The sequence below is a fragment of the Spermophilus citellus genome, assembly GCF_964194105.1.
Source record: "Spermophilus citellus genome assembly, chromosome: 12".
In the NCBI taxonomy this organism is placed as follows: Eukaryota; Metazoa; Chordata; class Mammalia; order Rodentia; family Sciuridae; genus Spermophilus; species Spermophilus citellus.
In genome coordinates this window covers 104917234-105039129 of record NC_138198.1, presented here as the reverse complement: position 1 = coordinate 105039129, position 121896 = coordinate 104917234, and the positions used below count along the sequence as shown (strand labels likewise).

At 37.5% G+C, this 121896-nt stretch overlaps 1 protein-coding gene across 15 annotated transcripts; it reads left to right on the top strand.

Moving 5' to 3' along the window:
* Window positions 1–1329: 1329 nt before the first annotated feature.
* On the top strand, window positions 1330–93937 carry SMAD2 (SMAD family member 2; the record flags this gene model as incomplete). 15 transcript variants are annotated; one of them, XM_081262769.1, is made up of 14 exons in its annotated part: window positions 1344–1936; window positions 2242–2327; window positions 2857–2905; window positions 32802–32973; window positions 35528–35814; window positions 60386–60475; window positions 61512–61705; window positions 62473–62607; window positions 65534–65608; window positions 79030–79083; window positions 80148–80360; window positions 82476–82613; window positions 82798–82942; window positions 85225–93937. In XM_081262769.1, the coding sequence occupies exons 5-14, from the start codon at window positions 35579–35581 to the stop codon at window positions 85346–85348; spliced, it is 1404 nt and encodes a 467-aa protein (XP_081118895.1). In that variant the 5' UTR covers window positions 1344–1936; window positions 2242–2327; window positions 2857–2905; window positions 32802–32973; window positions 35528–35578. The 15 variants fall into 15 exon arrangements, with proteins under 15 accessions (XP_081118897.1, XP_081118898.1, XP_081118902.1 ...); XM_081262774.1 differs by having other exon boundaries at window positions 1344–1982; XM_081262776.1 differs by lacking the exon at window positions 2857–2905 and having other exon boundaries at window positions 1343–1982; window positions 32802–32978.
* Window positions 93938–121896: the final 27959 nt, after the last annotated feature.

Genomic DNA, 121896 nt, shown 5'->3' with positions numbered 1-121896 from the left:
TATTAGGCCTGCCTCTAAAGTGACGAGAGGAAAATACCCTGGAAGAAAACTTTTCAAGGAAAATTTCTGCTGAGTGGATTCATCTCGGCATGTCTGTATGCAACAGAAATGGAGGAAAGTTAATGATGTTGATGTTCCTTTAATTTCAAAGTCCTGTGCTATGCATTTTCACATTATTTCATCATCACACAACTATATTTAAGTAGTTATCACTTTAAGTGAGCTCCACTTGGCTAAAGATCTGAAACAGAGCTCCATTCAAAACTACAACTGGCTTAGGTCCAGGGTTGGTGCTCTTTATCATAACCTCCCCACAAGTAGTACTTCTGTGTTTGAAGACACACAGTAGAAATGAAGATTTTGAAAGAACACCTGGAAAATCTGTTACTCGGGGAACAGCCAAATATTTTTCAAGGTCCATTTGAAGATGCCCTCCTCTGGAATATCTTCATATCTGAGGAGAAGGAATAGACTCAAAAACTCTTACTGCTATGAATACTCATTCGGTACTTCCTGATTACAGACTTGTATTGCCCATGCTGCTTTCCGGCTTAATTAGACTCTCCTAGGCAATTTATCAAGTACCTAGGAATAAGTGCTGAATGGGGAGCTAAGAAAACTGTATTCTAGGCCCGTCTGAGTCACCAACTACCTGTATGAGACCTCCTTAGTTCTGCCTGACACAGTAGGTGCTTAATACCTGATATGATTAGTTGGGCTTAATGTTCTGTCAGCAGGGGCTTGGGTGTCCCTAACTTTTTAAAAAGCAGCAACTTCCGTGGCGCAGCTGTAATTTTCGGGCCTTGCTGCCTGCCTCCTGTAGGGCAAACACACGAAGTTGGGGCCTGGGAACATCCTCCGAACAGTAGAAACGTTAGGGAAGATAAGCAATTAAGGCAATACAGCAAGGCGCTCATCTTTTAGACTTCACGATGACCACTTGGAGCATGCACTGTTAATAGTACTTTTACTCGTGCGGCGACCAAGATTCAGGTGGAAGAAAATTACCTGGCATCTCCCGTACCCTAGTCTCGGAACGCGCATAAAAGACCCCGGGTCCCGGCTTATTTACAACCTGGCCCCGCCCCCGTCTCCAGCACGAGGGTCCCGCCCACTTATTTGCAAAGGGCGCGCCCTGCACGCGCCGGGCACTGGGCTTCTCCAGAACCCTTTCTGCCCCTAGCGCGTCTAGTTCTCGAGTGGGCGCGAGGTCTCCCCGGGGACTAAGCACGTGTTCACTCCCGGCTTCACGACGGATAACAGACGAAGCGGCTGTCCCGGGAAGGCCCCACCCAATGGCGCTAATAGCCATAGGGGGTTCGGGGTCAGGTGGTATAGAGGCGTCGTGCTCTCAGTCCTCCTAAATCCCCGCTTCTCTCCCCAACCCCTAAGGGAGCGCGCCGAAGACCAACTCAAGCGAAACCGCGGGTGTCCCACCCCGCGCGGCCGCGCCTCGCCTCACGTTCGACGGGGGAGGCGGGACCAATCAGCGAGCTACGTCTCCCTTCCGATTCGAGGCCCCCGACGCGCGGCTCACACCCCGAGCTCCCCCGCGCGCCGATTGGCTGCGCGCGCCGCCGGTCCAGCTGGGAGGCGGAGCGGGCCGAAGGCAAAGAGAGGTGGGGAGGCGGTGGCCCGCGACTCCCCGCGCACCGCTCGGCCCCCGGCCCTTCCCGCAGCGCCCGGCCTCCTTCCTTCCCTCCTCCGCTCCCTCCGTCTTCCGTGCGCGCTCCGCGCAGCGCTCGGCCGGCGTGCCTCGCGCCCTAACGGGCGGCTGGGGGCGCCAATCAGCGGGCGGCAGGGTGCCAGCCCCGGGGCTGCGCCGGCGAATCGGCGGGGCTCGCGGCCCGGGGTGGGAGGCGGGTCTACCGCGCGGCAGCGGCGGCGGAGGAGCAGCGAGCTTGCAGCCCGCGAGCGCCGAGCGAGCCGCCCGGAGGTGGGTGCGCTGCGGCCGACGGGCGAGGCGGAGAGCGGAAGCGGAGGTGGGCCGGCGGGCGAGGGCGCGGCCGTGCGGGCGCCGGGAGGGGCGGCGGGCGCGCGCCCGAGGGGAGGAGGGGCAGCGGGCGTCCCCACCCCCTCCTCCGCGGGCGGCGGCCGGGCCCCTTCCCCGCGCGCCCGCACGGCCTCCTTTCCCTATGCGCCGGGGCCGCCCGCCGGGCACGGGCCGGGGGGCGGGGGCTCTGGGGCCGAGAGTGTTGTCAGTTCCGCCTTCAATCGCCCATTCCCCTCTTCCCCTCCCAGCCCCCTCCATCCCATCGGAAGAGGAAGGAACAAAAGGTCCCGGGCCCCCCGGATCTGACGGGGCGGGACCTGGCGCCTCAGTGCAGGTAAAGCCTGGGCGCCCGCTGGCCTCGCAGGGGTGTGTTTGTGTGCGGCCGCGGCCGGCATGTCACATGGCCACGGAGGGTGGGGGCTGGGTGTGGCGGGGCCGTGGGCGCGCGGGCAGGGGTCGGCGCCGGGGGAAGGGGCTCTGCGCTCCAGCCTAGCCCGGCCGGGCGGACTCCCTCTTCCCTTCCTTTGCGCGGCTCTCACGCTCGGCACTTTCTGGTTCTGATTTCCAAAGCCGAAGGGCCAGAGCTCTTGTTGCAGGAGTTGCGAAGCCGAGTTTGGAGCGTGTGTTACTTTGCTTCCACTTTTCCCCGTCCTGTAACCTTTGTTAACCATAATAGTCGTGGGTGCTGAATAGTTTGTGTACACTCACTGACGCGCTCACGCTGATACTCTGCGGGGACCATCACGCACTTGTGAAAGTTGCTCGGTGGGTGCAGCCTATTAGTTTTTTTTTTTTTTTTTTTAAATCACATGCTTTTAGAAAGCACGCTGATTGATTTCACCAATTTCAAACTTGGTTTTCAGAATGGCAGCTTGAATTACTTTGTTTTCTTCTGAGGAACACTGCCCTTAGGTCAGGTACTTTTGTCTTTTACTTACCCTTTCGTGGTTACGGTTTCCTTCTTATCCTTAAACAAAAGGAAAACAACACCTAGGTTGGTTTTGTTATTCCTTTTGACATAAAAGCTAAGTGCTACTCATTTGGTTGTCAATCAAAGCTTTATTTTAAAAATCCAGGTAAAACGAATTTGGAAGCAACATTTTTTTTTTTTTTGTTGTTGTTGTTAGTAATGTAAAAAAATTGCTTGCTAAACAGTTTGGATCATCCTAAATTGTGGCATTTAAAAATTTTAAAACTATGTGTGTAAAACAGTGTAAACTTACGTGGAGTAATTTTCAAAAATGGTTCCTGAAATATGAATTGATTTTCAAAATTCCTTTTCATTTTCTCACATGATTTCATATGAATTGAATGTATACCACTGATAAGCTCAAAGAAAGCCATTTAATAGGAGCATAAATTTGCTGTTATGTTAAACATGTATTGGCTGTAATTTAACTTTTGATCCCTTTGTTTTAGAAGTTTCCTTCTTAAAGAGACGTGTTGGCCAACAGTTAAATGAAGTGTGAAAGTTTTTGATGTGAGAGTCAGTACAGCAGAAGTAGCAGAGATGGGAGGAATGTAAAATGGATTTCATGAAAGTATCAGTTTGAGAATTTTTTTGTTTGCTTTAAGAAATGATATAGAATGTTTAAGTAATTTTCTCTCAAAAGATCATTTAGCAAATGTTCACATTAAATTCAGAAAATAACACTGATTTTATTTTTAAAGTTCCTTAGTTTTTGCTATAATTTAGCTGTGGTAGTGGTAAATATAAATAGTTCACTTATTTGGGCTTTTCTAAGGTGCCCACTTAAAGGCTTAATGTTAAAATCTTGTGGATTTATTTGAGTTTAGGGAAATTCGTTGGCCAGGTTTAATTGATGTAGTGTGGTTGCAAACACCCACTTTATATATATATATATATATATATATATTTTTTTTTGTAAGAAATTGCTAGTACAGCGTGTTTTTTGTACTTTGTAGCTACACCTCTGACTTAACAGTATAGTTCTTCAACAAAATTTGTTTTATCAAGGTTGTAACTTACCTGTATCTAACTCTATACAACCTGTAAGGTTTGTGAAGTAATAGTCTCATAAGAAACTGCAGGGTAATTTCCTGATTGTGGTTTGTCAGGTGTGGTACATATTTTAACTCTGAAGTTAGAAGAGAGGGGATGGTTTAGTGTATTTCAACAGTTCTCCTTAACAGAAACAAAGGTTGTTTCTACTCAAAAGAGCAATAGGTGCCTTTTACATTTTCATATTGTAAATATTAGAATAATGTCATAGTCTTATTACTTCACATTGAGATTGAAGCTTTTATATTGTAAGTAAAACAATTTAGCTGCATAAACTGCTGGTTAAGGACCTTTTGAATTTTTATGTTTTGTAAATATTGTCAATTTTAAATTTTAGGTGTAAAGGTTTTCCTTATTGTTTGCTTTTGATTTTGTTGGTATTGTGCTTTAGAACTCCAGAAACTGTTTTGTAGCAGCATTTTTGTACAGGTGTTTGTGTAATGTATATAAAGGCTGTATTTAGTGGAGTCTGGCAGATGGAGGTTTGTTCATACTCTTGGGACAAGAATCATTTTTAGAGGGTGGAAAGGGGCATGTGTTTTTAGATTCTTTGCCTTTTGGTAGGAGAGGTTTTTTTTGTTTTTGTTTTTGTTTTTTTAAGGCCCTTTATTTCTGTAAGGGGAAAGATGCTTTCCACTAAGTATTACAAAGGTATATCAGAAAATGTGAAATTTAAGGATTTCAAAACAAGTTCAGGAGAGGTTACACATTTGTTTAACAAGTAATTTGTAGTTATTGGACAAATAGCATTTATTCATTTGAAACAGCTTTTTCTGTGTCAGGCCCTGGTCTAAGTAATAAAGCTTCTGACAGTAAACAAGTACACCTCTGTTCTTAATGGAATTAGGAAAGTAGTAACTTCTCACATCTCTTGCTTTAGTCCCCAGTGGTTAGCATAAGAAAATTAATTGTATTAGTGTACAGATTGGAGAAGCATGCAGTAAATTCATTATTGGGCCATTTCCTAAAATGTACTGCTTTCTGTCAGATGTACAGAAGTGGGGAAGATTTGAAATGTTAACAGTATCACTGGGAACAATTTGTGTTACACCTGTCACCATTTTTGCAGTCTATATACTGAAGATAGGGCCAGTTTTTCAGAAAGGTGTTTGTTGGTGAACAGATGATGTACAGTGGTGGAGCCTCCGTTTGGTTAACCATTGCCCTTTAGTTACAGAAAATGGTAAAGGAAAGAAAGCAAACTTCAGTTAGGTTCCAGTGAAAGGATGAGGAGTAATACGTAAAAATAATTAAATCAAGAATAATTGGGTAGCGATCTGATGTAGGGGAAATGCCTTGGATTTTGAATCTTAGGCTAATATGTGGCTTCTTGGTTACAATAATGGGTAAATTACTTAACTCCAGAGTCTTATTTTCTGACTGAAAATGGAGGTAATGATGTCTTTTTCTTATGGTTATTATGAAGGTTCAGTATTCGTGGTTAAAGTACCTAGAACATTGCCTGAGACATAGGGCCTTCCCAAACAATCTCTTCCTCTCTTCTAGTTGTGGGTTTTTGTAATTTAGGCTCTTTCTGATCTAAATGATTTGCCTACACTCTTATCCTTGACCTATTGTAAAAGGCTGTTGAGAAGCAGACACTAAGCAGCAAAGGCCTGGGGTAGCTAGACTGTCCCAGTCTTACCTTAAATTATAGGAGAGCCCTAGAGATCCTTAGTCAGAACTTGTTGGCATTTATTAAAATGTTCCCAACAAGCAAAGTTTATCTGGCTTCTAAACCCACAGTAGATTAGAAACCAGTAGATTATGGGTAATGTGGGAACTTTTAACAGAGGTGTGGTGGGGAGTAGATAGGAGAATGGGGAACTGTTAGCTTACTGCCTAGTGTAAGGAAAAAAACAAAAACAAAAACAAATAACAGCTTGGTAAGGATAATAGAGGTAATCTACAAGACAAAAATATTCAAAGCTTGACTAGCATGTCTTGGGCCATGAAGTGCAGGACCAGACCTGAAAGTCTGGTAATGAATGTTCATTAATTAGCTTAAGTCATGTTTGGGAAAACCTTTTTAAGAGTGTAGTAATCTATGCAACATACTTCAGGTTGTTATTCAGGATGATTAACTGAAGTTCTTAAGGGGTTAGAGCATTGTACTATATAGCAAAGGCCTTATTTCATGAAAAATCCACAGTATACTGTGATCAAGATGTTTCACCTTTGTTTTGCCATTCAGAGAACCTTGGTTCCAGACTGAAAAGTCTTCATGCTAGCCTCTAGTAGAAGGATGACCTTAGTGGTACAACACCCTGTGCCATAACTTTTCTTCAGAGTAAATCATTCTTTTTGTCAGTGTGCAGCAGTATCACTTGCACATTTAGACAGAATGTGTTAGAGATTTCCAGGGTAGAGTAAGTGGGGATAGTTGGCCATAGTCTGTGTTGTGTCTTTTGCCCATTAGTAGTTTTGATAATTTATTTGGATCTTCCTTTTTCTTACCTCAGAGTTATTTTCTAGCTCATCTACTTAATCAAATAATTACTAGTGACCTTGAAATAGGTAGTCTTGGTTAGTTAAAAAAAAAAAAAAGATTCATTTTTAGCAGTAGTACAGAAGCAGACAACCTTTTCCATTGAAGAATGCACAGAGGCTTATTGCTTATCACTGATCAATTTCGATTATTTCTAAAGATTGGTATAGTTACTTTTTTCTTATATGAAGAACTCTCTAAAATTTTAAATTCTTTTTAGGTGTACATGACAGAGTGTATTTTGATGTCTTATACATACTTGGAGTATAACTTCCCATTCTTGTGGTTGTACATGATTTTGGTATAATTATGAGGCATTCAGTTAGGATATATTTCAGTGCTGATTCTAGATTTACATCTCAAAGGTAGCTTTCAACATCTATTCAGCAATTTGATGTAGAGAGAATATAATTTTTCCAAACCAGGTGGATTTAGACAATGTCTCTAGTTTGGTCACATTAGCTAGACATATTAGGGTAATTCTGTGACTTCCCTGCTTGGCTCACATTCTGGAGTGTGAGTGATTCTGTTTAGTTAAAACTGAGCCATACTGTTAAGACAGGTGCTTGGTAATTTAGATATATATCTATGTTTGTACTCTTAAATCCTGACATGTTTTATTCTTACTAAAATTTGTGAATTTACTGTGAAATTGTCACTAATTCTTCCCCATCTGTAATTTTTCAAAATCTAAGATTATATTGGCCTCAACACTGGAGCAGTGGAAAGTGAGTATAGACTTTTGTCTAGTTTGCATCTGAAAACTTGGGATTTCTTTGAATAATCTACAGTGCTCAATATCCTTCCTTTTTGGGGATAGTGTCAGGTTTAAGATATTTAATTAGTAAGGAAGAATAATTTTGAGTGAACCATTGGACATCCATGTGTTCATTACCTTGAGTCTCTTAGGTCAAAGAGGACTTGATTGGAGGAAGTAGCATAGTAAGTCTGTGATCTCATAGTTTTCTTAAAAGTGAACTTCATTTTTCATGTGCAGCTACTTCCTAAAATTCTCTAAAGAGATAATGTTTAAGGTCTTGTAAGTATTAAGAAAGTGTTCCATCTTAATAACATCTTTCATTTCAGGATGTGGGGTGGTGAATCTGATGTGCAATCCACTATATCAGGCTTATGAATGTACAATGGAAGCTGTGCCCACGCCTTTCCCCTTGTTCATGTTAGTTGGATAATTGACCAATTTTCTTTTTCCTTTTTATTTTTTTAAAGTATCTTTATATTTTATTTATTTATTTATTTATTTATTTATGTGTTGCTGAGGATTGAACCCAGGGCCCAGGGCCTCCGACGTGCTAGGTGAGCGCTCTAACGCTGAGCCACAATCCCAGCCCCTCAACTTTCTTTTAAAAAAATGTTTTAGTATCAGCAGGGTCCGTCTGTGGCTTGAGGTTTGTGCATTGGCTACTTCTGCTCTAAAGTAATAATTTTCATTTTTTTAAGCACATGCACATCTGTGCATATAGCAGCAACCAGAAAGCTTTAAGAGAAATGTTATGCAGAACTGCAAAATAGAAAAAGATAAAAAATAAAACTTTTTTGTGGGAGGATATAAAGCTTTTTTGGGAGGGGAAATGGGCCGATGCAGTAGCACTGGGTGATCGTGATAGTTTTCTCATTCTAGCACCAAGGAAGTCTTTGAAGCACCACTGGGGAGCATTAGGCCTTAGAGAAGTCTGCTGTATCTAACCGGGGCTGCTGGCCACATGTGGCTATTTCACACTTAACATGCAGCTACTGTGACTCAGGAACTGATGTTAAATTTTATTAAGTTTTAATTCATTTTAATCTAAGTTTAGAGAGCCATATGTGGCTAGTGGGTGCTGTAACAGCACAGTTAAAGGACATTTCCATCATCATAGAAAGTTCTGTTGGACAGTGCTACTCTAGACTTAATGAAATTTTTACAGCCTGAGGACCTAACTCACATGACTTGATGCTGGTGCTAGGTCTGTTTAGAGAGGCAAGATGACTGGGAGTTCAAAGGGCCATTGGGGTGCTTAATACTCCTGTTGATTTGAGTCTGGACCTGGGTGGTCTTGTGATGGATGATTATTTATAATCTGGGAATGATAAATCAATATGTAAGTTGTATGTTTACAAGCTGATCATAGAGCTACAGATGCCGCTGAGCTCATTAAAGGTGAAAGACGTATAACTTGAGCATAGAACAGGTAGTCTGAACTACTTGCTTCTATGGTTAAATACAAACTCACATTAGATTTTGACAGTTCATAAAGTTGAGCACATGAATGTTTTCTGTTTGCTTTTGTTTAAAAGGCACACATTATCCATTGTTCACCATGGGGCCAACTTAGTTTTCCAGTTGGCAGTGTCTTTCCTTACTAGCTTACAACTTTGGGAAGAACATAGTTACAGTGAGAATTGAGAAATCTGTTTTTTTTTTTTTTGTTTTACTAGATTTTATGTGTTGTGATTTTTTTTTAAAATGCTGCTTATTCCGATTACCTATGATTTTTTGACTAATAGTTGTGAAATTTCAGGTCTTCACTGATGCATTTTATCTCTGTGTGTTTGGACATAGATTGTCAATAATCTAATATAGTAACTTTATATTCTTTCCAGGGAAACTGTAGATGTTCTGTGAGGCAGTACCATCATATTTTCAAGTATTTTATGTTGACTATGAATTATTTAATTTTTTTTCCCCTGAAACGAAAATTCCCGTAGTTATTTGGGGAATATTATGTTATTTTTGTACAACTTGAATATATATGAAACTTCTTTTCCCTATATCCCTTTTCAAAGGTATTTGCTTTCTGTATTTTCTGTTTGTAATTTCAGCTCTGTGAGGCATTTTTGCTAGTCTTTTTCGAGCTCCTTTTCCCACTGCTGTTCCAGTTCAGCTGCCAGGTTTACCAGGTTTAGCAGTCTTTTCTCAATGACAGTACTACTTGGATCAGTGTTTGTCATTATTGACTAAATTTCTTTTCTTTTTTTTTTTTTTTGTATTGGGGATTTAACCCAGGAGTGCTTTACCACTGAGTCACATCCCCAGTCCTTTTTATTTTTTTATTTTATTTTATTTTTTTTAATTTTATTTTTTTTATTGGTTGTTCACAACATTACAAAGCTCTTGACATATCATATTTCATACATTAGATTGAAGTGGGTTATGAACCCCCAATTTTACCCGAAATGCAGATTGCAGAATCACGTCGGTTACACATCCACAATTTTACATAATGCCCTATTAGTAATTGTTGTATTCTGCTACCTTTCCTATCCCCTACTATCCCCCCTCCCCTCCCCTCCCATCTTCTCTCTCTACCCCATCTACTGTAATTCATTTCTCTCCTTGATTATTTTCCCATTCCCCTCACCACCTCTTATATGTAATTTTGTATAGCAAAGAGGGTCTCCCTTCATTTCCATGCAATATTCCTTTTCTCTCCCTTTCCCTCCCATCTCATGTCTCTGTTTAATGTTAATCTTTTCTTCCTGCTCTTCCTCCCTGCTCTGTTCATAGCTGCTCTCATTATATCAAAGAAGACATTTGGTATTTGTTTTTTAGGGATTGGCTAGCTTCACTAAGCATAATCTGCTCTAGTGCCATCCATTTCCCTGCAAATTCTATGATTTTGTCATTTTTTATTGCTGCATATTACTCCATTGTGTATAGATGCCACATTTTTTTAATCCATTCATCTATTGAAGGGCATCTGGGTTGGTTCCACAGTCTAGCTCTTGTGAATTGTGCTGCTATGAACATCGATGTGGCAGTATCCCTGTATCATGCTCTTTTAAGGTCTTCAGGGAATAGTCCGAGAAGGGCAATAGCAGGGTCAAATGGTGGTTCCATTCCCAGCTTTCCCAGGAATCTCCAAACTGCTTTCCAAATTGGCCGCACCAATTTGCAGTCCCACCAGCAGTGTACAAGTGTACCCTTTTCTCCACATCCTCGCCAGCACTTGTTGTTGTTTGACTTCATAGTGGCTGCCAATCTTACTGGAGTGAGATGGTATCTTAGGGTGGTTTTGATTTGCATTTCTCTGACTGCTAGAGATGGTGAGCATTTTTTCATGTACTTGTTGATTGATTGTATATCCTCCTCTGAGAAGTGTCTGTTCAGGTCCTTGGCCCATTTGTTGATTGGGTTATTTGTTATCTTATTGTCTAATTTTTTGAGTTCTTTGTATACTCTGGATATTAGGGCTCTATCTGAATTGTGAGGAGTAAAAATTTGTTCCCAGGATGTAGGCTCCCTATTTACCTCTCTTATTGTTTCTCTTGCTGAGAAAAAACTTTTTAGTTTAAGTAAGTCCCATTTGTTGATTCTTGTTATTAACTCTTGTGCTATGGGTGTCCTATTAAGGAATTTGGAGCCTGACCCCACAATATGTAGATTGGAGCCAACTTTTTCTTCTATCAGACACAGAGTCTCTGATTTGATATCAAGCTCCTTGATCCATTTTGAGTTAACTTTTGTGCATGGTGAGAGAAAGGGATTCAGTTTCATTTTGCTGCATATGGATTTCCAGTTTTCCCAACACCATTTGTTGAAGATGCTATCCTTCTTCCATTGCATGCTTTTAGCCCCTTTATCAAATATAAGATAGTTGTAACTTTGTGGATTAGTCTCTGTGTCCTCTATTCTATACCATTGGTCCACCCGCCTGTTTTGGTACCAGTACCATGCTGTTTTTGTCACTATTGCTCTGTAATATAGTTTGAAATCTGGTATCGCTATACCGCCTGATTCACACTTCCTGCTTAGAATTGCTTTTGCTATTCTGGGTCTTTTATTTTTCCATATGAATTTCATGATTGCTTTATCTATTTCTACAAGAAATGCTGTTGGGATTTTGATTGGCATTGCATTAAACCTATAGAGAACTTTTGGTAATATCGCCATTTTGATAATGTTAGTTCTGCCTATCCATGAACAGGGTATATTTTTCCATCTTCTAAGATCTTCTTCTACTTCTCTCTTTAGGGTTCTGTAGTTTTCATTGTATAAATCTTTCACCTCTTTTGTTAGGTTGATTCCCAAGTATTTTATTTTTTTTGAGGATATTGTGAATGGAGTGTTTTTCCTCATTTCCGTTTCAGAAGTTTTGTCGCTGATATACAGAAATGCCTTTGATTTATGCGTGTTGATTTTATATCCTGCCACTTTGCTGAATTCATTTATTAGTTCTAGTAGTTTCTTTGTAGACCCTTTTGGGTCTTCTAGGTATAGAATCATGTCATCCGCAAATAGTGATAATTTAAGTTCTTCTTTTCCTATTTTTATGCCTTTAATTTCTTTCGTCTGTCTAATTGCTCTGGCCAGTGTTTCGAGAACTATATTGAATAGAAGTGGTGATAGAGGGCATCCCTGTCTTGTTCCAGATTTTAGAGGGAATGCCTTTAACTTTTGTCCATTCAGAATGATGCTAGCCTGAGGCTTAGCATAGATAGCTTTTACAATGTCAAGGTAAGTTCCTGTTATCCCTAGTTTTTCTAATGTTTTGAACATAAAGGGATGCTGTGCTTTGTCAAATGCTTTCTCTGCGTCTATCGAGATGATCATATGGTTCTTATCTTTAAGTCTATTGATGTGGTGAATAGCATTTATTGATTTCCGTATATTGAACCATCCTTGCATCCCAGGGATGAATCCTACTTGATCATGGTGCACAATTTTTTTGATGTGTTTTTGTATTCGATTCGCCAGAATTTTATTGAGGATTTTTGCATCTAGGTTCATTAGAGATATTGGTCTGTAGTTTTCTTTCTTTGAGGTGTCTTTGGTTTCGGAATCAGGGTGATGTTGGCCTCATAGAATGAATTTGGAAGAGCTCCCTCTTTTTCTATTTCCTGAAATAACTTGAAAAGTATTGGTATTAATTCTTCTTTAAAGGTTTTGTAGAACTCCGCTGTATACCCATCCGGTCCTGGGCTTTTCTTGGTTGGTAGTCTTTTGATGGCTTCTTCAATTTCATCCATTGATATTGGTCTGTTCAAATTGTGTGTATCCTCCTGACTCAGTCTGGGCAAAACATATGACTTAAGAAATTTATCGATGTCTTCACTATCTTCTATTTTATTGGAATATAGGTTTTCAAAATAATTTCTAATTGTCTTCTGTATTTCTGTAGCATCTGTTGTGATATTGCCTTTTTCATCCCGTATGTTAGTAATTTGAGTTCTCTCTCTTCTTCTCTTCGTTAGCATGGCTAAAGGTCTGTCGATCTTATTTATTTTTTCGAAGAACCAACTATTTATCTCTAAGAATTTTTTGATTTCCTCCTTTATGTCTTCAGTAACCCATTGATCATTCAGTAACATATTGTTCATTTTCCATGTGATGTAGGATTTTTCCTTCCTTCTTTTATCATTGATTTCCAGTTTCATTCCATTATGATCAGATAAAATGCATGGTATTATCTCCACCCCTTTATATTTACTGAGGGTTGCCCTATGGCATAATATATGGTCTATTTTTGAGAAGGATCCATGTGCTGCTGAGAAAAAAGTATATCCATTTGATGATGGTTGATATATTCTATATATGTCAGTTAAGTCTAGGTTATTGATTGTGATATTGAGTTCTATAGTTTCTTTATTCAACTTTTGTTTGGAGGATCTGTCCAATGGTGAGAGAGGTGTGTTGAAGTCACCCATAATTATTGTGTTGTGGTCTATTTGATTCTTGAACTTGAGGAGAATTTGTTTTATGAATGTCACAGCACCATTATTTGGTGCATAAATATTGATAATTGTTATGTCTTGTTGGTGAATGGTTCCTTTTAAGAGTATATAATGTCCTTCTTTATCCCTTTTGATTAACTTAGTCTTGAAGTCGATTTTATTCGATATGAGGATGGCCACCCCTACTTGCTTACGAGGACCGTGTGCGTGGTATATTTTTTCCCATCCTTTCACCTTCAGCCTGTGTATGTCTTTTCCAATCAGATGTGTCTCTCCTGGAGGCAGCATATTGTTGGATTTGTTTTTTTAATCCATGATACCAGCCTATGTCGCTTTATTGGAGAGTTTAAGCCATTAACATTCAGAGTTACTATTGATATATGGTTTGTACTTCCATCCATGTTTGATTATTTATCCTTTTTAAAAAAAATTTAGTTTGTTTCTCCATGATTATCTTTCCCCTCGCCCTCTGTCTTTACCGAGGCACTTCCCACTGATGGTTTTGGTTATTGTTTTTCATTTCTTCCTCATGTAGTGTTTTGCTCAAAATGCTTTGCAATGCTAGTTTTCTGGCTGCAAATTCTTTTAACTTTTTTTTATCATGAAAGATTTTTATTTCGTTGTCATACCTGAAGCTTAATTTTGCTGGATACAGAATTCTTGGTTGGCATCCATTGTCTTTCAGTGTTTGAAATACATTGTTCCATGACCGTCTTGCTTTCAGTGTCTGTGATAAAAAATCCGTTGTTAACCTTATTGGTTTACCCCTGAATGTAATCTGTCTCCATTCTCTTGTAGCTTTTAATATTTTCTCTTTGTTCTGTATATTGGATATCTTCATAACAATGTGTCTTGGCGTTGGTCTACTGTGATTTTGTGTGCTTGGTGTCCTGTATGCATCTTCAATTTGTATATCTGTTTCCTTTTTTATTTCTGGAAAGTTTTCTGTAATTATTTCATTCAGCAGGTTACTCATTCCCTTGGTTTGAATCTCTGTACCTTCTTCTATCCCAATGACTCATAAGTTTGGTTTTTTTATGTTATCCCATAACTCTTGGATGTTTTTCTCGTGATTTTTTACCAGCCTTTCTGAGTTGGCTAGACTCTTTTCAAGATGATATATTTTGTCTTTATTATCTGACGTTCTGGCTTCTACTTGCTCCACTCTGTTAGTGATACTCTCAATTGAGGTTTTAATTTGGTTTATTGTTTCCTTCATTTCTAGAATTATTGTTTGATTATTTTTTATAATCTCTATCTCCTGATAAAGATGCTTAACTTCTTCTTTTATCTGTTTATGTAATTCATTCTCAATGTGTTCTTTCGCTGCTTGAATTTGCTGTCTTGTATCCTCTTTAAGGTTCCATTCCATCTGTCTATGGTGTTCCTTGAGTTCTTTATATGACCATTTTTCTGATGACTCTAGGTTCTCCTGAATATTTAGGCTGTCCTGCATTATTTGTACTCCTTTTCTTCCTTGCTTTTTGAAGCTGCTCATGTTACTTCTTGTTCTGTTTGACTGCTGAGTTACTGTTTACTCCTACAAATTTATTTGATGCTTGGGAGGAAAGGTATTAGAAGGGAAGGGAAGAAGTCACTAAAGAGAATGAGAGTAAGCAGGTAGAATTCAAGGAAGGGGGGATAAGATAATTGAAAAGAAATGAAAAGACAAAGGAAGAAAAAAATAGGAAATAAAAAAAGAAAAAAAATTAAAAAATAATAAAAATTAAAATTAGAAGAAGAAAAAAAATTAAAAAAAATGCCAAAAAAATTAAAAAAAAACAAGAAAGAAAAATGAAAATGAAAGAAAAACCCAAATCAAAAAAAAAAAAGAGAAAAGAAAAAAGGAAAAAAAAACCTAATAAATGCAGTCTTAGAGTTTGATTAACTTCTCTTCCAGTAGGTGGTGCTGTGCCCACCAGGCCAAGTTTCTCCTGTCAATACGCGGGAACCAATCACTGTGCAGCAGCTCCTCCCAGACTGGGCGAGTCTCCAATCCTGAGTGCCTAGGGCCTCCTCTTGTGTCTAGTCACTTCCCACTTTTCCTCTAGCCAGGCCCCTCTCACAGGCGCTGCTCACCACAATACTGGCTACATGCCAGGTCTGCTGCTCCCGGGAGCCCTGTTTTCATGAACGACTGGACACACTCTCCCAGTTTGCCATTCCCTCAGACCCTAAGTTTGTAGAGCTTGGGGCTGAGAATCCTCAGCAAATTTTACTTGCCCTCCGGTAGCCACGCCCCCGGTAGCTGGTGCAAGAGACCTCAGCTGTCAGCACTGGTGGGAGTGGTAGTTCCGCGCCACGGGTCCGGCGCCACCTCTGATTCCCTCGGTCTGGCTATCGTGCTCACGGGAGAGCTGGGAGGGGCCCTTAAGGTTTCCCCGATGTGTGGAGAGGGAAGGCTAGGGAATTACTCACCTGTACCGCAGGTTTCAAGGAAGTTATCTCCTCCGACGCAGTCTGGTGATGTCAGTTCTCTGCCATGGTGGTATCTCTTGCAAAGGGCGACAGTTCGTTTCCCTTTGCCGGGTGACCAATGCAACGGGTGGGTCCTTACTGTCTCTCCCAAGCCCCGTTTCAAACCTGTGGCCACTACCTATGAAGGCTCGGTAGGCATTTACCTCCGTAGGATGAGAAGGGCTGACCAGTTGTTTCAGCCGGATGGATTAGTGCTGAGTCACAGATGTTTGTCTGCGGGAAGCAGGCGAACGGGAGCTTGAATTCAGCCGATCCGGGCTCAGTGTCCCTTTTTATTTTTTGAGTCAGGCTCTCACCAAGTTGCTTAGGGCCTCACTTAGGTGTTGAGGCTGGCCTTGAACTTGTGATCCTCTTGGCTGGATTATAGGCCTACATCACCATATCTAGCATTGACTAAATTTCTAAAGTGACACAAACAAATGTGCTAGAACAGACATAGATTAGGCCCATTCCTCTTTCTGCATATACATATAAATATTAGATAAAATATATGTAAAGTCTTCTCTTTCGTCTGAGAGATTTTTTACTGGTTGCTTGTGCATCTGGTAGACAGCAGTCATCCTGGGAACCCTTCGCTTTGTAGCATAGATTTTCTTCAGTTTTCATCTTTGTTAAACCTTGTAATCTTTCTTGGTTTACTCCTTTTTTCCCCTCACGAAACACATTTTTTCAGGACTTTTCCTTTCTAGAGAGTGTGGGGTTAAATATTTGGAGATATCACATGGTTGAAAGGGACTTATTCCACCCTAACTGGGTCATAGGAGTTTAGAAGTAACTTCTTTTTTTCTTCTCAGGATTATGAAGACATTGCTGTATTGACTTCACTTATAGTGTTACCTTTGAGAAAAACCAAAGCCATTCTGATTCTTTTCTATATGACCTATTTTTTCTCCCTGAAAACTTCAGGTTCTGCCTTTGTCCTCAGCTTTCTGAGGTTTCACTGCTACTTGCCTTGATACAGGTGGGCTTTCTTCCCTTGTACCAGGGGCTTGATGGGCCCTTTTCTTTTGGAAACTTATGTCTTTAAGTTCAGGATGTTTTTCTCAATTAGACTCCCTTACTCTTCTTTATCTCTTGATGTCTTTTGGTACTCCTATCTGGGCACTTGATAGCTCAAACTGATCCTCCAGTTTTCTTCACCTTTCTTTACTGTTTTTCTTTTTTCTTTTCTACTTTCTGGGAGGTTTTCTATACTTAATTTTTTTGCCTCTAATATTGCTTTTTTTTTTTTTTTTTTAAAGTACTATTTCTGGGGGCTGGGGATGTGGCTCAAGCGGTAGCGTGCTCGCCTCGCATGCGTGCGGCCCGGGTTCGATCCTCAGCACCACATACCAACAGAGATGTTGTGTCCGCCGAGAACTAAAAAATAAAATTTTTTTTTAAAAAAAAAGTACTATTTCTGCTGTCATGAGCTCTCTGGCTTCCTAAGAAGCTGTTCTTTAGTCTATGATGCTTCTTGGAGCATACTGCTCTTGTTTCAATGTTGCTTTCTTTTTCTTATTGTACTGACTGTATTGATGATAAAAAAAAAAAGTACCCCCTTTCTGTAGTCTCATTTTTTGAAATTGGTTTTTCTGTTTTTGTTTGTGATTTTTCCTCAAGATAACTGAATCTTTAATTAGGAGTTAAACTAAGCAGGAACTGGAGATGTGGGTGAGGCTGTCTCCTTTCATTTTCATTGTAGCAGGATCTTAGTGGGCTGTTTGTTGGTAAACTCTCAATATTAGTATCTGTATTATTTCTCCTGGGTTACTCAGGTACCCTGGTCTTGGTCTGACTAGGTAGAGGTCTGGCTGCTGGTATTTGGGAAACAGAACCCAGCAGGAGAAGGGGGTTGGGAATCTGCATTGTATATCGTATGCTTATATTCTTTTACTCTTGTTTCTCTTCCTAATGATGGCTAGGCAATCTTCTAGTCCAGGAATACTATTTGTTCCTTCTGCAGGGAATAAAAATTAGGCTAGGGGCGGTCACCCAGAGGGGGGGGGTAGGGGAGTGGATCTAAAGATATAATTCCTTTTCAAATAGCTCTTAATCAGTTCTGCCCATTTTATCTCCTCCTGCCTCTTGACTCCTAGTTCTTTTATAACTGGTTTTTTCAGTTCAAACATTTTGAGGATTCTGTTAATCAGGATGTTTCTCAGCTTTCCCAACAGCTAGCCTAGAGGAGTTAATATTCTCTGTTTTGTTTGCAGTTACTGTTTATTCATTTTTCCAGCTATCTGAATTTTATTTTAGTTTTTTCCTTACCTCTTTTTCTTATCTTCAGGAGATTGTTTTCTTTTTAAGTTTCTTTACTGTGTGGTTCTTGCTGGACTGTCCAGGCTGATCTTGAGTTTGTGGACTAAAGTTGTCCTCCCACCTCAGGCTCTGGAGTAGCTGGAATTGATGATAGCCAGATAACCTCCCATTCCAGGGATACTGTTTTACTTTCTGCCTGGTTCCTTTATTATGACTTTTATTTTATTTATTATGATTTTTAAATAGGCTCATATCTTCACCTATAACCCATTGTTAAGTTCAGGTTTTCCATCAGGAAAATTATGAATAACCTTCTGAAGAATTGAAATAGAATGTATAATTCCACATCATTGAGGGTGAGGGGATGGAAAGGAGGAAAATTTTGATGATAAGGTAGGGAAGGAGAAAAAAGATGCATAAGAATTAGAAAACACAAAATAAGATAGAAAATAAGCAGGTATCTCCATATGCCCCATATATAATTCTGTAATTACAAAAATTATATGTAAATAACTTAGATTACATTTATTAAATTAAAAAATTTCAAAATTCAACTAAATGCTTTTTATTAGTACAGGTTGGATATCCCTTATTTGAAATGGTTGGAACCGTAGTATATAAGAATTTTTTATAGAGTTTGGAATGTTTTTATATATGTAGATTTCTTGGGGAATGAAACCCAGATCTAAATACAAAATTCATTTCTTTTTCATATATGCCCTATACACGTAGCCTGAAGTTAATGTTATACACTGTTTTCAGTGTGCTTGCATTTTGATTATGACAAAATATGAGGTCAGATGTGAAACTTCTTTTGTGGCATCACATTGGCCAGAAGATTGGAGCATTTTGGATTTTTGGATCAAAGATACTCTATTTGTAAAGACACCCCAAGAATAGAGGAATAGAAAAAATATACTAGGTGTGATCGTAAGTTCAAATTGACAGAATTTTAAGGATAAATATACAAATCATAGTAGGAAATTTTAATGTACTTCCAAGTAAATTAAAGTAGGTTAGAAAAATTACATGAGAACTGGGAGTATAGCTCAGTGTTTCTGAAGTTCTGGATTCAATCCTCATCATCCAAAACAAAACAAAACACAACAAGGTATACAAGATTGTACAGTTAGCAGGCACCCAGTAATTGAGAAGATGTATTCTTTGAAGTACTCATAGAATTTTACAAAAATTGATTATGTTCTAGACACTTCCAAGTGCTGACATTTGAAAATACCTTACAAATTATTTCCTTGGATCCCAGTGCAGAAAAGTTAAGTAACATAATCGGAGGCTAGCAATGAAATCTCCAAATTTCTAGTTGTAGTAAATACACATGCTATGTATATTTATGGGATGAGGAGCAACTCAGTGAAAATAAAATAAATACTTAGAATAGAATGATGAAAATGTTATCCCCATCAAAGTTGGAATAGGGCTGGAGATGAAGCTGAATGGTTGAGTGCTTGCCTACTGTACATAAGGCCTTGAGTTCAATCCCCAGCACTACAACAACAACAACAACAACAAAAAAAAAAAAAAAAAAAAAAAAAAAGAAAAGAAAAGGACTTTGGGATGTGGGAGCAATGCAGTTGCCTGTATGAGAAACTTAGGACCTGAAGTATTTTGTAAGTAAGTAACTGAAAATTAATGACTGACCATATGATGAATTAGAAAAAAAATTAGAATGTAATGAGTTAGAAAAAGAAAGGAAATAATAATGTTGAAAGCAGTTAATAAAACAGACAATAGATCAACTAGACCAAAAGTGCTAAATTTAAAAGACTTAATTTTCCAAGGTTGATAGAGAAGAAGGTACAAATTGTTAGAAATGAAAAGAGGTATTCTTGCAGACAAATAAAGAATACTGAGTACAGCTTTAAATTCCTTTCAATTTGGAAACAATTTCTAGCAAAGTAATATTTTAATAAGAATTAGAAATTTGTGTGGTTTAAGAACTTCTTTGTTAGAAATATTCTAAAATATCTCAAAACAAAACACCAAACACTAATTGAAAACTCCAGATGGGTAAGAACTGTCAAGCAGGATTTAGTCATTGCAATCTTATATGAAATGTTATAGAAAATAATAGAAAAAAGTCATTTTTCCAGGCTACCATAATCTTGATTCTCCAACCAGATAGTCACAGGGGGTACATAGGTTTCAGCTACATAGAGGTCACATCTCACTAATGAAAATTGTATGTAACTGTTTCATTAACTCAAAAGTATTATGACTAATTAGGTTTTGTTTTAGGAAGGTAAGGATGATTAAACAGAAAACCTGTAAATGAAATTTATCACATTAACACATAAGAAAATCCATTTGATAATCTTGATGGAAGAAAAGCATATGATAAAACAGAATTTGTTGATGACAGAAATTCTTAGAAAACTAAAAATATAAAAGTATGAAAGAAAGTTAAGAAAACAGAAGATTACAAATGGTGGAATTCCACTTATGAATTTCTATGACAGGTAAAATTAAGATGTGTTAAAAATGGTATCAGTAGTACATAGGATAGGAAAGTTTGGTTGAAAAAAAGATGCAAGGGGACTATGTAGGATGATGGGAATGTTCTCTGTCTTGATTGGAATGCTGGTTATATGCATAGAAATATTTGTCAGAATTCATCAAACTGCAAACTTAACATCTTTGCATTTTACAGTATGTAAGTTATACCACAATAAAATTAATTTTTAAAAAGCCAGTGTATGAATCAATGCATCTGTGTGCATGCAACTAATAAAATTTAAATTTAAAATGTGATTTAAAGTGACAATTCAAACTAGAAAATATTTGGAAGAAAAACAAAACATGCATGGGACCTTAATGGAGAAAATTTTCAGACTCTTGTAATTCATAAGAAGAGATGCTTGTGTTCATGGGAAGACTATATCATAAAGATGTCTGTTTTCCTCTATTTATTTATAAATTCATTGTCACTCCAATTAAAATGCAAGCAGGTGAAAGGGAATTCACTTTGTTAGATGTCAGTCATAGTATATAGCTTTAGTGGTGAAGACATGATGGTAGGCTTTTGTTGTTGTTGTTGTTGTTGTAGTGCTGGGGATTGAACTCAAGGCCTTATGTACAGTAGGCAAGCACTCAACCATTCAGCTTCATCTCCAGCCCTATTCCAACTTTGATGGGGATAACATTTTCATCATTCTATTCTAAGTATTTATTTTATTTTCACTGAGTTGCTCCTCATCCCATAAATATACATAGCATGTGTATTTACTACAACTAGAAATTTGGAGATTTCATTGCTAGCCTCCGATTATGTTACTTAACTTTTCTCAGTGGTAGAGTACTCACCTTGCATGTTTGAAGCCCTGGGTTTGACCCTCAGCACTACATAAAAATAAATTAAATAAAGGTATCATGTCCATCTACTACTCAAAAAAAAAAAAAAAAGACATGATGGTATGTATCTGCCTCAGATATATGAATAGAGTAAAATGAACTTAGAAACACAAGTAGTATCATAAATCAATAGGGGAAAGTTTCAATACATGGTGCTGATGCACTATGATATAGGTGTTGGGGAGAAGAAAGATAACCTCACACTATACATGAAAAAAAAATTTCCCAAGTAGGTTAGATAACTAAAGGTAAAAAAGCAAAATGTTAGCCTGTGACTTGTAGAATATCACAGCATATAAAAGGATTTTTTATGAAGATGCAAATGTTCATAACAAGATTAAAATAATTTCAGCATTAAGAGGAAATACTAAATATACAAAAGGCCATCAAAAGTCACTTGCTGACTGAAACTATATGTAGCATGTGTAATTGATGTGACAAAAACTGAATTAAAGTGTTCTCTTTTCTAACTGGGTATGGGGGCACATGCCTGTAGTTAGGTTGAAGTGGAGTATCATTTGAGCTCAGAAGTTTCAAGTGCAGCAGCCTGCGCAACATAGACCATGTCCCAACTCCCATCCCCCCCCCCAAAAAAAAAGGCCCTACTTTCTGTTTTTTGCTTTATTTTATTTTATTTTTTACAGGTATGTCTCAGGGTCAACTACATTGATTTCGTGCTCACTAATGGTTCAAGATCCTTAGTTTAGAGAAATAGTGTACTACATTTGGGTAAATGTCTTTTTTAAAGGGTGTAAGGGTGTGTGTGTGTGTGTGTGTGTGTGTGTGTACTAGGTTGCCATCTAAAACATATTTCTCATTATGGGGCTCTTTTGGCTAAAAAATTGGAAAGTTTCTGCATTAGAACAGCTTTCACACAGTGTTTAAAACTATATACAAGACTGTTCATGACAGCTTGTGAAAGTGGAAAACTGGAAATCTAATAGTCATCAAGAGGAGAAGGGACAGTGGGCTATGACATAGTCTTATGATGGAATGCTGTATGTTAGCTAAAATGTATGACCAGGATTTAGGATCATATAGATATCAGCATGGATTGTTATAATACTGAGTGAAGAGAGCACAAATTGACATCAACATTATTAAATGTTCATTTAAGTTTACAAAGTGTGCAAAACTTTAATATTTGGATATACCATGTACAAAATGCTAACCATGGCAAAACATCAGGATAGTGGCTATCTCTGGGAAGTAAGCCAGAGGGAAATGGGATCAGAAAAGTATACATACATAGGGGACTTTAGCTGTGTCTTTACTTCTGACATCTGATCAAATACCACAAAATACTAAGATTTGACAGCTGGGTGGAACATCATGTATATTCAACATAATTATTATTGAAATACCTAATATTTATTTATTTTGGGTGCTAGGGATTGAACCCAGGGCTTCGAGTATGCTGAACAAATGTTCTACCACTGAGCTATGCCTCCAACCCCTTAGTTTGTTTTAATAAACCTCTCATTCATAGTACAAAGGTTCCTGGAGAAATAGATTTAACCAGGTGTGTGAGAACTTCATGGAAATGTTATATAACTAATTAATATTAAGTCCAAAATAAATGGACACATCACTTTTTTGTAATATAAATGTTAGATGTCACAAATATTTAGTTCTCTACAAATTAATGTAAATTAATGGCATTTTCAATGAAAGTTCTATAGATTTTTTGGGGGGGGGCACTTAACTTGCTAAACTTAACCAATAATACATATTTTGAAAACTGAGGGGGGCTCACCTTGACATGTTAAGGCTAACTAGAAAGCAGTACTAATTAAAATTCTGTAATACTGGTGTTAAGTGTGAGTACATCAATGAACAGAACAGAAAGCCCACAATCAGACCTTTATTTAATAGGGATTTGATAAGTGACAGGAATGACTATTCATTATTGCAAGTAACCTTTATTAACAGTGCTAGTAAAATAGGCTATTCTTATGGGATTTGATTAGATCACCATTTATTTCTGAAAACCAAATTTCATACAAGAAATCTACATGTGAACAATAATATCTAGAGTAAATTCTCTTTATAAAGTCAAAGTATCCTTTGTGCCTCAGAGTTCTTATTTGTCAAGAATAGTAACCTGGACTGGGTTTGTGGCTCAGTGGTAGAGCGCTCACCTAGCACACTGCAAGGCCCTGGGTTTGATCCTCAGCACCACATAAAAACAAATAAATAAATAAATAAAGGTATTGACAACTACAACTAAAAAATAAATATTAAAAGAAAAAAAGAATAGTAACCTACCCCCCTTGGTGCTTGGGACATTGCAGTGAGTTTGTTTACTGGACCTTTATACTAGAGGAATAAATGTTTATTACTACATTGGGGGTCAAAATGGAATTTTGTTCCTATTTAAAATCAAAGTGGTATCATAAAACATTTAAATTAAAATATAAATTTCAGTATTACAGAAAATGGAAAATCATTCTAAGAATTTGAAGAGTTTTTATAACATATTCAGTGTTGTGGTATCAAAAGTACCACAGTTGAAGACTGCAGAGAATATGAACTGTTTAAAAAACTGTTTTATCCTCCTGGATAAAAGCATGTACCAAAACTGTTTAATAAAACATGAAGAGAATACTATATATGAAACTGTTAAAAGTTGTTAATAACTTGAAGGCTTTAGAAAATCAGGATAGTCAGACCTCTTACCTAATTGAAACTTTCCAGTGAGTAATCTGAGAATCCCAGTTTTACTAAGGTGTTGTTTGATAAGCTTTCTGATTCAGCAGTAAAGATTAAAGTCTTCTTGTTCTTTTGAAACCTGCATTATATAAGTCATTTATTGCTAGAAGTAGAAACAATTAGCATCTGAACTTCGTTACTGCAGAAGTTGAAAAAAAATAACTGAGTTTGCTGCCACACTATTGCAGGAAAACTGTATCTTCTATTAATGACTCATTCACATTTTTGTAACAATTTACTTAATATAAATCTAATTTTCTTATTCCATTTGTCTTCAACATATTGTTTGCTCTTCCTTGTCAACCTACATCCAGTCTATTTACATTTTAAACATTGGCTAAATATAGTACTTATTTAAAATAAATGTTCATAGCAGTTGAAAAGTATTAGCTTTATTGACAAGTTATTTTATGATAATTTATAAATTGTCTAGAGATAATTAGATGTAAAGCAGCCATGATTACTAAGATAGGAAAATTTAAGAATCTAAACTATGTGTTTACTTAGTTCCAAATTGGTTAAAACGGATGTTAAGACATAGTACATTGAAATCACATGGTGTGGTGGGTCATGTGGTCATTCAGATGATCTAGTGTAAGCTTAAACTTTTTTCATTTCCATGAAGAAAATTTTTAAAGGTTTAAGAGAAAAGTTTTAGATCCCTAAAAATGTGACTCGACTTCTAAGAACCATTTCTTCAAACAAAAGTATATCAGAAATTAAATTCTTTCTGATGCTGGGAGTCCCTTTATTTTTATTGATGATACAAACATTTAATTTTCATTCATTTTGTTAGGCTAAATTCTTGTGGCTGGAATAATTGAACCAAAAATATAGGCATTTTAGGTGGATTCTTTTTATATTTTGGTTTCTATCAGTTTTTCACAAGAAGCAGAGATCCCTCACACTAGCTCCCCAAGAGTATCAATTCTAAGGATAAAGTTGACATGGAGCAGGGAGCAGGCCAGAACAGTCTGAGAAACACAGCCCAGACTGGCTGCTCTGCTTTTCTTCAAGATTCAGTTGTCTCTTGACTTGGGCACACTCTTTGCACTGACTAGCGTCTTTTCCTGAGTCTATTGTAGTTCATGCCTTCTAGCCATGGGATGGACACAGCCTCCTAGATAAAAGCTTGTACAAAACTAACCCTAGAGCCTTTGCCTTTAGTTTTGTTCCTCTGTCCGTGGTCCACATGATGACTAATGACCCATTCTATATTGCTCAGTTACAGTAGGTAGCTGCATCAGATGCCCGAGTTCTTCTCCCTAAACTTTCATATCCATTTGGTCAATAAGATGTGTGAATTATCTCTGAAATAACAATATTCCTATCAAGAGCACTAACTTCTGTTTTTGGCATTTAAATCTGTGCTGGCCTTATTTCCCCCTCCTCTCTACCACAGTGCTTCCTGTATTCTGTTCTAGTGACAATCTGAACATTTTTATAGCTCCTAAAATGTTTCCTGTCTTTAGAAAATATGCCGGACTTTTTGCCTCCTGTGTTAACTTTCTCTTCAGACTTCTGCTCTACTGCAACTTTTGTGATACTTCTCTCTTCCAAAGGTTGAATTAGTCATGTTCTCTGTACTAGGATAGGACTATCACATGGTGTTGTAATGTTGGCTTCCTTAGAGCATACTTTGTGGCATTGAGTAGAAATTCATCAAGGGCCAAAGGTATCTAGGTGTACCTTTAGCTGCCTGCTAGTAGATTATCACATGTGTCTGATGGAGTTGTGTGTGGCTTTGTTTTGTCAAGTTGAAGCTTTATATACTTAAGTGCTCATTTGTGTGCTTTACAATAGAGTCTACCATTAGACTGCTGTAAGAGGCTCCTGTCAGTTTCTCATTATTGCTCCTTTAATTGATTTAACATTCCCTGAGTGAACCTTACTTTCTCACCATTTCTGCTGTATTTCTTAAAGTTCTTTCATATTTTCAGTGTCTGACCATAGCAGGATACTCAGTGCTGCCAGGACAGGATTGTTATATGTATTTCTTATGTCTTGAAAATGGGGCCTTCAGCCAAGTTGATGAAACTGGGCATAATATTACCTCTTTTGGGAAACCTTTGGGGGTTGTCTCCTGAATTGAGTTGGAGGACCCATTGATTATTTTTCCCTTTGGAGGGGAGTGAGTATGATTATTAATTAGATACTGACCATTGTTTTCTAGCAAATTACTGCAAGAACTGAGTATCTTCAGTTGTAAGACTTTGAGAATGGTCTTTGAGAGTTCAGTGCTTTTTTTTTGATAGCATACTTAACACTTTTTAAAATAAATGCATAACTGTTAACAGCAACTACACTGTCATGGTTCAGTTAAGTTTATTATTGGTTGTCATTTGGGTTCTCAGATTTTGTCTTCAAATCAGTACCTGTCTCCCAGCAAAATTTTGCTTCCATGTGTTTGCAGAGCCTACCTACATGTTGTGGGCAGATGCCTCTAGGCTTACATGTTTGGGGTTTTAAATTTTGTTTTTCGCACTGGGGATTGAGCCAGGGGCACTTAACTACTGAGCTACATCCCACCATTTTTTATATTTTATTTAGAGACAGGGTCTTACTAAGTTGCTGAGTCTGGCTTTGAACTTGCAGTCCTCCTCTCCCAGCCTCCTGAGGCACTGGGATTACAGGTGTGCACCATTGTGCCTGGCCAGGTGTACATCTTTGAGAAAGCCTCCTTCCCTTTGAAGTTTTTAGTATGCATTGGCATATTGAAGATTTTGAGAAATTGTTAAGTAATCTATTTAACTTTATTTAGGAACTTTTTCATTTATTTTTCCAGATATCTTTTTCATTTTTTAAATGATAATTTATATCTGATGAAATGCACAAACTTTAAATATTGACTTCTATGAATTTTAATAACTCACTTATGACTACCTCTCAAAGCAGGGTAGAGGACAGTGTTAACACTCCAGAAAGGTTCCATCAGAAAAGTACTTCTGCCTGTGTTCACACATTTCCAATACCTTCCCCAGTCCCTGTGAGACAGTCATTTTTGACTTCTTCATTGGAATAGTTTTGCCCATTAAATCATAAATGTAATTGAACCGTGTATACATATTTTTATATATATATCATGGCTAGCATGATATTTGTGAGATTCATTAATGTTGTACAGTATATAAGTAGCTCATTCATTTTGTTTCTAAGTAGTATTCGTTTGTACGAATATACCTTTTTTTGTTGTTTTTTTTTCTTGCTGTTTTGCATATTTCTAGTTTGGGACTATTATGATTGTGGCCACTTTGAACATTCTGTTTTTTTTGGAGGTACCAGGGATTGAACCCAGAGGTGCTTAACTGTGAGCCACATCCCCAGCCCTTTTTATTTTTTATTTTGAGATAAAGGTGCTGAGGCTGGCTTTGAACCTGGGGATCCTCCTTCCTCAGCCTCCCTTACCCTCCTGAGCTGTTGGGATTAAAGGTGTACCGGGCCCACTTTGAACATTTTGTATAGGTCTCTCATTGTGAACATGTTTTAATTTATTCTTGAACATGTATCTAGCAGTGAAATTGTGATATAGGTAGATGTATGTTCAGTATTTTAGGAACTTGTCAGTTTTCCATTAAAGGCATTATATTATTTAATTTCTATCAGTTTTCTAGTTGTTCCATGTGGTAGGCTAAATAATAGTGCCCAAAGATATCCCGGTCCTAGTTCCCAGAAACTGAATCTTATTAAGGATCTTGAGATCTGGCGATCAACTGGACAGGCCCTAAGTGTAATCACAAGTGTCCTTATTAGAAGGAAATTTGATGACAGAAGAGGATATGGAATGGAACGCAGGTCAAGGAAAGCAGGCAGCCACTCAAAGCTAAAGAGGGCAGGAATAAACTAAGTGAACGTTCCCCTCGGAACTTCCAGAAAGAACTGGCCCTGCTGACACCTTGATTTTAGTCATTGAGACTAATTTTGGTAAATTTGTGTGTGTGTGTGTGTGTGTGTGTGTGTGTATTTAGTTGTAAATGGACACAGTATCTTTTTACGTATTTATTTTTATGTGGTGCTGAGGATTGAACCCAGTACTCCTCACATGTATGAGGCAAGCGCTCTACCATTGAGATATGTACAGCCCCAGTCTATGTGTTGTCTTAAGGTACCAAGTTTTTGATAATTTGTTATAGTAGTAGGATAGTAATAAAGTCCACATCCTTATTGATATTAGACAGTATCATAAAAATTTTAAACTAATCTAGATTGTGTGAAATAGTATTGCATTGCGATTTGTTTATTTATTTATTTATTTATTTTAAATGTGGTGCTGGGGATCAAACCCAGTGCCTCATGCATGCTAGGCAAGTGCTCTACCACTGAGCCACAACCCCAGACCTGCATTGTGGTTTTAATTTGCATTTTCCTAGCTGGGCATGGTGGTACATGCCTGTAATGGCAGTGGCTTAGGAGGTTGAGGCTGGAGGATTGTAAATTTGAGGCCAGCCTTAGCAATTTAGTGAGACCCTGAGCAACTAAATGAGACCTTGCCCCCCCCTCTGCCTCCCCCCCTCCAAAAAAAAAGACTGGGGATATAGTTTGGTGGTAGAGCACTTCTGAGTTCAATCTCTAATACTATAAATAAATAAATAAAATTTAAAAAATTTCTTTTTCTGATGATGGTATAAGAGAGTGGTTAAGGCTTATGATTTTACATATTATTGAAAAGTTGTTGAAGAACAGACTGACATTTTCTTAACGGAGAATGATTGAAAAAAATATATATATATATAAATGTCTGTTATTGGACTTCTGTTCTTATAATGTTCTTTTTTCTTATGTCACTTATTACTAAGGCTTTATAGTAAGTCTTGAGAATATAGTGTATAGGACTTCCAGTTTCCTTTTCCTTTTTCAAGATGGGTTTAGTTATTTATTCTAGATTGTTTTTTAACTTTTGTATTTTTTTCCTTAAAAAAAGAAAAACCTTTGTTGGGATTTTGATAAGGATTACATTAAATCCATATCTCAAATTGAGACAAATGGTCACATAAACCCAGTTGACATTTGATCCTGGATATTCTGAATTTTTCCCAGTCATTTTTTTTCCTCTTTGTACTTCAACTTAAATCCCTTAATTTGTTCTATTTTCAAGTTCACTGCTCATTTCTTTCAGTAGTTAAACCTACTTAATGAAATCTTTAATTTCTTATACTATATATCATTTCTAGCATTTTCCTGTGGACTTATATTATAGCTTTTTTGTCTGTGATGAAATTCTCTTTCGCTGTGCATGTTGTCTATCACTTTCATCGAATCTTTTAGTGCTTTTATTATAGTTATCTTAAAGTCTGTGTCTGATAATTCCCACATCTGTGCCTTCTCTGATCTGAGTGTATTAATAATTTCATTTTTGACTATGTTTATTACTTCCTATGTTATAATTTTTCATTGAATGTTGAATATTTATATAAAAACAGCAGAGATTAAAGTAAATATTACCTCTAGAAAATAGCCCTGTGTTTCTCAGGTTAGTCTGATAGAACATGGGCTAAGTGGATAAGGTGTGTAGTTGAACTTGTTTTGGCCTTTGTTGCAACTTTAGTTAAATTTAGTTTGAGAAGACTTTATTTTCTGCAAGGTTTGCTGTCTGTGTGTGATTTTTAAAACCTTTTTTTTTTTTGGTTTGGTTACTCAGTTTCTGAGCCACCAGCTTTCTGGACTATGGGAGAATTGGCTTGCTTTATATTCCAGCTGTCTGTTACTTGGTCTTTTTCAGGCAAGCTCTCATGACTAGTGAGGTATTTTTCTACAAGTAATACCTTCCCAAGGGTTTGGCAGTTCAAAATCCAGGGTATCTATCTGGGTGAGGTTATTCTCCTTTCTGTATTGTCCTACCTCAACCTTTGGCAGTTGAATGTGAGGAGTTTATTGGATTTATTTCTCTCTTTCTTCTCCAGAGGGCAGATTCCTTACATTTTGGGGGACCTTAAGCTTTTAAAAGGAGCTCCTGCAGCTTTCTAGCCCTGTTCTTCAACCTTTGGCATACTTTGGCAAGCACTTAGTGACGGCCTGTGGGAGTGAAGGGGTGGATGAAGTTCGCTCTTTGAGATCTTGGAATTCTAATGTGTCAGTGTACATGTTGCCGCTAAAATTCATTACAGTGTAGACTGGTTGTTCCTTGCTCTCGTCTGTGGAAAGGTTATTCCTCTTTTTAGTCAGTTCACCAGGAAAGAGACCATTCATGGGCCTCTCTTCTGTCGAGGTATCATAGAATTTAGTTCCATTCAGGTTACTTTGCCTCCTTAGCTGTTTGATGGTTCAAAGAAACCAAGATTTTGTAACATTTCAGGCTGGTTTTGGTTGTTAGAATGAAAGTGACAATCTGTTGTAATTTTCTTTACATCCTGATCAGAGAAGTGAAACTCCACTCTTTGGAATATTTTAAAATATATACTCTGATAATATGTACCTGATACAATTTTTGTTTTTTCACTCTAGTCGTTTTCTATAGTATTTCTCAAGAGTTAGATTTTTAAATCTTAATTCTCCAGTATTGTCTTCAAGTAGTAAGTGGTTTTATCTTTAACTTGAAAATTGAACTCATGCACGTTAAATTATTTGAACTTATAGATTCCTCATGTGGAATATTTACCATTGAAATAAAATTAAGGAATTTTTCTAGATAGGTTGCAGTAATTCTTTGTAGTTCAAGATTCTTAATAAAACAGCTAGAAAAGCCATGTAATTTACAAAAAGTAAGTATTTAAAGATAGAAAACTGGAAATAAAAATGATTAAAGTAAGTAAAATTCTGCATTCTTTTTTTATGGACACAGGATGAAGGGGGCCTGTGGGCTGGAACCTGGGGCATAAGTAGTAAATTGAAATGTGACGGACCTTTAAAAAAAGGGAAAACCCCGAAATATAGTTGCTGAATTCAATAGTTCATCTTTGCAGAAAAGATGAATCAAATCTCAGAAAAGAAAATTGAGATTTCTTTTAGTCTTTTGACTTTGAGATAAAGATTCACTATGGGAGGGGGACCTTGAGATCAATAGGTGAGAATTGGAAACCCTTGAGAAAGAGGTAAATACACACTAATGATTTTCATCTTACCCACTACTTTCTTCCCCCTCAAAATCCCTGTCAAATTCTGAAACTGCTTAGACTAAGAGACTGAACATCTAAACCAAAAGTCTTGTATCTAGGTGGTAAGAAGATAAGGACCTGCTATTCTTTGAGATGAAAGTTCTGCAGAACCTCACCCAATAACAGAAGCCAACCAGAGGTGGTGTTCATAACAGTACTATAACCTAGCAGTATTCTATGATTCTAGCATTATAGAGGAAATAATAAAAATATATACGTGAGATTGCAAAAAGTGAAGGATGAATAAAGAAATTAATCAAAAGTAACCACTAAAAGAAGAATGTGTAATAAGAGAATAGAGATTGAATAATATGAATAATTTTGATAAATTCAAAAGAAGACTAGAAAAATGCATCATTAAACATACAATCAAATTAGAACTTAAATAAAATGCAAATAGGCTAAATATTCCAAGTAAATGGCAAAAATTACCAGACTTAACAAATAACAACACACCAACTGTTGCTTTTTATGAGAGGCACATCTTTTAAGTACTCTGAAAGGTTAAGAGAAAGTAGTAGGAAAGGATAAACCATTGAAATGCTAAATGAAGGAAAGAAGTTGTAGTTATACAGATTAGGCAAGATCTAATACTATAAGCAGTAGTCACTAAAGAGAATCACATTTTATAATATTAGGGTGTTGATTTACCAGAGAGTTACCACAATCCTAAATCTGTATCCAATAACAGTTTGAAGGTTGATCTCTTCTGCCCTTCCCCCCCCCCCCATCCTTGCTGGGCCAGTTTTTTGCCATAAAGGACTTCTCTTCCTTGCATTCTTCCCAGCCCATAGCACAAAATTATAGGTAAAAAACACAGAGCAGATTTGGGAACAAGTAGGTAAATACAGGCATAATAAATGTGCAAAATAAAAATTGTTGAGTTTAAAAAGGAATGAATAAATGGCAAGCAGACTTAAAGGAAGCTCAGGTGTTTCATCAGTCATCTGGGAAATGTTTTCTGGTGCCTGTGGCAAAAGTTAGTTATTTACCAGGTGTGGTGGTTCATGTCTTTTGTTCCAGCAGCTTGGGAGTCTGAGGCAGGAGGACTACTTGGGCCCAGGAGGTTTGAGGCCAGTCTGGGAAATATTGAGACACTGTTTCAGAAAAGAAACAAAAAGTTGAGTTGTTTCTTTGTGTACCTGTAATTGGCATTACAGTTTCTCTTAGGTTATCATGTGTACTTTAATCACAATAATCTTCTTCACTGTTCTTGACCATCCCCTGCAGAGGGGTTATTATTATTTATTCCCTGTGGTTTAGTACTTTGTGGGTTTCATTTTGGATTCTGACCCCAACCAATTGTAAAATAAAAGTTTTTGAAACAGGCAAATTTGGGGTTACAGATGATTCCAGGCTATGATAATGATTAGGGAAGAAATTCTTAGTAGATGGGTACTATTTATACAGAGGTAAAATGATGGTATCTGGGATTTGCTTTGTTTAATAAAATTATGATAGAACCACATTTTAACCATTTTAATAAGAGGGAGAAGCAGTGCTGTTTGAAAAAGTAAATAATATTATGTGTAAAAATGATTTCCAACATAGTCTCTTTTTTAAAATAAATTTTTTAGTCATTGATGGACCTTTATTTTATTTATTCACATGTTGTTCTGAGAATTGAACCCAGTGCCTCACACATGCTAGGCAAGCACTCTACTACTGAGCCACAGCCCCCAGCATAGTCTTTTTAAAGACTTATACATTATTTTAACTTCCATACATCTTTTTCAGGAATGACATACTCAGTTGAAAAAGTATAGTCCGTGAACCAAGAAAGATGAAGATGAGGTATTAAGAAATAGGAGCTTCGCCAGGTGTCATGGCGCATGCCTGTAATCCCAGAGGCTGGAGAGGCTTGAGGCAGGAGGATCAAGAATTCACAGCCATCCTCCGCAAAGCAAAAGTGAGGTGCTAAGCAACTCAGTAAGACCCTGTCTCTAAATAAAATACAAAATAGGGCTGGGGGTGTGGCTCCATGGTCAAGTGTCCCTGAGTTCAATCACTGCCTACCCTACTCCCCCCCCCCCCGTCCCTCTTGCCCCCCCCCCCCAATAAAAGAAAATAAATAGAAGCTTCAAGACTATTGTGGTGGCCCATGTCTGTAATCCCAGTGGCTTGGGAGGCTGAGGCAGGAGGATCACAGTTCAAAGCCAGCCTCAGCAACTTAGGCCCTAAGCAACTTAATAAGACCTTGTCTCAAAATAAAAAAAATAAATAAAAAGGGGTGGGGAGTGGCTCATAGTTAAGTGCCCTTGTTTTCAATCCCAAAGAAAGAGGGGAGGGGGATTTCAGCCCTGAGAGAGGTGAAGGAAGGTCCTAGAACAACAGTAATACCACAGGTCAGAGGACTGTCAGTTCAGTTTGCAGTGGGAGGATATAGAACTCTAAGTGTGAGGGAGGGCTATGTGAATATAAGAAAGCTAGTCAATTTTTGATGCATTATGACTAGAAAATTTGAGGGACTGGAAGAGTGTGGGAAGAATTTGTGGTAGGTGTATAGAAAACAAAATGAGTTAATTATGGAGAAAAAAGTTGTATGATATCTTATCAAGTTACAATATTATATACATGATTATATAATTACATTTGTAAGATAATTGTTTTCATGATAGGAGAAAGGAAAGTGGTATAAGGGAGCTAAGTTATTTTTTATAGGAAAATCACTAGATAATACCTAAACTTGATATTTTAAGACTGTTACTTAAATGTAAATATCAAAAGTAGAGTGAAAGCTGAAAGATTTTAAAGAATTCACTTTGATGTAAAGAGAAACTATATTTGTGATGTCAAACTATATTTGACTTTAATCACTTTGTACATTGTTACTTAGATGAAAATGAAAATATATGTTATAAAAAGACTGAGGTACAGGTAGCAAGGATTTTTGCCCATCTTGTAGGCTGTTTGTTCACGCTCTTGATTGTTTCTTTGCTATTATGAAGCTTTTTAGTTTGATACCATCCCTTTTATTGATTTTTGATTTTACTTCTTGCACTTTAGGGGTCTTGTTAAGGAAGTCGGTTATAAACAAGTAACAAATGTTGGTGAGGTTGTAGGGGGAAGGGTATACTCATACATTGTTGGTGGGACTGTAAATTAATGCAGTCACTCTGGAAAGCAGTATGATGGAGATGCCTCAAAAAACTAGGAATGAAACCACCATTTGATCCAGTTATACCACTCCTCAGTGTTTATCCAAAGGAGTTAAAATCAGCATCCTACAGTGATGCAGTCACATCAATGTTCATAGCAGCACAGTTCACAGTAACTAAGTTATGGAACCAACCTAGTTGCCCATCAACAGATGAATGGATAAAAAAATGTGGTATATATACACAATGGAATATTACACATAAAGAAGAATGACTTCATGACATATGCCAGTTAATGGATGGATCTGGAGACTATCATGCGAAGTGAAAAAAGCCAATCCCCAAAAATAAAAGGTTGAATGTTTTCTCTGATACGTGGATGCTAACCCACAGTAAGGGGGTAGGGAGAGAATAGAAATTCAGTGAATCAGGCCAAGGGGAATGAAGGGAAGAGAAGGAAGTTGGAAGTCTTCCCTCTGGAATGAATCTGACACAACTCACGAATGTACTACGGTGAATCTCACCACTGTATATCCACAAGACTGGGAATCTTAATTAGAATAAGATATATTCCACACTTGTGTAAATATATCAAAATATATTTTTTTATGAATGACAGTAGAATCTATCAAAATAGATTCTACTGTCATTCATAAAAAAATCCAATTAGGACCTTCAAGGGATTTTTTTCTTCATAGACTACCTTTCTTCTTTTGATTTATTTCACATGCATTACATGATGAATTTTTTTCTTATACTTTTAGGGGTTTCTTTATAGTATTTATGAAAATTTAAAGCTTTGGGGAAAGTGGGGTTGTACATTTTTAATGTATGTTGTTAAGTTCTTTAAAAATAGCTTGAAGGGGCTGGGGCTATAGCTCAGTGGTAGAGTACTTGCCTAGCATGCGCAGGGCACTGGGTTCGATTCTCGGCACCACATATAAATAAGTAAAATAAAGGTCCATTGACGGCTAAAAAAACATTTAAAAAAAACAAAAACAGATTGAAATCCTAAAAGTGAAAAGGCTTGTTTTTGGTGAACATCTTTTAATAATTGACATTATTAAGAGTTATGAGTAAAGTAGTGATAATAATGATAAAATTGTTCAAAGCACTGATAGGTTTTACTTGCAAAATTACATTTGCCTGAGACTTGAGTCCTTGTAACATTGTCTTGTTTGTCACCACAATTCATTTAAATTAGTAAAGACAACATTTTCATGGACAGTGAAGAAAACTTAAGGAAATCTGTGTGAAAAGTAATAATCTGAATTTGTATCTCTTTGTAGTTTGTTAAAATACATTGTAATCATTTCTTGATTTTAAAGTTGATCTTGAAATTGTCCTTTCAATGTCTTTTTCTAGGATAGATTCACAAGACTATTTCCCTAGTGTGGAGCTACCTTGGGTAAGAGTATGTCGTCCATCTTGCCTTTCACTCCGCCAGTTGTGAAGAGACTGCTGGGATGGAAGAAATCTTCTGGTGGGTCTGGAGGAGCAGGAGGAGGAGAGCAGAATGGACAGGAAGAAAAGTGGTGTGAGAAAGCAGTGAAAAGTCTGGTGAAGAAGCTAAAGAAAACAGGACGATTAGATGAGCTTGAGAAAGCTATCACCACTCAAAATTGTAATACTAAATGTGTTACCATACCAAGGTAAGTGTTGTAGATCTGAAGTTTGATGGTCTCTTGTTGAAAATTGCTTTTGGGAACCTGAAGGAAAGTTATTGAATTTTCGTTCAAGTTACTGAATTTTTGTCAAGTCACCTCTAAATAGTGATTATTAAAATATGACTGTTTTTAACCTGTCATTTTATTTTACTTGTGAAGTCTCTTTATTTTACAAATCATTTTCTTGAACAGTGAGGTTTAGTCATACAAGACTTAAGATATATGTAGTAAATTTTCATTGCCTAAATTTGTGTGATATCCTCATTTCTGTGGTTGGATATTTGAATAAAGATTCAAAGCTCTTTCTATTTCTAGCAAATGATAACTGATAGTTTTCTCCTCCCTTGGTCAAAACTTCAGTCAGTAAAGAGTTAAAGGAGGCTGCTGACTTTTTAAATGAATTTTATATAGTTTTTGCTTGAGTTGCAACATTCCTGCCAAGAAAGAACAGTATATGAGGCAGCTCCTTAAATGTTGTATGTAATAATGAGACTTCATCTTGAAGTCTTTTATATTGGAAAAACCTATTACTTAAAAGGTTGAGGTTTTGAATGTAAATTTAATCATTTACAAATAAGTACCACTGATAGAAGTTGTTTTTTGTTTTTTTTTTTAATTAAGTGGCAGGTATTTTAAAAATGTTTCAATACTTTATATAGTTTTTTTGTGTGTATCAAAAATATAAAATTTTCTAAAATGATTGTTTTCAGTGTCGTGTGTCAGCATATAGTGTGTGAAACTGTTCTACTTGACTTGCTTCCAGTGAGCTTTGAGAAAATACTCCTGATGCTTGTAGATAATAAATCCCAGTAACATCAGCCTGTCTGCTTGCAGATGCTCACGGTAGACTATTTTCCTGCCTTGTTTGGTTGACTAACTGTCCATTGCTTCTTCTTTACTTGTTTCGTGTATATCTTATATATGTCATTGGTCTTGGTTTATTCTTCTGTTTTACAAATGCTTATGGATAGTCTGCTGAATGCAAGGCACTGTTTCCAGTCACTGGGGATACAGTAATGAACAAAACACATCCCTTCCCTCCTAGGGGACAGATACACACACTAAACAAGTGAACAAATTAATATAATTTGACATGGTAATGAGGGCAAAGAAGACAGTATGTGCAATGTGATATGATAGAGAATGCCTAAGGGATGGTAAAGCTGCCTTGGCTGGATGGTGGTGCATAAGCTGAGCTCTGAGGAGCAGCCGCTCCTTGAGAAGTCTTCTAGGCAGAGGAAAGAGCCTGAGTAAAGACCCTCTGGTGGGAAATAGCTTTTTATATTAAAGATTTTAAAAGGAAGTGGAGTGTAAAACTTGGAAAGAGTTGATCATATAGGGAGTTCAGATGTTGGTCTAAATAGAGAAGGCAACTAAAAATTTCTTAATAGATTTTAATCTTTTTTTAAAGAATTTCAGCAGTTCCTTTTTAACCAAAATCACTGATCCCTGGAGATAAATGCTGGGGGTGGGATGTGTGTAGTGAGGTGGATGGAAGCAGGCAATTAGGATGATGGTGGAGGCTGGACTGGCATGGCTGTACTACCACTAAATGAATGGATTTGGCAGGTAATTTGGAAGCCGAGCTGAATTGCCTAAGAATGAATCTGGTTGTATTTGTTGAGTGTTCATTGCGTAGGTGATGGTCATTCACCATTCACATATTAAATGCCCACTGCATGGCTGATATGATTTTCCTCACCAAACTCAAATTTGCTCTTGAATTACTTGCCTTCTAGTAAGGGAAATAAACTTTAAAAAAGAAATCTTCTGAGTTTTGGTAGGTGTCATAAAAGAAAAATGCTCAGGGAGTTATGTATAGAGGAGGCTTGGGAAGCTTGCCTTCTGGGAGAATATTGTGCCTGAGTTGAATCTAGATGGTATAGAGGCAGAATTAGTCAGGAGAAGCCTGTTGGCTCAAGTGCATCACTCTGTAATTGTGGAAGTAGGGGGAGTTGGTGAAAGTTTCTCAGCAAACAGGTGTCCTTAGAATGTCAGTGAGGAGCAGCAGATGGCAGAGATGACTTTAAAAGATAGTTAGGAATCCCAGCAAGCTGTGCTAGGAAGTTTACACTCAACCTGAATGGGATTGGTGAGGGTGGAGTCATTGGAATCTTAGGTCCAGAAAGCCCAGAAGTCAGATTAATTTACTACAGCATCAGATTGTAGTGAAAAAATGGATTCTGAGACAGTCACAAGGGGAAGTGATAGGAGCCCAGTAAGTGGATTGTCACCTCATCAAAAGGAGATGGAGTGTGGTTTTGCACATCTTCATCCAAGGCTTGTATTGCCATTGCGTGATGAGTTTCACAGAGGAGCTCAAGAGTAGAGCTTTTTTCAAGGAGATACAGCAGGTAGTGAGTGGCCTGATGGTTACCAGTGACTATAGGTGTATATATGCTATGGAAATCACTCTAGGTTCATTAAGTTTTCTTATTTTCTGTTCTTTTTATAGCTCTGGGGATTTCTTTTCATATTTTTTAAAAATAGTTTTTAGTTGTAGATGGACCCAGTAGCTTTCTTTATTTTTATGTGGTGCTGAGGATTGAACCCAGTGCCTCACACGTGCAAGGGAAGTGCTCTACCACTGAGCTTCAGCCCCAAGCCCATCTTTTCATATTTTTATAGCTTCTTTATCATTAGACATTTTTTTCCCTCTAGCCTTTTATCTGATAAATGAAAGTGAAGTGATGGCTGTTCATTACCAAAAGGTTTTTTTTTTTTTTTTTTTAAATTTAGAAGCTTGTTTATCTCCTTTGATGTGTGTTGGTGTTTTTTAAAATGTAGATTTGTTAGAGTTAATTGTAGTCTGTCTGTCAAAAACTGTTAGCTTGCCCTAAGGAGTAGTCATTCACGTCTATAATTCCAGCTTCTTGCGATGCCAAGGCAAGAGAATCACAAGTTCAAAGCCAGCCTAGGCAACTTAGACCTTGTGTCAAAGTAAATAGGCTGAGGATGGAACTCAGTGGTAGAACACTTGCCTGGCATGTGGAAGGCCTTGCATTCTGGTGATTGAACTGCTTTTCCTTCTTTTCACCCTGTTAATTGCTGTGTCTTACAACTTTTTAATAGAACAGTTATTATTTATTCCTTAACCACTAAATAATATTCTTAAACATAATACATTTTAGATGACATTTAGGCAACTCTTAGAATATAAAAAATGTAGAATATGAAAAAGATGGGTAGTGGGAGGGGGAAATTTTTTTTTTTATGGGTAAGTCCAAACCTTAGTTTAAACAAAACTATTTAAAATGGATTACAAAAATGGATTTGGTGAAGCTCATTTACTTAAAATTACAAGGTGATAATAAAATTCATTAAAATTGTATAAATCTAAAAATATATTCAGTTGATGAAGAACACAAGAAATCAATTAATGGATTTAAAAAATAACAAGTGTTTTCAGCTAAAATACTTGTTTTGTTGTCTTTTAGTGGTTTCCTCCCTTGTGCTCTCTGCCCCACTAATATTAGGGTGGAATTAAAGTTAGAGCCCAAATATCTTGCTATTAACTTTAAGCTCCTCCCATTCCCCTCACCTAATTACTCTGCTGCCTCTGGAGGTTTGGAAGCTGTAGTTAGATGTATATCACTACTGCTTCCTTCCTGCCATTGTGTTTGGTGACACAAAGCATTTCAGTGGTAGAACTTAGCCTGTGTAAGGTGCAGTGGGCTCAATAACATAAGGTTTCATGAAGCTTTTCCATTTCAGTATTTTTAAGACTGAGGAAAAGGGAGACAACTTAGTTATAAAATCAGAATGGTAGTTGATATTTAGTAAAGAATCAGACATAAGAAAAAAATGGCTTTCAAAGCATATTAGTTACAATAATGCAAAATCAAAACTTGTTAGGGATGGAGTTGTATAAAAATTTAAAGCATGTTACTCCGGGGCCTAAATACAGTTTTATAATTACTGTACATTATAGAAATATAGAATTTATCATTTTCATAAACTATTACAGGGGCTTTCCTAAGGTGATGCTTTGAGCATGTAGTCACACTTTTTATCTTTTATCTTAAGGAGTCAGACAATTGGTCAATGATTTCTGATATTCTTTCAGTATTGTATACAATAGCAAATCATTACCAAACAAACTCTTCACCCAATCCTGACCCTTAGTTTTCTTAACTAATAATAAGGAAAACTTAGCCCAATTCATTTTATACCACGGTTAAACAAGAATAGTAAAAGAAAAATTTCTACCAATCTCACTTGTATAAATAGATGCAAAAGTTATAACTGTCAGAAGCTGTGATTTAGTGGTTTATGAAAAAATCAAAAACATAACTAGGTGAAGTTTATTGCCAGCTTTCAAAGTTGATTCAACTGCAAGAAATCTATTAATATAAGGTACTGTATTCATATTTTAGAACATAATGATCTTGAATCTAGAAGGTTTTAATTCATTATTCATGTTAAAAATCAGAAATAGGAATTTTCTTAGTTTGATAAAGATACATCTAAAAATATTACTCTTAATCATGGAACTTGAGTGAGAAATATGCCAAATTGTTAATAGTGGTTAATTATGGATGACCTCAAAAAGTGATAACCTGTAGTTTTCCCCTAATATTTATATGTAAAAGCATGTCTTGTTTTAATTCCAGCACAATTAAATTTTTATATAGAATTAGGGGCATTTTGATTTTTGTCAACTTAAGATAAAGCTTTTTACTTTTTGTATTCTTTGAAGTCAGTTTTTCTGTTAAAGGACAATTCTGTTTCCATTTTCTTAGTGTCATTTTAAAAAATATGTTTGAGTATTTTTGCTTTCAAAAATTATTTACTTAAAAACATAAAATGGTGTGTGTACATGATGGGAAAATCAGCCACAGAAGATACAGTAGGAAAATAAGTATTGTTCTTATCCCTGTTCTCTTATCACCCAGTTTTTTCTTCTCAGTCATAGCTAGCTTGTAGTATTACTGATGTCTCATGTGCCCTTCCAGGATGATTTTTTTTTAATATTTTTTAGTTGCTAATAGATCATATCTGTTATGATGGTGGAAGCTTGGAATCTGAAATTTGAAAATCTGCTTTGAGTCAGCTTCCTCAGTACTGATGAGTAGATCCTGGGGATGTGACTGAACTACTTACCATTTCCTCATATTTACAAGGCAGTGTTATATGAGTACTTGCACAGTACTACTTTTAGGTCCATTGAAATAATGCAAATCACATTTATAAGCTATAAAGCAGTGTCACCATGAATAGACTATTTGAAATATTCATAGATAATTCATGTCTTCGTTTTCCCCAAGAGAATGCATGTTAACTTGTAGGCATTAAATTGTATTGTCTACCTTGCTTTAGAACAAGTTTCTGCCAGGTAGCATTGTGTTATGCATAATTGGGTTTATTCAGATATAGAACATTTACTTACAAAGTCAGCAATGAAACTTCATAAATGCAGATCAGAACTTTGAGGTTTGAGTAATGGGTACCTTTTATTACCTTGGCATACAATTTGTCATGTTCTGTATGCTTTGTAAGTGGTGAGAACACGTCTGATTAGGTCAGGAGTCCTTTGAAAGGCACTTTGAGACCCTTGACCTTTATGTGGTATCTACATTTATAGTTATTAGGCTCTTTGAGGTGGGTCCTGCTCCAGGAGCCTGGTATTCAAACCTATTTTGTGTATATGTTACATTCTTACAAGGAACATTTTTCTCACTCACCTTGTTGGTAAAAATACCTACCTGCCTAGGATCTTTGTTTCTTTATAAAATTACTGATTTATACCCAAATTATACAATCTCTCTAATTTTAGTTTTGAACACCTGATGTAAAATGTTACATCTTTACTTTTCTTGTTCCGTTAATTTAATGCCCTGGCTTTGGGGAAGATAACTCAACCTACCTAAAATAAGAGTCACAACCAGTTTTTGTTTTCTCAGTATCTTCAATCTGTTTCCTTCTTTGACTGGGACCATTACAACTTGCCCACACCATTCCTATGTGACTGTATTCTGGACAACATTTAACCATGCTGTTTACTCCTTCCCATCTCGTAATGAAGTATTTCCAGGCCCTTGTGGTCTGACATGAGCCACTGACAACACCAGTAATTGTACCAGCATCCACAGCCCCTGAAGTAGTACCATACGTGGACTGTAGAGAGGTGATGTAATAGTAAAATATTAATTTGGTATATCCTACAGTCTTTAAATTTCCTCGTGTTCTTGGCCTAAAATTGAAATGTCTCTTTTGCTTTGTTCTATGAATTCCTTTTTTTCCCCCCTCTTTAAATATGGGTATTTTCTGTTGACCTACCTTTAAGTATATGGTTCATATATTTGTTGACCTGTCTTTGAATGTATTGATTTTTTGTACTTTATCCAGTCTGCTGTCAAATCCGCTTAGTAAGTCCTTAAATTCAGATTTTTTTTTTCAATTTTAGTTTGTTTCTCTGATACAGATTCTAGATCTCTTTTAATTCTCTGTCCATTTTGTCTACTTTCCTGAATTTTCTTTAGTATATTTGTGGTAATTACTGTTTAGTCTGTGTGTCAGCTGTAATAATCTGGATTATTTTTGGTCTACTTCTATTATTATTGGTTCCTTCTTTTGATTATCAGTTACATTTTCCTTCCTCTTCATGTGTCAGTTTGAGTGAATGCTGTATATTGCATACAGTATATAAAGCTCACATATAAAGGAATGATAAATGCTGCAAATGATGCTTTTGCAAGAGTCTTTGGTCACCTTAATCTAATCAGGGATTGAATTGGGGTGAGGCTGGGTTACCATTTTAATTTGACTGAGTCTAACACTGGTTTATGCCTCTTCTGCAAACAGTGCTCTTATTGGATTTTGGTTGAAAACCTGGCAGATTAACACCTAATCCCTCAAACACTGGGGAAATATACTATTACCCTTTTCTGAGTTTGACTCTATAGCCTTACCTTTGAAATCTGATAAACATCTTGAAGAGGGAGAGACTCATGTGATTGTCAGTGGTTCTATTGTGTTCTTTTCCTCAGTGGGTTTTTTCCTTCTAGACCTCTTGTGATTCTTAGCCTGTACCTAAGATCTGCAAATGACCACAAGGGGAGGAAATGGTAGGCGGTTGTTCGTTCAATCAGAAACTCTTCTTTCATTTCAGTTATAGTTCATCTGAACTAAACTTGGATTTTTTACTGTTGTCTTCATACAGTTTTCTTCTTCTTTTCCATCTGTGTTGGCCTGTTGTGACCTGCTGTGCCTTATCTGGAAATAGAACTGTAACACAATATTAAAATGGGAAGTCCTCTTGGTATTTACTCAGAGACCTCAAATCTGAGAACAGTTGGTTACTTGTAACCTACTTTTAAAAGGAATGGTGAGCCAGGTGCGGTGGTGCACGCCTGTAATCCCAGTGACTTGGGAGGCTGAGACAGGAGCATCAAGGGTTCAAAACCAGCCTCAGCAAAAAGCAAGGTGCTAAGCAACTCAGTGAGATGAGACCTAAATAAAATACAAAATAGGGCTGAGGATATGGCTCAGTGGTTGAGTGCCCCTGAGTTCAATCCCTGCCCTCCGCCCCCCCCCAAAAAAGGAATGGTGATTCCTCAGGACTTGGAGAAAGGATTTTCTGAGACAAGCATTGCTGCATTTAAATCTATCATATTTAGACTGTATAAATAAAATATGAAATCAAGATATGAGGCGAACACTATAGTGAGAACTTCCTTGAAGAGAGTAGTATATTCATGCCATTTCCCTTTTCCTTCATCCAAATGGAAGGTCTTTGAGAAAACGTCTCAGGTTTGACATGTGTTTTATGAGGTTTGAGAGATTTTACAAAGATAAACTGAATTCTGTCTTAAAAAGCAAAAGATCACCTGGAGCCCAGTATCAGTAGAGTGAAAAAAAGGCATGATGGGGAAGGTTTGCCTTATCAGAGTTTATGGATCAAAGATAAATTATCCCATGTTAGTATGGTAGTTGTCTTGAGAGGAACAAGAGGCTGAATCTGGTTTGCAGGTCATATTGATCCAGACAGAGCAGCCTAAGAAGTTGCTGCATCTGGAGTGAACTGGAAGGAATCTATCGACATCTGGGCCTTTGACCTCCGTGGTACTCCATCCCTATGTTCTTCTCATATCAAACCCCCTCTTCCTGCTGTGCAGGAACCTAGTTGGGTTTTTTTTTTTTTTTTTTTTTTTTTTGACACCTAGAGGGGTAGAGTGGAATGAGTGAAATTAAATGAGACAATAAAGTTTTGACTTAGATTAAGCTGAATTTTTAATTTCTGAAGGGAGATTTATTGTAAATAAATATATCTGGACATGACTGGAAAAACCTTTGTGATCTTTTTGAGATTTTTATGCAGAAAGGAGGAAAGCAGTTTCTTGAGAGCTTGTTGGAAAGCAGTGATATGGGACAGCGGAGGGAGAGAATGCTTTGGGCCCAGCTTGCTTCGTGTGTTGTCTATGTACTCCTTTTGAAAATTTAGGATTTCAAATTTAGTGACTGCTAGAGACAGGGAGAATGTATTAGGGGAATGGAGGGATGTGGTGTGCACCTGCCTGAAATCTATGCTGTTTTATAAAACAAAACCGTTTTTTCCTTAACCCAGAATATTTGACTACGATTACCTGTTATCCAGTGGTGGCTTATTTTCAAAAAGACTATTTTAAACTAGAATTTTCTTCCATTGCTATCATTTTCCCTCCTGAAAGTGTTAGGTTAGTCTTTTTTCTCAAAATCCAGCCTGACTTTTAGCTCTGCCTTTGGGTTATTACAGGAAGCACTGTGAAATGGTTATCTTGAGGTTCTTAGGAAGCTTTGCTCATTAATAATGCTTAAATTAGATCTGAAAAAGGTAAGGTTTCTGATTAAATTCCCCACCTAGTCTTTTTTAAGAACTTTTTTTTTTTTTATCTTTATGGCTTTATATGTATGTAAGAGAATAAAATTTCTCTAGTTTGCTAGGCCTGTAGGGAGCAGGGGTTGTGAAGGAAGGTTATTTTTCTGTTGATGATATGAAAGTCTGGAGTTGTATACTGAACAGAAATTTATAATGAAAAATAATTTAAGTAATTTAAAAAGGGGTTTTACTCATGTAATATTATAGTGTATGTACATTACATATGTAATTTATGAAATTTCTATTTGTAAAAGCATTTTGTTTATTTCAAGGCACTATACAAGTTAGTTTTTATTTTGTGGGGTGCTAAATTAAAAAATTATTTTCATATTATAAAACCATTTCTTTACAACCAAATTCAAGCATTACAAAAGTGTATAACTTAAAATGTTGAAGGACTGGTGATGTAATTCATTGGTAGAGCTTAGCATATATGAGGCCTTGGGTTCACATCATAGCACTTAAAGAAAAAAATAAATAAACCCTTGAATTTTATAGGATCCCATTCTATATTACAATCCTCATTTTGTATTTTATGTATATTCCAGATTTTTATGCATTTCTATCAGGATTTTTGTCATTTAGGATGCTATTTTTTAATTGTTAAAATATATATATGAAAATAAGTTTAGAATTCCACAAGCTATATTATTAAATAAATGTCTTTGATTCTTTTTTAGTGTTAGCTTTTTTTTTTAAAGAAAAAATTACTGTTTTTCGCAAGTCTTACCAACCACTTTTAGAATTGATATTTTAATCTTTTCAATGCAGGGAGTGTTTTATGTTCGTGGAATATATTTGTTGATAAAAATATTTAGCAGGATCTCAGGTAGTGTTTTCAATGTAACATGTGAAGGTAGAGGTGAAAATTACCAGGAAAGGTTTTTGCAATCATCCCTCATGAACCCATTCTCCTTCTGTGAAGGACTGTGTCCAAACCAAAGAGGAGTATGAGAGGACTGTGACTGGAAGTTTTCTCCCCTGTTTTAATTTGGAATAGGTGCCACCCACTAACTTATGCAAAGAAATATTCTTTTATGAGACAATACCTCTTATAGTGAAATCTTTAGTTTTTATAATTAAGCATATTTCATAAATGTTTTACATATCTGGTATACTAGACCAATATCATTGTTTTAGTTTTGACTTTCTGTGTTTATGTTTGCCTTTTCTTTTTAGAAGCTACACAACAGATAGAACAGTATTAGTGCTTAAGAATGCACCCTCTGTTCCTGCCTGTTGCTAGCTGTATGACCTTAAACATGTTACTTTATCTCCGTGCTTCTAGTACCTCATGTATCAGATGAGGATTATAATGCCTGATTCATGGGATTGTTGGTAGATGAAATGATTTGAAACGTGTGCTTTGGACATTATAAATATTTAGTAATTTTGAACTGTATGTGGGAAGGACTCCTCCTACCCTCAAGATTTAATTTTGATGGGAGACTGAAGTTGCCATCCACACATGCACTGAGAGTTCAGAAAAGGTTCATTAATCACATAATAAGGCTTTCTGGGAAGAGCAGGACAGGCTCCCAAGTTGTTCCAAATATGAATTGAGGGATCAGTAACAGGACAGTGGCTTGGGTTGGATGTTAATTAGGGAATGGAGTTGGAGGCCGGGGTTACTGTTCTTGCACTTGTACATGTGCCAAGGCTTACCAGGACCAGAGGTAATGCCTTCCTTTTCTTATTAACTTGCCCAAATTTGAGGCAGAAGAGGGGATGGTTTAATTTGAAAGCTATCAGCAATCATATATCAAAAATACAGTGAGATTTCTTGTTAAATTGAAGCAGGATAAATAGAAAGAAAACCACACTTACTTAGTTAATGAAGAGAAAATCTTAGAGCAGCCAGTACAGAATGACATGTAACCTACAGAAGAACAAAGAAATGATTGACTTGTGGCTTCATCAAAAGAAGTGAAGCCAGAAGATTGTAGAATGACATCTCTAAAATGCTGACTTGGAAAAATCATCACAATAAATGTGTATCTACTTAATTAAAGACCTTCAAAATACATGCAGTGAAACTTGGTACAGTTAATGGGATACAATCTCAAATTCATGTTCAAGTTAGAGAGTTCAGTTAGACCTCCCCTCTAAAAAAAAAAATTAGTACAGACATAGAAGTTCTAAGTTAACATTATTAGCCATTCATTTGATATTTATGGAATACTAAGCAGACACAATCTTTTTAAGTGTTCATGGTAAACTCACCAAGAAAGACTTAATGAGGCACAAATCTTAAGTTTTAGATCCAAGTGCACTGAGTATGTTCTCTGCCAACAATAGAGTGAAATTAGAAATTAATGTCAATAAGACATCGGTAAAGAGTTGGAAATTAACACAGTTGTTTGACTCATGGTATTTAGGAAGAAAATCACGAAGGAAATTGGAGTACATTTCAAACTAAGTGATAATGAAAATAAAACATATCAAACATGTGCAATGCAACTAAAACAGTGATGAACAAGAAATTTACACCTTTAAAAATTTTACTAGAAAAGAAAAAAAGTTTACCTAAGATTTCATGTAAGTAACTTGGGGAAAAGAAGTGAAAAGTAGAAGGAAGAAAAAACAAAAGTAATAGCAAAAATAGTGAACAGATGAGAGAGAGAATAATTAACAAAGCCAAAATTCTGTTTGTGATGGCATGATTATTTATATAGGTTCTTTGGGAAGATAAACTCAATTAGATTGATGAAGAAAAACAAAGCAAAAGAGCCCTCAAGCACAAATTACCTGTATCAGCCATGAAGGAAGGGTTTTCACGCTGGGTCCTATAGGCATTAAAAGGATGACAAGTTAATCTGTAAATCATGAAATTTGATGACTACATGTAATGATAAAATTATGTGGCTAAACTAGTGTATGCAAGAAGAAGTGGAAAATCTGTATGGCCTTATAAGAGTTAAAGAAGTGAATTATTAATCAGAATCTTTCCCGCAAAGAAAATTTTAGGCCCAAGCATTTTTATTGGTAGATTCAGACATTTGAGGGACTGGGGTCAGAGCTCAGTGGTAGAGCATTTGCTTAGCATATGTGAGGTCCTGGGTTCAATCCCCAACACTACCAAAAAAAAAAAAAAAAAGATTTGCTCTACTTCAGATAGATACACAGGCACATATCTCCTGGATGTTGGTGCCTTGTCTGTAGTCTTCAGCTACTTCAGGAGGCTGAGGCAGCCATGAGCCCCAGGACTTGGAGGCCTGCCTGATGAACGTATAGACCCCATCTCAAATGAAAACAAAAGCAAACAAAACAGTTAAAAAGAAATGCCAGCAGTCACATAGAAGTTCAGGGAAAAATGAAAGCTGTTTTATGAGGTCAAAATAGCCTGATAGCAAAATTTGACAATGATGGCTTTAAAAGAAGAAAAATCACAGTTTAATATTTGTCATGAACATAGATGAAAAATTGTTAAAATATGCTCTAGTGATGTACAAAAAGAGAAGTACATTATGATTGGGGTTTATCCCAACAATGCAGTTAGTTTATAACTTTTAAAAATTAATTTAACAAATTGGATTAGTGGAGAAAAACCATGAGAGCACCATACAATTTGAGAAAATTCCACATCCATTCATGATAAACTCTGCAAATGTGATATGTTCAGACTTCCTCCTCTGATAAAAGGATAAAAAAAAAAAAACAACAAATAAGAATATACTTACCTAAAAAAATACCATGTTTTCCCTAAGAATAAGAAATAACATAAGGATTCACTCTCTTGTCTTTAGTTCATTATTATAGTGTAGGACTTAACTAGTGCAGTAAGTGAAGAAAATAAAATGTAGAAAGCATAAAGATCTGAAAGAATCTATCAAAATTCTGTTTGTGATGACATGATTATTTATGTAGGAAATCCTAAGGAATCTATTAATACAACCACTAAAGCAAATGAGCAAATTTAGAAAGACCATACTTTACAGGTTAAATGTCTGAAAGTCAATACTATTTTTATTAGTACTAGCAAACAAATGGAAGCAATACTGAGAAAACATTTCTAGGAATAGTAGCATTAATACAGCTAAAATATCTAGGAATAAACCTTTTTTTAAATACTCAAAATCTCTATATGAAATCCCAAACCCTTGCTAAAAGAAATTTAAGACAAAACTAAGAGGGAGTTCTGATTTTTGTACAGATAGGCATCTTTTCACCAAACTGACACTCAAATAACAAACTGCACTAAGTTTAAAAGGCATAAGGTACCAAAGAAATAAAAATAGCATATTTTAGAGGGATTTGACAACTAGAAGAAGGGAATGGCATGGTGGATTTTGTTTTTATGGCTTTTTTCCAAAGTGTCCCTGGTAACTGAAAGTTCAGTTCAAAACCCACTGACATTCTGCCCTGAAGAACCAGAGGTCACAGTTTGGGATAACCATAGCTACTGAACAGTAAGAGAATTTCAGTCGAGAGAGCTACAGAAGGAGAGTCCTAGATTCTACTTAGAAATTTTGGAATCACTGGCTGACCTCTAAACTCGCTCGTTTGGGGTAAACTTAGGATAGCCCTACTAAGACTGATTCAAAAAAACTGGTTTAAATTACCCAAAGACAAGTTTGTGATTTGAGTCCTACTAAGCTAATTGCTAATTTAAGCCAAAAATCAAAACATTGTAAGAATTTAACAAAAGCCCTTTATCACAAAATTCACAAGGTCAATTACTCAGCCAGCATATGAAGAAAAATGAAAATATGATCCTTTCTTAGGAGGAGGTCAATGGAGAACCAACCATGATACAACCCACATGTCGAAACTATCAGACAAAAAATTGGCAAAACGATACATAATTTTTGTGAGTTGGGAAACAGTAGGTTAGAGTGTTAAATACCTGACTTCAAGACATCCAGTGTGATACTGGCATTAAAACAAGTAGATATATGACATAAAATAGACAAAACTTATGTGGGTATTTAATTTTTTTCAACAGAGATGTAGGGAAAGGTTTGAACAAAGAGTACTAGAATAGTTGGATATCTGTAAGGAATGATCCTGTCCCCACCAGTCCAAAGAATTCATTCCAGATGGATCAGTTCTCATGCAGAAGCTAGAACTATAAAGCTTGTGTAAGAAAATACAGTAAGGAAATGGAGAATCATGCAGTAGTATTAGCCATCAGGAAAATGCAAATTGAAACCACATGGAAATAGCACTGCATAATCCCTAGAATCTAGTTAAATGGACTGATTACATCAAATGCTGGTAAGATGTTGACAAAGTAGGAGTTCTTGCATAGTGAGGGAGGGAATATAAAAAGTGCTTCCACTCTGGAGAAAGATCTGGTTGCTTATTTTAACACAAAACAGGCTTCTACCCGGTGTCTCAAGAATTTTACTTAGAATACAGATATTTACCCAAGAGAAATGAAAGCATATGTCCACAAGAAGACATGTATTTACTTGAGTATTTATAACAAATTTATTCACTATAGTTATAGCCTGGTAACAGGTTAGACGTCCATCAGTTGAAGAATGACTAAACAAATTGTGGTCTGTTCATGTAATGGATAACCGTGCACTAAAAGGAATGAACTACTGTGATATACATTAGTGTGGATGAATCTCAAACACCATGCCGAGTCAAACAGACTCCAAAGAATATATAGTACATAATTCCATTTATGTGACATTCTACAAGATGCTAAACGTATAGTAAAAAAAAATCAGGCCAGTGGTTACTTTTGCGGATAGATGGCAGGGTGACCGAAAAGGACATGGGTGGTGATGATCTTAACAGGATTGATAGTTACACAGTTTATACACTTGATATAATTTTAAAAGGTAAGATTTATGTTTCATATTGTAAAACATACCTCAAGAGAACAATGAACTCCAATTAATAGGCACTTTGAAGTGTCTACAATGTTATTTTTAATGTATCAAAACTTAAGATTGTTGGATACATAGAGGGAAAGTTCGATGTACAGTAGAGCAAATAAAACAAATATTAATTATAGAATCTTGCTGATAAATATGTATGCTTTTACATCTTTTACAACTTTTTACAGGTGTTTGAAAAGTTTTGAATTGCAAAAATGGGCACAAGATACTTATTTCTCTAGCCATCCAGGAAGTTGACATAAATATTTTGAGATGGTTGGAACTTTTTTTGAGCCCCCCCTCAAAAAAAAAAATGTTCGCTTGATTCTTAGAAATAAACTCTGTGAGGCTTTACTTGGTGTTTTATGATAGAATGGGTTGTTAAAATTCTTACATAGGTCTCTTTTTTTCATGAATATTGAAGACATTAAAATAAAGGTATTCCTGACACATCTGGACATAGATTTGAACTTTTTTCATTGTGTTATTATTGATTAGGGAGATTCAGCTTTGCATATTCTTTAAAATTCCATTTTGTGTGTTTTCTTGTAAAATTATGTAAGAAGAGTGCTATAGCACCATGTGGTGAGCTCTGTCAAAAGCCAGGTATAGCTCAAGTACTTGGAATCTAGGCTTTCTCTGTTCTATTTTGAAATGTGTTGTGAAACCCCGGCATCCTAGGATGCACATTTGGTGACTGAGTTTGTTTTTGAATGACTGTTTAATAAGGCTGCAGAATAAAGATGGAAAACTTTCTAGAAAGGGTGAAGGTTGAAGCCAGTTAAGGACCCTATTAAACTGTCTCCAGATTTAATTACTGCTAAATTATGCCTTAATTATGAAGGAATGTAAAGCATGCTAGCTGTTGGTGGTAATTCACCTTTTTGAAACAAATTTCCTATCACCTTGCTTTTATATTTATGTTATTTTTATTCAATAATATCCCAAGTTTTCAAGAAATAGTTATTAGTATGAGCAAAACCGCAACCTTTTTTTTGGGTGGTGCTGGCGATTGAACCCAGGGCCTTGTGCATGCAAGACAAGCACTCTACCAACTAAGCTATATTCCCAACCCCAAACAGCAACTTTTAAGTTGCATTTTAAAATAGTATTTGCAGGTATTTTTTTCTTAATCAGAATTGTCTACATCTTGCAAACAAAACAGAGGGGGGAAAAGTGAATTCTGAAGCAAGTAACAGGCTATTTGTTATTAATTATCAATTAAAATTATTGGTTTAATCAAAACAATCACGTTTTCAATGATAAGATAATAAGTAAATAATACTGAAGCATTTATAATTAGATCCTTTAATGTATTTTATATCTTTCAATAATATTTACATTTCTTAAGAAAATATTTTCACTCTTGTAGAAATTTGATACCATGATTTAAACCTTAATTCTGTACAAGTGTGCCCTAAAGAACTTAAGACTTTTAAGCCAGGGAGAAATAGAACAATCCTGGCTCTTACCACATTAGCTCTGGATATTTGAGTTATTTAACTGCTCGGGTGTCTTTCCCCTTTTTGAAAATCAGTTATAATGTTAATTCATGTTACAGGGTTGATAATGACTATAAATTAGATAGATTGTGTAAAGTACTTGAGTAATGCTAGTACTTATCAAATGCTTAAATATCAGCAACTTTGGGCAGGTTTTCTGCAGTGAATGAATATTTAATTGTTCACATGTATTCTTTGCTACTTTAACAAGAACAAGGTTGCTCCTGAGACAACTTTCTTGGTGGTGGAGGGAAAGGTAAAAAGCAGTGGAGGTAGGTTTTCTTGTTTTCCATTCACCATCCCAATCTGTAGTGATGATGGTGTACACACAGACACAATGTGAGCAGATGTGAAGACTTCTCTTTATTATAATGATCGTCTTTTCATTCCTGAGCTATTTAAAATATAAATTTTAGCCTTGCTAATAATATATAAAAATAAAGGATTATTCAAGTAGGATTAATTATGATATGTATTTGGTTATAGATAGTGTATCAGATTTCAAGAGCTGGAGCCTCAAGTGAAGCTTCTATTATTGATGGCATTCTGCTGATTTATACCCTTTAGTTTGTCTCAGTGTTTAATATGCTTTAATTTTCCCACAGGGGCAGCCTAGATTCTTAACCCCTTTTGGTTTGTAGAAGAAACATTTTGGGGCAAGAGGGTCATGAAAAATAATAAATTAGTTAAACAGTGATGTTTATTACTTTTGAGTTTGGTTATTGCAGTAAATGATACACACGTGACAAGAGTAATAAAACTATGAATGTTTATCAGATTCTGTGAAATGTACCTTCTTTTGCCCAAAGTCAGGGTTTTCTTGAATTTAGTTCTTATTGCTTCTCTTTTATTTCCCAATAACAAGTATGTGAATAAGTATACATATCCTTAATGTAAAAAGTATATTAATTAACAGCCATAATCTCTGGCTGATTGACCAAAGTGCAAAATGTTAATGTATAAAGTGTGTTTGTTAGGATGTACTTTGAATATTGTATATAGATTTTGTTTTAACTTCAGTGTTCAAAGATTTTAATTTAAATGAAATATTTAATGTGTTAATTTTACTGATACTTATATAAGTGTGATTACTAGGGAAATTTGATAAGGACTTCCTCTAGGTTTATAGCCAAGTGATTGGTTTAATCCAGTACTCAACTAATATTTTGTATGACAAATTATCATTGGTAATTAGTATCTTTGGACTATTAATAGCTGTCCCAGCTTTCTTCTTCACATCTTTTTTTACTCGGTCTCCGTATGTAAGCAAGAAAGTTACATAATTAATAGGGGATAATCTGCCTTTGAGAAATTGTATACAAAGAACTTTAACTTTGTGTGGGATACTGACATAGGTATACTTGGTTATTTGTCTACATATTGAAGCAGGGACATCATTGTAATGGTTTATGGTATATTACATCCTATTTTGACATTGTAATAGTCTGTGTTAATTGTATTGGTTATGAGGTCAATTTTTGCAGACTTATTAGTACTTGAGTTTTACCTGTGTCCTGAGGTTAGTTAAATAAACTTAGGAAATATTGAACTGATATATTTGGTATATTGCTAATCATCTTTCCAATCACCATCATCATAAAACAAATAGTTAACTTTTTTTTTGGATATGGTGTTGATTTCACCTAGCAAGTAGTTTTATTAGTTTAACATTTAGATCTACTCTTCTCTCTCTGTAGTACTTGTAAGTAGCTTGCTGTTGTACAGGTTCATGCTTTTCACAGTTTGAGTACTGTAAAGACATTTCTTGTGGACTTCCCTTACTATTGTTTAAATGTATAAAAACCTCCAAAATTCTAACAATTTGCTGAATGATATGTACTGCTTACATAGCTTGCAGGAGTGAGACCTATCTCATATTTAAAGTCTTAAACATAGCTTGATATGTAATAACTAACTTATAAACATAATTGTTATTATATGTTTCATTGGTTCTTAGATGTGCATTTTTCATTTTTGAGATACTGCATATAAATAAAATTGGAAATGACTTTTCTTTTTAAGTGTTAATAAAAAATAATGTGTTTTAAAATAGACAACAGCTTAAGAGTTATTGAATGTGTAAAAGACTTTTTTTTATATAGTTGTTTAATCAGTGCTACTTCTCTAAAATTTTCCTGCACTTGTTTCTTTTAATATATATAAAATATATATATTTATGTATATTTTAGGAATTAGCCATAACAGAATTTACAACTATTAACAAACTGGAAAGCTGAGAGATCCATTCCCCACCCAACAATGAATTTCAAATGTTATGATTTTAGTGTGACTAGGAATTAATACGATATTTTAGAAACCTTTCTGTATCAATTCATAGAGAACCTTCTTTATCATGTTAAATTACCATGAAATTTATTTAATGTTGGTACTTTCTATTCTGTTTTTTTTTTTTTTCCCGTTCTTTGAGTTCTTTTGTGCTCATCTCCCTGTGGTGGTAAAATCTTCATATGATAAAGTACACATATCAGGTGTCCAATTGAATTAGATTTGATATTGCATATGCCAGTATATAATAGAACTTTTCAGTTACCTAGAAAATTCTTTCATATTCTTTCTCAGTGGTTCTGATTGCAACCAATGTTTCTTTTCTTATCTTCATTTTCAATGTTTTATCCCTTGTAGAGTTTCATGTCAAAGAATCACTCATTATTTAGTCTGTTTTCAGATTCTTTTGATCAACAGAATGTTTCTGAGATTCATCAGTGTATCAATAGTTCCTTTTTTTTTTTTTTTTTTTTTTGATATCAGGGATTGAACTCAGGGGTACTCGACCACTGAGCCATTTCCCCAGCCATTTTGTATTTTATTTAGAGAAAGGTCTCCCTGAGTTGCTTAGCACCTCACTGTTGCTGAGGCTGGCTTTGAACTTGTGATCCTCCTGATCCAGCCTTCATCTACTTTGAAACTTTGTTTTTAGATACATGCAAGATAGTTAATGTCATTTGATGAATTGACTCTTTTATGAAATGTATTTTTATCTCTTGTAATAGTCTTGAATTGTTATTATTTCTGATAGTAGAAGATCATCTACTTTATTAAACTTAATGCTTTTATGGATGATTTCTTATATATTTGGTTTCTGTCTTTATTTAAATTGCATATTTTGTGGACATTTTGCATCTTGTGTTCATTCTGACATTTCTTTTATTGGAGCATGTGGTGTATTTAATGTTACTATTGCTGTGATTGGATTTAAGTCTATCATTTTACTGTTTGTTTTCTATTACCATCTGTTTGTTGTTTTCCCTTTTCTTTCCTTCCTTTTTGTGAGTTATTTTTTAATATTTCATTTTTTATTTCTAATGTGGCTTTTAATTAATGTCTCTGGCTTTTAAATATTGGGGGTTTTTTGATCACAGTATGAGTCCTTAGTTTTGTAACAATATAGTTACATTTAACACCATCTGTTGATTGTGCTTAAGCAACAGGAGGTATTAAAAGTAACTATACTGTTAGAAAACATACTTTTTGAGTTATTATTTTGCTATAAGCTGTCATCTCCCGTTTATAGAAATAAAGAGAAAAGGACATCACCTTTTATATTTACCCGTGTTCTTTTTTAAATATATATTGTTTTAGATGTTGATAGACTTTTATTTATTTATATGCGGTGCTGAGAATCGAACCCATTGCCCTGCATATGCCAGGCGAGTGCGCTACCTCTGAGCCATAGCCCCAGCCCCATACCCATATTCTTAATACTTTCCAATTCTTCTAATTTTTTTCCCCATGATTTTGAGTTTCCATCAGTTGTCATTTCTTTTCATGCTGAAGAATTTTCCTTTAGCATTTCTGTTGTGCACAGACTGATAGAAACAAGTTTTTTCAGGTTTTGTTCATCTCAACACTTCTTGCTTTGACTTTTTTAAAAAATTTATTTATTTTAGTTGTTGGTGGACATTTATTTTATATAGTGTGCTGAGAATCGAACCCAGTACCTCACACATGCTAGGCAAGTGCTCTTCTACTGAGCCACAACTTCAGCCCCACTTTGACTTATTTTAAGGATACTCTTGTCAGTTATGAACTTTTAGGTTGATAGTTTTTTTTTTCTTTCAGCTTTTTGTGGGTGTTCCATTGTCTCCTAACTTCCATTGTTTCTGATGATAAATAGTTGGTATTTAATGCATTGTTCTCTCCTGGCTCTTGCTAAAGATAAAGCAGACATGATTTAAAGAGAGTAAGATGGATTTTATTTAGTAACTACTACAGTGGGGGAAGAGTTGAGTCCAGTGCTGATTTACATAGAGTTGACTAGGCATTGTAGGGAAAAGGAGGGAGTGGGGAAGGGGCAGTGAGCTGTTGTTAACTCAGGCACAGTTAGGGAAGTGAAAATTATAAAAGGCAATAAGAGGGCTCTTTAATGAGAATATGATTAGACTTATCTGTTACTAAGATCATTCATTTTGCTAATCAGACATTTTTTTCTGATTAGGTAATTTCTAACTAACATTTATTGAATTTAAATTTATAGAGGACTTCCTGATCATCACATATCAGAAAAATGGCTTTCAGGTCCATGAGGAATAATTCTAGTGATTTGTTGGAAATAAAATCTCTCTCAAAGAGATGAGAAGGATTTACAGTATAAATATTCTTAAGGAGGGGAAACTGTTTGCCTATCATCAAGTGTTAGGTGGAATAAGTGATAAGTTTTCTTGACAGCCTTGGATCCTTTACTAACAGGAACTCTAAGTGGGATTGGATTGCTCCAAGGACATCTTAGGCTGCTAGAAACCATGCTAAAAATTGGTCAGATCTCTTATTTGAAGGGTTTGATAGAGTTATTTTTGCCAAGAGTTTTTGCATTTCTCACTGCTTCAACAGTTTTGTATTTAGGAGTTTGATAAATGATGTACCTGACTATATAATTCTTCTTTTTAAACTCCTTGGTGTTCATTGAGCTTCTTGGGTGTATAAATTTAGTGTTTTTACTAACAGTGAAAATTTTTTTCTGGCTATTTTTTTCAAATATTTTTTTCTGACTTATTCTTTTTCTGAAGCTGTATTACTGAAATTCCGTTTTGCTTATCAGTCTTATTTTAGTTCTTTTTCGGTAATTTCTAATAATCTAACTTAAGATTTACTTGTCTCCTAATCATCAGGTTGATTTTTAATTTCCCATTTTATAATACCCAGTTTTAATATTTCTATTTGATTTATTTTTCTATTTTTATTATGCAAAGATTCACAATCTGATTTCATAGAGGTGACTAGGCATTAAAGGGAGAACAAGGGAGTTAGGGAGTCCCTGCACATATTTATTATAATTTCTGAAAAATTCTTGTTCATCTTGGGATCTGCTTCTGTCGACTTTAAAATTTTGATTAGGGGTAACATTCTTCTATTTCTTCATGTTTAGTTATTCTTGGTTGTTGTTGTTAGTTTTTCATTGTTGTGATCAGAATACCCAATAAGAACCACGAGCAGAGAAAAGATTTATTTTAGCTCAAGATTTTAGTCTGTGGTCAGCCTGCTCCAGCATTGTGGGCCAGAAGTGAGGTGTAACATCAAGGCAGAAGGGCACAGTAGAGGCAGATAGGGAGAGAAGGATTGGGGTAAGGTGAGAAACTCTCCCAGGGCATGCCCCAGTGACCTCCTCCTTCCAAGTAGCCCCCCCCCCCCAAGTAGTCCATTCAGCCATTAATGGATTAATTCATTGATGAGGTCAGAGTTCTCATGATCCAATTACTTTTCCACCTCTGAACTCATGAGACTGGGGGATATTCTAGATCCAAACTCTGACAATCAATACTGGATATTTGAGTGAAACATTGTTGACTCTGAATTCTGTTCTCTTTTGTTCTCACAAGTTGTTTGAAATGATCTCAAAATCTAAATGGTTTTCCTCTGATGTAGGCCACAGCTAAAATTTCCATTCTTTCAGCCTTCCAAGTGCTGGCTGTATGTATAGTGTAGGGCAATTCATAGTTTGATGTTTTTCTCCCTGTGCGTTCTTAACAGAACAACTCCAGGTTTTTCTGATGTTCTAGCTGCCCTGTCTTAACTCCAGCTGGAAAGTTCCCTTGGGTACAAAGCCAAAGGAGCACAGTTCTCATTTATCGCAGTTTTTGTATTCCATAAGTTGATGTCTTATCTCTTCAGATTTTGTCTGTTTCTTGTCTTTCTCCAAAAAAGAGAAATAGTTTTCAAATAGTTGATTATTTGGTTTGGAGTTTATTATTGTTATCTGAAGAAAAGTTAGCCTAATTGAGGCTACTCTACCATTATTGGAAGGAAAACCTCTATTGTTTTATTTGTGTATACTTTTGCTGATTGATACTTCTTTCATTATTGAGAATTTTTAGAATCTGGGAGGGCCATTCTCTCTTTTTTCTGAGAGTGTTCCTGGTTAGTTTTGTTTATTTTGGTGTGTTATATTTGGAATGATATTGTCTGGATCTTGAATTGTTATTTTAATTGAGTTTGCATCAAATATATAAATTTGTTAGACTTGATAACCCTATACTACTATCTTATCTAGGGATGTGTGTATTTTTGTCTTTTCTCAGTGTACTTTTGTGTTTAAAATGTTCCTTTACATAATTTTGACAGTTTCATAATTTATTTTATATGCTTTATAAATATTTTGTTATAAGTTGGATTCTTTTTGAAAATACTTTACCTGATACAAATAAACAGATTTTTACCAACTAGCTAAATGCAAATTTAATATTCTTAGAAATGTCTTCCAATTTTATGAAGGAAGTAATGTAATACATGTTAAAACATTTAAATATACCCTCTGATGGCAGACTGAACGTGGCTGAGTTAGACCTGGGGTCTGAGTCTGTCAGCTTTTAGATTGAGTGCATGTTCTTAACGACTATTATTTTTTGATTTTTTTTCAAGGCTTAAATAAAGCACAACTTAAGTTCTTCGTGCTCTCTTTTAAGATTTTTGTTCTCATGTCAATTCCGGAGTAACTTGAGTGAAGTATTCTTTTTAGCTCCATAATAACAGAATAGCCTCTGATCTACACTGTTAATCATTTTCCTTGAATTATTTTCAGCTGTATACTACTATTTCTTCCTTAAACTCAGTCAAATGATTAGAATTTAGGTAATTTGGTTGTGACTTAAACTACACTGGGCTGTATATTTTTAGTATATATTTGATAAATAGCTTTTAAATAAAGAAACCATTTATGTCATGGTTTTAAAATTAGTATATCTTTAGATGGAAAGGAAATGTCTTTTATAAGTCTGGTAAATTTTGTATCCTTAAGAGAAAAGAGAATCAAAAATGTCTCAAGGCAGTGCAGAAAAATTTCTGAACATCCCTTAATAAACTGTTGAGTAGTATAGGGGCTACAGTATAGGAAGGGAGGGCATGGCAGCTCGTGTGTGTTGGCACAGAATATCAGCACATCTCACCGTTGATGTACTTTGAAATGTTGATCCAGTTAGCTTACTAGCAGTGTATAAATTTGGGATTTAATCAGTTGTTTGATTTATTTTTAAGTGCTCTGAAATATACCTTCTGCTTCCTTGAAATTTTGAAGACTTTGTAGTATTTGAGAAATGGAACTAAATTTTAGAAATTTACCTTGTGACTAATTTAAAAAGTACAAATTAGAACCTGAGAGACACAGCAGTCAAATGTTTTATGGCAAAACTTCCTTTTAAACTTCCCTTCTCCCACAGCTCAGTGGTGGCAGGGAAAATATTAAGAATTATCTCTGGGCTGCTTATGTTATTTCTTTCTTTAGAAAGAAATGTCGACAAAAATTTTAAAGTTGTATGCTGTGTTAGAATGACTTCAAAATCTACCTTATTCTTTTTAAATAGTGATAGAGCAGTAATAATTTTCAGTTATACTGTTTATAATTATTGCAATCAAATAACCTGAAAAATCTTAACTGTGGCTAGTATCTTTTAATTGGAATTATTTTCTATTTAAAAAATACCAGTGTTTTGCCAATATCAGTAAATTAAAAAATAATTAACATCTATTTTTTGGTAAACTTTTTTCCAAAAGGTCTGATGAAATGAAGCACTGTTAGTAAGGCCAATGCATAGGTATTAGATCTTTTATTTTGAGTAAAGGAAATTGGAAAGGATGTGTTATAGGTGTGATGTCATTAAACTAGAGAGCATTGGTGTTCACATTTTAAAAACATAATCATAACTTATCTGGAGTCACATGTTCCATTTTATTGGCTTCCTTCATATAGAAAATATAGTAATGAACACTACTACATGTCTGTGAAAAAGTGAAGCACTGTATATTTTCTGGGTGAAGGAAGTATTCTGTACATTCTCCATGTTTTACATCATGGTATTTTGAATAACCATGCTTCCATGTTCACATCAATTTTTTGTTTTTCAATTTATGCACAGCACTTGCTCTGAAATTTGGGGACTGAGTACACCAAATACGATAGATCAGTGGGATACAACAGGCCTTTACAGCTTCTCTGAACAAACCAGGTGAATATTCTGCCCTCTATGGAATCTTAGACATCTTGTGGGAGGGGGTGTGTTTTGGAAGACCTGTTTGGGTTGCTTAGTATAATTTTGCTTAGGATGTTTCCTTCATGTAAAATAAGGCATAGCATTTAAAATATTATCTGCTTGCCAGTATTAAAAAGATATTAAATGTTTCAGCTAATGTTTTGATCGATGCAATTCTGGTTTTGAATCTTCTTTAAATTATTGTATCCCCTAAAGAATAAGAATTTTGATAGCCATATACTCATTTTAGTTCAAGATTAAATTGATCTGTTGTTGGCCTAATTTTTAAGCATATACATGATCAGTTTTTGCTAAATTTCTTGTTACCATCTAAATCTCATCTTTATACTAATACATAGTTATTTAATGAACCCTTTACATCACAATTAACAGTAGGCTAACTTGTTTTTATGTTATCTTTTTAAAATCACCTCATTCTCTTTTTTTAAGTATATTGATATTTTCCATTTCATCTCATATTCATCACCATCTGCATTTATGTGTGAGCTATATAAATATACCTCAGTTATTAAAGCAGTCACAACTGAATAATGAGTTATATTAGTCTGAGTAAGTTGCTGTCACATCATTGTTGGTATTATCATTCTTTTTTGTGACTATTCAGTTACATACAGAATTAATGCCCTTGAAGCATCATTAAATAGAGTTTGATTTATTAAAGGTAGATGTTGATGAAAAGATTTTCAAGTATAACTACATGATATTCTTTTAAAAGATCAGTATTCCCCAAATTGTTAGCCTTTCTTTGGCATTTGAGTCATTGGCGTGGCATATTGTTAGGAAACATCTGCTAGTGCTGCTGCTTACTTTGTCAGATCCATTACAGAGTACACTTTTCTTCCTGGTTCTCACTAAAACTAACTAAGTGGCTGTCGTTCCTTTCTTTATGCTCTTAGTGTATTAATTAGCCCATTTGCCTACACCTATGTTTTGTTTTTGTTAGTTTGTTTTTTAAAGTTTCCTCCTTCTTTTCCCCCTTGGTTCCCAACAGATCTCTTGATGGTCGCCTTCAAGTTTCTCATCGAAAAGGGTTACCACATGTTATCTATTGCCGGTTATGGCGCTGGCCTGATCTTCACAGTCATCATGAACTCAAGGCAATTGAAAACTGCGAATATGCGTTTAATTTAAAAAAGGATGAAGTATGTGTAAATCCTTACCACTATCAGAGAGTCGAGACACCAGGTAGGAAAATTACAGGGTTTTCCTGGCTTTGAATTAAGTGCCTAAACTTAAGTTTATTTAGGTATTCTTGTGACCCAGGGACATTTTAGGGTAAAAAGTCTAATAATTTATCCTAAATTCAGCATGTTATATATCAGTAGTTAAATTTTTTTTTCCCCCAGTTTTTATAGAAAAACATGTTAGGTCTGCCAGTTTCTTGGACTGTTATACTCTTTTGACATCAAAGTACCTATTCAGGAAATCCCACAGATTTGCCGTTAGAACTGACTTACCTCTGCATTCTGTGCTTCAAGCATTTTACTCTACTTTTGGAAGTACTTTAATGGCAATATTTTAATAAAAGTTGTTGAATGAAGTTTGTAGTAAGACTTTTTATTTCATTGGCTATGTGCTTGAAACTTACTTAAAAAAAAAACACAACTTTTTTTTTTTTTTAAGGAAATTTCTTAAATCTGACTTTATATATCCAAGCAGATCTTTCCTCACCTTTTTCAGTGGAGGTTTGTGAACTTAAATTCTGCTGATTTATATTTTGCCCCAAAGTATGAAATAAATGTAAACTTAGAAATTTAAATAGTGGCCTAAATGATAAGTTAAAGCCACACTTAGATTTATCAATTTCTTAGTCACTAATACTAAGTAGGTAGATCCTAACTTTTAAAAATAAGACTGCCTCCTTATCCTTCCTTATGAAACTTTTTAATAAAGCCATCCATCTCCATGCTTTTGCTTCTTGCCATTAACTTAGATTTCTTTAACTTTTGCAGTTTTGCCTCCGGTGTTAGTGCCACGACACACTGAAATTCTAACAGAATTACCGCCTCTGGATGATTATACCCACTCCATTCCAGAAAACACTAACTTCCCAGCAGGAATTGAGCCACAGAGTAATTATATTCCAGGTATTTTTACCTCCCGAATCTCTTTAAACTTAGATAAAGATTTTGTCATAAGCATTCAGGTATTAATAAATTGTGGTTTCACTTTAAAAATTGTCTAGGGTTTGGGATATTAAAGTTTGATTTGACAGTGATTGTTTTGCAGAATGTATAAGCTTAGTTTTGTTTGGAGAAAAGTTTTACTTTATATTTAATTTTCTTTTGAGGGGAGTTTAATCAAAGCAAAGAAAAGATCTTAGTAAATTTTTCTTAGTTGTTGAAGCTGAGAGAAATGCAGAATGTAAACAAAATAAGTGGTATAAGAAAAGAGTACTCCTGAACAAATATAACTAAAAAAATTTACCAAATAATCACTTTTTCTTAAATAATTTGATAATTTTTATGTAAATGTAACTTCCAACCTCCTATTTGGGTTATTTTTCATGGACCTCAGTAGTGATAAAATGAAAAAATTTACATAGTTCTCAAATTCTATTCTAACTCTGGTTAAATTTCTTGTGTGATCTCTTAATATTTCACAGTACAGTACTTGCCCTTTTAGTTTTTACTGTTTTTTTGTTTGTTTATTTGTTTTTAAGGAGAAAACTACTACCTTATTTCTTTTCTCGTGTTTCCCTTTGTTTTTTCCCTAGCAGAAACTGAAGATATTAGAATGAGGATTAAACTACATACTGGAATTTTAGTCTCTTCAGTTTTTCCTTCTTTTAAAAATATTCCTCTATTCCATCCTTTATTTTCATTTTATACAACTGAAAATATATAATCAACTTAACCCAAGTATAGTAAAAATGTTTCTTTAATATATTTTATCATCGGAACAGTCCTTGTTCGTTGAAGACTTCTAAAAATTTAAAAAAACAAACTTTTGTTAAAAAAATTTTTCAAAAGGTAGTTTTACATATGGGACGTAGTTTGTTTTAATGTACATTTCTTTACATTCCAAAAGAGGATTTAACTCTGCTTTTTTAATTGCTGGCAAGTCTGCTTTCTGAGAAATTGGGAGGTAAGAGCAAAGGGTGGGGCACAGTACGATAGAGTAGGATAGGAAGGGAATAACAAAACTATAAAGCAGGACTTCTCCTAGGTAGAAAAATTCAGTCTTTCATAAATTTGGCATGTGCAAGTGATAGGAGGAAGGGAAGCATTTTAAGTCTTTTTTGGCAATTAAGTTGTAAGCATACAGTTTTATAAGATATGTACCGAGTAATTATTTCCAAGGATGTTAATCAAAACATAAAGTGGCCTTCACGTGTGAAGATGTTTGACCTTACCTATTTTTTATTTTTGTTCTTCTTTATTACTTTAATTCTTCAGGTGTTAATAGTATATAAAGTAGAAAATCAGAAGTGATTTATACCTATTCACTTTTCCAGACAGTGAGACTTTGTCTGGCTCGAAGTGAGAGCAAAGCTAAAGAATTACTGTTTATCTCATTTTTAAAGAAATTTTGACATTTTCTCTTAAATGCTTCTAGCTTTAATATCAGTTATTAGATAAATAATAAAGGAAAAAGGTAAAGAAATACAGGAAGATGAAGTATCTTTTTTTAAAATTTCTTTTTAACCATACGATTTATTTTTATTTTTTTGTCATATATGACAGCAGAATGTATTTTGACATATAATATATACATGGAATGTACATTCATCAATCATATTGTCTATTCTATTCTGCTGCCCTTCCTATCCCTCCTACTCCTCCCCTCCTCTCCCATCCTTTCTCTCTATCCAATCTAATGTGACACACTTTTTTTTTCTTTTTCTCATCACAACATCATATATGTATTCTGTATAACAATGAGGTTCTCCTTCCATCTTCCGTGCAACTCCGCTTCTCCCTCTTTTTCCCTCCCACCTCTCTTCCCTATTTAGTGGTAGTCTTCTTATCATGCTCTTCCTCCCTATCCCATTTTGAGTCACCCCCCTAAGATGAAGTATCTTAAGGTTCAGTTTTACTTCCTACTTATATCTTTGAGACACTGGTGGTTAAACTGGCAAAGATTTTATTAGTTTTAACTTTTAAATAGTGCATAATCTTAATGCAGTATTCTTATTTTCATGTTCTTTATTGAGTGTATGAAGATATTTTATTCTTAAAATTTCAATATTTAAGATTTTGTGATGCTTATTCTTAAATGAAAAATTTACTATTTCTGTTAAACTTATATGGTTGCTTATTGAGCCACATTATTAAGGGTTAGTGAAGACCCTTAACCATATCTTACTTCTCCTCCTTTGGATAATCACAAAATCCTTTTTAGGTATGTGTTTGCATTTTCTCTGTTTGAGTCACTGTTCACCAACACAAAGGTTAAACTTTTGAAAATCTAATGAATTTGTTTTTCTTATTTAACATTATAAAGTAAAAGTCGTATAAATGTTTTTATTTTCTTTGAAGCTTATTCAGCTATTCAGATACTGAAATGTTATGTTATGCTGAATAAATGTTATCCTGAACATAAACATTTTGTTCAGAAAACATGTTGGATACGACACAGTAGAATCCTAATATTTTTTCAGGAAGCATTTTGCCTCTGTTTTATGCAGTGGCCTATAAGTATCCATCAATGATGTGTATTAGTGTAAAAACAAAAAATTGCAGGTACTAATGTCTTTGATCCCTACTGAGTTAGAATCGAGGCATCTGCTTCTTGCCCCAGATTATGTACATATGAAAGCGAGGCCAGACAATAATGTCAAAGCAAATATGCCAAGAGAGCTAGATTGTATTAAAACTAGGTTTTAAGGATTCACCTGCAAGATTTGGATCAAAACCTGAATCATAAGTCCTTAGTATCCAATGTTGGTTTTTGTAATAATGTTATATACATTTATTATTCTTTGGAGTAATTCTTTGGTTAAATTTGGTAGATGGTAGAAAGTGGTGAAATTAAATTGCAACTATACTCGATTTGTTCTAAATTTTGTAGAAACACCACCTCCTGGATATATCAGTGAAGATGGAGAAACAAGTGATCAGCAATTGAACCAAAGTATGGACACAGGTAAAAAATATCTTTCAAAATTGCAAAATTATCAGATACACAGTTAGTGCTCTGAATCCACAGGTTTCACATCCCTGAATTAAGCCAACCATGGATTAAAAATATGGGTGGGCAAGGGGTCAGTTATATCTGTACTGAATATATACAGACTTGACTTTACTTTGTCATTATTCCCTAAACAGTACAGTGTAAAAACTATCTATATAGCATTTACCATGTCATTGTGTATAAGGGACTTTAAAATCTGCACTTTTTTTAGTGTCTACAGGGGTTCCTAAAACCTGTTTCCTAAAGATACGGAGGCATAACTATACATTTCTTGCATTGTCTGAAACTCAAAAGACGACAGACAATCCCTCTCAAATTTAGAGAAGTTGAGAAATATGTCAAAAAACAGGAATCTTCTATATTGATTTAACTGTATCTGAAACATCAAAGATGTCCATGTTCTTACTAAAAATTTAACAAACTATTTGCACAAATTCTCTTGGTAGGATGAAAATTTGAGAATATTCTTTTTAAGAATTCTATGCTTCTGTTTTGATTAGTATAAAATTTTCAGAGGGATTTGGGGTGTAAGGGATAAGGATCAGCTTTTCAGGGCTCTTTTTTAACTTAATAGTTCTGAATTACAGTCCATTATTTACACAGAATACCTTCTAGCTGACCTAATTTGATAAATTTCTGGTATTTAGCTATCGTGCCCAAACAAGGATAAACAAAAATTTTTAACATAATAAATATTATACACATCAAGGTTTTAAACCAGTTGTTACATAATTACTTACATGATCTAGTACATTACCAGTGAAATTGCTATCATTTTTATGACTGTTAGGATAGTAGAAAGAAATAATCTCATTATCACTGGAAATAACACATTACACATCTTAATGTTATGATACTTGGCTTTCCAAATGTTGTAACATGTCTGGATGCCAGTGACTTCTATTTTTCAATCAGCAGTATTCTTTTTTGCCCCTGATAAGAACACTTAACAAGTGTTGGTGAGGATATAGAAAAACTAGAATCCTCATAAACTGCTGGAAATAAAAAGTGGTTCAACCACTTGGGAATATTTTGCTATTCTAAAAGATAAAATCAGTTACTGTATAGCCCAGCAATTTCACTCCTAGGTCTATATCCAAGAAAATTTAAACAAACCTGTACATAAATATTCATATAAGCATTGTTTATAACATTCCAGAAGTATAAATAACCCACATATCCATCAGCTGATGAATGGGTAAATAAATGAGGTGTCTCTCTCTACAATAGACTATTATTCAACTATAAGAATGCTAGTACAGCATGAAGTGCTATAGCGTGTATGTATGTACCCTGAAAGCATCGTGTTTATGAAAGAAGCCAGACAGAAAAAGGCCACAGGTACTCTATTGCTGCATAAATATGTTTGACAGTACAACTGAAACACAGAAGGAACAATTAGATGAATATAATAACTGCCTGTGGTGAATGAGTCAAAATTTTAAAATGAACTAGGCATGGTGCATGCCTATCATCCCAGCTGCTTGAGAGGCTGAGGCAGGAGTATCCTAGGTTCAAAGCTAGCCTCACCAATGGGGCTCAGTTTTCAAATAAAATATTTTAAAAAGGGCTGGGGATGTGGCTTGGTGGTTAAGCACCCCAGGGTTCAATCTCTGGTACCCAAAAAACAAATAAATAAATTAAAATGGAGAGTAACTCACTCATCTCAAGTGAATTCAAAGTTTTTGGAGCTCTGAACCTCACTTAATAGTTCTAATCTGTTTCATTGGGGCACTGTTATTGACTTAAGGAATGACACATTTAAAATTACTTCCTATAATAATGATGATGTGAATATCTCATTCATGAGATTCACAAAGATCATTTCACTTAAGTCTTTTGGCCACCATCAGTTTCTGTCAGTGCCACAGCATGGTTCTAGCAGGGTGTAGTGCATGCCTGTAGTCCCAGCTACTAGAGACACTGAGCACGGGAGTTGAAGGCCAGCCTGGCAACATAATGAGATCCCACTGGGGAAAAAGAAAGAAAGAAAAAAAGAAATAGACAAGTCTCAATTTATTTATTTTATTTTTTAATAGTTTGACTGTTTTTATTTTTATTATTTTATTTCATCTTTAAACATTTAAAAATTATTGTTTCCATTAGCTCATCTCAACTCTGCAGAATGGTGGTTTTCATTGTGACATATTCCCGCATATATAGAAATACAACTTGATCATTTTTGCCTCCACTCTTCCCTCCTTCCTCCCCATGACCCCCTTCCTCTATAATACAGTCACCTTTCTACTTTTATGATGTGTCTTTTCTCCCTTTATCTTCCATATATGAGAGAAAACATAACAGTCTTTTTCTTTTTTATTTATATATGACAGTGGAATGCATTATAATTCTTATTACACATATAGAGCACAATTTTTCATATCTCTGGTTGTATATCAAGTATATTCACACCAATTCGTGTCTTCATACATGTACTTTGGATAATGATGACCGTCACATTCCACCATCATTTCTAACCCTATGCCCTCTCCCTTCCTGAGTTCATCTACTCCTCCCATGCTCCCTCTCCCTATCCCACTATGAATTAGCTTTCTTATATCAGAGAAAACATTCAGCATTTGATTTTTTGGGATTGGCTAACTTCACTTAGCATTCTTCTCTAACTCCATCCATTTACCTGCAAATGACAAGTCTCAATTTAGATAAAATTTGACCTCACCTCAACTCTGGTTCATACCTTTCATAGAAGGACATAATTAAATTCATTTTCATACCCTTCTGGGATAGAATAAATTAATATTTTTAAAAGGGCAAACAGAAAACAAGAATAAGGAGCTATAGGGCTGGGGATGTAGCTCAGTTGGTAGAGTGCTTGTCTCGCATGCACAAGGCCCTGAGTTCAATTCCCAGCACTAATAATAATAATAATAATCAGGAGCTATATGAATAACTTTTTTGCATGGTTCCTCCCCCAATCTTTAAAAAAATTTCTCTGGTTAAGCCTTTATTCCTCCATTAGTGTCTGTGGATTTTAAAGATTACATCAGATATCACAAGAAATCTCAAAGTTTGATTACATTTTGTTGTATTCTGAAATAAGTCTCTTTCCAAGTCAAAATGAATTTTTAAAACTTTATTTGTTCAGGGCTGGGGCTGTAGCTCAGTGGTAGAGTGCCCACCTCACACATGTGAGGCACTGGGTTCGATCCTCAGCACCACATTAAAAAAATAAATAAATAAGGATATTGTATCCTAAGGAATATTAGACCTAACTTATAGGGTTAATATTTGTAAAGCAGTTACAGTGTTACTAGTGCATGGTAAGCACTATGGAAGTGTATTTAAAGAAAATATTAAAGGAGGAATTAATCTTTAAGAAAAAGGAAGCAAGTTGGTTGTTCAAAGATTTGAAGAAAAATAAGGAATTGAAATCCAGAGACACAAGCAGTTCATGTTCATGGTTAAGATCTTCTCTATGAAATTGGAAAGTAAGACTATTAGTGAAGAATGAGGGGTCAAGTTTAAGAACTTGAGGATAGTGGTCTTATTGGCTATGCCATTTTTCCGCCATGTTTTATAGATTTTAGTGGAGATTAGTATCTTTCATTAGAATGTTCCTTGCTACACTTGAGGGCTATTATGAATATATTGTTTTTTAATTATTAAAAATCTCCAATTATTCCTAGGATAAAAAAAGATATTTGGGTTTTGTATCTTGATTTCTTTTCCCAAATCCTTGCTAAATTCACCTTTTGGTTCTAGAATTCTGTAGATTCTTGAGGTTTTCTACATGTACATCCATGTCATAAGGATAGTTTTCTTTCTTTTTTTCCAATATTTAAGATCTAAGATCTAGTAATATGTTGAATAGAAGTGGTAAGAATGGACATTTTTCATTGTTGCTGAAATACCTTCTATAATTCTTTATTAAGTAGGATGTTAATTATGGATATTTTATAGATTTTATTTTTAAATCTAATTGAGATGTTCCCTTCTGTTGTTAATGTTTTGTGTATGTTTTATTAATGGCTATTAAATTTTCTCCATTGCTTTTTCTGTAGCCATTAACAGGATTAAACAGGATTACTCCTATTCGTTCTTTTACTTAATTACATTCATAGTGGTGGGGCCAAATCTCGAATACTCTAGGCAAACACTCCACCACTGAGCTCCAGCCCAATCACCAACTCCTTAATTCTTTATTAGGTGAATTTTTACGAAGTGAGTTTTCTAATGACAAGCCAACCTTAACTTTAATAGGTTATGATGAATTAACCCTTTAAAATGTTTATGGATTTTTTAATATTTATTATTATTATTATTTTTAGTGGTAATTGGACACAATACCTTTATTTTATTTATTTATTTTTATGTGGTGCTGAGGATCAAACCCAGGGCCTGGCACGTGCTGGGCAAGTGCTCTACCGCTGAGCCCCAGCCTTGTTTATGGATTTAATATTGCTAATTTTAAGGATTTGTTTCACCTGTTGTGAGAGATTGGTTTTTTTTTTAGTTTTCTTGTATTGCTTCTATTAGTTTTAATATAAAATACATTGGAAAGGGTGTTCTCTTGTTTTATGAAAGAGAATATATAATGTTGGTTATTTAAATCAAGGATTATTTGAATGTTCAGCTTGTTGTGTTTAGTACTTTGTCTTTTGTAATAAATTTGTTAATTTCATCTCGGCTGCAAAATTGATTATTTATAATAAAGTTTTTCTAATGTTCACTATTCCATTAGTGTTTGTGAGATTTGTAGTAATGTCCTATTTTAAATTGCAATATTGGTAATTCGATTTTCTCTTAAAGTCTCACAAGGGATTTATCAATTGATTGTTTCAAAGAACCAGCTTTTGTTAATATTTTCTGTTGCCTATTTCATTATTTTTTTTCTAGCTGCATTGCAGTTAATCTCCTCTCTTGCTTGTTGTGGCATACATTGAGAGTGTCGATTCTTTCCTAAAAAAGCTTTTAAAGCTGTGTTTCCTTCTAAGCCTTATTTTAGCTTAATACTACAAATCTTCATGTTGTTTTTCATTATCATGTAATCATTTTTAATAGATCCTTTTTTAAATTTTTCTTTGACATTAGTTATTTAAAAGTTTGATTCATTGATTTCTGATTTAGTTTTGTTATGGTCCAATATATGCCATATAACATCAGCCCTTTGAAATTGGAAATAATGTGTATTTTGCAGTTATAATGTTCTCTGAATGTCTTTTAGATCAGGGTGGTTGATGGTGTTTTAAATCTTCTTTTTGGGGGTGGGGGGTAGGTAGGAGGGATTGAACTCGGGGGCACTCAACCACCAAGCTACATCCCCAGCCCTATTTTGTATTTTATTTTGAGACAGGGTCTCACTGAGTTACTTAGAGCCTCTCTTTTGCTGAGGCTGCTTTGAACTCAGAATCCTCAGCCTCCCAAGCCGCTGAAATTACAGGTGTTTGCCACCGTGCCTGGGTTAAATCTTCTTAATGCTTTCTGATTTAACTTCTTCTGTCAGTCGTAAAAAGGAGTGTACTTCCAACTCTAATTTTGTATTTGTTATTTCAAACCTTAGTTCTGTTAGGTTTTGCTTCCTGTATTTCTATTTTGCTTCATGTATTTTTAATATCTGTAATTGGGTGGTACACATTTAGAGTTACTATGTCTTCCTGATTAATTGAAACAAATTATAAAATCTGCCTCATTAGCATCACTTTTTTCTTAGGGGTTGCATGGTATATTTTTTATCCTTTTACTTTCAGTCTACATACATCTTTATATTTATGATGGTTTATTGTGGTTATCATTTTGTCCCTTAGTCAACCTAAGAATCTATGTCTTTAAATTGGGAAAATTAAGCCATTTATATTTAAAGTGATTATGGTTATGATGGGAATTTATGACACTATTTTACTTTTTTTTTTTAACTTTGTCTTATATAGTTTTTGTTGCTCTGTTCCTGTTTTCTCATTTTATAGACTAATACAATATATTTATTCCATTCTATTAATTCTCTTTCAGCTTTTTAGCAACAGCACCTCAGCATTCTTTTTTCTTTGGTACTAGGGATTTAACCCAGGGGCACTTTACCATTGAGCCACCTCCCTAGCTCTTTTTATTTTTTTGAGATAGGGTCTTCTCAAGTTGTTTAGGGCTTTGCTCAGTTGCTGAGGCTGGTTTTGAACTTGCAGTCCTCCTCCCTTGGCCTCCTAAATTTCTGGGATTACAGGCGTGCGCCAGTATACCTGGCCAGCACTTAGTATTATTTTCTCTATAGGTATTCTAGTGATTACATTGTGTTTACTGCCTTTGACCTAGAAGGTTACTTTACTTGTAAGGTTTTACAGCTTCATGTAAAATATAAGAACTTTATAACACTAATTCTATTCATTACTCCCATTGTTTGTGCTATGACATATATTTTACCTAATAAATATATTTAAACCACAAAATACAATGTTACTGTTGCCTTAGAACATTTTTAAATGAAAATAAGTAATATTTTATATTTACCTTTTTTGCTTTTTATTCCTGCTCTTCATTCTTCCCTTTCTTCATTGATTTGGTTTGGCTTCTTTATCTAGTGGTCATATGACAAACAAATGATCATATACACCTGGGTCCAATATTTGGCCTGCTTAGCCAATTAAGTCTTCATTTCATATACTCTTCCAGTTTTTCAGTTTCCACTTTGGTCTTTATTTGATAATTCCAGTGTCTGGTTAATATATAGGTCTGCTCATTTATCTGGTGCATCTTTTGTCTCTGGATCAGATTTTCCTACTTTGTATGTTTCATGATTTTTAATTGGATAATTGGTGTTGTATATAAAATAATACTGGAGTATTATAGGTATATGTTTTCACTTCCATCCCTTTCTCTTTCTAGTTGCTAAGATGAGAAGCTGATCCCTCCCCTCTAATTAGAAGTTGAGTTGGATGGGTGATGATTTGGTGCTTCAGTTATTAGCAGATTATCTCAGGTTTCAGAGAAGGTTAGTGCCCTTCCTTGGCAGGGCTTTTGGATAAGAGAATGGCAAGACTACAGGATTATCTTTTTGCTTTCTGTCCTTGCCCAGGATTTCTCTTTGCTGCATGTACTCAGCTAATGACACATTAGAACAGGCTGATGAATTGAACTGGCTTTGTTCTTTGGCCTTCTTAATTCCAATTACCCATGAGGGCCATTAAAGTTTTAGTTGGTTTCCCTTTTAGCAGGCCCCGTTTTGCATCTACCTATGTCCTGACTTGATATATTGCCACTTTGGAAGACAGCATGGCAATTTCTTACAAAACTAACCATATTCTTAACATATAATCTTGCAGTTTTGCTTCTTGGTATTTGCCCATGTGAATTGAACACATAGGCCACACAAAAATCTGAACATGGATCTTTATGGCAGCTTTATTCATAATTTGCAACCAAGGTGTTCTTAATAAATGAATGGGTAAACCATCTGTGGCACATCCAGATAAGTGGTATTATTCAGTGAAAAAGAAAGGAGCTATCAAGTCATGAAAAGACATGGAGGAACATTAAATGCATATTTACGTGAGACTGGTCAGTCTCAAAGGCTACATAGTATATGATTCCAACTATATGATGTTCTGGGAGAGGCAAAACTTTGGAGGCAGTTAAAAGGTCAGTAGTTACAGAGAAGGAAATATTAAATATATGAAATATTAAGACATTCTTAGTAAAGTGAAGCTATTTCATGTGATACTACAGATGGTAGATACACATCAAAACTCATGGACAGAGTAACACAAAAGATTGAACCCTAATGAAAACTGGGAACCTTGATGGTAATGATGTTTCAGTGTAGGATCATTGATTGTAATAAATGTACCACTGTGTGAGAATATTGGTAGAAAGATTGTGGGAATGGTGGTTGTAGGGGTATATGGGATCTTTTTGTATTTTCCACTCAGTTTTGCTGTGAACCTCAAATTACTGTAAAAAATAAAGTATTGACAGGTGTGGTGGCGCACGCTTGTAATCCCAGCAACTCTGAAGGTTGAAGCAGAATTGTAAGTTTGAGAATAGACTCAACTTAGCAAGACCCTGTCTTAAAAAAAGACTAGAAATGTAGCTCAGTGATAAAGCTCCCCTGCTTTCGGTCCCTAGTTTAAAAAAAAAAAAAAAATGGGTATTTTTGTTTCGTGTTTATGTGTGTGTGTGTGTTTTCTTTTTGTTTTTGAGAGTAAGAAAAAAAAAAGTCACTTTGAAAGAAACACCAATTCAAGGCTGGGGAAATAGCTCAGTTAGTAGAGTGCTTGCCTCACATGCACAAGGCCCTGGGTTCAATCCCCAGCACAACAACAACAAAACCACCAAACCAGATCCAAAGACGGGGGGAAACATTTATAAAGACAGTTCTATGAACTGATTCTAAATTTAAAAAATTTGCAAATCAAGAGGGAAAATATAGTAGTTAATAGAAAAATGGACAAAAAAGAATGTGTGATATTTACAACAAAAACCAAAAATCAGAAATTGATACATGCTGGGTTTGGTGGAACATTCCTGCAATTCCTGCAACTCAGAAGGCTAGCTAGCCTCAGCAACTTCGGGAGGCCATAAGCAACTTAGCAACACTCTATCTCAAAATAAAAAATAAAAGGACTGGGGGTGTAGCTCAATGGTAAAGCACCCCTAGGTTAAATCCCCAGTGTCTCCGCAAAATTTTTTGTTAAGAGTTCCTCCTTCAAACTTGTTAAATTGGTAGTTGTCAATATGGAGTGACAGTGCAATGAAACACTAGCTCAGAAATTCTTGGGGAAACTAAACACCAAGAGATTACTTTAGCACTTAAGAAACTATCTAACATTCCCTCTTTGAAAATGTGCCCTACAAATATATATGAACTTGTATGCAAGCATACTACATACATGACCTTACATGCAAAGGCCTTAATAGTGGTGGCGGCAGCGGGGGTGGGGGGGGTGGGGGTGGGGCTTATGTCACTGAGGCAGCATTGGTACTAAGTTTGCTTGAAGGTGAAGATGACCATGAAAGATCCTGCACTGTGACTGGGGAGACAGAAGAAAAAATTTAGGGGGTAAGTCACATGAGGACTACCTCTTTGGGCACTTACTTATATTAATATCTTTAACATTTCTCTCTGAAAAATGTATCCTTCAAAATATATGTGAACTTGTATCCAAAGCGTATACAAGGATTTTGCTAGATGTTTTAGCTGCAAAACATAGGCACTGCTGATTCAAACTGGCTAAAATAGACTACATAGTACTTGCATACTTAGAAAGTCTGTTGGTAGGCTAGAATTAAGTAGCAACATGTATGTATGAATAATCCATAGGCTAATTATTGATTATTTGTCTTTAAGTTTTTCTTATAGCTTCTGTTAGCTAATCAATTTAAAATTTTATAATGAGTGATTCTTTTTATAAAATATGTGAAACTAACTTGTCACATCTGACTGAACTCTTTTATGATAGTGCGTCGTAGTTACATATATAATAGTGGGTTCATTTTGACAGTTCATACACACATGGAATATCATTTGCTTCATTTAAATCCCTAGTGCTTCCTCTTTCCTTCTTCTCTTCCCTCCTCCTGTTCACCTTCCTTTGCTGGTCTTCTTTCTGTTTATTATTTTTAATTGGTGCTTTATAGATACACATAAAGGTGGAATCACTGTAGTATATTCATTTATGTGTATAGCATAATTTGGTGAATTTCATTGCACACTTCTTCCCTTTATTTCCCATCACTCCTTCCTTCACCTCAATTCTTTTCTCTACTCCACTAATCTACCTTCTATTTTCATGGGACCCTTACCCCCCTTGTGGTGTTTTTTTTTTTTTCCCCCATCTAAATTCTGCGTATGAGAGAAAAAATTCAGTCTCTGACTTTCTGAGTCTGGCCTATTTTATTTAGTATGATGTTCTCCAGTTCCATCCATTTACCAGAAAATGGCATAATTTCATTCTTCTTCATGGCTGTGTTAAATTGCACTGTGTACATGTACCATATTTTCTTATCCATTCATCTGTTGGTGGGCCGGTTCCATAATTTGTCTGCTGTATTGCACTGCTATAAACATTGATGTGGTTGTATCACTATGGTATGCTGATTTTAGTTCTTTTGGGTAAATATTAAGGAATGGGACAGATGGTGGCAGTTCTGGTCTTTTGAGGACTCTTCATACTGTTTTCCAAAGTGGTTGTATAAATTTGCAGTCTTACCAACAGTGTATGAATGTACCTTTTCCTCACATCCTCACCAGCATTTATTATTAATTGTATTCTTGATGATGGTTATTCTAACTGGAATGAGATGAAATCTCAGTCTAGTTTTGATTTGTATTTACCTGATTGTTAGGAATATTGAACATTTTTTCATTTATTTGTTGGCCATTTGTATTTAGTCCTTTGAGAAATGTATGTTTAGTTCTTTTGCCTGTTTATTGATTGGATTATTTGCTGCTCTGGTGTTTTTTGAATTCTTTATATATTCTGGATGTTGATTCCCTGTTAGAGGAGTCAGCTGTCAAAAATTTCTTTATTTAGCTGTCAAAAATTTCTTCCCGTTCTATGGGCTCTCTCTTCATACTCTTAATGCCTTTACTGTGCAAAAGCCTTTTAATTTGATGTTGTCCCACTTATTGCGCCTTAGTTTTATTTCTTGAGCTTTAGCGGTCTTAAAGAGGTTCCCTAACTATTAGAAATGAAAGGAACTATTAGAACAGAGGAAACTGCCGTTACTGTTGAGCCTATGTTTTCTTCCAGCAGTTACAAATTTTTTTTTTTTAAAGAGAGAGGAAAGGGGGGAGAGAGAGAGAGAGAGAGAGAGAGAGAGAGAGAGAGAGAGAGAGAGAGAGAATTTATTTATTTATTTTAGTTCTCGGCGGACACAACATCTTTGTTGGTATGTGGTGCTGAGGATCGAACCCAGGCCGCACGCATGCCAGGCAAACGCGCTACGGCTTGAGCCACATCCCCAGCCCAGTTACAAATTTTTAAGTCTTTGATTTGAGTTGACTTTTATGCTGGGTGAAAGTTGGGATCTAGTTTTATTCTTCTACGTATGTATATCCAGTTTTTCCAGCACTTTTTGCTGAAAGGCTGTCTTTTCTCCAGTGTATGTTTTTGGTATCTTTGTCAAATATCAGATAACTGTATCTGTGTGGGTTTGTCTCTGTCTTCTATTCCATTGGTCTTCCTGTCTGTTTTGTGGTCAATATCATGCTGTCTCTGTTACTGTAGCTCTGTAGAATCATTTGAGATCAGGTATTGTAATGCCTCCAGTACTGTTCTGCTTGCTCAATACTGCTTTGGCTATTCTAGGCCTTTTATTTTTCTATCTGAATTTTAGGACCACTTTTCCTAGTTCTGTAAAGAATCTGACTAAACTCTTAATTAGTCCAAATTAATGAACTGTGATGCTACTGGTCATTTCAAATAAGTATTTAATAGAAGAGTAAACAGTTAAGAAATATGAATAATGGGCAATTTCCTCCATTTTTGATAGTTTGTTTATCTTATGTCTGCTTCAGGAAATAGCACTGAATTTTAGTTCATTGTTCTAAATATATTTTGACCTTTCTTAGTTGTACCTGTTGTGACTTGCCAGCAGATTTTTCAGGCTGAGGAATAATAAAGAATGTAACTTATGGAGGAAGGCTATTCTGGGTTCTAAAATACTGTCATCATCTGTTGTTCTGATGTGTCTCTTTTATTTGGGGGCTGCCATTTCTCCTTTGTGGCCTGCCCTTTGTGTTGTGGTTATGGTGGTGTGTGGTGGAGTGGACTGCATGAAGCTACCATCTCCCACATGCATTTTAAGCTTGGGAGATCTTATGTTCTTCAAGGTAACTTTGCCTAAATATAGAGAATGATGATCATAAACGAAATTGATTCTATATTTATAATCATAATAGCATTATTTAGCATTTTCAAAAAATATGTTTTAAAAGTCACACGAAATTGAGTAATGTCATTTCAGTGATTTTTTTTCTTTCTTATCTAGAGTTTGTTCATTCTTTTTTCTTATTTTGTGTATTTGTGCCCTCTTTTTGATTAGATCTAACTTGTTAAAACACAAAGAATCAGATAATTTCCTCAGAAAATGTAATTTAACAAAACTAATTCCAAGAAACAGCTATTTTAAATCAACGTCCATGGGAGAAATAGAGAAATGTCTCAGAGTAATTTCCAGAAAATTGTTAACTTCAAACAGTTTCATGAGGGAATTTACCAAACTTTTAAAGAATGTGATTTTATAACACAATTTTTAAACTGTTGCAGAGCATAGAAAAAGACAAAACTTATAGATTGCCAAAATAATGATTACAAAACCTTACAGATATGGCAATCTACACCTGTATTGCTTGAGGCTATCGATACCAAAATCCTGAGTAATTATCTTTCTTAGCATCAAGTCTTGTATCATGCTTAGTAGGAAAACACTAAAAGCAGTACCTTAAAGTCAAAAGTAAGACAAACACCCAAATGATTGGCAAATCATATGTAAAAGGACTTTTTTAATGCTGCATGCTCAAAATTAGAATTGAGTCATGAAACAGGTGACCAAATATTTGCAAACCTTACCATGAAGAGACTAATATCTCTAATACTTGAAGAGCCTGTATAATAAGTAGGAAAAATGACCAATATCTACAGAAAAAATGAGCTAAGAAAAAAGACTGTTCACAGAAAGGAAATACAATATAAATAAACATAACGCTCCTCAGTGTTAATAAGAAGAATTATGTGAATTAAAATTGTAGTTAAAAACCATGTTTTCATATATCAACAGTATCATCATCATATCTCCTCACCATTTGTATTTTTACTGGAAATGTAATTTGGTATAAATTCTGTGAATGATAATTTTACAAAATATTATCAAAGACAAAAATGTTTAAACCAGAGTATACTTAAGATGTGATTGGAAGTACACAAAATGTTCGAAAAATCAAGAGTAGCCTGAATATCTCTAAATATAGGATCATGATGTAATTTTATAGTGCTGATGCATAGGTAAATAGACAAGTAAATGACAAGGAAACACTAATATGAAGTTTCTGAGAGTAGTCTAGAAGTTCAGAACTGAGCTATTTGTGTATGAAAAGAGGAGGCACAGAAGAAAAATAAATTTACTTATGACTCATAGACTATATTTGCAAAGTACACAAATTGTTAATAGTGGATTCTTCTGGAAGGGGAAACCAGATAATAAGCCAATAGTGTTTATATGATTTTGTGTCTTTTATATATTGAGGCTCCCAAATTAAACTAAAATAAAATCGTTAATATATTTTGAATTCTGGGGATTTAATTATCTGTGTATTATTGGTGATAATTACAGCCAGATATAACTGGGGTTTTTATACTTGATCAGAATCAACAGTTCTAGGAACACTTAAATATCTGTTTTTAAATTGATTCCTTTTGTTTTAGGCTCTCCAGCAGAACTATCTCCTACTACTCTCTCCCCTGTTAATCATAGCCTGGGTAAGTTACCAGTTCTTTCCCCCTCTGTTTTATCACTTAAGAAAAGTTCACTCTGAAAATTATTTTTCATGTATAAGAATACCAATGAATAAAATAATTCGGCAAATGGTTTTAAAGACTGCTTTAAAAAATTGATAATGAGTCTCAATATTATTGAAAAATTTTAAGAATATATCAAATATTCTTTTATTCATGGAAATGTTCTTTATGGAAAAATTTTTAGCCTGTTATGGATATATTTCTATGGATATGTTTATGATGTATCTTGTAGCAGCAACTAATATAAGAGTGTGTGTGATGAGTACATAAAACATATGGAAGGGTATATATGAGTGAGAGTGTGTATACATCTTTTTATTTTTGGCCTCTACTTTGCCTTGCCACTTGTCAGTTCCTCTTCAGCTGCTACATGTTTGGAATTTATTCTACAAAATTGTCATTTTTTTTCATAGTATTTCTTGTGATATGTTTTAGTCAAAATTACAGAAGTACATGTGATTCTTATTTTCTTGTGAAAAGTGGTCTCTTGCAGGCATATTCTGTTTCCACTTGAATACTGTTTTATTACATTCTTATTGTATGTGCTGCATGAGTTTTCTATTGTAACAAAGATAACTTGTCAAGAACCTTGTGTGAAAATAGACAAATGTCTAAAAATGTCATACTTTGTATCCTTTTGTTATGACACATTTTCTTGTAGCCCTTGATTCATTAATGTTGCACCAGCTTTATTCTACTTAGTCTACCAAAAATTACCTTCATTGTGCATTATCAGAAATGCACCAAGTATGGTGAGTTGACTTACTTTTGACTGTGGTTGTTTTATGTTTGAACAGGAAATAGGCTAAAACTACTAATAAATAATCTAACATAAGCGACCTCATGAGATGGGGAAATTTGAAAAATGGAAAATCTGGTATGGAAACCAATAGAGATAGCACTTCTACCTCTTGAACTGGCATAGAGTTGATGTTGGCATAGAGCATATGAAGATGATGATGAAGTTTGTGTTTGAATTGTTGGTACAACATTTCTTCCTTTTACTTATTTCTTTTTTTCCCCAGATTTGCAGCCAGTTACTTACTCAGAACCTGCGTTTTGGTGTTCAATAGCATATTATGAATTAAACCAGAGGGTTGGAGAGACTTTCCATGCATCACAGCCCTCGCTCACTGTAGATGGCTTTACAGACCCATCAAATTCAGAGAGGTTCTGCTTAGGTTTGCTCTCTAATGTTAACCGAAATGCTACAGTAGAAATGACAAGAAGGCATATAGGTATGTTTTATTTTCCTTGTGTGAAAAAAACAGTGCTGTATGTTCATATGGACCTTATGTGGTTACAACATCAAGAACCTGAGTGTGAAAATGCCATCCTTCTCTCCACTCTTTGTTCATATGCCTCACTTCTATTAGTCTTGGTTGAGTCTTCATTCTACAAACTCTGCTTTGACTTTCTCTTTATTTGGCAACCTTGATACGAGGAAGTCCTTCATTAAACATGTGTTAAAAATAATTGTAACTTTCTGAATCTTCGCCAGTCATGAAATTGTTATGTTCAGAGTTTTGGGTTCTGATTTTTATAAATCATGATTTTTTCCCTCCAATTTATATCTCCTGGGTTTTCATTGTTGATATCTTGTTTTGTTTTTGCTCCTTCTATGACTTCATATATCAAACCAGATCTTTCTCACTATTAATCTGAGGCTAGATCTCTAAGACAAGAACTGACATTTAATATGGTTCAAAATATTATTCAGAGTGTCTTAAAATGTGGTCTGGGGGTCTAGCAGTACCAGACACTCTTTCAGTAAGTTTGTGAGGTAACAAGTGTTTCATAATGGTGCCGAGATGTTACTTGCCATTTTTCACTCTCATCCTCTCAGAAATGTATACTGAATTATCCCAGAGGCTTCAAGGTATAAAGTTTTGCAAGATATGAGATATGTTATGAGAATTCATCTCTTCTGTTAAGTCAAACATTAAAGAAATTTGCAAAACTGTGAAACATTGCTGCTCTTCATATTTGTTTTGCGGTTTTGGAAATATAGTTCTTTTTTATATACTTATTATTTACATTAATAAGTTATAGGATTGATTTTTAAATGAGTACTTAAAAAAATCTTATTTTAACATATAATGTGATAAGTTTCTACAAATATAATCCACACGTACAAAAAAACCCTTTGGGGTCCTCAGTATTTTTTTTTAATAATAAAGTCAAAAAAATTGAAAGCCACTAATAATTGAGAAGTATTCTTATTACCTTAAGGTAGCTTCTTTTGACAAAAGGCAGTTTATTTTTGTTTTGTTTGAATTAAATCACATCCTTAAAGAAATAATGCTGATTTACCATAGTGATTGATAACTGTAAAATGGTAGTGCCTAGGGGTTCTGTTACTTGACTTAACGTGGCAAATCTTGCTTGACATATAAATTTGGATATTCTTGTTAAAGTATCCAGGTGTCATTGCAAGTGAGGAGCCCTTAGTTCCCACCTATACTTTTATTTGCATCTACCCTTTTCTTTTCTCCAAATAAAATTTTTGCTTCAATTTCAGATCATCTTTTTACTTTTGATTTCTAATTTATCATATGACCAGAGAATGCATATATATCGGAGAATATAGCCTGAAAAATCCACTTTGGAGATTTTATGTTTCCTGAAAACATGATTGACTGCTTCACAAATATTCCATAGTCTTATTAATAATAGAATAGTCTCTTAATGGAATAAATACTAATTTTTGCATTTGTCTGTTAAATCTGGTTTGTTGGTTATCTTATTAGTTTTCTTGCTGTATAACAAGGATAATCTCCATTTCTTAAAGTCAGTTGATTTCTGCCTTAAGTATATCTGACAAAATCTCTCAGTAGCAGCCGTGTCTTTGGTCAAATTCAGAAAGAATTATTAAAATAGCCAATATAATTTTTCTTACCTAATTCTGCTTATATATTTAGAGATTTGGTTGCCACCATAATATATATATGTTTAACTTTGATTTTTTTTAAACCTTAGTGGGATCTATAAGGAAATACTACTACTAATAAAGAAATATTTGTCCAAGTATGTTAATTCCTTTGAAGTTAACTCAGTTACTTTTACTGATTTCAAAGTAATGCATAATTTGTATGAAACTATTGAATTATCCTTGTACTTTTTTTTACATAGTTTATTTTTTATAAATACATATTTTAAAAACATTGTTAAAAAATACTTTAAAAAATATACAGTGGTATATTTCAAAGTTAGAATTCAGAAAAACATGGCTGTGAAAAAAAAAGTCATGCAATACCTTATATCATTTCAGAATTTTTCCAAGAAGACTCTCCCAAAGTCACACTGAAATAGTTAAGTGTTATAAGACTAACCCCATATGTATTTTGTTTTAGGAAGAGGAGTGCGCTTATACTACATAGGTGGGGAAGTTTTTGCTGAGTGCCTAAGTGATAGTGCAATCTTTGTGCAGAGCCCCAATTGTAATCAGAGATACGGCTGGCACCCTGCAACAGTGTGTAAAATTCCACCAGGTATGGACTCAACAATGTAAATAAACCTGTCACATCAACTTACTTAGTTTTTGTAGTTGCTAATAATTTTAGGAATCAGATGATGCTTTGCATGCTCATGTTCTAAATAAAACCTTATTGTCCTTTTAAAATTGTTTTCTAAGAACAATACAGTTTTTACAGTTATACTTTTTCTCAATCCTAGGCTGTAACCTGAAGATCTTCAACAACCAGGAATTTGCTGCTCTTCTGGCTCAGTCTGTTAATCAGGGTTTTGAAGCCGTGTACCAATTAACTAGAATGTGCACCATAAGAATGAGTTTTGTGAAAGGATGGGGAGCAGAATATCGGTAAGAATTACATATTTGTTTCCTACATTTCTATAATGTAATTATTTTTTATTCCATTATTTTGTATCTTCATTTATATCTATTTTCACTGAGGTGTGGAGTCATCAGATCTTTTTGTAAAACAGTGAAAGTTGAGGGCTTCTAGATCAAAACTGTTGCAAATTAGTATGCTGGCATTATAGAGAAGATATGATTAAAATATGCAGACATGCATTTTAACAATGCAGAGAGTTAAATATTATAAAAGGGGTATACCTGAAGGATTGTTTCAGTTCATAAAAGGAGAATTGCGGAGCTCATAGAAGGCTTTCTGGTAGAGATAAAGGTGCATAAGATTTCAGTAGTTGGGGATGGGTGGTGTGGAAAACTGTAATCCTGACAACAGAGTAGCAATTTGGTGTGGAGTTTAGAGAGTAGAGAAAAATAAAACTGGACAAATTAGTTGAGACCATTGAATAAGTAGTTCTCATTAGTTACCCATGTCAGCTGATGCCAGTTTCCTGGCACTACAGGCATAGCATGGAAGTTCTCAGGCATAGAAATTCAGAAACCTGCAGTTGGAAATTGGCTAGAGCACACTAAAAATCTGAAGGTAGAGTGGGGCACTGATGCCATCTGCTACAGAAAGTCACATCCTTGGAAATAGTTTTCAACAATGTTAGGCATATTTCTTTTTCAGAATGACAGATTGACAGTGTGTTTACTCTGGTGCCTAGAAGCACTGCCTTCGTCTTTCCTTTCTATGAATGAACTCATTAAAATGTAAACATTTAAAAATTTTTTCAAATTCCACTTTGGAAAGCTTAAAGGCATAGTTTGTATACTTTTCCCACCAGCATATGTACCAGAATGAGAATACCAAATCAATGTTGAGTGAATCTGACTTTAAAGTTTGGAGATGAAGAGTTGATAATGGACTTGTGTCATGTTTAAAGGGCCATTATGTTAAAAAAGCAAAAGTAGATTTGTTGACTTATTCTATATAGTGAATAAGAAAGAACTAAAATGAGTTCTTTAGAAGAGACAGGATGTCATTGAATGATTTGTGATTCCCAGGGAGTAGCCCTTTTTGTTGAAGTACTAGAGGTGGTGTTTAAGCAAAAGCCTCAGTGATGTTGCCAAAGGGATGTTGTTCACTGGCTCTTTCAGAGAAAGTTGAACTTAGTCTTCTGTGGTGAGAATTTTGTTTGGGTCAAAATTCTATTTTGATACTGGGTGTGGTGGTTCATGCCTATAATCCTAGTGACTTGAAATGAGGCAGGAGGATTGAGAATTCAAAGCCAGCCTCAGCAACTTAGTAAGACCCTATCTCAAAATAAAAAGGGCTGGGGATGTGGCTCAGTGAGTAAGCACCCTGGGTTCAATCCCTGATACCAAAAGGAGGGAAATCTGTTTTGTTTTGATATATTTTAAATTTGAACCCTGTTTCATTTAAACTCCATTCAATATTTGAGTGTCTACTAGTCTGATTTAATGTGTAAGGTTTCCACATTTCTCAGTTTGGGGAAGTCTTTCCTAGTTCATCTCTCTCCTCTTGGGAAGTCACTATGCTAAATTTTTTGTTGTTGTTCTAACATGGAGTATAATTTTTCATTTTTCTGATTGTACATGATGTAGAATCACATCAGTTGTGTCGTCATTTATGTAAATAAGGTAGTAATGTCTGATGCATTCTACTGTCCTTTATTACCCCACACTTCCTCCCCTCCCTTCACTCCCCTCTGCCCAATTCAAAGTACCTCTGTTTTCCTCTACCCTCCCCTTATTGTGAATTAGCATCCACATATCGGAGAAAACATTTGGCCTTTGGATTTGGGAGATTGGCTTATTTTGCTTAGCATGATATTCTCCAGCTTTATCCAGGTGCCTGCAAACAACATACTAATTTTAATTTCAGAAAAGAATGTTTTTTAAAAATCTCTCAAGGAAAAAAAATCATTGCAATACTTTGAAAATCATCCATTTTTCCAAATAATAATCATATTCAAAATCATCCAAAAAAGGAGTTAGATTTTAGTATATAGAGGGTTATTTTTGTTTTTTTGGGGGGGGACATGGGCATGTCATGGGTGGGGACAGGGTCTCATTATGTTGCCCAGGTTGGTCTTAAGTCCTGGGTTTAAGTGACCACACCCACTTCAGCTTTCTGGGACTGTAAGTGTGTACCACCATACCTGGCTAATACAGCATTTAAATTTCTCTGAATTCTTAATGCAGATTCCTAAATATAGCCATGTAGTTCTCTTAATTTCATGATTATTTTCTTGTATTCTTTCAAACAGAAGACAGACGGTAACAAGTACTCCTTGCTGGATTGAACTTCATCTGAATGGACCTCTACAGTGGTTGGACAAAGTATTAACTCAGATGGGATCCCCTTCAGTGCGTTGCTCAAGCATGTCATAAAGCTCATCACCAACTGAGTCCCATCAAAAGACTTAATGTAACAACTCTTCTGTCATAGTATTTGTGTATGGTCCCGATGGACTGTTTGCTATCCAAAAATTCCAGAGAGAAAACAGCACTTGAGGTCTCATCAGTTAAAGCACCTTGTGGAAATCTGTTTCCTATATTTGAATATTAGATGGGAAAATTAGTGTCTAGAAGTGTCTTCCCATTAAGGGGGAAAAGAAGATTTAAAGACTTAATGGTATCTTGTTGGGCATAAGACTGAGTGTCCCAAAGGTTTATTAATAACAGTAGTAGTTATGTGTACAGGTAATGTATCATGACCCAGTATCGCAGTATTGTGCCGTTTATATACATTTTAGTTTGCATAAATGAGGTGTGTGTGTGCTGCTTCATGATCTAGGCAAGCCTTTATAAAGTTACAGTACCTAATCTGTTATTCCCACTTCTCCGTTATTTTTGTGTCTTTTTTAATATATAATATATATCAAGATTTTCAAATTATCATCTAGAAGCAGATTTTCCTTGTGGAAAAACTAATTTTTCTGCCTTTTACCAAAAATAAACTCTTGGGGGAAGAAAAGTGGATTAACTTTTGAAATCCATGATTTTAATGTGTTCAGTGGGGCTTAACAGTCATTCTTTTTATGTTTGTTTATTTTCTGCTAAATCTCATTATAAGGAAACCATACTGAAAACCTTTCCAAGCCTCTTTTCTTCATCCCACTTTTGTTCTGATACCAAAACAGTGCAGCGTGACATCATTGCCAATTGTGCTGACACTGCTGGCACCAGTTAATTCTGGGTCCAGTAAAAGTTCATGCAGAGTAAGTTCCCTTGTCTTAGAACCAGATTTCAACAGATAATAATTGACTTGTGTAACCTATCAGTATATTGATTTAACCTTCCGTATTCTCATAACGAATGCACAAGTGGCAGTATAATTGTTTTCAGGGATATGTTAGAATTACTTCAGTATATTTATCCTTTTTAAAGCCAATCTATAAATATAAATACCATTTTTTAAAAGGTATTTTAAAATCTTTCAGCAGCAGGCCTTCTGCTCTTTGATTTAAGTAGCTTCATTTGACTTACTTACCAGATTGTATTATGAAACGGACCTTTTGTAAATGTAATTGCTTCTGCAAAATACCTAGAAAAGTGATGCTGAGGTATGATCAGCAGTTAAGGGTCATCTGTTTTTAAAGTATGTTGTATTCAATTTATAAATTGAATGTTATTTTACATAATTACGAATTCAGAATTTTTAAAATTGGGGGAGAAACTGTTTAGCAAGTTTTTTAGCTTATAATTATCTGCAGTCTGAGCTGATCTTAACTAATCCTGGGTATGTGGTTGACCATATTTTATGCTCTACAGTGAGAGGAGATTCCAGCAGCTCTGTTGGGAGTCCATTCTGCAGCAAGTTATTATTATGTCTAATGTTGACTCATTGCAATGTAAACATTTCTTCTTGTTTGCATCTTAATAGAAATGGAAAATACCACTCCTGATCCTTTTTTCGTAAATTTTCATATTTTTGAAGATAGATACCTTTGGTACTTGTTCTTTGAGACCATATTCACCTGTATGTACAGGTATCGTTTTCGATACTTTCAGCATTTGGTTGTTTTCTATTGGATACTCCCCCATTTTCCTATATATTTGTGTATATGTATGTGTTCATGTAAAATTTGCTATAGTAATTTTTTTACTCATTCAACAAATATTTATTGTTCACCTGTTATGTGCCAGGAACTTTCTTAGCCTTTGAGTAAAGGTGAACAAGACAGCTACAGTTCCTGCCTTTGCTGAGACAGCAGTTTTCTAACCTGTAATCATCCTGTCTGTGAAGGAGATAAACAGGGTACTGTGCTAGAGAATAACAGATGGGATGCTTCAGGTAGGACATCGGGAAGGCCTCTAAGGAAGTGATGTTCAAGCTAACACCTGACCTAGAAGGACAAAACCATGTGAAGAATCAAGGGAGATAAGCACTCCTGGTGAAGAGAACACCATCAAGTGCAAAGGCTCATTCTAAAGGAGACTCACTCTTAGGTGTTAATTCTTTATACAGAAACCTCTACACAAATCCAAACTTGAAGATCAGAATGGTTCTACAGTTTATAATATGTTGAAGGTGGCCTTATTTTGTGATAGACTGCTTTGTGTCATTATCACTTACATCTTCTTTCTCAAATCTTGCTGTAAAAATCTTGTTTGCACCAGGTCAATACCACTTAATCCACCAATGCTTTCTTTGCAATTTTTCACCAACATAGTGACCTGCTGCTTGTTTCCAGACTTCCAACTGCCAGCTAATTATTACTTTGGCCTATCTTGTGATTAGAGTAAATGTCCCAGTTATTAACCACTGTCAGGCCTGCTGGAGGTAATGTCTGTGGAGCGTCTACCCTTTTGGGAAGTTTTTTACATGCAGGAGGACTCGTACTAATGTTAGGCAACAGATCTGGAAGCTGAGAACAGCTTTGAATGTGGTAGAAGGTCCTGGCAGTTGATCTTGCATTGATGTGTAGTAAAATGAAGTAGTGCCAACTATGGCATTTCAATAGTGGGGCACATCTCCATATTTCAGGTGGGATTTTTTCTGTACAGCATGGAACTGGGACTAAACTCTGGAGACACCTATTGTATTGAGCAGTTATACTATTGAGCATTCAACTTCAGCACAGTGATTTCTTTTGTATGAATGTTTAATGATCATATTTGCTTTTTAATGAGATACTGATTTTTGCATTATATTTTTTCTACTGTGGCCTAATTTTTGTTCCTTTTTTTTTTCCTTTATAGAGATGGTTTTTATTCCAAATGATAGGGTCTCCTCTCTTTTGAATTGTCCTTATTTAATCAGCAATATTATTTAGAATTTATTCTCCATGGTACTGGTGGTATCTGCACTGTAACACTCTGGGAACTGGATCGCCATGCTGCTAACCCAGTTCTAAAATGAGTTGGGATTTTCCCAGCAGCTCCACAAAGACGCTGTGAGGCTGGCTTAGGGTGTAGAGGCTAATGCTGTTCCCACTGACTTTGGTTCAATCAGTGGCAGCTTATTTTATATTGGATTTCTGTCTGAGATTTCAAAAAAGAGTTTGATTGCTTTTTTAAGAATAAAATTTGAAAAGTCTTTATACCCAAGTTAGAAAATAAATCTGGATTTGGGCCAGTCTTTTGGAATACCACTGAATTGTGCTCTTTCATCCTGTTTAAAGAAGCTTTCCTGGTAAGGTCTGAACCATGCCAATTATAGTATACATTCAGTCAGTGAACACTTATTGATACCTATGTTTATCCAGCCACTGTGACAGATATTGAATAATAAAAAGATGACTAGGATATGGTTCTGGCCTCCAATTGGGCTTAATGTGTGGGGCTTAGTTGCTCTCAGGACCTGTCACTTTGCCAGAAAGAAATCTGCCTGATTTTTCTTAAATGCTAAGTATTCCATTTATGTACTCTTACTCTGTATTCTGAGTCTATATTTGCAAATTATTTAATATCTAGTTATATTTTTTACCTTAAACCATATGCTATTTTATTTGATCCATCTTTGAACATTTTCAAATTTTCTCCTTTGTTAAAATTATTTTAATTTCACTTTATTTATACCTTTGTTGTAAGTTTTGGTTAAGACTAAGACTTTGAAAGTGAAAAACAATCAGTCTAGTCTCTTGCTGGTTGAAATCAAATAAAAGAAAGTATATACCCAGTTGATTTTCTACCTCTTCCAAAAGCTGCCCATATAGATCTTGAAAATCTATCATTTTAAAAAATTACTAAATAGTTTGAGCATTTATTCTGTTTTAGGCATCCTTTTGATCTTAGATATAAAGTAACACAAGACAATCTTCACTGTACTTAAAATTTGTCTTTATGTACAGTCTTTGGTTTAAAGATGAACATTCCTATTTGTCCCCTTCTGAGCCATCTCCCCAAGTATACCCCCCTGCCACCCCAGTGCTGGGGAGAGACCCAGGGCCTTTTGCACACTAGGTAAGCACTCTACCACTGAGCCCCAGCCTCCAGAGTATCTCTAGATAACTCACTAATCCATGGGTATAAGCAACCAGGGATCTTTCCTCTTAACTCTGATCTAAGGCATTGATGTTTAAATCAATCAAATTATTGCCCATTTTCTTCATATGCTTTACTTTGCTAAATCCTTTATATTCCTCAACTGAATTTTATTTTTCTTACCCTCTGACAACATGTATCCAAGTGGTACTTGCTGATTGTTCTTTCCCCTGTCAATTTGTATTTTATCTGCAGAATTAGAATGTCTCTCTCCTTTGAATTTTACTGTAATCCAGAAAAGGAGGGTGCTTTCATATGTTTTCTTCATTTTTTTTTAAACCAAGAATGTTAGTACTAAAATTGGTACACTGCTTTAATCTTACAAATGACTCTGAAATTCTGTCCAGTTAAATGCCTTTGTGACTGTCAAGTAGCAAATTATCAGATTCTATTTTAAGTTATATTTAAGATTATGGACTTTTCTGCCACTTGCAGCCAGTAATTTCCCTTTCATACCAGCCTTCTTCTATCTCAGAGCACTGGATTGTTGTTATTTATGGATCAGGAAGACAATGGTGTGTGGTCTCCAGAGAGTTAGAATCCTGCTATTGAGTTCCTTCTCTACCTTCCTATTCAAGTTTTCATGAATATTCTGTTTGGACCACCTTTTGTGTGCTGGGATTGAGGGGCAAATTATCTTTTGGGAGTACAATTGCTGAGTTTTGAGCCTCAACAGCTGGGAAATGTGAGCTATACTAGTCTTGTGACTGCCTTTATAATAGGAACTTCTCTCAAGGGTTCATGTAATTTCTTGAGTAGGGAGTGTTCTATCTTGGATATTATAGCTACCTTTACATTATAGCAGAACTGCCTCACACTTTTTAGTAGGAAGTAAAGCATACAAATTTAAATACACACTCATAGAAAAATTATCAGTTGGGGTCATTTTAACAATGATAAGTAATTGACTGTTTAAATCTCAGGTCCCAGGAAAAAGTTCTTCACTTGCTTGTAGACATTTTCGTTCCATGGATGAACCATCAATGTAATTTTCATTAGCATAATTAGAGATGGGAGTCAGGCAATACTGAGGATTGAACCCCGGAGTGCTGTACCACTGAGAGATGTTCCCAGCTCTTTTATTGACACAGAGTCTTGCTAACTTGCTGAAGCTGACCTTGAACTTGAAATCCTGCTGCCTTAGCCTCCTGAGGTGCTGGCATTGCAGGTCCATACCACCATACCTGCCAAAGTCCTAATTTGGCAGCTTAGCATGTCATTTTTTAGGCAGCTTGACAACAGTAATAAATGAAATTCATTAATGTCAAATAAAACTTTGTCATATACCCCTTCACCAAGTTATTATACATCCAGTAGTCTCTGGAATGTACTAACTTTTTTGTTAAGTTGCTCCCCACTTAGTTCCTTTCTGTCCCCTTTAGATTGCTGCTTGAACCGGGCATGGTGGCGCACACCTGTGTAATCCCAGTGGCTCAGGAGGCTGAGGCAGGAGGATGTCGAGTTCAAAGCCAGCCTCAGCAAAGCAACGCTCTGAGCAACTCAGTGAGAGACCCTGTGTCTAAATAAAATACAAAATAGGGCTAGGGATATGGCTCAGCAATCAAAAGATTGCTGCCTGAGATGCCTGGAAGGTACCACCACAAGGTAAAGACCTTCCGTATCTAGTGATAGCTTGAAGGTAGTTCTGGCCTATTTTCTTAGCTGTACTCACAGAAATGGATTTTTGGATGTTTCTTGGGACTGTCCCTGACCAGAGAGGACCTGGCCAGGGTGTATTAACCCACATTAACATCAATATCAGTTGGCTTGCTGCCATGAGGTCCAGAATAGTACCAAAATTTCACTATTGAGATGTAAAGATTCCTTGGAAAAATAATGCAGCTGATGATAGAGGTGACAAAGATTCATTAACTACACGGAGGGCTTTGAGTTTTTTTTTTTTTTAAATAAAATCTCAAGAAATAGGACATTATTCTATCTTTCAGAAAAATAAGAATTCTTTTCCAAACTTCCCAGTTTGCTCTTTTGGGATGGGAAACAGGGATTTGCTTTTATTTGTAATTAAAGATAAGTTATTAAACAACAAAATTCATAATATATTGATTTTTAAGGACAAAAGTAAAGCTTTAGAATTATAAAAATACTTAAATATTATATATTTTCCTTTTCACAGTTGACAATTCTTTCTCCCTGTGGCTTTTACATTTTTGGCTATTTTACAATGTTAGTCACTAGGTAACTTGCCATATTTCTAGTTCTATATTAAGTTCTGCCCTTCACAGTGTTGTAGCAAAAAGTTGGTTCTTACCGTTTGTCTATAGGAACAAGAGTCTTACTTCTTCCAGTGAAATTTTCATTTTCCTCAGAAAATAGCCGTTTGTCTTTCTTATTCACATTGGATTGTTCAAGCTGAAAGAAATTTGGGGAGAAAGGATAGGGTTCTTTCCTTGTAAATTTATGTCATTGCCTTAAGAATGTAGTCATTTTGTTGCTTTATATAACTCATATGCTCACAGACTACTTTAAATCAGGAGAAATAATTATATGTAGCAATTAAGTAACATGCATGCATTTTTAATCAAATATTTCTTGGCAAAATGCAGAATTCTGATTGGGCATTTTTTTTAGGCCACATTACCTCAGGCTTCATGTTTGCTTTTTTGACCCTTACTTTAAGGCATAAATATTTATGTGTCTTTATTGGTGATAGTGATGCTGTGACACTAAACATTTTGTGTAAGAGGGTAACACAAGAAAAACTGCAGAGATTAAGTTGAAAGCACTTCTGCAGTCTTTGAACTGCAGTCACAGCATTGTAGGCAAAATAAAAATGTTCATATCTGAGTATATTTTTTGCAATTTCGCCCCGAGGCCAGATTTTCTGGTAGAGCACAGTTAAAAGTAACATAATTCTGGGTTTTTGGAAATACCCTGCAGTTGGCAGTCTTTTTTTCAATCTGTAAAGCAAGAATGTGGGCAATAGCTGGCATTGAATGTTTTCACCTAAAAAGAGTATGAAAAGGCATACAGAACTGGATTATGCACTTAGCTCTGAAAAATCTAGAAAACATACTGTCAGATACTATATAACTGGACAAAGCCAGAAGAACCTTTGGAAGGTTTGTCTGGAAACAATTTTCATGGGTGAATTTTGATTAAACTGCTCACTAAATTGGGTACTCACAAATGTTTTTATATTTCACACCATTAAGGCAATTCTGAACTTCTAACCTTTTAGTAAGTTTGAGGAACTAGCCATTTTAGCAAGTGAGCTAAAAACATTTGGGGGGCTGATGTCCTTAAAAGTAGCCTTATACTTTGAGAAATTCTTAACTTTTTGTTAGTGATGTTAAGGGAGGTGTCCTTAGGGTGACCAGCTGCCCTCATGTGCCTGGACTGAGGGGTTTCCTGGATGCAGGACTCTCAGTACTAGACCTAGGCAAGACCCAGAAAGAGGTGACTACCTCAGGTGTTCCCGTGATGAATCCTTACTCCCTGACCTAGTTATGGTTGCTACTATGGTTGTCAATGTTTCTAATTCTAAGGTATGTATTCTCTAGGCACTTATTATTGTGAATGGAACTTGAGATTTATAACCAATAATAGCTAAAAGCACCAAAATAATGAGATAAGGGTGACCCAGGAATGGTAACTGGGTGAAAAGTGGTATATAGAGGGGACAACTAGACAGTCAAGTTCTTGAGAATATGTGTATATTCAGTACAAATCATGTTTCTTTCGGGGGTTAAATTTAATGTGAAATTTAAATTTTTCACAGTAAACAAAAACTTGCGTGTGGTTGCGGATTTCTCTCAGAGGGAATATATGGCCTTAGATGCTCTGACCTCTCTCACATCTTGTAGTCTCCTCTCAAGAAACCAGAATGTGGTATTTTATTTTTGGTGAATGTTGTGTATTGAAATTATTAAACACCATCAGCAAATAACAGGTGAAGGATTGGGTGTCCTGGTTATAGACTGACCCATCTGCTCTCCAATCATAAGTCCTCCGACTCCTTAGGTGCTTCCCAGCTGAACTCTGAGCGTGTGAGCTGAGGTTTTCTGAGGCAACATCACCTTGCTGCAGTACGATGGATGTGGACTCCTCTTGCTCCTCTCTGCTAGTCCTGTGGCTGCATCCTCTGTGCACCGCGATGGAGACTTAAGTGTGTTCTTTGTAAGCTTTTCTCCTATGGTTGTCAGAAAAATGATGTGGTTCCTTTTTTTTTTTTTTAATTGAACAATGAGCTGAGGCTTTATTACATCTGGTTTTCAAGTTGAAATTGTGACATACTGATTTCCATCCCACACCAAATATTTTAGTCTCTTTAAAGTATTAAAAAAATAGTTCTGCTTAAGAAAACATTGCTTAAATGTCCTGTGATTTCTGGTCAGTTTATATATATATATTTGTGTGCAACTGTGTGTGCTTTCACTTTTTACGTTGTTTACTTTTACCTGTGTTAACAGTACTGTTGCCATTGAAAGGTGGACGGTTATCCTAGCATTAAAAAGAAAGCCATTTGAGTTATTGACCATTTTATGGGACTGATTTTTAATGTTTTAATTGATTTTGGTTTAAAATGATCTTTTTACAAAGGGGATTACATTTTCGTATCCACTGCCTAAAGTATATGAATACAAAATTGTTGTTGTATGTACTTCGTATATGTATGCTCTTAAGAGTGGATCTTTTTTGTTTTTTAAATTCAGTGTTAACACAAAAAACACTGTCCCTTCTCTCTCTCAGGTAGGTACTGCTTTATATAAACAAACACTGCACACGCCACACAGCCCTAGTTATGCATTTTAGCTTATTTCATAGCTTGCTTGTGCCAAATGAATGTTCTAATAGACAAGATCTAGTTGTACACAAATTAGAAGGTGAACTTCAGGTTTACTGTCAAAATACACTCAGCACAAGAAAAAAAGCGCAAATCCTGTTTTTCAAAGGCCCCATTGAAAAATAGTGGACATAATCTCATAACTAGTAATAAGATAATTGAAAAACTCAGGGAACTTTTTAGATCAGCTAGAATCTCTCTGTACTTTACAAGAGCTCAGGTTGTAAGTAGATGAGTGTTTTTCCGGTTAGCAGGCTGCTCCTTCAAATAATTTTAGACAAAACTTGCTTTAGGGTACAATGAAAAGGGGACCTCAGAAAACTAAAGCACATTGTCCTGTTTGGCATTGAGCAGCCCAGAGATCAGTATAGTTTCATCAGTTTTTTAATTTGCCAAAAAAAAAAAAAAAAAAAAAAAAAAACCTAAGCAGGCTGCGTTCTAAAATTGCTGCAATAGGTAACTGTTAACAGTCCAAAAAGGCACTTTTCAACATTGAGCTACAACATCCCTTCAGTTAACAGACAACTGGAGATCCTTCTTTACTGTTTCCTTACCCTGGGAGCACGTCTACTAGGTGTCCTTCTTTGGGGACACTGGTTACCTGCAGTGGGAGACGAATGACCCTGGTGTCTTACCATCCCACATGCTCATCAAGTGGCTGAAGAGTAGGGGACGACAACTAAGGTCTTTCTTCGGCAGTTTCCCTACTTGGTATGTCTTTTTCCCCCAATTTGCTTCCCAATAGTTTGAAAGCCTTTGGTGTGGGAAGCAGGCATAATATCAAATTGATAGAATCCAGTAGCATTTTAACACCAGGTATGTCCAGGAGCTAAAGACTGTGTTCATCTACTATTCAAAAGCATGTTTTCACCACATATTTGTTCCCCTTTCTTTTTGAGCTACTTGTCCTTTTCATCACAATATCCAATGAGACCAATCTAAAAACTAGAAGCTCATAGTATAAGACACGGAATAAAAAATGGAGATGTCACACACACAATGAAAATTCTGCAGCTGCAATGGAGAATCAGTTTAAACTGATAGTTTTATTCATAAAATCAACCACATTAATAGAAGGCAAGAACACTGAATCAGAGGAACAAGTTCAAGGAGAAGTCAGCAATGGGCCCAGTGTGCTTCTTGGAGAGTTTCCCAAAAGTAGACTCTTAATTCTGTTCCGGGTTAAGCTGCGTTGTCTTACTGGTTATAGCATAAATGAAATTTGACAAAGTTGTTTGCCAGTTTTTACAATGTGTCTTCAGTGATTAATATTGGCTGTCTCTGCCTTTCTTAATGCTATGTGGTAATAAGACTACTGTAAAATTTAAGTAGTTTAGGGAAGAGATGTGATTAGAGGAAGGAGAAGGTGCAATGTAGTCCAGGAAGAACATGGACAAAGTTAAGTGTACAAGGATGCATTCAGTATGGAGGTATGGAGAGGACTTTCTGAAGTGGTCAAAAAGATTTTGGAGCAACTTGATTTTAGGAATGAAGGTGCATGAAAAACAGACATAACTGAGCTATGGTGAACAGAAAACTGACTACCACAAGCCAAGCAGATGCTACTTTTAAGCCCACTTAGAGTAAAGCTAGAGAGTGGGAGGTAAATGCTGTAGATTGTTGTACCTTGGGTTTTTCAATCTACAATGAGATTGGTCTCCTGAACATTCAGTTGGCAGCAATGGTGAGAGTGCCAGCCATGACCCAGGCGAGGATTGGGGGGAGGGTAGGGAAGGTGCGACCTGCAGCATACTGTGGTTGTGTATTAATGAAATGGACTCTATATAACAGCTGAAGTTTGTTCATCTAGAGAACCTCCTGAAATTTTAAGCAGAGTGGTCATTCTGATAGTAGCAAATCTTCAGAGGCTGCAGCTGCCCAATAGGGATTCTGAGACCACCCATCTTGAACTACACTGGCAATTCACTTACTCTGATTTTAAATCTTAAGGTTCTTTGCATGAGAGATCTATATTGACTCTTGTTATTGGCAGTATTTGATCACATCAGTGCCATGTAAATAACATTTTAATATAAGTGATTGCTCACTTTTAAATGGTTGTATTTTTAAAATATTGTTTGGTTGCGGTGGTACAAATGTAGATTTAAACAAGCCTCGTTTACCATCTGGAATAAAGTATTTTATAGGAATGTCTAGGTTGCCCTTTTATATTAAAAAAGCAGATTAGTGTCTTTGTTTTACCCAAGAACCACAAACTACTTCATTCCAACTTTTAAATTAAGATCTTGAATAATGTGGTATACCCGCATTTTAAGAACATACTTAGTCAATCACAAACACATTTTCTAAGGAACTGAATTTTATAGAGATAATTGAATGCTTTCATCTGTAACAGAATTAGTGGCCTGCAAAGCACTGTGGTTTCTTGCTCTGCCCTGAAGTTGTTAAAGGAAGTATTTTCTGCAAAAAGCTACATGCATAAAGGAAGTAAGAGGCAAAGGGGACATTTTTTTTTAAATTCTAAAATGAAAACCCCAGGTAAGTGTGATACTGTAAAAGTTTAACCTTTTTACTAAAGCATTAATTTCCTGATTTTTATTCCAATAACCAGATGTACTTAATAAAGTATAGCTAGATTTGGCAGATTTTGGTGTTCAGAGTTTCTAACAGTTTCTTTGTAAGATATGGCACAATTTTTATTTGCCAAAATGTCAACTTATGTCTCTCCCCTGTTTTCTAGTCTACTCCTAACCTCCTGCAATTAAACCTTTAGAAAACTCCCTTATCTTAGGATACTGAATTGATTTGTTTCTATATTTTTAAGAACTGAACTTTCAAAAAGAGAGCCGGTATTTCACCACATAACCCTTGCCACAGCATTAACATCCATTCACTAGCATGCATCCTAGTATGGCACCAAAGACAGTTAAGTAATAAATGATTTTAAGTAATATCGGCACATTTTTAAATAAAAGCTTCACATAATGGGTAGTACCCCACTTTTTTGCCCTAAATAAATAAATAAATTTGGCATAAAACCTGGATTATGCAGTGAAATTCAATACCCAAGAATCTGCCTTGCTTTCATTTTTTTAGTTATAGGTGGACATGATCTTTTATTTTTCGTGTGTGTGGTTCTGAGGATCAAACCCAGTGCCTCACACATGCTAGGTGAGTGCTCTACCTCAGCCCCAGCCCCTTGCTTTGATTTTTTAAAGATTATCCTTAAACAAGAATGATGTATCCATCATCTTCCATTTTATATCTGTTATACAGTATGTTTTCTTTTCTAACCTGTATTGCCACCAAGGAATAGTCTTTAGATTTACAATTTATATATAATCTGTGATTGGCTAGAAGGGGTTTCGAACTTAAAATCATTTAAACTTGGACGTGGGGGAGGAGACACATGACTTGGTCTCCTTGGTTTTGTGACTGTTTCTCAACAGGAAAAAATACCTTAAAAGCTATTTAACCAAGAGTGATAAGGATAGAAAGCTTGAATAAAACAGCACTGTAACTCAATTGCCTTCTTTAAACAAACTTTTCACTATTCAGTGATGTGGACAGAATAACATCCTACTAGCTTTAAGCTTTGGTTATCATTTCTGATGTAATGGAAAATACAATTGGACTTGGACGCAGAGGTCTAGGGGCTTGGACCCTTGATTATGCCCATTTGTGTGACTTTGGATAAATCATTTCATCAGTCAGCTTCAAAGTGTCTCATTTTCTCAAATTCTCCAAAATGAGGATATTAATTTTCAGGGTGGTTAAGAAGATAGAATCAGAGTACTTGAGAGCCTTCAGCACAAAGGAGATGCTCAGTATTAGATGGCTGCAGTCTACAAAATAATAGGAGATGACCACCTTCTTTATTAACAAATGCTCTCAGAAAAGTTGCAAAATAGATTCCAAACTCAGAAATGTCAAATTAAGACCTAATAGGGCAGTTGTCTAATGCCACAAAAGTAATGCAGAAAAACCACAAAAAAACAAAGGGACAATGTTTATTGAGTAATAATGTTTGGTTTCCAAGGTCAACCACTGATTGCAGCTGGGTGTATCCAGGGCGGTTCTAGTCTTGCCTGGCTCTCTGGGGAGTTGGCCTACACTGGAGAGAGAACATTTTTCCAGGGACTTTTTTCCCTGCATCACACTAACCCAATATTTTCATGAAGGTGGCAATGAGCAACAACCATGCCTGATCCCACAGTTCCTTTCAAATCTGCTTGCTTCATGCTGACCAGCATGCACCAGAAGCAGAGCCACGTGGCTAGGCACAGTGGAGAGCCCCAGAGTTAAGCAGATGGGGAGGACACCAGGAGGATGAAATGTTGGCACCTTGGGTGAATCCATCTGCCATGCCCTTGCTTTGTGTTGAGAGGTTACTCTTCACCAGAAAAGAGGAAGATGGGGAGCGACCCAAGAGATTGCAAGCTGGGTCTATATAGAGTGGCCACTTGGTTCAGTGTATTTACCTCATAGAGCATTGAGTAGATGCCTATTTTAACATATCCAGCAAAGGAGATAAAACCAAAGGAGTATGTTTTCTGTTGAAAGGTCCCTGTAATGTTATCGATGGGTGTTGATGACCTCTGAGTTCTAAGCCTGGCCTCTACAGAATTAGGTTATGCCTCATAACCAAGGTAGGAAGAATGAGTCATTCATAGAAACTTCTTCACGATAAACACATTTTTACCCCTTCCAAAACCTTTCTGGGATTTCTTAAATGCAGAGATGCTGTCTCCCTGCTTTACTTCACTAGCCCCTTTGAGAAGCGAGGTGTGCTTTAGGCAGCTCTACCCACAATGTTTTGGCCAATAATTTGACTGATCTAGATATATTCTGACTCTGACATTGAATTTTTTTTAAGTCCACAATTATCTGTATCCTGTTTCTGTGTTACCAGTATCAAAAATGCCTAGAGAGTCAAAGCAGTGTTTCTGAGGAGGTACAGATATATAAGAACTCACTCTGGTGAGACTTTTCAGGCACTTGATGGAGCTATGGTGTGGAATCACCCCGCATCCTATAGCAGACTTCAGAAAATTGAGCACCGTTCTTGGGTGTAGGTTTAAATGGGCTTCCCTGCTCCCCTACTCATCTTGCATGGAGGTACAAATTCTGATAATCACATTCCTGTAAATACACAAAAATATTCTGTGGTGTTTCACCAGCAGCCATTGGATGGGACATTTTTTATAAACTTTTTTTTTATGGTTCCGAACTTTCTAATACACCCATTATTTTTGTGAAATGTAAAAGCACCAACAAAAAGAAAAAAAAATCACCTAGATTCCAACAGCCAGAGAAAATCACTGTTTGTTTTTAAAGTCTTTATTTTAAATATTTCTGTATATCCAATTGAAAATGTTTGAGGCTTCCCTTCCAGCACAGTCAGTTTTTACAAATCGGGGCTGGAGTTGTGGCTCAAAGGTAGAGCGCTTTCCTTGCACATGTGAGGCACTGGGTTCCATCCTTAGCACCACATAAAAATAAAGACATTAAAAAATTACATGACATATACATAATCCTATAAAAAAAGAAGTTACTACAAATAAAAATCTAAAATGCAGTAGGCCATTCAGTTGGCCATAATGGATATGTGGAAATGTAATTAATTTGTGTTGAAAACCACAAAAAGATCTGTGCTGATCTATTTAAATTTGGTGTTTGAAATTAAATATAAGAATTTCATGTGTGATTTTCTAGATGCCCTAAATTGAGTATTCTTAATTAGTATGTATGTGACCAAACATCTTGTCTATTGCAAGTACCCCAACATAAAAGTATACAATGAACCAAAGAATTTTATTGATCAACTAGCAATAAGTGTTCAGATATAATAAACAGAAAATTCTTTGGATATGTATATATTTCAACATCTCAAGTTAATCTATTAGTGATATTACATTAAAACATTTTTGATCATGTCCTTGTTCATATTTCAATATATTGTTTAGACAGCTATTGGGCCATAATGTGGCTCTTCTAAGATTTTCCATTTATAAATATCCAAAAGTATTTTTAGAGAAGTCACTGTACATTTTTTAAAGCTACATGATTACATAAGAGCAGCATTCTCTCGTTAAAAAAAAAAAAAAAAAAAAACTTCTGAACAATATATAAGAACAGTTGTTTAAAATTTTTTTTTCCTTCCATCTCAGCCCCCTTCCACTGCCCTCCCTGAAGAAAGACTTTTGGTAGTATTGTCTACATGTGGAATGGGACCTGAAATTTTCAAGGAAAGCTGATCTGCTCTCCAGGCCCTAAGAAATCCGAGGTGCAGTGTGCCTTTACTCTCCCTTAGGTGACTCCTCTGCAAAGACCTCCACCCTCCAGCCCCTCCATCACCGCATAGCCTTGTGACAGAGTCTCCTGCCATTCAGTCATGTGCTCCCAACCCTAGCTAGTTCAGCGAAGCTTTAGAACTCCGTCAGTTTCACAGAGATTTTCAATTTTGTCACTACATTCTCCCTCTGTAGGCATCTTCCAACCTTCTCCCTGGGCTCACTAATTCCCCTTTATAAGAACAACAGCAAAGTTCAGATAACTATGACCATGGCCGCTGTTCAAGCTAAGCACGTTAAGACTGCTTGATACCAACCATGTGGACGCTCTGTCCACCCCTCCTTACTGCTGTTACCTCTCCGGTTGCTACTGTTGCCCTTGTCCTTTCCTCCAACTTGGAGAAAGTCATGTCCAAGTCTAATTGGAGTCACAAGGAGAGCTTTTAAAATGCAGACCCTCTGACCTGGAATGGGAGCTCAGGGATCTGCATTTTTAGAAACCCAGGGTGATGACCAGCCAGAACTTAAACCACTATTGAGGACAATATTCTCCGTGGGCCTCCACCAGTGTTCTTCCCTCTTGCCACCTCTCCTCCATCAAAACTCAGACAATGCAAAGAAAGTGTTAGTTATCTTGCTTTCATATTAAGGATTTGAAATGCCTCATGAACCCTATCTCTGTGTTGGAGGAGGTGCCTGGCTTTAAACTCGCTAACATGTTTGTGATTCAGGCTTCAAAACTGCATCTTTGAATAAACACTCAGCTTTTTAAAAGGCTCTTCCTATTTTCCCATCTGAGATGGTATTTAGTGGCTTGAGAAGGGAGGTAGAGGTCACCTTGGGGGAGGGGCATGGTAAACAGGTTGCCTGTAATCCGGTTCTTGGCAGTTCTGTAGCTGGTGTTCCTCCTGCTGATCCCATTGGGCATCCCAGTTCTTGCTGCATCTGCTCATGGATATAAGTGGATCCCTGGCCCTTGTTCACATGTCGGCATGCCCTATTGTCCACAACTCTGTCACTGCCTTTGGTCCAACTTGAGCAGCCTCTGTTATTCTATAAGGGCCTTGAAAACGCTTGGCATTGGGGATGGGGCAAGAAGGATGTTGGAATTTTGTGATGTCCTTAACATCTTCCTCAAGCTTTGAGAAGCCAACAGTGCTTTCTCAGACTAGGGTACACCTCCCCTCCCTAGCTCTGAACTAGAGTTTCCGTCATATCCAGGATGCCTCTAAATCAGAAGCAGGCTCTCTCTGAGCATCTTGTGGCCTTCCCGGGGTTGTACCTAGGCAAGAAATTCACTATCCCTGATGCTAAGACTCACATTCCTGTCCTGCAAGTTCTGCCTCCTTCCCACCCGGCTCCACGTGTACACACGTGCACATATAATTGAGACTTGACCACTGCAGTTGTTTACAACCTAGACTTTTTCTCTGAGCCTCTCTTCTCATTACTGGGGATCACTCCATCTCCCTAATGAAAGGGCTCCTTTCACACTGCATCCTGAGCTTCTCCTCTCTATAGCTTAGAGTAAAACTCATTTTCAATCACCTAAACTTGGCTTTTGGCATGTGATAGAGCTCTTAGAATTTAGAAATTCCTTACTCCTTCTCAACAAAGCCTGACTTGAAAAACTACTTATGAGCTGGGGGTGTAGCTCAGCAGTAGGGCGCTTGCCTAGCACACCTGAGGCCCTGGCACGTCCGCCAACCCGGCAAAAACAAAACTACTATTTTTCCTAGAGATGCCAAAAGCTGATTGCACAAAATAATAAAGTCTCTGAAGGTCACAGGGAAGTAATGTTATTACTCCAGTATACACCCTATCCTTCCCTGGGAAGCCTCATAGTATGTTTTTTTTTTTTTTTTTTTTTTTTTTTTTTTTTTTTTTTTGGAAAGCTCTCATGGGAACATATAAAAGGAAAATGAAATCTTCAATATTGTCAAAGTACTGACCCAACCTAGACAGCCTTGTTCCAGACTTCTAGTGAAGTCCTAAGCAACTCAGTGAGATCTTGTCTCTAAATAAAATACAAATAAGGGCTGGATGGAGTGCCTTTGCCTCTCCTGGTTGTAAGTACCTTGAGTGTCCTTTTTTCTCAGGGCCCAAGAGAAAATTTAACCCCCAAAGCCCAGTTCAGTGATGCCCTCTGTCAAGAACTATTCCCATTCTGCCCAGACTCCCTGCCCCTTCTCAGCACTGTCACTTGCTCATGCTGGTGAGAGCATCCATCACATTATAATCGGGATGTTGTACCTCTAAGTCCCTTGCTAAATCCAGAGCTCCTTCAAGCCTTGGGAAGCTCTTTGCTCTGCATTTCAAATTCCCCCACGTTCAAGTTCCAGTTTAAATTTGATCTCTGTGAAGCCTTCTGTAGTCAACTGCTGAAAATGCCACCTCTTTCTGTAACAAAGGCTGGGGGCAGCTCTCAGATATTCATGGGGTACACGTGCAAGAGGTTCTGGGAGACAATGACGGGGGCACATGAAAGAAGGCTTGACGCAGTGAGTTCATTGCCGCACCATGGTTTCCTAGGTGTGGCACCTTCAGGAGAGGGCTTTAGGATGGAGTAGCACCACATAGGCAACAAGCCCCTTAAGGTCAGATGGTCAGATACTAAAATCATTTTTTCTCAAGCTTTTTTGGGGGCCTGATTCATGGTAAGCATGTTGAGTTACACCCCCAACCCCATTTCTTTTTACATTTTTGGGTCTCCTTCAAACCATCTCCACCAGGGCCCTACACACGGTAGGCATGCCGGAAATGCTTCTTGATCCACTGACAGGTGCTCTGAAGACCTGATTGATTGATTCTCTTGGAATGCCTTCCTTTCCTGAGAAAGGATTTAGTTTTCATTTGTTACTGATTTTTCATTTGTTTTCCTCAGAATCTCAAAATGCTTGGAATACTTAGAGCATTCTCCCCCGACCTCGCTCTGCTTTTTTTTTTTTTTCCCTTTCTGCAGGATTCCATCTTGATCTATGGCTGTCGTTTTTCTCTTTTGTCTTTTGTTTTTTTTTTTTACTTTTATTTTGTTTTTTTTATTAGTTGTTCACAACATTACAAAGCTCTTGACATATCATATTTCATACATTAGATTGAAGTGGGTTATGAACCCCCAATTTTACCCGAAATGCAGATTGCAGAATCACGTCGGTTACACATCCACAATTTTACATAATGCCCTATTAGTAATTGTTGTATTCTGCTACCTTTCCTATCCCCTACTATCCCCCCTCCCCTCTCCTCCCATCTTCTCTCTCTACCCCATCTACTGTAATTCATTTCTCTCCTTGTTTATTTTCCCATTCCCCTCACAACCTAAATGTAGCAGAAGGCAAGAAATAATTAAAATCAGAGCAGAAATCAATGAAATGGAAACAAAAGAAACTATTGAAAAAATTAACAAAACTAAAAGTTGGTTCTTCGAAAAAATAAATAAGATCGACAGACCTTTAGCCATGCTAACGAAGAGAAGAAGAGAGAGAACTCAAATTACTAACATACGGGATGAAAAAGGCAATATCACAACAGATGCTACAGAAATACAGAAGACAATTAGAAATTATTTTGAAAACCTATATTCCAATAAAATAGAAGATAGTGAAGACATCGATAAATTTCTTAAGTCATATGATTTGCCCAGACTGAGTCAGGAGGATACACACAATTTGAACAGACCAATATCAATGGATGAAATTGAAGAAGCCATCAAAAGACTACCAACCAAGAAAAGCCCAGGACCGGATGGGTATACAGCGGAGTTTTACAAAACCTTTAAAGAAGAATTAATACCAATACTTTTCAAGTTATTTCAGGAAATAGAATGAATTTGGAAGAGGTCCCTCTTTTTCTATGAGGCCAACATCACCCTGATTCCGAAACCAGACAAAGACACCTCAAAGAAAGAAAACTACAGACCAATATCTCTAATGAACCTAGATGCAAAAATCCTCAATAAAATTCTGGCGAATCGAATACAAAAACACATCAAAAAAATTGTGCACCATGATCAAGTAGGATTCATCCCTGGGATGCAAGGATGGTTCAATATACGGAAATCAATAAATGCTATTCACCACATCAATAGACTTAAAGATAAGAACCATATGATCATCTCGATAGACGCAGAGAAAGCATTTGACAAAGCACAGCATCCCTTTATGTTCAAAACATTAGAAAAACTAGGGATAACAGGAACTTACCTTGACATTGTAAAAGCTATCTATGCTAAGCCTCAGGCTAGCATCATTCTGAATGGACAAAAGTTAAAGGCATTCCCTCTAAAATCTGGAACAAGACAGGGATGCCCTCTATCACCACTTCTATTCAATATAGTTCTCGAAACACTGGCCAGAGCAATTAGACAGACGAAAGAAATTAAAGGCATAAAAATAGGAAAAGAAGAACTTAAATTATCACTATTTGCGGATGACATGATTCTATACCTAGAAGACCCAAAAGGGTCTACAAAGAAACTACTAGAACTAATAAATGAATTCAGCAAAGTGGCAGGATATAAAATCAACACGCATAAATCAAAGGCATTTCTGTATATCAGCGACAAAACTTCTGAAACGGAAATGAGGAAAAACACTCCATTCACAATATCCTCAAAAAAAATAAAATACTTGGGAATCAACCTAACAAAAGAGGTGAAAGATTTATACAATGAAAACTACAGAACCCTAAAGACAGAAGTAGAAGAAGATCTTAGAAGATGGAAAAATATACCCTGTTCATGGATAAGCAGAACTAACATCATCAAAATGGCGATATTACCAAAAGTTCTTTTGTCTTTTGTGATTGAAGGTTCTGATGAGCTTTGAACTTTGAAATGTGTGTACGTGGGGCTGGAGTTGTGGCTCATTGGTAAAACACTTGCCTTCCATGCGTGGCGTACTGGGTTCCATCCTCAGCACCACATAAATAAATAAAATAAAGGTATTGTGTCCATCTAAAAATTTAATTTTTTTTTTTTAAATAAAGAAATGTGTGTGTGTGTGTCTGGAGCAGAGGTGGGATAGGTAGGTGGGGTTGGGAATCAATCCACCCAATCCAGTGCGCAGATGTCCAGCAGTTGCTGAGGAGCCCTAAGGTGCTGCTGTGGATTTCAGAGTCAGCTTCATTAGGGCAGCATTGGCCTTCGATGTGGGAGGCCATGACCTCAGGCTCTCAACGCTGTCCCTGGAAACCAAGTAGACAGCAACTAGTTCTTGCCTTCGTCATTGTGCATCAGGGCTGGAGGCTGGAGGTCTGAACATCTCAGTAGAAGCTGTAGACACTGCAGTGTGGTACTGAGGATGCCCCATGGCGCTCCTCCCCTGGGACACGGTAGTGCTCACTCCAACAGAAAAACCTGTAGGTCAATAATTACTGTCCTTAGACATCAAGATAAACACAGAAGTGTTTGGGTCTGAGAGAGCAGGGTTTGCACCCCACAGTGGAAGGAGAAGGATGATGAGTTCCGAGGTGGAGCAAGAGTGAGTGTTTGATCCTAGCTATTCTTGCTGATGCATGAAGATTACATTTCTAGACCAAATATGGTAGTCTTTTTAAGCAGTGTTGAGCACTGTGTGTGCTGTAAGAGAAAGGCCTTCTCTACTGGGAGGATCTTGATTTGCTTCATGGGTGCCACCAACGCAGATTACAAGGCCATGTGGAATTCAAAACAGTCTCCTAAGGGAAGCAGTTGCAGTGGGCAGGGAGGGTGGGCAGCATTTGACTTTGAGAGCTTAGCCTGAGCAGAAGGAGCACAGTGGGGAGGGAGGAGCAGGAGAAGAGTTAAGAGTAGGAAAGAGTTCAGAGGGGCAAGAGAAAAGCCCAGAAGGTTCTGGAATGGGAAAATGACTTGGTTGGTGAACACCTATTCTCACATTTGTACGGTTTAGAATCTTCTTGGTTCTTAGTATTCCTGAGTCAGGAGATTTCTTTCCAGGATGTGACGCCATTTCACAGACTCTGTTTACCTGGGCTGGAGTATTTTCCAGGGCTCTTCTGTGATCATGCTCAGGCCAGCCGGTCTGGGCAGCAGGATGGCAGAGCCCTCTGACTTCATGTCTGAAAGAATATGTGTTTCTGCTCTATAATTATCAGCATTTGCAAAAAGACCACATCAGCCCTCTTTGGGATGGCTTTTCAAATGGGGTAGATACTTATTATACATTCAAATCACACTCTACCTTCTCTTTAGAAGGTTTCCTTAGCAAGTCCACCCAACTTCATATCCAAGTGTGTCCCAGACGGTGAGTCAAGGAAGTGGGTAGTTTGTTCTTTTTGTTTGGAGAATTTAAAAGTGATCTCCACCCAAGTAACAGGTATGTGGTAAGAAAAAAGTGACATCTTCCTACAAGCTTAATCATCATGGAAGGAGAGGGCAGGTGAGCTCAGGGATGGGGAAACCTTGGAAGACTGAAAGAGAATTACAGACAGGGCTGAGCATTGGCTGTCATCCAGCAAAGCTCTCAAAAGATTGGAGTCACTGTCCTGTTCTTGGGCTCCGACCTGGAGGGAAGAGGAGTCTGGGAGACCTGGCACCAACTCAAGAGTGCTTCATTCTTTCCAGTTCTGGGTGCTCCTTAGGTGGCTGTGCAGAAGGTGGGGTGGGGGTGGAGAGGCCATTCCTCCTGAGTGTGCACATGTTTACCAGCCAGTCCACTTTCCAATCCCCTTGAGGGTTTCCTTAACCTCCATCTGGCTCCCTTTCCTGAATGGAGGGACATAGAGTACCACCCACCTCCTGCCTCACCCTGCCTGCTTCTGGCCTGGACAACTGACATTTCTTTACCTCCACCTGCCATCTGCCACGTAAAGAACTTCTTAAAGAGTGTGGGGGGGGGGGGAACAAACTGGAGAAACTAGAGGCTGACAGTCTGACCCCAAAGTACAGGGACGGCCTCTTTCCATAACAGCCCAGTTGACCTCCATCCTGACACAGATGCCCGCCAAGCACTGGGCTTGCTCTGGTGATGCTGTCAACAATGTTAATGGAGCCCCATGGTGGGCACCTTTGGTCCCTTACTTGACCAGCGAGTACATTGTTGGAAACAAACTTATTCAATTAATTATCATTAATTAATTGTTGGCAATAAAGGTGGAAATGAAGCAATGAGATTTTTTTCTTACATGATTCATAAATTAACTCTGGTATCAGTCTTTATGAAGAAGTCTAGCAATATTTTGAGCACAGAAAGCTATGTAGGTAGTCTTAAGTGTGTAGCCAGTGTGCCAGGTACCATGTTAAAACCTGTTAAATAAAATTGATGGGAGGCCATTGCTTTGGACTGAGCTCCCACTCTAGGCCCCAGTAGACCAAACCAAAATGGAATTACTCATGCTAAGGGCCCATGTCACCAAACCAACACTGAGTTGTTTAGTGGGCCTTCCAAGAAATCGGGTGAGAGATGATAGCAGCTGGCCATGGTTTTGTTCAGAGGAGGAAGAAGTAATGTCTGTATGGTTCTTAGTGTGCCCTGATGTCTTCAGGGCAATTGGTAGTAAATCCTGGGTTCTCTGCCTGGGCTGTAGGTGATAAGAGGTGAACACCAGGAGCAATGGATAATGATTACAAATGAACTTCTCACACTCAAGAGTGACTTGAAGTTTAAAAGTGTGGATAATATTTATTTATTCATTCATTTTTTTTTCAGATTGAGAGTATGTCCTCTGGGACATGCTGTAGGACAGGTGTATTCAGTAAAAATCAGAAATGCACAGTAATGCGCGATATTTGAGGCAATGCATCCCAAAGGCGTGGTGAGGGACGGGTGGATGTGGTCCCTTAGGGAGCCATGTTTGGTGCCACTTGGCACAGAACACTGAACTATGCACACAGGAAGTCCCAGAGTACAAACCCTGGAGCCACTCTCTGGCCCTGTAACATTCCAGGCACAGAGTGGAGAGGTATTGAATTCAGTAACCTTGGAGTTAGGTAAAAGCTGTCCCAGGAGGAAAAAAAAAAATGCTCCAGACTACCTGCCAAGGGACAGTCATTTCCACAATTAGTTGTTCTCTTCAGTGCCTGCAAAATCTCCGGGTCACATACAAATATCTGTAGGCAGAGCAGGAGCAGCTCATTGATTTCTTAGTTTGAATGTTGGATATGAATAAAGAATGGGGAGCATGACCAGCCCAGGCTCAGAGGACCTGGACCCTGCTCTGATGTCTGGAGGGCCGCGGTGGCAGGAGTGTGGAGCACCTGTGCTGTGCCCTGATGTCAGTGCCTCGCTGCTGCTCCCCAGAGTGGTGGCACAGTGGGCTGCTGCAGACCGGAGGGTAGGACTGATGTGAATAATGTGTCAGTTGGCAACAGGACTCAGGGAACCGGGGTAGCGCGTGGGCGTGCTTTGAGCCTGATTTGTGGGACAGGATGTTAGTGGCTATATGAGAGAGAGGCTGGGGTCTGAAGGGTCCCTCTGGGGGTCAGTTGGTCAAGACACTATGGTGGAGATCCTTGAGAGAGCTTAGCTGTGTGTGCCCAGGCGTGTGTGGGCATGCGTGGAAGAGACCTCAGATTGGGAGACATGGGATCTCTGTGTTCCTGGGCAGAGCGGGGCAGCAGGATGGCTGCAGAGAGGAAAGAACCCAGGCTGCAGACCCTGTGCTGCAGCTGCTGCCTGTGGCCTCACAGGAGGGGACAGAGGCAGCTTGGAAAGAGGGGCAGCAGGTGGAGGGGACTTGGTAGCACTAGGCCTGCATCAAGTAGGGACTCAGAAGGCTGGGTCTCCTGTCCACTCATCACCACACCTTCCCTCTGGGCTGCCCAGCGATTTCCCCGAGATGGTTTCTTCTTCAGAAGGTAACACTGAGGAGGGCAAGGGTGGAAAGGACTTGGATAGTCCTGAAGGACACAGCACCTCTCCCTCTGCCACCACCAGCTGTGTGTGCCCCCAAAAGGCCCCTTTCCACATAGATGCCAAGAAGTCTCTTCATTTTCATCCTACTTTTGAATAGAAAATAAATTGATTTGGTATAAAATTGAAAAAAGTTCAAAACATGGGCTATTAGAGTATCTGTCTTTCTTTTCAGAGAAAATCGATATTACTGGTTTCCCCTATATCCTCCCAGGATATAGTTCATGATCATATAAGCAATTATGTGTATTTATCCAACCTTAAATGGTACTGTATTCAATCCACTGTTCTATGACTTAATTTTCTCGTTTATTTTTTGCTGAAAATTATTCTATGTTAGTAAAGAACACTCTCCTTTTTCCAACAACATAATACTCCACTGTATGGATGTGCTGTAACATATTCTATTAGTCCCCTGCTGGTAGGCTCTGGTATTACTGCTAGGATTTTACTACTATAAATAATGTTGCAATGAGTCATTCTGGACTTATGTCATTTTGCACATAGGCAGATGAGACAAATTCTCAGGGGTAGAATTGCTGAACCTAATTAAGTTTGCAATTTTGACTTCTTACGGAATTGCCTTCCATGAAATTTGTGTCAGTGTATACTAGCCCTAGTTAGGAAAAATACCTCTTTGTTCCTAAACTTGTTCAACCTATTTAATCTGAGAGGGTAAGAATGGTGAGAGAATTGAATCTTTTAGAAAGGCAAATCAGAGGTGGACCAGCCCCGTCTCTGACTTTACCTCCCACCCTTCTCCCTGGGTCCACTGGGCTCGACTCTCTCTGACCTTCTTGTTTGTCCTTGAAGACACCAGTTTTGACCTATTTCTGGGGGTTTGTATCTGCCCGTCCTTCTGTCTATCATCTTCTTTAATCTCTGCCCCAAACTCCTTACCTCAGACCTCATAGGAGCCAGCATTAACCTCAACCCCCAGAACAGTTTCCACCTGAAGAGAAAAGAACACTTCCTTATGGACAATCCCAACCAATAAATATGGGGAAATCAGCACTATGCAGCACCATGGTAACAACCAACTCAGGCAACAATCATCACCAGATACTAAAAGCAGTGGCTGAAAGTTAGTCGGGGATCAAGATATCACAAAGATTATTTATCAATTACAAAGAAGAGAAAGAGAATTTTAACAGTAGAGAGACATACTGAAAACCTCCTCACAAAGTGATCGAATTTAATGTCACCAGCAATGAGATGAGTAGACATCAAGTGCCTTCTGATGTGAAATCCCAGGCACATGTCAATCACTTCAGTGAGTTGTCTGCCAAAATGTGTGACCTCAATCCAATCCTGATAAAACATCAGAAACACCCAAATTCTGGGACATCCTACACTACAAAATTATTATGAATCATGGAATACAGAATAAGTAAGATAAAAGAAAGAAGTGACAAGAAGTCTTATAGACTATTATAGGGTTTTTTTTTTTTTTTAATTGTTGTTGTTGTCCTAGTATCAGGGATTGAACCCAGGGGCACTTAACCACTGAACCACATCCTCAGCCCTTTTTTAAAAAATATTTTTTATATAGAGACAGGGTGTCACTAAGTTGTTTAGAGCCTTGCTAAATTGCTAAGGTTGGCTCTGAACTCACAATCCTCATGCCTCAGTCTCCCGAGCCCCTGAAATTACAGGGCTGCACCACCAAGGTCTTTTTTAAGTAAATAAGCAGGGAAGCCATTCATGGGTTTTGAGCTGAGAATCACACCAGGGGACTTAATTTTTTAAACGACTGCTTTAGCCTGACACCCAGATTGAGAACATCCTATGTAGGACAAAGATAGAAGCCACGTGACCAGTAAGAAGGATCATGGCAATAATCCAGGTAAGATGGCGTTGATTTGGACTAGGGTGGGGATTACATGACATACATGAAATTTATTTCAAACATCAAAACAGAGAGCACAGAATAACACACATGTAGCCATGTAGTCATCGTCCAGAGGCAACAGCGGTGAGCTCAGGGCTGGTTTTGTCTCATTTCTGTGGCTGCCTTTTTTCTTCTGCCATTTTATTTTATGCAAATGTCTTTAAGGATTTGCTGGTTGAATGTAGGATGGGAAGAAAGGAGGAAATCAAGGATGTCTTCCAAATTTGCTGTGAAGGGTGGAGGTATAATTCATGAGGATGGGAAAGACTTTAAGTGGAATAATTTTGTGAGAGAAATAATTGAGACATTATTTCTTTTGATACCTAGTCTGAAATCCTTGTTTGAAATCCCAGAATTGCTGAGTAGACAAGTTTGGATGTCAGGGAAATTGGGGCTGATATACATTTGGGAGCTGTGAGATTATAGATAATATCTACAGCCAAAAGATTAAACTCCAGTTTCTGGTAATCATAGAGTAGTGTATAGCAGACGAATTCTTCTGCTAATAATTGCAAACTCTGGAGGCTCAAGCAGACATCCTGGAGGAGGCTCAACCCCTCAGAGGAAGGAGCCACCCTGGGTGAGATCCAGGTTTATGCAGACTTTTCCTCAAGGGCATTCTCACAGCCCCTGCAATACAGTGACTCAAGCAGAAAGTGGAGCACTATTGTGCTGAGTCCCCAGGAAAAGCTGGAAATTGAGGAAGAAAGGAGTCAAAAACATAGAGTCATGAAATCTGCCTAAATTCTCCTTGTATCCCTGCCTGGCCCCTTCACTCTACACATGGGGGTCAAACTCCAAGTGGCCCATGGTAAATCAACAACTGGAATACGCTGAAAAAGCTGAGCAGAGATTATATATAGTTCCCTCCACAGTCGAAACCATTCCAAGGTAGAAGGACTTACTAAGGACTTCAGACTTTCCACTGAAACTTGAGAAAGTAAGGACACACCCCCAGGATTAAGAACCAAATTGAAAAAGACTCATCATAATAGAACCAAAAATCAAGCCATCTCAAGGTCAAGATGGTCTGCCAGTATCTAACAGCTTATTCCAATAATCCTCCTTAGAGGTAGATAACAGAATCTAGAGCCTTTACAACAGATCCTCCAGAATGTCTAATGTGCAATCTAGAATTACAAGAAATGCAAACTACAGGGAATATGTGACCCATCGTCAAAGAAAAATCAGTCTCCACAGAATCAGACACAGAAAGTAATGCAAATGTTGGGATTAGCAGACAAGAAGGCTTGATTTTAGGTTTTAAAACATATTTGATAAATATTTTGAAGAATCAATAGGAATGGTCTATTAATGAATGAATATATAAAAATATATATTAAAAATTTCAGGAGAAATGTGGAAACTATAAAAGAACCCAATGGGAACTCTAGAATTGGAGTAGGCAATATATTCCATAAAAAAATCATAGGTTGGATACAAATCAAAGAAAGGATCAGTGAACTTGAAGTCATCATCCAAATGAAGAACACTGAGGAAAAAACACTGAAAGAAATGAATAGAGCCTCGATGACTTACACCAAGAAGTATGACCCACGTGTAACTGGAATTCCAGAAAGAGGAGAGGGTAAATCAGACAGAAAAAAGTCTTTGAAGGAATAGTCAAAAATTTCCAAGTTTCCTCAAAAAATAGCAACTCACAGATCCAAGATACGTGGGTAAATATAAAGTGATAACTGAACCCTAGGCAGGATAAATGCAAAGAAAATCTTATACACCTAGTTAAATTGTTAAACCAAGGATAAAGGAAAAAATCTTTAAAACAAGAGGAAAAAAAGGGCAAGTTACATTGGGGTTAGGGCAGGGGTGGGGCATGCCAGTGAGAAAGACAGCTAACTCCTCATCAGAACAATGAAAGTTACTAAACGATGAACATGAATCTTTGAAATGCTGAAAGAAAGGAAGAGAAAAAGAAAGAAAAAAACTCTGTCAACATAGAATTCCATATTCTGCAAAAATGTCTTTCGAAAATGAAGGTGAAGTGAAGACATTTGCAGATGCACAAAAGCCGAGAGCCTGTTGCAGACCCACACAACAAAAGATGGTCAGGGAAGTTTTACAGGTTGAAAGGAAATACCTGGTCCAAAGGGATGACACACACTGGAACTGGTAAGTGGGTAAATATAAAGTCCCGGGAGGGGTGAGGTCTTCAAGGAAGAGCTTATGGGTAGAGAGAGAAGTGGTACAGGCCTGAGCCTTGGGATCTCCCTGTAGCAAAAGGTTGGGAAGGTGAGGAGGTACCCGTCAAGGAGACTGTCATCAAGGTAGGAGGACCAGTTGGATGTGGTGTTTTGGGTAAACAATGGTCAATCTGTTGAATACCATTGATGCTGATAGGTCATGTTAGATGATCACTGAGATGTCATCACTGGATTTAGCAACATGGAGGTCATCAGTAACCACAACAGAACCTTAGCTGGTGGAGGGCTGGGGGAGAAAGCCCAATCAGAATGAATATAAGTTCAACAATGGAAAGAAGAACAATAGGTGTTAGGAGATAAACTCCACTCTCCTACGAGGGGATTCAGTGGTAAAATGCTGGGCTTCTGGAAATGGCTGTTACTATTCTTTCCCCATTTTTCTCCAGAGGGAGGCTGACATTGACCTGGTTCCTGGAACAGAATGAGCCAGGGATCGGGGTGCTGCTCTTAGTAGTCCAGGGAGAAGAACTAGCATTTCTATTTTCATAGAAATAGCAGCCATGGTCCAGATCACATGGACTTGTGTGCTGTCGTAAGCACATGAGATCTTACTGGGCAATGGCCAGCCCTTAGAGGACATTGGAGAAGAGGAGTATTTTGATTTAAAGTGAATTTTAAAGAATCACTCCATCCTTGGGGAGGGCAAGGACAGAAGCAGGGAGCTCAGTTGAAAGGTTCTGGCAATCCTAGAAGGCTGATGATAATGGAAGATAATGAATAAGAGGGGTCTTGCACCAGGGTGAAGTAGTGAGAAGTAGTTGGATTTGGGATATACTTTGAAGATGGGCACACGGGGCTTGCTGATGCATTCGATGAATTGGAAATGCAAGGTTTTTTCCCTGAATGACTTGAATTTTGGACTCAATAACTGAGTCAGGAGACTGGGGGTGGAGGACAGAGAATGGATGTTAGTAGGTTTGGGGTTAAAATCAAGTTTGGTTTTAAATGTGTTTAGTGGAGCTGTTGATTCAGGAACTAGATATACAAATCGGAAGTGCAGGGAGACGATGGGAAGTGAGTTTGGATAGAAAGAAATCTAAACTCTAAGCCTTGGATTCTCCAAAGAGAGGGTTGGAAAGATGAGTTGAAACTAGTAAGGAGACTGAGTGGAAATGAGCAGTGAAATATGAGAGAGCAAAGGGAGAGAGATGTCTCTAAGACTGGTTTCAGGGAGGACAGACTGATGGTCTGTCGGGTGCTATTGATGGGTAGGAAGGATGAGAATTGATGTTCCATTAGGTTAACAATATGAAGATCATTGGTGACTCACAAAGTAGTTTCTGTGGGTGATGGATACAATTCCTGAGTGATTTAAGCCAAGAAATAGTGGAAGTTAAGGACTTTGGGATAGCATGAAGGTAAGAGTTTTGGGGTTTTGCCATTAGGATGAACTCTTGATTTAACCAGCTCTGGAGTTTTGAAGGACAGGGTTGGTGGGGGTGGGTGGGAATTGGGAATATATTTACTGGAGGCTGATCTAGGGGAGAAGAGAAGAAGGAAATACTAGATTCATCCTGAGGTTCAGTTGCCTTATGGTTGTAAGACGGCTGCCAGAGACAATCAAGAGCAGTATTTCCTTGCTCGTAGCCCTGAGGATAATGTGTTCCTGAGTTCAATTGAAACTTCTAGTGACAAAGAGAGTTACCAAGTTTCTATTTAAAAGGACTTTTCTTGTTTTTGTTTTTCAGATGGGATCCTTATATGCTGCTCAGGCTGGGCTCAAACCATCCTCCTGCCTGGGCCTCCTGAGAAGCTGGGACTACAGGTGTGGGTCACTTGGCTATGATGTAACTGCTTTATCAGGAAAGCCTCTAGCCCAGCCAAGGCATCTTGGAGAGAGATGTGGGGCAGAGTTTCTGATCCTTATAGAACCCCCACCTGCTTGGGTATGGATGGTATGTGTGGTCTGCCCATATCCTCCATGTCCACCCACACAGGGACAGTGTCCAGTTCACATACTATGGGACCTCTGTCTGATTCTTCCCATGTACCTTACTGCCTAGGCTGGAAGGATCCCTTCCTTGTGACCATCCCCCTTATTAGAGAAGCCGGACAGCCCTGCACAGCTGTGGGCCCTGCCCGTGAGACTATCTGCAGGTTCTGGCCAGGCCTGTGGCCTCATGTGCAGCCACGCTCAGGGGTGGTGCCTCTCCCAGTCACCCTCGCCTCTGGCCAAAGACACTGGATGGCAGCCCTCGTGCCCCTTCATCCCTTGCCACTTAGGGCACTTGTGCTTAGAGAAGGCTCACGATGAAGGGAGGGAGGATCCAGATAGGCCCATGTTCCCAAGACTGCAGAGTGGGTGTCCAGTCGGGCCTGAGCCACCGTGTCCTGGGCCTGTCTTCCACAGGAGCCTGATTCACTGCAGCCGGCTCTGTGCTTTTCCTGCCCCGCCCCCCCAGTCAGGCTCCTGAAGCCAAATGTATGAGGTGACCTCACAGCCAGGGGGTGTGCAGGGGCGGGCCAATCCCCTGAGACGCCATGATCCGATGATGTGACTCCTCCAATGTTGAGGTAAGTGACCATCACCAAGGCCCAGGGTGGCAGGAAAGGCCAGGATGTGCTTACAGCAGAGAGCTGGCCCCTGGAGATGGCAGTGCCCACCAAGGGCACATGGCTGGTGGAAGGGGCCATACTGGGGCCTTGTGACACCAAGCCCCGAGTCTCACTCCTAGGCAGAGCCACGTAGGCCTTCACTGTGGTGCCAGCCAGGCCACCTCACCAAGCTGCTGCAGAGCCTCAGGCCCTCACCTGTGTCCCACGCCCTGGCTTACGGCAAAGCCCACCAAGGCTCCACGCTGGGCTTACTCAGGGAAAGCTGGGATGCCAAGGTCAGCAGACCATGGGGACAGGCAGGGACCCTGCTCAGCTTTTGTGGGGTTTCCCAGGTTATCCTACAGGGGGCACCTGCTTTGAGATTTGACGGAAGCCAAATGTCGCATCTGCTCAATGACCCCAGACTGAATCTCAGTTCCCTCTGAAGGAGCTCTGGGATCTTGGGTGAGTTGCTCCTCTGTGTCTCAGTCTCCCCCTGGACTTGGATTCAGTGAATGCCACAGTGATTCTGAGAGGACAGGAGCCCGTGGATGCCTGGCCTGGTTCATGAGCCTCCTCCCGACCCAGGGAGGAGGGTGGCAGGGCGTCTGACTGAGTGGGAAGAGTCAGCTGGCTACAGTGTCTACGGAGCCACTGACTCACTGCCCTGGGGACTTGGGGGCAGGCCAGCCTCAGTTTTCCCAGATGTGAAATGGATCTGGGCTTTCTGTGGCCGTGGGAGGGCCGAGAGGCCTGTAATTACAGGAGGGCGTGTGGAGCCCTGGGAACCGTGGATGGGGCATCTTAGGAGCTGGCACAGTGTCATGGGCTTTAACTGGTTTAGGGAGTTTTGAAATTTCTTTAGAAGAAAGGACTCTGGGGGTGAGGGGGTGCAGGATGGTGACTTGGGGGGAGAGCGCCTGGTACCCTGGGGGAGCCATCTTAGCACACACCAAAGCCCTCTCACAATTCAATCAAGTTGTTGCCTCTGTTCATACCAAAAGGGCCTTTTTAAAACACAATTAGGCTCTGTTTTATTACGTGTGACAGACGAGGCCATTAACCATTCCGACTATTAAATCAGACTTCATTAAAAAAAATGGAAGTAACTGTAAATTGCCTTGGGTCACGATCGTTTAGAGCCGAGACATTTCAAAGAAAAACATTAGGGAGCTCATGACCATGATGAAGTTAATCAATTTGACATCCCACAGTGGGGCGGGCGGGAGAGCGCACCCAGCCTCTCCCTAGAGCGGGGCGGGGTCCGCGAAGGCACGGAAAACAACTGGGAAATTTGGAGGAAAGGTTTGGCTGGTTTGCTTTTTTGAAACATTATCTAAATATGTCCAATGTACTACCAAGTCTTACATAAATATTTTAGGTTTTGGCACCAAAAAGTGACTTTGGGGCTATAAAGAGCATTATACCGCTGTGGAGGTATAATGTACCTCTCCTACCCCCTAAAAGATGGGTGGGGTGGTCCCAGTATTGATTGGGGTGAGTCTCCTGTGTGGGTGCAATGGAGAAGGCCATGCCACCTGGGGGTCAGGGCTGCAGAAGATGGGAGGAGGCCCAGCCCCTGCATCCTGCTCTCCACCAGGCCCTGCCTGCTAAGCCAGAGAACAAACCTGGTGCTCCTCAAGTAACAAGAGCAGGGAGGGCCCAGCCTGGTGTGGGGGCCGGGACTGGATCACGTCTGGGGCATGTTCTGCTCTTGGGATGGTACCAGGCAGTGGCAGAGGGTTGGAGAACCCTCAAGGCTGATGGGGGCGGGGGTGGCTGAGAGGCAGGTCTGGTCCTAACCTGGGGGAGATGGGGCCCTGTCTGAACACAAGTTTCCCCATGGGTGGGGAGGTGTAGATGGAGGAGCTGGCCCGATGGTCACCTCTCCCTCCCCTGCTGATGGAGAGCACCAGGGCCCACCTGAGCTCCAGCTCACCCTCCTTCTTGTGTGAGTGCACAGGGGTCACCTTGTCCACAGAGCCTCTCAGGCCACACTCTGGGCTGCCCTCGTGTGCTCAGGGACCCTTGGCGTCCCACCTTGCCTCCCTGCGCTGCTGGCACTGTCTGAAACCTGCTTAATCACATGGCCCCCTGCCCGGCAGCCCCTTCTCCCTCTCCCCACTCAACTGCTCTTGATGATTCCCCACCGCCAAGGACAAAGCCCTGACACCTGTGCTGGCCTGAAGGCCCTCGAGAAATGGTCTCCACCTGCCTCTCTGGCCTCCCCTCCTGCATCTCTGCTCTAAGCCTCCTACTCAGCACTGTGACCGCCCCAAGCCACCCGGACTTGTAGCTTCCTTCCATGGGAACTGTTCGCTCCTCACTTATCCATCCAGGGAATCCAGTGGACCAGCCCTAAGGCAGCCTCGGCCAGGAAGCCCTTCTCAAGTCTGCCCAGGTTGGTGAGCCACAGCATCCTGGCCCTCCCCGTGATGCCTGCCGCCCACCTTCCTTCCCTTCCTTCCCTCTTGCAATGCCAGGTCCCGACGAGCACCATTCGTGCCTAGCACTGTAACAGAGTTGAGAACTCTGCAGTGGGCAGGACAAGATCTCTGCCTTCCGGAACCGCCAAGACAGGGACTCAGGGCACTGCCGAGTGGAGATGGGGCAGAAGAAACGTCAAGCAGGGTGTGGGGAGAGGGGGGAGTTGGAGCAGAGACTGAGGGACGTGAGGGTCAGAGCTGAGGCCGAGTGTCCCTGGCAGCGCAGGGATAGCTCTGTATTGCAGCGCAGTTTCTCAGCTGGCCTCTCCTGCCACTTGTGGACGAGGACATGTCTCATCACCCCCTGGATCTGCACTGGAGCCCAGCACTGGAGCGCAGGCAGCTCAGGGCGGGCTGCACCTGCCTCTGCCATGGGAGAGGAGTGGGCGCAGGAGCAGCCGGCAGGAGTAGAGAGAGGGAGAGGCTCAGCCTTTACCCAGCTTCCGGGATCCCCGTGATGCCAGCAGAGGTGCACATAAAGTGACACTCTAAAAAGCCTTAGTTTGGATCACCCAGGTGCTTCCTTAGGGGATGTCTTAGAATCAGGTAATTCCACCTTTCATCTGGGGTGAGGCTCAAGCCCAGCCAGCCCCTCAGACCCCTTTCATTTACTCCAAGAATACTCCAGAATAATCCTCTGTCCCAGGCCCCACCTGCTGCAATTCTGCCTGTTTTGCTTTAGCCCCAACCTGGCTCTCCTCATGGATGGTGTCACCACGCACCCAGCAGGGACTGTCCCTCCCAGCAGCTTTTGTTTTTCTAGTGAGCACCATGAAAAGGAATTCTCTTTGTGTCTCTGTCTCTTTAAATCCGCTCACATGTAGCAGATAAGCCTACTGGGACAAGCCTGTTTTTGCCATCTCTCTCCCTGCTCGGGGGACAAACTTCCAGAGGTCAGGGGCCTTTCCCTGTGCTATGGTTTGGGTGTTCTCTGTCTCCCCAGAGTGTCATGTGTTGGAGTTATTCCCCTGGGTGGCAGTGTTAGGAAGTGCTGGGGACCTTGAAGAGAGGTGGCCTGGAGAGAGGTCCTTAGGTTATTGGGGTGTGTCCTCAGCAGAGATTGTGGGACTCCTGTGTCTCTGGCTTCATGTTTGGAGATGTGAACATTTTCTTGCAGCCCCGTTCCTGCCCTTGCCATGGCCATCAGGTGATATAGCCAAGGAGGGCCCTCCCAGAGCTGGGCAATGCCACCCTGCATCCTTGAACCACCCCCCCCCACCTCCCCACAAGCTGTGAACTAAATAAAGCTCCTTTCTTTATAAAGTTGACCTGCCTGGGGCATGTCATCACAGCAACAAGAAGCCGACTAATACACCATGCTTACCACCATGCTGGCTCCCAGAAATACATATTGAATGAATGGATGTGTCTTGTTCATTCAAGAAAACCTGTCTTATTTCCCCAAACTCAATCCATTCAAACTCAAAGGATGGAGATCAGTAACTCACGACAGGAGCACCTCGAGGACAGGGCCATATCTCCTTTGCCTCTGGATCCCCATCTTGGCATGGTGCTTGGCCTGGACAGAGTGTCCAACAAATATCGAATGAGAGATTGGGTAAAAGACAGCACTAATGGTATGTGACAGTGACTGACAACCTCTGTTGCCGGTGACACACTGGACACCAGAGGCAATTGGCATGTACCTGTAGAGTGACCGGATGAAGGGACATGTGGACTAAGGAGGAGATGAGTGAACTTCTGCACCTGTGAAAGGTACCACCTAGTGTCTGATGCCTGGTGTCCACTAATGTCCCCTTGCCCCAGGAAGGCTGGACAGAGCCTTAAGTTCTGAGCAAGGGTCTCTACGACTCTTCCTGTGACTCTCCTCTCTCTTGCCATCAGCAGACCACCTGGAAGCTTCTAGGAGCCCCGTGATGCCAGCGTTGCCATCCTACCTGACTGTGCCAGAGCCGAGAGGCCAAATATGTTTGGATAAAAATTTTGAGGCCTGGGACTGAGGTTTGGAGGGCTCTGGCAGTAATGTCTGAATTTTTTCCTGGCTTTAGGTTGTCACAGTGTGTGACTTTCTGCAAAGATGGTCTTGGTGTTTTGGTAAGAAGTCTAAAATAGCCAGGCATGGTGGTGCACGCCTGTAATCCCAGCAGCTCAGGAGGCTGAGACAGGAGGATCACAAGTTCAAAGCCAGCCTCAGCAATTTTGTGAGGCCCTAACAAACTTAGTGAGACCCTGTCTCAAAATAAAATTTAAAAAGGCTGTGGATGGGCTCAGTGGTTGAGCAGCCCTGGGTTCAATCCCTGGTACAAACAATAACAATTATAGCCTAGGACAGCAATATCTTAATTATTCTACCCATCCCTGTGGACTGAACGTCACTCAGGATGTGGCCATGGCCATCACCTCTGGCCATACTGGTTGCATGATCTTGTTCTTCTAGAGAGCTGACCCCAGTTCCATCCTTGTCCCCGCCACCTGATTGGAGGAGGTGTCCCAGGATGACCAGGGGAAAACGGATTCCTGCGTCCAGCTGAGCGCCCCTCCCTCCCTGCTGCTTCCTGCCTGTTGCTCACCAGGCACCCCCATGCCCTGGAGACTATCCCTGTTGCCAACTGTTGTGATTTTAATCCTGGCTGTTTTTCCTTCCTGGAGACCAGGGACCTTCCTGAGGTCCATCCATACAAAGCTTCTCTGTGGCCATTTCCTCCAAAGGCTGCTCCCTGGGGAGGAGCGAGTCACCAGGACTGGTCACCATCCATCCGTCTCTCCGGGTGAGGGGCATGGAGGGGGGGGTCTCACTGTTGTTTTCCTTGGCTCTCTGCTCCTAGCTTAGTCAAAGCCAAGTTCTGCTGGGGCCTGGAGCCTGTCTAAGCACTGACCCCGCTTGGCATGCCCAGTGTTCTCTGGCAATGATGGTGCTTTTCACAGCTTTCTGCCCTGAGAGAGGCCACTGTCACTGCAGGAGGAAGAGCCTCTGTTCACACTCTCATGTGCTTATTGACAAGGCCTGATGTCAGGAGAGGGCGCACCAGGAATCTCTGTGTGGCCTGGACTGAGCTGGGCATCCTGGGGTCCTGCTGGCCTCCTCTGGACCTCCCATACCCAGCTCTGGACCTGGGACTCCAACCCTGGACTCTCCCAGAGGTTGACCTGGGAGCCAGAGATGAGGATTCCACTTGAACTTGGCTTCTGCAAGCTGGGTAGTCTTTACAAACTACATCTCCCTGGCCCTTTGCTTCTTTGTCTATTAAATGGGATTTTAAAAAATTTAAAAATGCCACCATGCCATGTCAGCTTCCAGGAACAGGAGCCTGTTGTGATGCTCAGATTACCTGAGGATGCAGACACAGCATTGGGAGTGCTGGGTGCTCCAAGGGTGTGGCTGTATTTATGTTTTATATTATAACCCTGAGCTTCTGCAGGCAATGCCAGCCCAGGGAAGAGACAGCCA